The sequence below is a fragment of the Spea bombifrons genome, chromosome 11 (assembly GCF_027358695.1).
Source record: "Spea bombifrons isolate aSpeBom1 chromosome 11, aSpeBom1.2.pri, whole genome shotgun sequence".
NCBI classification, from domain to species: Eukaryota; Metazoa; Chordata; class Amphibia; order Anura; family Pelobatidae; genus Spea; species Spea bombifrons.
The window spans coordinates 22,562,916-22,690,153 of NC_071097.1; the positions used below are offsets into that span (position 1 = coordinate 22,562,916).

At 38.5% G+C, this 127,238-nt stretch overlaps 1 protein-coding gene across 1 annotated transcript; it reads right to left on the reverse strand.

The window, feature by feature from the left end:
- Positions 1 to 21,649: 21,649 nt before the first annotated feature.
- On the reverse strand, positions 21,650 to 93,810 carry BICC1 (BicC family RNA binding protein 1). Its single transcript, XM_053450154.1, has 21 exons — positions 93,243 to 93,810; positions 64,593 to 64,639; positions 57,185 to 57,254; positions 38,666 to 38,745; positions 36,587 to 36,745; positions 35,966 to 36,019; positions 32,859 to 33,053; positions 30,277 to 30,528; positions 29,523 to 29,654; positions 28,595 to 28,769; positions 27,975 to 28,133; positions 27,216 to 27,406; positions 26,672 to 26,810; positions 26,363 to 26,519; positions 26,153 to 26,279; positions 25,436 to 25,475; positions 24,714 to 24,868; positions 24,011 to 24,161; positions 23,359 to 23,519; positions 22,593 to 22,692; positions 21,650 to 22,391 (listed from the first exon to the last, which is right to left on the reverse strand). The coding sequence occupies exons 1-21, from the start codon at positions 93,433 to 93,435 to the stop codon at positions 22,261 to 22,263; spliced, it is 2,868 nt and encodes a 955-aa protein (XP_053306129.1). The 5' UTR covers positions 93,436 to 93,810; the 3' UTR covers positions 21,650 to 22,260.
- Positions 93,811 to 127,238: the final 33,428 nt, after the last annotated feature.

A 127,238-nucleotide genomic window follows, 5' to 3' on the forward strand; every position in this document is an offset into this window, starting at 1 on the left:
TGCAGTAGGCGATGCTATTGTTCTGTGTATAGCAGCTGTTTTAAAAATATTTTATTGTATAGCACAAGCCCTTTGGACTTTATAACAAGCAACATTTATGGTCATAAGAGAAGCAAACATCGGTGGTAATGATGGTGACACTGAAGATGATAAAAGTGAAAATGACGATGACATGATTATGGTCACCATAGTTGCATTTTCTGGAGTCTTCATTGATTTTCTTCACCATGTAAGCTGAAACACTTAATACAACCAGCTGCTTTTATATGGTCATCTTGGATGATGATGATGACGACGACCATGATGATGTGGTGTTTAACTTTTGACATAGCTTTTCTCTTCTACTTGAATGCAATAATAGTTCAAGAGCAGAGGAACAAATTGCTGTTCCTTATAAGACTGCACGTGACATAGCGCTGTGCATTAATTCTACTTTATTATCCTTAATGTCATCCCCACCAACATCTCGCTGTAGAGCTCAAAGCACAGTTCTATGGACACTTGAGGGAAGTATTAAAAATGTCCAGAAAGTTACCGCAACTCCGTTTCTATGACTACCCTTAGAACTTCCTTTTAAGCAATTCATTGAAACCATTTGGCATTGTCATAGAGTTCCTCTGGTACAAAGCATTTTAAAATGCAGTAGGTTTTTGTCTGTGCAGAAAGTAATTTATTGTTGATTAATAAGGCTTTCTAAGCTGTCTTCAGTTGAAGTGATGGAGGATAGAAAACATTAGCATTGTTATACTGGATCAATGGAGAGTTAGGATGGAATAACGCTAAATAAATGTTGCTTTTTTAGGACTGTTCATGGGCAGACTTTAAAGTAGAATATTTTGATTACAAAACTGAAGAAGGTGAAAATATTACTTAGCCAATGACACTTTTCATTCGGAGCTGATACACGTTTGAAATTCCCAATTTGTGATTTCGTAACATACTTTGTCTCCTGATATATAAATTGCCCTTCGCTTTAGTCGCTTTATAACCATAGCCTGACTCCCTGCATCACAGACAACATATTATGGTGATTTGTGTACATCACCCAAGCATACAGACTGAGTATTACAGACTAAGCACTTGTTTTAATTGCAGAGATGAAAAACATTCCAAACTGCAAAAAAAAGACTTGCTACTATACTTAAAACATAGTGAAGATAAAACCTCAAAAACTATTTTCAACATATATGTCACTAAAGAATGAGAAATAAAAAGGGTTTGAAAATATACATATATCCACAAAAATAATATGTTCAGAAAAGTGTAAAAGCCTAATGGCTCCATACCCATGGGCTGAACAACATCTCGGGCTCAAATAGATATGAAATATTTTACCTCCAGGATACCTCAAGGTATCTAGCACCCTTCACTTTTTTTGGTTAATTTGTATTGGGATTGCTTTACCAGCCCAGGGAGCTGTAAAAGGAATGGATGTCCGTGCTGTCCCAGTTGAGATCCCCATTGTAGTTCCCGCGTGGCGAATCGCAACACTAAACGTTGGGAAGTGGCTGTTCCTGTAAGGCGTGTGGGTGATATTCCCGTGGATGTAACCACTTCTGGTGCAAGTCATCCCCAATTCTGGTCCTGGCTCCACCGCTCCTGACTCTTGCCATACCTTCCCAACACAGGTTTCCCAATCGGACATCTGAAATGTGGTATGCTGTGCTGATACGTGAACAATGTATTCCAATGGAAACAAATACAAATACATTTGTAATTCCTAATTTCTTATACTTTAATCACAGTCCAATGAATTGCATTCACATCTTTAGGCATAGACGATTATACCATAATAACTAATTACATAAAGTTAAATTGTTATCCTTATTAGGGTTTTTACTATGTTTTAGATTTTATCTAAATTGTGGAGTTATTTTTTCCTTTTTAACATATGATTTACACATTAAACATTCTAAAAAATGCTAGTTCTAGTTTTTAATAAGTAGAAGTCCCTTATGAAACAATTTAGTGTTATTCATAACAATGCCTGAGACGGCCTTTATCACAGTGTCCTTACGCAATGCACAGCTGTATGTCGGGATGATGTAATCGGAGCTCCAGCCAAGACTACGAAAGTCTTAATATTTCTAGAGGACACTTAGGTCATTTTCATAAGTAGAACAACTAGTTATTTGTCTTGGAACTTTTTACAAATGCTGTAACATTATTTATTGAGAAAGCCTGATTGAACGCACAAATAAAATATTTTTCTTACAAGCTGAAATGCCAATGTAATTAGTGACTATCAAGTGATTTTTCTCCCATCAACTTGAAACAAGGCCACTAGACTGAACTCCTTATTAGTGGTTTAAGTTTACTGAGTTATAAAATATTGGGATAAACATAAAACATTATTTCCGAGAAATAATATATAGAACTACCTTAGACGTAACTACATCAACTCAAAAGAATCACAATGCATAGAAGTATGGTAATATGGCACAATGAAGAGGAACTGTCACATTTTAGATTATTAAATAAACTTCGTGAACATTTTAAAGAGGAACTTTATAACCAGCAGCTACCAAATGGCGTTATGTTATGCTCCTGCGGTGTGTGGCTGGGCATATCTAGCCGGTGGCCCCATACTTTAGTGTATGTAGTATTGTCGGCCAATGGCCCACTGGGCATTTGACACGCCCTGCTCCCCGTCCATTTTTTTTTTTTTTTAAATGGGAGTGTTTCCCCAGTGGGAACACCCATTAACGTCGGTGGGACTGCCCACTGACATCAGCGGGACCGCCCACTGACGTCCGTGTGCAGTCCTGGCCGCATCCCGCAAGGGAAGGCTCCGGGTAGCTGGAGCCCAGAAGTTCCCAGGTATGCTGATGCAACAACCGGTGGTTTTTTTTCTTACTGGCCAATCAGCATTTACTAGAGGAACAGACAAACATTAGCTATTTAAGTGTACTGATCCTATTTTGTCTTAGCAGGAATACATTAAATTGTATTAAATAGGAGTAGAATAACATATACTGTATTTTTTTGGTCAATACAGTAAGGGAATGGTTAATACAATGGGGATTTAAAATATGCATGATCTAGGCAAGAGGCTACCCTGAGTTTCATACAACAGATAGAAATGGCCAGATTGGATGGAGCAAATGGTCCTTAAATCCTGTTAGAGTCGGTTACTTTTTTCTCTATGTGCACACCAAAGAACTTTCTAAATGAGCCGACCCTGAGACTCTTTAATTATTAACCCTTTAATGGCCGATTATGCAGATTCTATGTAGCAATTCATCAACTGTGTTAACTAAATGCCTGTTATACTAGTCCTGATGGAATCCTTGACTTTAAAATAGACCTAACTAAGTAACATTCATTCGAACAGGGATATTAATCATGATACACTGCTAATGAGGAGCCTTGGATATCATCAGATCAATGTAGAGTATGAATGAGTCAGCTTCAGACTGTCACTCTGCGATCCCCCCCCCTTCTAATTCAGACTGAAACAAACACTCCAAGGCTTTATTATCACACCATGAGACTTCCCAGGTTTGTCTATGTGACTCCAGGATCTGATTTGACTCAGAGAGATGGTTCAAGGGTTGTCTTCTTTACTTAAGCAGAGTACATCATCCTTAATATGTATCGAACAGAAATAAAGAGGTGAAATTAACTGCAGGTGTTTGCATGCTTTAAGGCTTCTGATCTGGAAAATAGGCAGATATAGTAAAAAGAGAACACTGAAGTTATTTTCCATTGATTAGAATGTAGCTTTTTTTTTAGTGGTAGCAGTCTAAAATCCATAATCGCAATTAAGATTTAGTTAACGAGTTGAATTGCAATGAATGCATTTTCGACCACCATTAATTTCAATGAAGTCTTAGATCTATCGAAATTAAATCGAGCGTCTCGTGTTCTATACAACTTTGCCATCTAGTGGTGAATTATAATAATAACAGTGTTCTTGTTTCCACCATGGCTTATATCGGTGCCAGAAAGGATGACTGTAGGGGAAGTTGTGATTTTGTTTTGAGTTCTTTTAATGTGCAGCACTCATCTTCAAACCTTAATGGAACCGATATATCATCTCTTGACCATGCTGAAAAAAAATAAAACTCTAAAATTCACATTGCTATAAATAATTACATAACATATCACGTTCATTGACTTATTTTTATATACATAATAAAAAAAAAGTATTTTTGCTAATATTTGTATATTTATACAAGACAACTTGCTGAGTTCTTGTGTCTGAAGGTCGATGAATCGAGAACTTTCCATTAACATCTTACAAACATATTAGTATATATATATACATATTAGTATATAAAAATAATGAATACAGCTTACTTTCTAGCTTAACAGGCCTTAAAATATTAAAAATATTCATAACTCACTATGAATTAAGGAGCGTGTTTCTGTAGTGTCTTTCAGAGTTGATAAAGAAGAGCTTATCTTATTGATTTACAGACTAGAATCATTCCAAATAGGTCAAGCTACTTACTAGGTCACTAAATCGATCAAACTTGGGTAAATTTAATTAGTCTTGCTGTCAGTCCTAAGTGGTACTGTCAAAACTAAATAAATAAAACATAGAATACATACATAGATCAATACGTAAAAAATGTCTAGATTGCTTGGATTTTATAGCAAAAGACCAAAAAAACAAAATATTTTAGAAAAGCAACAGCAATAACAAAAAACTATAGCCAACTTAACTTGCATTGGAGAGAAATATGAAGTGAAGTGAAGGGCCTATAAATTATGGACAGCAATGTTGAAAACTGGTTGAATATGTTTGCAAATGAGAAATGGGAGATTATCTAATTAATCCCATCCCCTTTTCCATGTCAATATCTAGTTATTTATTTAGCAAAGATATTTAGCCAATGTGTACATCATTCATGCGACATTCTGTCCTTTTAACAACTTCATCTGCTAAAACGTGCATGAAGGGAATTTTTATAGCAATTCTGTTCTCAAATTGTATGCTTCTTTTAACAGAGGATGACTTCTGTTAGGAATGCTGATGTTTGTCTTCATAATCCCCAATACATTTACTTGAGATGCATAGGCTATATATCAAATCACAAATAATTAAGAAATTACTTAAATAATTAATTAATCTATGCTATTTTACGTATGTACACTCTCTAACAGAGCCATAATATTTTATTTCCTCAAATAAGAAAATATACTGGAAACTTAGCTCTAATAGCTTAAATTCTTTATATTTTTACTTCATCAAATAAAGGTCACATCTCATTTATTTTACAAACATAAAACATCAGAATGGCATATACGCTGCTTCTTATCCGTTCAAGTTTTGAAGTGTCATATTTGTACAGTCTTCCATAGTCTCTTGGTTTCAGATTACTATAATAACTGAAAATTCCTGCGTTTCCTGACGTTTAGGTTGCATGGGATTCCAAACATTTAATGGCTGGTCACAAAAAGAAGCTCCATATAACCACAGTAGATTTTACTTACATTTGGAAAGTTTTTCTTCTTCCCCCCCCCCCATTTCCTCAGGAAATAATTGTGGCAGATCTCTAATTCATTATCCATGCCAACTATTTAGCTTTTTGTTACAAAGCCTTGGTTGAAAGAATGCCCCGGTCATTCTTCTGTCTGAGCGCTTGTACTTTTAAAGTTTTTAGAAATTATTCATCCAATAGCATTTGGCTGCTGGTCAAACCCATAAACTTTCCAATGTTATGATACCAGCCATCTTTCACTTAGCTCCCTATGCTTGCCACGTGAAATATCCAGTGCATCAGAAAAGCCTTAAGTATGTAAGACACAAGGAATTATACAACCACAATTATAATCATACTGTTTACCAAGGATTAGTTCCCACAGAAATAAAGACCGTAGCTGCACTGAATGACTTTTTATTTTGTTTATTGGTTTAATACTAATTTAACACATATAGTATTTCTTTTTCTTGTATTATCATGGTGCCTTAATTTCAACCATGCAAACCATATAGTAGTGTTACACAAAGGGTCTTGGCTGAATATTGGTTTAAAGTACATAAAAAGTAGAAATACTTTTCAGTTAAAGAACTAGGGCCAACTTTCCCCCCCCCCTCACAAACTCAGTGGAAGTTGGAACCCTACAATTCTGTTTTATTCTAGTTTATTCATGGGCCGTAACGTGTGTATCATGCAGAATTAAAATTCATACTGTCCCTCCTTCAATATGTTAATAGGATGCTTCCCTCATTCAACACAAAGTTTGGATACAGATATATTATAAAAACTAAATACATAACAAATGGGCTGAATGCTGTTGTTTTCCAATAAAGCAACCAATTCAGGAAATTACCAAACTCTTTAATAATTAGAATTGGATTCATACCCATAATAAACTACTTGTTGCCAGCATAGCTGGATGAAAATTTCAACCCATATCCAAAAAAATAGCAGAAAGCAGCCCTTTCCACTCCATAGGAAACCTCATGAGAAATGTGTGGATCCTGCCAAAGGTACTTGCATAAATTGCATGTTGCACATTCTTCCTTGACATGAAGCAGAGTACTGACAACAGACAGAGCCACAGAATAAGGTTGACTGGGCGTTAGTTAGGGTACTATATATCGGCATTACCACATCTCCTCACCCATCTGGCAAGAATTAGTTAATTAAAAAAAAAGGCAGCTGCCCTGGGCCCAGGGACTCATGACAGCTATTGCTTGGCCCACTCAACATCCATTATAGTCTGGAAGGGCCACTGGCACCCCATCTGCTGATGCAGAGCTAATGAGATATTTATTGATTTAGATAGCATTATATTCAACAGCACTGTACAATGGGTAAACTGGACATAACAAATAGTGTTATCAAATAAGAATTTGAAACAAATGGCGTGGAGGGCCCTGTTCAAAGTAGCCTACAGTCTAGAAGATAGCATCATATCCTGGTGTGCGCTAGGAGACAGTAGACTTGTGCATTTGGATTCGTACGAATATGTAAATCTGAGAACAAGGCCAGACCCCCAAGAAATGGACCAAAACTAAGTGGAAAAGCTACAAAATTTCAGTCACTTACAGGCTCCCTCAGTCCCACTCTTGCACACTGTATCAATGTCTCCTTACCTTCTCTGCCAATCACTTCCACTTCTGTGTCTCGCTGATCTGCTTCCGTGTCTCGCATCTTCTTGTTCTTCATCCTCTTCTTTCTTCGTCCGCATCTCCACGGAACATATTTTCCCAGCAATCTTCGGCCAACATGGCAGAGCTTCCAGTAATGTCCTCTCCCCCCCAGAGCCTCGAATCAGGGGAGAAGACATCACAAGAAGCTCTGCCATTTTGGCAGAAGCTTCTACCCAGGAAAATATGTTCCGCGAAGGTGTGGACAAAGAAAGAAGAGAGAAGATAGAAGAAAGGAGAACAAGAAGATGCAGAGCAACAAGACATGGAAGCAGAGCTGTAAAACACAGAAGCGGAAGAGGTCAGCTGAGAAGGTAGGGAGATACTCGGAGAGCATGAGAGAGTAAATGAAAATGTGAGTGAGTGTCTGAGAGAGTAACTGTGGGAGTCAGACAATGAATTTCGCTCCTAAATTAAAATGGCCTCCGTTTTTGTCTGAAACGAATGGGCAGGAAGCTGCAGCTCTTCCATAAGGTTAGTATTTTTAAAAACTGTTAAAAGAATGCATATTGGAGTAATCACAAAGCACTTTAATATGCATTCATCTTTGGCGAGACTGTCTCAGTCACTAAGCTGTCCCTTTATTATATAGGCAGTGCAAAATCAGGTCTTAAACTCATAATCTCCCGTTCACTGTCATTTTGAAATAAAAGGACATTGAATAACATATTGCTATTAGTTATAAAAGCCAAACATCCCACAAAAAGATGATGGGTTTATGTTAAAATAGAAAATATACCAAAAAAATTCTCCCCGCTGTCAAAAGTCCAAGGTTTATGTGGCAGGAGAAAGGTATACTTTCTAACATTAAATCAAATCTTTAAACCAATGTAAATATTTGGGATAGATGAATGTTTCTGACCTGAACATATGCTTCAAAGTCTTTCAGTTTCAAACCATAATGAAACAGTGTAACACTTCAACAGAAAAACGCGGGATGTAAATGTAGGAATCATTCTGATTGGCTCCATAATTAAAATCTAATTCGGTATCATATAAACATAAATTCCCATGAAAAAACCACCATGACCATGAAACACTGGATTTGGTTAACCAGGAAAAAGGAGTCACCTCTTTATTCTCACTTCATATTTTAACATGCTCCAATCCACATTTCCCTCAAAGGTTTAGGCTACAGATCCCTTCTGTGAAAAAATGCAGGCTCCGAATTTCTTTATAAATTGCTTAAAGGAAAATTCTTCTAGACAAACAGTTAGTAGGATTGATTGTGAAGTGTAAACTCGACTGGCCAGGAGGCGCTGAATTTGCTTGCTTCCCTGTGCTAACACTTGCATGGAACATGGAGATGTTCATTTTGCAAGTTGTAGTTGAAGAAATATAAAAAAAAATTACCATGAAAAAATATAAAGGGGTAATCTTAACTAACTAACAACTAAGAAAAGAGGATAAAACAAGTGCCCATCTCTTCTCCCTATGTGCAGTAGCGTTAAAAATAAACTCTAGGAAGAGTCAAGGCCTCCCTCCTCACACATCATCCATGCCTAGTAGGATCGGGTTAATAATAATAATAATTATAATATAAAACAACAACAAAAGTATAGCGAGGCTCTAAAAAAAGAAGCAAAAAAAAAACCCAAAAATAATTATATTAAGTGTAAAACTCTCAAGCTGACTCCAATAAGACAGCAACGTAATTAATAACGGATGAATAATAATATAACCTCATGTAACACAGAACATCCTTATGCCTTTATTCCAATCTTATGCCCAGTGGAATGTTGTTTAAAGCATACTTAACCCCTTTGAGGAGGCATGTGCTACCCCCTATCCTGGCGTAAACCCAATCTAGTAGTCAGGTGAGGTCCATGCAATAATCAATATGAGTTACAAACCTACTATATATATATATATAACTTTTGTTGTGATGTTAGTTCGGTTTTTTTGTTAGGCTCATGTCAGATTATCGTAACCTTTAAACTAATTAATTTAACTACTACCGCTATGAACAAACAAAATGGTTTAAAAAACAAATATTGGATTTTGCATATGTTACCAAATCAGAAATGATATTATAATTATATCTGGGAGCATCGCATGTATCCAGAGGGACACAAGTGCATTCATTATTTTCCCAAATGTATTTAAGTAATTGGTAAGTAACTCACCAATGCAAGCCATTTTTTTCTTAACTTTGTGTGCTCACTGAAGACAGAATAAAATATTAGTAGAAGTTGGGTTTACTGTGGACCAGTGACCCTCAGAAAACAAGGCAATGCAGACTGAATACAGACAATGTACTGTTCTCTGATCGGTTATGTGATATGGAATGAGTTGCAGAATAAGTTAAAGAAATACATAAAGAAAGCACAGAAAGTACATTATGGAAACATTTATTAGCCTTCATGAAGATTTTACATAAATTATTTAAAAAGTATTTAGAATACTCTAATTTTCCAAATCTTTATTGATTTGGTAATTTCATAGATACATACAAAATACATAATACATCGAAACATATTCTACAGTTATTTCAGTATTTATATTTAAACATTGCCAACATGTTAGTTACAATGACCACAGGAGAAGACCAGCAAACTTGTATCTGCAGATGTTTTCAATAACTTTTGTTCCAACCCTGCTAGGTTTTTCTCAATGGGACCCAACACATGTCACCTACAACTGTATCTCTTGTATGTGAATCAGGATTTGTTGTCATTAGATACTGAACAATGGCTGCTGCAGCAACATCACCTTTGAAAACATAAATGAGAACAAAGAGAAATAAATCAGAGAAGCCTTGCATATGCTCATTGTATATGACTGCAACTTGCCACAAGGGCTATAAGCCACTCGCTGAGATATGCAACCGGTTGGTCATCGAGTTGATTCTACTTTCTTTAGATAAACCAGCCATTGTTGACAACAACAGTAAATGTGATAAGATTCTTTTTAGCATGTCATGTGGCACATTGGTGGAACTTGCTTACTTCTTTGAGCAACATGGATATAAACATGCCAATGAGTGTTGGCACTTTGGTCTTGGTTTGTTTATTGGTCGTGGTGTATTGGATAGGTTGGATTGCTGAGTTTACAAAGTACATTGTACATTACACAAATTAAGGGGATCTGCCTTTGCCAATATCACATTGTTTTTTTTCTGTACAGGGCTCACCTCCAAATTTTTACTGAATACATCTGGTCGGTGGTTTGCTTAGCTTGCAGACAGAGGGCTCCAAGCAATCTCAGAACTCGATGAGAGACTTTTCAGAGGAGCTAACAGTTCATCATAATCAGCTGTAGCTTATGAATTGAGCATAAAAATAATATTTGTGATGTGTTAAAATGCCAAGCTGCTCCTAAACCGCATGTCAAAACGACCTCAGCTGCAGGATCATATGCAATCGTTTAACATTATTACTGTTTACTTTAAATGACATTAAAAGTTCATTCCATGTCGCATCAAATAGTGGACCAACCTGCCTTGGTGACCATAAACTGGACAGGTCTGGGCCACAGCCTGGCTCGCCTTGTCAGGCCAAGACCGCCGGTAGACATAGATCCTTGCTAGCATCCTTCCAGGTGTGTGCAATGACCCCATAACACAGGAAGGTAAATTCAAGTCCACTACTCCTAATCTATCCTGACCATTAAACATACAAAATTATAAAATCATGGTATATCCTTTCATGTGGGCATGACATATGTCATTTATGTATATATGTTACAGGTACGATGCGACATATTGTATGTGACATATTTTGGTGGAACATGACTAAAGCAGTGCTTCAGCTGCCCCCACCACCAATGCAGCCACCGGCCTCTATGCTGAGCGCCCGGGTATGATGTCATATGTGTGTGGTGAAGGGTAACTTCATTATGGGACCTGTGCCGACTAGGACCGGTACTCCATTAGTTATATAGGCTAGTTATAAGGGAGATCTCTGATCTTTCCAACCAGCCCCTGGGCGGCAATAGGGTGCTGTGGATTCAGATCAGCCGATTGGGTGATTTAGCCTCAGTTATGCGGCAGAGCAGCTGTTGCCCCCTGGCAAAATCTTTTTATGCAAAGGAAGAAACACAGTATTCTAAACAGGATTGTTTTACATTAAACATTTGCAACCTTTCCCTGCGATTTAGACCTTTATCTTTTGTAAACTTTGGTTTTTAAAGTAATAACACATGTTTAGGTCTATATGTGTCCAACTGAAGTCGTTACAAGAGGTGTATATATCTCCCAATCCAGTACATTATTATTGTTGTTATTGTAGTTGAAATGGAAATGAAACAGTTGAGTTTCACAAAATGTAGCATTTGGAAAAACAGAAGAACTAATAATAAATATTAGTAATATAATAGAAAAGGCTACTTGTTTTGGCTATTTATAAAGGCATTACACAGCTGCAGTATTTGGCATGTGTACGAATCCTCAGCCATGCTTAAGTCTGCATATCATTTATAAAAATGTGTGCTAATGGAAAAATAAGATTGTGTAGCACTGCGGAATATAAAGGTGCTATATAAATCAATCAATTAAACAAATATATTGGATATGTTTTTTTTTAATATAACCCAAATATTTATTTTTTGTTACACACACAATAGGTGTGTTAGTTGTACATATTAAAAATAATTTCCATTTATTCTCTAAAAATGGGAAATTATGTTTATAAATATAAATGTCCCTGTTGCCCAAGATACCAAGATGTCTACCACCCACATGGGTCTTTGTTGGAGGCTATAAGAGGGGCATGGTCATAAAATGGGCATATCTGGAGAATCTGGGTGGGAGGTCGGGGAGATCAGGGGAAATGTCCAGAGCCAAGCCAAAAGGTGCCAACCATTCCTTGGTCTCATCCCTTGTCGGAGCTCACTGGGGTCAGATCTTTATTATTCATAATGGAAATCAAAATGTAGAATCATTGAATTCTGCTGCAAAGCCCTGATTTTTAGTATCTTCATTCTAAATGTTAAATTTTTTACCTAATGACACAAATGTGAAGCTTTTCATCTCATTGAGATCCATGGTAACTATGCCATTTCATCAAACTTCTCTTAGATGTAATGTACATACATTTTGATGTAAGATGTTAACCTAGTAAGGGAGTTTAAACATGTTTGGACAGACTTCATGGGTCAAGTGGTTATCTGTCAATAAATTGAATGTTTTTATGTGATAAAAAGTCATTATACAGTTTTGTTTGCAAGCTTCCGGAAGACAATCACGTCTAGATTATAAAATACTTTAATCCTAAATTCTAATCTATTGTAAATTCAAATTAAGATCATTTTCAGAGAGCCATGTAATATTAATAAGACTAACTTAAATGCTATATATGGTTATATGAAAATAGTCAGCTCATTTTATGTGCATTGTAAATTTACTGAAGCCAGTAAACCTACAGTTTTGAAAACCAAGCAATTTGTTAAATTGATTTCCCGCTGAATGAAAGACACAATCAAAAAATAAATACTTTTGGCTGCCGTAATCAACTTCTTACATCAAGAGCCCAACTCAATTTAGCAAATGGATGGGTGGTATCCACACACACCTAATCGAGGGCCACACATTTGTCAATGCAATTGGTATGCAGACTGCCACATTTAGCAACTCCTAGTAAACACAGACACACAATAACGCAGCTGACAGCACTCACAGAATGCACCACCATAACTTTCAGACAGGCGCTCATACAAGAACGCAACTCTCACCACTCATGGACACTGAGGCTGCCTGACAATGCCAGCAGAACATGGTGTCTGTGCGTAGAGTAGAGCAAGGAGTGCACAGAGATGGCTTTGGTAGCTGAAGGAGCTGATTCTGCGGAATTAATCACCGGCAAATACTAAAGTCAGCTCTGTGCATTATGTGTCGGAATGAAATAGAGATATGGACACTTAACACTACTAGCCGACAGATTTACCAGGCAGCCAGTCCAACAGCCGAATGCCTGGGTACAATCTACCCTGCGCCTACCTGCATTACTGTGGGCAGAGGAGGAGGAGGCCTAATATGGCCTGCATATTTCAAACCTGTGAGTGTCGGGTACAGTATTAATCCCCCAACACGCAATCCGGTGACTGATGAGTTACCGCCTAGGCGTCATGTCACCATTTGTTTGCTGAAAAATGTACTCCTGAGGCTCTTAGGTCTTATTAAATATATACGCACAGACTTGAGTATTGAAGTGTGTGAGAAAGTAATCTGAGAGAGGACAATTAGATAAAGCACTTTAATACATATTTGGAAGCTGGAAACCCATAGATAATATTTATTGACACGTGTGCCACTGCTTAAATGGAAGATCTACACATCTGCTGTAAGTGAAAAGTCAGCATCGCTTTTACTAGATAAAGATACGTCATCTTCATCCAGCAAAAACCCTAAATAACCCCAGAGAAGGTGCTTCATCCAACTGTATTGTGACAGGAATTCAGTTTTTTCATGGCTGTGCCAGTTTTCTAACAGTAAGTAGCTGGTGCCTACAAGAAATGCCAGATTCATCACAGAAATGTAGATTGTGTGTAACTGATAGTTATTCTTTTCACAAATTCTTTAGCCGGTCTATTTTTCCATCAAGATTAAATCTACAGAAAATGGTGCTGCGTGTTTACATTAGCATTTCAACCTGAAGATCAGACGTACAATACCTTGCCCACATCCGTGCACGCTATCCATCATTGAATTACACGCCGCCGACATGCCAAGCCCCATTGGTTATTTCTGGGCTGCAGATTTCAGGAAAGAAGCTGGAAACTATGTTTTCTTGGCAGAAGAAGTAAAATAAGAAAGATTTGGTTTCACGTAGCACCTTTCGTACAAACAATATCCAAAGGGAGGTCCCTTGCCACGACAGCCTACAGAAGCAATAGAAGAAGGGAAATGAAATTCATCTACATTTCTGTTGGAATTGTTTATTTATCCTTCTGTCGTAAGGTTTTCTTCAAGACCCATGTTAAAAAGAAACGGGGTATATAAAGTTATGCTTGTCAGCTAAGAGGAAATCTCGGACCGCTATGGGATTTCACAAGTAGTTCCTAGTATTTATTATGTTATTCCATGAAAACGCATTTAATGTGAGTCATTTTAACAATCCTTCTGAAAAACAAAGACATACAAAAACATGATGTTATAGGTTGCCAGGTGTGTCCTACATAATGTATATAGACAATATATTATTACACCGCAGAATAGTTTCATGACTATGAATTACAAAAGGCCAGCTCAACTCTTGCCTTCCTTTTATTCAGAGAAAACCTTGTTCTCCAGGCTCTTGAAATGGCTCCATGTGTTTTGTGATCACACAGTTTTTAGGATAGGGGTTCTATGCCTGCTCCGTGTGACAAATATACTCAGTAGTAGCCCAGGTCGCTCTCGGTACTAATGTCATAGAATGAGTGATCGCCATAGAAACTGGGTGTGGTTAGAGGGGTAATGTTTGTTAAGGGGAGGAGTTAGCAATATTGTCACATCCACCCGGGGGATGCAAACAAATATTTTGCACCCAGGCATCAAGTGACCCCTAGGCTCGGCCCTGGTAGTCACATTAACCATTTTGTGGAATGCATTCACTCAAATACACTCTTGCTGTAGGGAATGCACTATACATGGGGTGTCCAACCTGCGGCCCTCCAGCTGCTGCAGGAGTACATCTACCATCCTCCTCAGCCAGCCTCTTAGCTGAAAGAGCATTGAGCAAAGGTGGAGGGCTTGTATGAAGAACATCTGACAAATTGGTATTATTAGACCAGTTATAGACCACCCTTTATATTCAAAACATATCAGCCAGAGTAGGTGGTCTCATAATGAAAAGATATCAGAATATGAACTAACGTTTCCACTAAAACACATGAGGTTTTGAAGGCATTTGAATGCTCTACTCCAGTGTGGCATCGCTCTGAGTAATGTGAAGGCTCATTTTTAATTGCTTGCCTGTCACATGAATATTACTTAACTTGCTTAAATAGAACAGGATCAAGTTGGAAAGGTTCCCGGAATATCAACAGCGATAAATATACGGACATGGTTTATAAATGCACAGCCTATTGGACACCAGTTCAAAGTGTGGCCACATATAGGCCAATGATTTGTTCTATGATTCTTAGAAATCATGATTTTTATATTTTATTTTTGCCAAAGAAACCACAGAACACGTTTTTCTTGTGGTATTTTACTCTAGTTGGCCTTTTTGATGGGGAAATGGTACTTATAGGTATAATACATTTAATTCTTCCTAAATATTTTTTTCCCCTCAAAAATACATTAGAGTTTTTTCCTGATTTAATTTCGCTGCGTAGATGTATTGCTAATCAACACATATTTTTGAAATTCAATGTGTTTTAAAGCTGAATTTGTATGAAGAGATCAGGTGATTTCTTCAGAGTTTCTGATAAACATTGTATCAATCACATATGTAATAATTTTCTAGGTGTGTTTGCTTTTAGAGGATATTAGCAAAAATCATATAAAACGGTGTGTGGCCACTAATTGTCTGCTTTTGGAGTGTTACACCAAGGGAAAAAGTGATTGGAATGAAATGAATAACACAATTAGGAATAAAAGTCACATTTATTATTTTAAGGGATGTTTCTTTTAGAATCAAAATCACATGACTGTTCAATCTGGTTCACATGTTAGCTGCAGGTGATATGCTAATGGATTCTGTGAGGTCACGCATGCTTCACTGATGTCACGGAACCTCTACAATGCATGTATTCAGGCAGCAAGAGCTTCAAAGAATCCTTTATTGCAAAGGTAGGTAGACATTCATCTTTCCTTCTTCTGATCACCTTTATCCACCACAGAGAGTAAAGTCAGGATTTTACAGAGTACTGAGTTCAGACTACATTTTATTTCTTTTTCACAAATTGTACTTGTTATTATTTGAAAATTACATTTAAATAACAATTATACATTTGGCTTAAAAAAGGTCTAAATTAAAATCTGGCAAGTTCCATGTCTTTCCTATTACCAAACCTTTTTTTCCCCTCTTTTCTTGTCCTGTCCCCATTACTTTTCTAGGTTTCAGATCACTGGGAATTTCCTAGTGAATTCAAATATTCAATATGAAAGAATTTGTTTATTACTACCCGAACGTATGGAAAGAGGCAGTTGAGAAGGAAAGACGTGCCAGAGTGGCCTCTTGGTTGAGACATTTGAACCAGACCCAAAGAGAGTCACCAAAAGAGAAGGGCGAGAAGCCTGTATTAAGAGCTTCAGTTGTCAAGCTTCCTCCGATCAATGCTCACAAGCCAACAGGAATGGAGGTCCATCATAAGGCCAACTACGAGCATGTAGGCATGAACAGGCCAAAGCATGCTTGCTTTAACATCACCTCTCCGATCTGTGGCAAGGATAGGACTTTTGATGGGACAAGGAGTAGACATTTTAAGCCAGAGGAGAAACTTCATCTTCCACCACTGCCTATTTATGAAAGCGATTGGAAGTTAGGTATGTACTCATTTCCAGGGTATTTTATTCCAGAACTAACTACACATTTTTCTTGGGGGGGGGGGGGAATACAATGTGAAACTTGCACTGTTTCAATGGAATTCTTTTCCTCTTTCCCAAATTAATTTGTACAATAACTCAGTTCGCTTTCTGTTCTTTGATTTGTTGATGATGTTGTGACCGATAAATATAAAGATCATTTTTAGGGAACCCTCCGGTTATATCTATAACATTTAACTTTTCTCTTCTAGGTGGTGTGGCAATGGAATCCAAGCATCCAGTTTATGGGAGGAAAGCAATCATTAAGGATCTCTTCTACAGAAAAAATGGGGTATTCCCAAACGACGACAGATTGCTGTGAATGTACTTGAAACATGTTTTGGTCTGCACTGAGCTGCCATATCTGTTGTATTTCTGAGTTCTAAATAAAAGTTCAGAGAAAAACCTTGTTCTCCAGGCTCTTGAAATGGCTCCATATGCTTTGGGGTTTATAGGATAAGGGTTTTATTCCTGCACCGTTTGACAAATGTACTCAGTAGGCTGATCACCTATCATGCTATAAATGTGGGATTGATTCTCATGCATGTAAAATATTCCTATTTAAGAAACTCAGCTCAACTGATGAAATTACATTGTGGGATTATATATATATATATATATATATATATATATATATATATATATATATATATAATGTAAATGTGTTTAGCCGTATTAGTCCAGTAGACACGTCAAAAAAAATGTAAGCGGTGATACCTTTTTCTTATTGGACTAACATAATATTTCAAAGACAAGCTTTAAATATTACATTAGTCCAATAAAAAAAGATATCACTTGCAATATATATATATATATATATATATAATTTATTTATTTATTATATATATTAAATACTGAAAAGGCTTCCACTAAACCCCTTTACACATTTTAGATTTCATCACTTTTTAAGAAGTATCCTTACTAAGTGGAGGGCAAATATCAAATGTCTTTATTGCTACCGAGACTGATGGGGTTTTCATGATTATTAGCTGGGTCAACTATGGTTCCCTTTAGTGACCAAGTATCCCCTAAGATTTTGAAAGGAATCACCAGCGATCACTTATATAAATGTGTCTGTCACAAAAGGTTATTAGGTTTGAGGCCAAAACCTTATATTAGATACATTATTTCATATATATACTGTATGTGATCGGCACTTATCAGCGCCTCACAGTGCTGTGGTGGAAGTAAAACCCACTCCTGGAACCCTGTGACATGCATTATTTATTTTTCAAAAACAACTCAATGGGTTTTAGATGTGGTCTTTATCCAGGGCATTTCCAAATGTTCTTCTTATCCACCACTCATTCTGCAACCCCATGGCACTGCCACCAGCATTTATATTTTTGTTGGCTTACACAATGCAATCATTGGAATGCCAGCACTAAATCTATTTCACCGCTCATGATATTTCTATTATGTGCGGTCAACCCCAGTGACCTTACCCTGGAAAATACTACATAGTAATTTTCTTGATCATTTGACAAATTACCAGATAAATGCCATCTTTTTGGTTTTGTTTTGAAAACATGAAATTCACCAGGGTGGGTGATCTTTTATGAAAAGGTATTAAATAACGCCTTAAAAACACCCAAGGTTCCAAGACATTTGAATACTGTACACGAGCGCAGCATCGATGGTAGTATCGTCTTTGGTGAAAACTGAGTTTGAAATGCTAGCCTATCACTTGAATATTACTATGCTTGCTGAAATACCCCAGCATTAAGTTGGACAGAAGCACAGAACATCCACAATAATAAATATTGGCATATGTTTACAAATGCATAGAATATTGGAAACTAGTGCAATGTGTTACCACATGTAGGGCAACAATCTACTCTATGGTACTCTTTGTAGACTACATTATTGTAGACTGTATTTTGCTATAGTCAGTCATTTTGATAGGAAATATATAGGTACACCCTATTTTATTGTTCCTAAATACATCAGAAAGCTTGAATCTCTAATGTAGTTTTATATCAGAGACAGGGTGTTATGTGAGACTCCAGCATGGCCTGTAGAGACCTTTAAGGTGTTGAAACGCTTGCTAACAGAGGTAGCAACAGCAACGTTGGCTGTCACTTGCATCTTGACCATTGTTATACACAAACACTTCCAGGAGTCTGGATGGGACTTTTGAAATATTTGAAGAACACAACTGACCAATATTTCCTATAGACACTGATCTGTGTCCTTTCATCTTTAGTGGTGGTATTGCCAATGAGACCCCTTACCTGGGTAATTCATATTCACCACCAAAAACCGTACCGCAGCATATTTATAGCCAGAAGGATGTGTTACGCAGAACCTACACATACCCATCCGATTGTGAGCTTGAAAGTACACTATATGTCCAAAAGTATGTGGACACCTCTCCTAATTATTGAGTTCAGGCGCAGTCACTGCTAACAGGCGTCCAAGGTCAAGCACACTGGCAGTAGAATGCATCGTACCAAAGAGATCAGTGACTTTAAACGCATTGAATGATGCTAGATCTGTGGTTTTGAGTCTAAAAGAAACCCACTGTAAATGATATTATTGTAAAGTTGAAGAGTCTCAGAGCAGCAGCAACTCAGCCACAATTCCAAAATGCCACCGTAAGGAACATCAGTACAAGTGCTGTCCATCAGGAGCTTCACGAAATGGGTATTCATTGCTGAGCAGCTGCACAAAAGCCAAAGATCACTGTGCACAATGTCAAGCACCTGCTGGAGTGGTGTCCAAAGCCCACTGGAGCAGTCCACTGTAAGTGCTATTAATATGAAGTGGAAGCATCTACGAGTACCAGCTCAGAGGCGAAACAGTAGACCACATACATTCAAACAGGGGATATTATCTGCTGATGTGTGTAGCATTTCAAAATTACCTGGCCGCTGTAGCATCACTGCATTACTAAAGAGTTTCAAACTGCATTTATAAACAACTTAAGGTCAGTTCTCAGGGTGTTAGCGATGCTGCTTAGTGTGAGCGAAGGGCAATGTTAATGCCACAGCATACAAAGACTTCTTAGATAACACCTATGGGATGAACTGGAATGCAAGCCAGACCTTCTAACCCAACATCAGTGCATGACGTTACATTATTTTTGCTGAATGGGCACGAATTCCCAGACATATTCCACTCTTATAGAAATGAATTCCATAATATTATGGAGTATTAAAGCTGCAAAATATTATTCCCAAGGTTTTGGAATGGGATAACAAGCTCATAGTGTGATGGCCCAGTGTCCACATACACTTGGTTGTATAGTGTTTTTCTATGGCAAAACATCAGAGACTTATTGTGGTGTGTTACATACACAAAAGTAACACTATTGTGCAAGTGATTATGTTATCAGGATGTCATTGATGATGTAATTTGTGATGCCATATGCAATCTACATCAGATGATACTACCTCCTGTCTGCTTGTGACAAGTTCACTAGCGTAGCTATTTTCATGGCTATAAAAAAACCAAACAAAAAAAATATGCTCTGGACCAGCACACACAAAATATAGACCACAAACAATGGGGGTTATATAAATTTATTTTCTTGAACATAAATGATTAGTTAAAACATTTTAATGGTCATAATCCACAATTTAAAAAAAGTAAAAAACAAAACAAAAACAAAAACAAAAAACAATGTCTGCAACCCCCCACTGAAATATAATCTGTATCTGCTCTACATTTACAGATAGCTTGTCACTCTGTAGGCACAACTTAAAAAGTAACAAATACTGGGATTTAACAATTTAAACACATTGTGCATGATGCAGCACTCTGACAACACTGTCACCTTTATTGTCATTTTATTAAAGGTTAAAAAAGGGAAAGAAAGGCATAGAAAGATTCTCCAGTATTAGTGTGTATCTTTGTGCTACTGTGTGTCCATATAAAAGCCTTACTGAATACAGTACCTTTGTGGTGATTTAAAAATATTTTCCCCATTCCACACCCAGTCATTTAATAGTATCATGAAATCTAAAACCAAATACAACGCTAAAACAAAATTATATAGTACATATACGGGAAACAGTCTAGGCCAAAAAATATAAAATAACGTTGGAATACCCATGTGTGTGTTATTAAAACGTGGGGCTGATCAAATAAGTAGTCTGTGTGGTACAAAATGCTTACTAGCACTTTAACACCACAGCTTTCTATAGGAAGTGGTTCACCAAAAGTAGTGTAGAGAGTTCCCCAAACCACAAAAAAATAGTGCCTCATTTGAAAGCAATACAGAAGTTTGCTGCAATGTCTACGTACTTGATCTGTTGCAGCAAAGTACATGAAAATATTCCCCGTGTGTGCACATGTTTTCTTGTGGAAAGTATATCATGAATGCAGATATTTATCTGAGATACGGTTAACTTAAACAATATGCAATGCTCTCGAGCCTCCATAGGGCCATGTCATTGGGAATACTAGTTTACGTGATGTCTGGTGTAGCAAGGTGATTGCAAAGACTTGAAAACTCCATCCCTTCTTCACAGTCCAAGATAGCATTCAGTACAATCAAACCGCTGGAAACACAACAGTGCACAAACAAGTCTGGGGGAGTGGGTGGTGTGTGCGATGTGATTGCGAAATCCAAATTAAAAAAATACAAATAAAAATAAAATTTTTGCACATTCACAGTTTTAAATCGTAAGAATTGGATACGGTGACTAATGCATTTTAGATTAACTGTGCTGGAGATGTGAGCAACGCATGCATTGCTCTGATCTGGCAATTCAAATATCAACTTTGGTTCTTGACATAGAACGTCTCCTACGTAAGCAGTGACCTTGGGTATGCAAACCATTTTAGGGAAAAATGGAATCCTTTACTATGGTACGTTGCTACAGATCTGTCTTAAATTAATTTCACTGAGATTAACTCCATTGCTGATACATTGAAACTTTGCAGTGAAGGGAGAAGAATTTAAACACATTCCATAAATAATGTAGATGACTAAGAATACACTTGCTATATTTTCCATAATCTGCTCTGACGTCAGGTTGAGTGCAAAAGGATTACTAGCTACAAAGTCTGTAATGGTTCTTTCATCTGTTACAGTGAACTTTCTCATTGTAAGCGTTCAAAGATTATTAAATAACAGAAGAATTTAAAAAAAAAAAAAAAAAACCAAAACTCATCTACCAGTAACAAAATTCCTTGTCATATGGTTCCAGCATAAAGTCTGCATAGTTAAAATACCTTATAATATATATATGGACGATGGAGTTGTGGTTAGTTAAAAGGCACAGGGATATGAGTAATTAGTGTCAGTAAGTTGAGTTTACAGGAGAAGAACACTACCTTTCCACAGGAGACAAAATGTGGGCGAGTGTAAAGTGCAGAAACTTGATTATTCTGAATACTAGAGAATTCCTTCACAATAAAATCCATTAAGTCATGCCCTCTGATATCTGAGAGATTAATTCTTCATTTAAGGTAAAAATTTCAGTGCATACATAATAGTTATACATAATAAAATACTAAAACATAAAATCATTTTTTTTGCAATTGCAATTTCGGTCCAGTCGACGAAGGCATACGAAATATAATCCACTTTTGGCTTTTGGAATAGCAACACAAGTGTTTGTGAGCATAATGCTTTGGTCCGTGGTACCTTGGCTTTAAAGTGCTGATGGTAAGAATCATATGAAGCAATGCATGCATCAGGTCAGCCTTGGTTCTTAGAAGGTTTCCAGCGCTTACTGTCAAGTGATTTTGCCCATCGCTACCAGCGGCCACTGACACTAGCAATGTCTGTGTGATACTGGCGTGGCAGTCTTCCACTGGCACCACCCTCCAGGAAAGAGGAACGTATATTTGTTGGTTCAAAAAGTTTTCTTCGATTCTTATTTAACTCTGCAATAAAAAGAAAAAAAAAACAACAAATTACTGGTAAGTTGATTGATTTATAGGAGCATACTGAAAATCAGTTGACAAAGTAAGCCATATCAGCTTACAGTATGGATTTACTGATGGTTATAGCAGTATAAATGAGCCATCAACGGGCAAGCAAAGAATACAGGGCACTGTATCAGTGGTCCTTGATCTTGAGATTACCTGAGATAGCCAACAACATTTTTCTTCTAGCTCCAAATGTTGTAATACCAAGTTCCTTTAAATCTTGATCAGTCAGCGTAAGGAACATCTGAAGGTCAATCTAAAAGCACAAAAAAAATACAGCGTTTTGAAGAAACTCTCCTCTGTTTTGGATTTCACAAAAACAAAACAATGCCTAAATATGTTGGCCACCGAAGTTCATAAATATGCCATTTCAAGTTGGATGAATTGAAAATGTAAAAAATGTTTGAGAAGAACAGCATGTTTTTGGTGCTCTTGGCTTGTTTCTAACTATATCCTGCTTTCAATTTTTTTCTTTTGGAAGGCACTAAACCCAGAAAGCTCCGGTTAAAAGACATACTCAATTCTTCAAAACAGTAACCTTTACCCAACAGTAAATTGAACTTACAAATTACACTGAATATATAGAGGGGGGGCACAAAACCGTTCAGTACCCCACCTATCCTTAATTATATATTGAGGACTGCTGCTCTAAGCAGTGTAAATGGGGCAGTTACCATTATGATCTGTCTCCTTATCTGGCTCTGCTTGCACCACAAAAAGAGTTAATTGTTGACTACAATGACACATGGAATGCATTACTTCAGATAAAAATGTGAATCTTGTACAGACGTAAATGCCTACTAATAAACCACACACACAACAAGATATATCGTCAACACTTAGAACCCAAGAGACCTAAAACGTGAGGTTGTCGGGGGTATGGGTTTGGGTTTGTGTGTTTTGAATGAGGCGATACACTGACCTCTTGCTGTTGGAAGATATCCGTGTATTTCCCCAGTCCAAGTTTGCTGAATAGCTCTGGAAGATCAGAACCCTTAAATGAACTGTTTAGATTGCAACCGTTGCTTCCAGTCAGCGAGGAAATGCAGTCCATGTAATTACTGCTGCTGAGATAGTGTTCTGCTGTGAGGGAGGGTGGAAAATGAAGAAAGAATATGAACGTTATCGTGGATTACTATACAAATTCTAGAACTAGTACATTGAATGGAAGTCTGACTGTCCTGTTAGACTTCTTAATTGTAGGCATTACTTTCCGGTCTGGAAGGTACATATTTGGATTATTGGGTATTTCACATAACACTTTAATGAAATGTCCTGCCATTGGTTTTTCAGTTAGGACCAACTATAGCCCAGATTGTGTAAAACTATCACATAGACATTCTTAATGTAAACCCTTATTATAATAGCACTGTTAGGAACACATGATTCAATGTTATTTACCAATAGTGCAATAAGTATTAATATACAGGCCAGTCCCTACACAGTTGCTTGGTTGACTTAGACTAGAATGTGCTATATAAGCGGGGCTATGACTTTGTGCTATGGAATAGCTAGGTACACCAACAAATAAAACCCCATACAATATGTTTTTGAAGCTTTCGGTAAATGGTTACCAGATTTGTTTTGCTTTCGCTTGGGACTTCCAATGGATGAGGAGTAGTCGTTATGAGATGACTCCATGCCATTTCTTTCCCTCCAATTCTCAGATTCACTGCCATTTCCCAGCTGTTCTCGACTATTTGACCGTGACAAAGACATAGGTGTCTGATAAAACAATAAAATAAGCGTTAAGGTGGGTCAGCGGGCATAAACTGTACCACTGGTCAAAGATGCATCTCAAGTGTGAAAATCACATTGGGACAAATCTATAACTCTCGCTAAAAACAAAGATGGAAACCCTAATCTTCCACTGCCACATTGCATTGTGTAGTATGAAGAGTGAACCCCAGTGACCACCTCCTGCATGAATATCTGAGCCGACCATGCATAACCTGACCTCACAACGCTCTACATCCTACTATGTCGGCATATGCAATTCATACATATTTGCACAAGGCTCGTCAAGGCAGTGTATAATATGTTGGCTAATGTTGTGCTGCTCAGATGTGTTGAGATTATCCTTAGGTAATAATCCTATTTTTAGTGAACCACAAATTGAGTATTACGCTTTGAGCATAATAAACCAGCAGAATATATATTTTAAAATTTAGCTTTTTACAGACACTGTTTCAAAATCAAATACATTTACGAAATAGGCTATTTGTATTTTGTAAGTATACCATTTGGATACTTTTTTCCAAATTTGCTCTTTCATACCTCATATGTGGTACTCATTGTTGGCTTATAAGACACATGGTTGGCACGTCTTAGTTCCTTTATTGTTTCTGCTGGCATAGATTTGGAGAAACCCAGTCCGCTCCAAGTATTTGTTGGAGTTCTCACTTCCGTCACGACAGGTTTCTTTAACATTGCTGGAGAAAAAAAAAAAATATGGAAGGATTAGAATTCAGTTAGAAAATTGCGATTGCATCTATTTGTTTGTTCCTCAAAAAAAAAAAAAAATCGATATGGCTGCCATTTAATAAAAATATTTTCAAAATAAACATTTAGGATACCAATTAAAAAAGGCTACAAGACAATCAGGCGATTGCAAGTTTTAGAACATAAGTCAAAAATGACTGAAGTATTCATTATAAAATCTATACATTTGAATTGTAAACTGTATGCCTAAATACTAATAGGTTAATACACATTTTTATACTACAAAGCCGATTTGCAGTGTAGTGTTAAAACATAGAATCTAATTTTCTTCCTAAATTCAGTTATTAAAACACAGTAATGCCATTTGCCTCCCCTTGAGTTCAGCAGCAATGAAAGCTATGACAATGGTGTAAAAACCATATAACACAGAGCTAAGGAAAAACAGCGTCACACGAGAGCCAAAGTAAACGAGCACATCGCAGAATTACCCACCGACTGAAACAATGCAATTTGATGATGTATCAGTAAGTCTAAAGACAAGATGTAGCGTTTCATACCTTTTGTTGCCAATAGCTTTTTCTGTTCATAATCATATGCCTGTAATAGAGAAGCATACAAACTTACATATACACACTTTATAGGGGTGTAATATATACATTCTCCAGGGTAAGAGAATGCCACATTCTGGAAATGTAGTACAACATTCCCCAAGTTAAACATAACTATTTCCTGGTAAACTCCTAGAAAAATGCTCTAATCACTATTGCTATAAAAATGTAAAACCAAAACAAAATATTTAAGAACTTAAGAATTCTGTCTAAATAAAATGATTTGGAAAAGGGTCTCAGCCGCTAACCCCTGCTGCCCAAAATGAGTAAGGCCGTTCATTAATTATTTTAAAGAACTGCATTTAACTTACACGAGAACAGCATATTGAAACAAGTAAGATTTTTAGATGTGAGTCAGGGTTTCATAAGCCAGCATACATTTTTAGGAGGGTATTTAATAAGATAATTGTTAAAAATCTTGCCCATTCACAATGTTATGTTAAGTCCATCAGTGGGATAAAAGTATATATACATACATGTTTTGGGAGACGTGGTCGGATGATGCAGGTGTCAGGAGTTACTCAGTTCTGTTACTGTGTATATGGGTGTATCTGTCATCCTTTCTTCCAAACATCTCTACACATGCATGGAATACCGGATGCCTGCAACCTCCTAACCTACTCTATGATCAGTACCTGCGTATTGGCATATGATGACTGAATTTACCCTCTCAGAGTTTTGTTGAGCGGCTGCAGCTCTCTCTGCTGCCCGTTCACTTCCAGGGGCCTTTTTATCCGTGACCGGTCCTTCAGAAGAGCTCATCTCAGAATCCGAAAGCAATCTTTCTGTTGTGCTATTAGAACAATGAAAAAGGGAGGTAAAGAAAGCATTCAACAGCAAAAACTTTGCTAAATAAGCCATTACATGGGAACGTACTGTAAGTGGGAATTCTTGGTGCCTTGTAATAACTCTACTGTTTGTCTCTTTGCGCAGGGAACCTTGGCAGAGCTTAACATCTGTTTCAGATCATTAGTATTTGCAGAATGAGATGGACTCCTCGGCATACCCACTTCGACAAAAGCATCATTACCACCTATGAATTAAAATGGAACAGACATTTAAAGAAAGTTAGGGACATTGATATATAACAAATTAATGTTTGATCATTGGTTGAGAATATGAGATGACCAAATATTTAGAGATCATCATGTTGCACATTTGAGACTATAATTTCTGTATAATGACCTTCTGAATCAGATTTGGCATTCACTTGCTCCGGTGAGCCGTGGCTGCTGGACTGCCTTGACGAGTCAGGGAGATTTGGGTTCATAACTTTGTCCCCTAGAGATGATGATGATATTGTCCCATACTTCATGTTTGTTGGCTGCAGAGTTGGAAGATGCAATATTTAATGGCACATTTTTGCTGCACTATTTTCACTTCTACAGTACTAAGTAACTGATTGTATTAAATAAAATGCATAGTTTACAAAAACATTTCATCTAATGCGCTCTCGTGTAAGGCAATGCAATGCAATGATGTTAGATAAGTAGAACAATCTCACAGCAGAAGTAGTAGAGGCTACCAGTGGGGCACAGGACAGGCATAAGGCTATCCTGAATCTAAGACCAAGGACTGATTGCAGTCAGAGTTATAATATAATATAATATATAATAAATAATCTGCGGTGTGCCAGGAGTGGGACTGTGAGCCAGTCCATATTGTATGTAGTTTAATGTAAGGGTTATGAAGATTAAAGGACGTTTAATTTACATTGTTAAGAATATACCTTTACATGACCATTTAATGCCGATGTAATTTTCTTGCCCTCTTGTCCATTCATATGGACGTCCACGGGCGTTAGACCAGGCGGCGGGGACGGTGTGTTTTGCCCATAATTGGGAAGCCCAGATAGTAGGAAATTGGTTAATGTAGCTTGAGCCGCAGATGGCATCATCAGGTGGGGTATAGCTGAAAACCCTGCATGGTAAAAAAATAAATAAAAAAGTTAATATAATATATTGCTGCTAATTGTAAAGTGTGGTAGGCTTATTGTACAAACGTCTTCAGGCTCCATGACCAAATACACAGAAAAACATCAAACGTTCTGGTATGCAGACCAACAGTGGTCTTCATGACCCTCAAGTTCTATGTACTTAAACACATGTATGAAATGTTCTAGAAAAAAATCTGTGTAATGGTGTGTTAGACAATATAAGATGAAGGGACACAATCATTCTCGCTGAACCAAAAGTCGATTCCAGTTTTAGGAAGAAGAGACGCTCTGCTAAAATAGCTTGGCAATTCTATGCTATTTTTCAGAACTTCTTAAAACCAATAATTATGTTTAAAACCACAGCGGCATATGAAGCCGAACAGCACATAAAACTTTAGAAAACCATGAGAAATAATGAAGGCCGAGGACTTTATTTGACCTTATTTCGAAGCACAAATTACACAAGCGAAAAGTACATTGTCATCAAGAAATGTGTGGATGGCCAGGTCTTCAACAAAGTAACAAATTGTATAAAAAAAAAGCCCAGTTCACCTGCAGCACTCGAGGTGTTGGCTAACGACGCTGCCCATAACGTTGGACTAGGAGCAGAAGTCGGACTATGTAGCGTGCTGATGGAATTGTTTAAGGCATTCAGCAAACAGTTTTGTGCTGTAGATGAATTAACAGACAGGGCATTGGGACCCAAGAGACCTGGAAGAATAAAGAGGAAAAGTGGAAAAGATATAAAGCTAATGTTCTGTAAATGTAACTATTCAAAATATTAGTAAAGCATAACACTAACATTTAAACTGGACAAGTGCTCTGAAACTAGAACCATGTCATCCATTTTCTTGACTGTTTATCTCTTTTTATTCAACCAAATGCCTATTATAAGCTTTGACAAACAAGGGGCGACTAAAACGCCAAATTCGGCAAACTGCAAACATGGCTATAGATTCAACTACATGAATGAAAAGATGACCGTTGTTAGTATAGGTTTACCCGGGTGACTGGTGGCATTTATTTTCCCCATTTTCTTCTCAGTATTGTATAATAAAGTTCAAAACGTTTGCCGAGGCTACAGAATATATGATTTGGAATATATCCACATTTATATTTGCGGTGGTGTTTTTTTTTTTAACCATTACAAACATGCAATGCATATTGATTACCTAATCCGGTTAGTCCTAAACCTGCAGTCAAGATATCCAGCCCATGATACGGCATCGGACAGGGTACCGTGGTCGGGCTCGTCATTGTAACCCCGCTACTGTCCAGTCCAAGAAGGCACTTTCTAGCTTCATACATATTTAAGGCATTGCGTTCCACACTTTTTACAATCACAGACTGCAAAATATTAAACACACATTGCCCAAATTATAGATTATACATATAAAATAACATTCTAAAGGAAATTAAGATTGCGGTGTATGGTTACACATCTCATTCATCTTTTTAACTTCCATTTTTAAGCCACATTTTAGGATAACAGGGAGATTGAAATTTCTGCCCATGCCCAGCAGCAGAAAGATTTGTTTTTAAACTCCAATTATATTCTATTTTACATTTTATACTAGCATTTAAAACCTATGGATTTTGAAGGTGGTATATGTATCTGAATCCAGCAATCAAATGTTCCAAACAAACCTCATTACTCAAGTTACATTAAAGTGTGATATAAGTTTATAATATCTGCTACCCAGTGCCTGAAAGATCTATATATAATTTCTGCAAGAATAACTGCGTGCAAGCGTCAAGACCAAAAAATATTTGCATGAAAACCTACATAAAGGAGGTATAAAATATGGATTATAGACCCTTCCCACACAAAATTCACACAAACTCCCTAATACTCACATGCACTAAATTGATTATTGGCACCAACTGTGAATTATTCATATTTCCCAATTAATACTAATTCAAAATTAGTGCAACTACTGATACTAAATCCAAAATGAGTAGTATTAATATTAAATTCAAATTAAGCTATTTTGAATTTAATGATATTAATCCAAAATTGCCAGTATTTCTACTAATAATTCAAAATTAGTGTCAACGCTGATAGCACCAATACCAATAAAGCATTAGAGAAAAACTCACTTTGCTCGGTTGTTTTGGCTTTGGTTTAATGCTGATGAAGACATCCAGTTGTTCCATGAGTTGTGTTATATACTGTGGCTCTACTTCAATCTCTTCCTTCATGTCAAACATCAAAACAAGTGGAAGACATCCCTAAGAAAAAAAGCAGCATTTATTATATGAAATAAAACCTGACACTCCTCTATATTTGTCTGTAGTACAAGACAAAAAAAAAAAACACGAACAAGGATTATTCACTGGGTGTTGGACTTGTTTTAATGCAGGAAATATATATTTGCTTTCTAATATGAAGTAGATCACACATGAACAATAAAACTCTCATTCATGCCTGGGGCATAGGGTAGAACATTTCTGCAAAAAATTAGGAATTTACATTTTAGCTGGATTCTGCACAGAAAGTGGAACATGAACATAAAAAAAAACACAAACAAGTGTGTAAAACCAGTCAAATATGTTTTTTACCCATAATTCCCCTTCAAACTAACTCTTTATAACCTTTTATTTGTGCTTAAACAGGTGTATTAGGGTATGTAAATGTTCTACTTTTGGCATTGAACGATCAAAGCCCAAGATGATTAAGGAACGCGTTCTGTAGATCTGGCTCACATCATTGCTTAAGCCGTTTCAGTCTCAGGAAAGAGTGAAAAGTTCCAGTCTATTGAGGCTGAAAGAACCAAAGACGAGGTAAATAGCGTTCACATCCTGCTCGTGTCCAGTTCTCCCGATATGTTCACATGACCCATTAAGCACATACCATGAGATATTGTCTGGCAAGACAAACCGATTCAATGGTGCCTTGGAGGTAGACGGTGGATTTCTTTAGTGGGTTATTTGGATCTGGAAACTGGATCTGAGCACCTGTTCTTTGCATGATCTGTTTAATGTTGCCACCATTGCGTCCCATCATAAAAAGGTGATGCTGAGCAGCGATGTCTAGTTGCGTACTGACGGGAATGGCATTGGCCAGGCTGCCAGCGAGGTGTTCGAGCAACAGCGCCGTACCTTCCTATGGAGAGGCAAGCATGACCACATCAGTATCACAAGTACAGAAGATGTAAGGACAAAGACAAAACTACTTGAGAACACAATTTATACATTATGCAAGTTAGCAAAAGTATACATGAAACCTTATATTTACTTAAGATCTGCTGTATAAAAAGGCCAGAAAATGTAATTTTCTAGGCTTTTGTAGCATAACAGTAGCTTAGTAAAAAGTTGTTTATTGGAAAATGACTTTTGCTAGTTATATGACTGTTTGGTATTTTTAATATGTATTAATTCAGTTCTCTAAATCAATATGGAAACAAAACATTCCTTTTAGCAGATTCCAAATGGAATTAACTTTTAAAACTACATGTAATTAGACAAAGGTGCATATGGCATTCTAGCCATCACCATGATGTAAAGAAATGCTGATATTTCTTTATATTAAATTGCAGCGCTATTAAAACAGAATACCAAAAGTGCAAATTAAATGTTCTAGTTTTGGGCTATTCCATCAGTAAATGAAATGGGAGAAACATCTGCTCCTTCAGATCATGTAACATAGCAGCACAGAGTCAAAGTAAATCACAGCATTTACATAGTATCCATGTTTTTCAGCGCTCCAAAGAACATAACTGCTGCGTGTGTTTATTGGATTAAATCTTAGACAGTTTATGTTACTATGATAGATGAAGAAAAACTCACGTTTATGTTATTAAGACAGACTAAGAGAAACTGAAATTGGAAAAATCAAAAACAGGCCACCCAAAACCCTTCTGGTAATTGTGGAGAAGGTGAATTCAGTGGAAAAACAAAATGCTCGTCCGAGTTTTGTTCTTACGACGCAAGTTGTATTTAGCAAGGAATGTATACAAAGTGCATAGTCCAAGATACTCAAGTAACGTTTTCCTATATTTCATGTGGATCAGAGTACGGAACATAAACAAATCTGCAGAAAATAAGAAGCTTTAACCGTTTCAGTAATTGCAGCATTGGATTGCTGTATTATATTTTATACATACAGAATCGGCAAAAATCTAATAGAATCCAGCTAAAACTATTGCTTATTCCACAAATGAAAGATTAACAAATAAAGGTATATATATTTCAAATATTAAAGGGGATGAGAACTATTACAAAATTATCTGCATGTAACCTGAAATCAAGTCATTTTCGCCTAAGCTGTCCCCCATCTTCTGCCTCAACCCCTTATAGACTGTAAGCTTGTAAGAGCAGGGCCTTCTTCACCTTCATCACCATTATGTTTTATGTGTTCATGTTAAATGTGTATTCTCCTTTCACCATAATGACGCTACAGAATCTTCTGGCAATTTATAAAAACAACTGAATCCACCATTTAAAACCATGTGTTATTAGTTAAGCTCCATATTTTCCAAATAGGACAATCCTCCAGTGAAAGCACAGAACTTTTGAAAACTTTCTAATAGTTTCCAAAATCATTCGCTGTCCTGTCACCCTAAGTAGTAAGTTGTGACACTTTATAGACTCTGCCTGCATTGGTTTGGCACACAGGATTTATGGACTGTTTGCAACCCGGAGGGCAACTTCCTGAGGGAAACAAACAGGCCAGGAGCTCTACCTTTGTATTCTATTGTTTTCACTGTCTGGAAGGAGGTTTAAACCATGGAATATTCCATCAACATTGCAACCACCTAATTACAAGCTGAACTTTAAATGGAAACATCTGACATGGAGGAACAAATTCCAATGGGTCAATACGAATCGAACATTGAATTAACTTAGACCCAAAATTGAAATCTGTTTGAAATCATCTTATTCAACAGCCATAAGATTGGACTTTGATAAAATTGCCAGTGGAGCACTTCTTACATAAGAATGGAAATAGTTTTTGTTTTTGCGCAATGTAAGGAAAGACTGTTTGGTGTTCTGGCCTTTAAAAATAACATCCAAAAACAAAACTGGAAGAACTGTGTGTGACAATACTGTACAATGAAAATAAGAATTTCTATTCTATGTCGCATCAAATATTTGACTCTTTCCACTTACCAAATTCCAACCTTCAACATTAGAGGAAGCTGAGCAAGCGAGTGTAATTATAAGCACATGATATGTAGTTTCTCGTCATCCGAATGGCATGCATAGCTCTAAAAAATGTAACTGGAAACTAGGCCTCCGCATCAGCTTGTTCCCTAACTGCTTGAGTGTCACAAATTTCAACTCATACACCACGGTGGAATTCATCTTACTGCATGAACTATGCTACAGCAGGAAAAACACGCATAATTTGCGATGTGGGCATGCTTCCAAGGGAGGGTTTCATTTCTAACAAATCATTAGGATCTTTGTTTTGTAATTAATGAAAGCAATTACCTTCACAGCACTTGTGTTGTTTTGGGATCCCCTTACAATTACAGTAGCACCATACACCCTTGAGCGTTGTTTGAAGGAAACGGTTATATTGTAAGTCTGGGATATGTGTTGGATGGTGGGAGAGTTTGGATCTGGAATTGGTTGTAGAATTCCAGCAATCGGTAACTCAAACATCAAAACCAAGGGGAGCAGCTCCTGTGGGAAACAAGGATATCACGTTATAACAGATTGTATTTATAATGAAAGTATAAGTATAAAAGGATTTACAAGTCACACTTTACAGACATTTATACATAATAAAATGGGATTTTCCTTAAAATTCATTAACTTTTTTCTGTGAAATCCCTATACTTAACATATACAAAATTAGCTGCTACGAGCATCTTCTCTTCCCATGCCCCCATGGGCTGATGACGCATAAACTGAACCAACTGAAAACCTGTTTTCCATTCCTGAGCTATTCATTTGTTGAACACACTCTTATGTGCTACATTCACACTGTAAATGTTGCAAACACTTTTTAGTTTGCAGACGGGTAAGGGGTTGATAGATAAAATAACAAAACACAGGTACATTTGTTAAGACACTACAGCCAATGCACACCATATATAGGGACGCATGTAGAACAATACGTATAAGGGCAATACTGTGCAATGGATATAGGCAGCCATGAAAAATGCTGTAAGACGGGGGATAAATGTCATAAATAAGAAACAGACGGAGGTACCAAATATGAGTTTGATGTAGATTTTTGTTCTATACACTTTCCATTTCGTTAAATTGTAAAAAATAAAGTAACAAAATGCAAGTAGACAGAAAAAAAATTCTAAATCAACATTTGATTTATTACTCTGCCTTCAAAACCCCATCGATTCTTCTAGGTATTTTGTAGAAATATAGTTAGGTGTATGATTAAATAATTATACTAAACACGTGCTAAAGATCATCATTTTAACATGTAGGTTGAAACACAATCAACTGAAACTTGCACATGTTTAAGGAAGCCAACAGGTAGGTTTTCCCCAAACATCTTGGACAACTAACCACTGTGGATTTAGGGTAATCCTGCTTCTTACACAGTTTTATTCCTCCTACACAGCTGTTTGTTTCAGTTAATGATTGTGTTCGAAACCTACATATTAAATTGATGATCGCCTCAAATGTACTTAGAAGAATAAATACGGTTTTGAAGGGAAAGGGTGGTCACCCCAAATATTGATTTGATTTAGATTCTTAAGTCAGTATTATGACTATTCTAAAGCAGAGATGGAAAATAAAATGCCAATATGACTAAGTTTTCATATTTTCCAAATGTTACTTGTGCAAGACGATCACCGACTCCAACATACAAAATTTAGTATGTTCTCAAAACGAAAATCAGCTTTCTGAAGCGTTCTGAAATAACTGTGGGATGCAGGTACGAACCAAGGAATTTCTATTGAACTGGGCACAAAGTAAAACTGGGCTTCTTTTGAAAACGTTTTCCAAACTAAACAACCTTTAACGAGTAACTTTTGCCCACGTACATATTGAGCTATTCAAAAAACTATCAAAGAGATGATAAATGAAACTGGTACATGCAAAGAGGCTTATAATTGGAACGGTAAAATTATAAAGCTTTAAAACATTAATGAATTGGCAACCAAAGTTCCATCAAATAATGGAGAGATGTCACTAAAACATCCAAAACATTTTTTTAAACTCCTAGTTTTTTTTCCAAAACTATACAAATGTACTAAGGGTAGCCAAAGAAATCAAAATCCCAAACAGAACACAGAAGGTACTGGAAAAGAAGAAGCTCATACCAGACATTTCTATAACTAGATCTGAAACTCTGAACAGGATTTGCAACAAAAGAACAGGATTTAACCTCTTCACGACCATGGACACAGCGGGATATGTTGCAAAAAACAAAAACTGGAGCCAAGGACATTATAGGGAACTGTACATGGAAAAGTAAATGACCCGCTTTGGATGGGTTACACAACCAGAAGAGGCTGCACTCAAATCTTATTGCGTTTGTTGAACAGTTTCTATGCACAACTGCTTTAACTCGGCGACATTTGAAGGTTTTTAAACACATATGCCAATATCTTAGTAGTTTTTAGTTGGCGTTTGACTAGGGAATTTCCAAGAAAACTTTTACATTTCTTCTAAAGTTTGAACTTTGTGCATTTTGGTTCATTGTAATGCTGCATGATCCAATTGCACTCTAAGAGAAGACAGTCATGACATATGTCGATCAGCTAAACTCGTAGCAGAATTCACTGTTCCTATAATGGTGGGTTGTAGCACCCATGAAACTGCCTCTGCCATGCTCGAGTGTTGGTGTGCAGAAGTATTTTCTTGCTAGACATAAGGCCCATGTTCCCCAAAACATGGCACTTTTGACTTATTTGTTCATAAAACATTGTACTAGACCTCTTCAGGAACACATACATGCTTTCTGGCAAACCCTAGCCGATGCATTCAATGTCCACCTCTGCTTTGTAATTCTGGCAGGGCAGATGCTCTAGGGGAGATTCACTACTCTCCCAAACCTTCTCAATGTCATCAATACTGCTCTAAACATGATCTGGAAGTCTAAGCCTTTGAAATAGCTGTGCAATGCTTACCAGACCCATATGCATCAGGGAAGCCTTTTAAAAATAGTGTTGCTTTAGAACCTTGCACACATAACTTTGCGAAAGTCCATATTAGTCAAATTTATGTTGGGGCAGGAGTAGCCCATTTCAAGCAAAATTGTTCTTCCAAAGTGTTCAAACATCTGACCCTAAAAATATATATATTTTTTTAAATTGCATATTTTATTTGTTTTATGTACTAGGCGATTAAACAAGCAACAAACTTTGGTACCATCCGTGTGCAAGAATGTGGAAATTTAGAGGGCAATACTTTTAGAAAACCATAAATTATCAATTCTCAAACAAATAGCAGTATATGTACTTACGTAAACAGTTACAGGAGATACCCACCATTCTATTACTAGGTAATAAACCTTACATTTTAAGATAACTCACTATGTAACAGAAATGCAAGAATTGGTAAACACATTTCTTCCCCTTTAATGTTGTATGTATCCATTCTGCAAGGTCTTACATACTTACCCTTATTCTTACTCTTGCAGACTCCACACCAGCTGGCTGACCTGCAATGGACACCTGCAAACACAAGAGCATTGAAACTTCAGGATATCTATATCTATGCAACTTGTAAAAAATGTAAAAAATGAAGCGTGAGGCCCATACACCAATACTACTCAGAGTTGCTCCACTGGGTAAATCAACAGGAGCAATGCCACAAAGCTCATCCATGATGTTGCACACGGTCATACTTATCTAGCCTACGATATTTGTTACTCCTCAAAATGAATTCAATTTTTGCATAGTACCTGTGGAAACCTCAATTTTTTTATGCAACCCATTGCTACCATAGGCTACACAGGTATAATGACTGAATATATTACAAGGATTTAGTCTATAAACACAGAGAGCGACCTTGTAAACCAAATTAAACACACAACGCATGTCCTACAGTACGTAAAACTGAGTTTCAAAACACTCCCTTTAACAAGCAAACCAAACAAAAACACTATAACCAGAATATTTTGTTTTCAAGATAATCTTTAAAGGATGAGATTTAATTAGCACTGAGGTACTTACTAGATCTAGCTTCAAGCTCTAGTGATGGCGGGTGACACTTTATATTGGAGGATAAAATTATAATACCTGGTTGCTTTTTTCAGCTTGATTATTTCTGTTTGAGTCTGGAAAATGAATGTGGCAGCCAGTTTCCTCCATCACTTTCTTTATGTTATTGCCACCTTTGCCTATGACATGGGAATGTTCAGTGTGGGAAACATCCATCTTTAACGTGACCCGGTTACTCTGAAATTAAAGAAAAAACTAGGCTGTTAAATAGAAACAATCTAATTTGTGTATAATAATTACATACAGTTACAAGAAAAAGTAGGTGAATTAGAATTACCAGCATTATTTTATTTATATGAATATTAAAACATGTGCCTTAAAAAAAGAAAAAGTATGCGATTCCCTAGACTAATAACAAAAGCTAAGTGGAGTCAGGAGTTATTACACATGGAGTCCAAGCAATGAAACTGGATGGGAGGTGTGTTTTACAGCTACCTTGACATAACAACCCCCCCAAAAAAAAACACTCAAACATTTTCAGTTTACTATTCACAGAAAGCATGAACCATGCCTCATATAAATGAAATCTCAGAAGAACTACAATTAATAATGGTTGATTTGCATAACGCTGGAAAGGGTTACAGAGTAATTTCACAATTAAAAGTTCACATATCCATTAGTCCACAGTTAGACAAATTGTTTATAAAGGGAAACTATATAATACTGCCAATTTCTCTAGAAGACGGCATCCAGCCAAGATGACTAAGGGCTCAACACAGAATTTTGGTTAAAAAAAAATATAAAAATAAAAAATAAGAACCCTAGAGCAACAGCTATAGGCTTGAAGGAATCTTTGGAACCGGTTAACATCATGAGTCTACCATATGCAAAACATTAAACAGGCATGGAGTCTGTGACAGGACACCACAGAGGAAGCCCCTGCCCTCCAAAAATAAAAACGGTGCGCCCGAGGTTTGCCAAAGAACACCTTAATATTCCACAATTCTACTGGGAGTGTTTTATGCACGGATGAAACCAAGGTTGAATTGTTGAGGAGAAACACGCAGTACCATGTAAAAAAGTGCACCAGATACCAACAAAAAAATTCATCCCAATGGTGGAGTACAGTGAAGGGAGCACCATGACTGAGGCTGCTTTGCTGCCTCTGGGCCTGGGCAGCTTGCCATCATCGGGGGGGGGGGTGTGAATTCTTTATCATATTAGCAAGTTTATCATTTAGGATAATGCCACGATGGGTGTCATCCTGCCCAGTAGAAGTTGTGTGATGTAGCAGGACAATGACCCTAAACATGAAAGTAAATTACTACAGAACGGCTGAAAAAACACCTTTTGAAGTGGCTCAATCAGAGCCCAGACCTTAACCCATTAGGAATACTGCGGAAAGACCTCAAGAGCCATTCCCACCAGAGATCATACAAGCATGGCAGAGATTAAGCAGTTCTTAAAGGTATAATGCAAAATTCCTCCTGAGTGGTGTACAGGTCTAATTTGCAACTAATAGAAGCACTTGTTTGAGTTTATTGCTACACAGTTGCCAAAGGAGGTTCGTCCAGTTAAATCCAGCACAAATGTTTAACAGGTGTGCTCAATAAAGACATTAAAGATCATCATAGTTTGTGTATTTGCACATAAACACATTGTATCCGTCTATACTTGTGAAACACTGAACCAGCATGATGAGATCAATTCCTTACTTTTCTACCGTCTTCCTGTGTATTAAGATATCCAAACTAAAACATTACAAACAAAACCTGTAGATGAGTTTTTCTTGAAATATTAACTTTTTTTTTTTTTTTAACCAAGGTTACTTGGTAAGACGGCCTGGTAGAATGTGCAAGGTGGTGCATACTGCAGCCTGTTGTGGTTGGCAAGCAGTGTTACTCCCTAGTGAGCCTTCCGGAACTCTTCAGCCATAGAAACGTGTTTTATTGCCACAATGGGCACATGAAAGTTATGTAGCATGGTTCTTTTGCCACTGTTTTATATATGCTCGTTCCACCTCCATGCAGAAGCAACCGTTCATCAGGACCATTTGCAGTGAAGATGGGATGCAACAGGGGAAAGTCTACTAGATATTTCTAACTGACGTTTTGTTCACTAGAAATAATCTATTGAATATTTTGGAAATCACTATACCTTTGTGTCCAAAACAGACATTATCTTCTCCTTGGCTTCCTTGACGTTTTCCTTCTTGCCAGAAACTTTAATATGTGGATCTACAAAAAAACAAAACAAAATAAAGTTAAATTAACACACATTTAGCTTGTTATTTTTGTAGCTCTTGTAACATTTAAGCGTGTATATTCTCTGCTTATGAAGTTGTAGTATAAATCTAACACCTAAGGCACGGTTCTTTAAACACAAGGGTAAGTCGTCAGTATTGGGTTGGGGGCTGCCCAACTGTAGCATCAGGGCTCTCATTTTGCCTTCCATGTACTGGAGCTAATCATAAACTTCAAATGAATCTCATTTTGTTTTTAAGAAAAGCACAAGTTTGTGCCTTTTAAGGATATAGTGTTTAGTGTTTTTAAGGATATAATTGTATCCGGGAGTGGAGGGGTTCTAACTGAGCTACCAACATTACAAAAAGGACATTAACAAAAGGCCAATTATGACTCAAAATATTAAATGTAGAGCAGTATCATAAAAAACCAACAGAACACACAGAATATGATATTCTGCCTCTTATTTTAACAGTTTGTTTTATGCTCTGCAAAATGGTAGACTATTTACATTAACATCAGGGCGGTATACGTTGAAAACACATATGATATATGGCTGAGTAATGTTTTCTTGTAAATGACGGATGATTTAAACTACAACCAGGCTGAAAAATCAATCGTCTATAAGAATGATTCCCAGTCATGCTCAGCTAAATAAATATATGAAAATTAATATTAATCATGTATCTTATTTGTGAGCTGTTGCCCATTGAGCATGAGGGAGGCTGTGTTGGAAATAAAGTTAAAAAACTGTCAGGTAAGAAGAACATTTTCTTTGAAAAGACAGTGACTAATGACCAAGTTCAAGCTTCTGTAACTAATTGAAACAACAAATGTATAAATTGTAAGGCTGGAGAAGGCTATTACTTTTATTTGTGGTTATCTACAAAACACTTTTTCTCCATATGATCCTGCATTATAAATACACTAAAAGTTTACAGCTCATAGAAACTTAGATCAAAGACCGGATATTAACAGCAGACTAGCTGATGTTTAAAGGAGTTATATGCAGCCACACAATATATGAAGTCATATCCAAACACTCATAATATGATGCAAGCTTAGTTCATGGTCCTGACCAAGGCCCCGTCTCCACACAATCCCCCAACAGTGTCTTGATTTGGGTATTTCTGGCCAACCCCCCCCCAGTTTTTGTATTGGTACCATAGAGTTAAAAATATTCCAAATAGGCCTACAATATACTATGCAAGGTAGTTAAATATATGTATAAACCTGGTAATACAGCCATCAGAGTGGGGCAGAACTAAATTGCACAACATAGGGGTATACAATGTTTTTGGTATATTTAAGCTAAATTCCTGCAGATTATTAAACGCAGTAACTGCACCTAAAGGCAGATTTCTAATATGCACTGTGGTCCCCCCCCCCATGTGTTCCGATAACTTTCTAGGTCTATCGGACAAGATTTCAAGTTGCTTCTTCTAGCTATCAATTATAGAGCCCTCAACAAGGCCTTTTTATTTTGTTTCTTTTTAAACTAGTCACAAGCAAATGTTAACAGCTCTTTACACACAACTAGTGTATAGAAAAAAAAAAGCTATAGTTTATGCATAATGTGCAAAATTCAGAAAAATGAATTGCTTAAAGCAAAATTTGTCCGTCATACCGTGTGCAACATAACCGAAACCATATAAAGTGGCATGAAACTGTAAAATGAAGGAATCCTAATACACAGTACAATTCTGCTAATCTAAAACAGAGGTGGAATTTCAAAATGGCTTTAAATGTGACTTATTCGTAAATTTTAGATGCAGGTTCTACATTTCTTTGAGTAGGCTTCATACAACCGGCAATTTAAGGTAATTTCACCAAATGAGTATTGGGAAAGAGCACAGAAATACTATCTGCTCTTTACACTGAATTTCTATATTTTGCCAAACGCCAACTACCCCGATGCAGGGAGAAAACAAATACGTATATGAAACCGGCTCAGATTAACCCTTTAGTCATTTATAGTAATGCTTAATTGATACAGGAATAGTGTAAAAGATTTGTAAACTATGTAAACTTGACAGTGATCAATTCATTTACTGCATAGATCTAAGCGGTCTTAAACATATAGGACACAAATTGCATACAACTTATTTTAATGAATCTCAAAAACGTATCTGTATAGAGAAAACTAGGGCACCAAGCTAGTAGTGTGCACTGCCGTGAAGGTAGTTTCCACAAGGGGGAGCCGGCAAGAGTCAGCCTGTGGGACAAATCCATCTAAATGGCTCATTTCATTTTGGTCCAGAATTTGGCATTGACCAGGTTAAACTCATTCTATCAATTCAAGTCCAACACACATTCACAGAAATGAAACTGCATAAAAAAAAGGTACACAGAAACGTGCGCAGGGTGTAAATGCTAGCCAATGTGCTTATTCTATCCCTGTGGCTATATGTGGAATTACAAGCAACACCAAAATAATTGAGGCTTTCAGTCCAAACACTCCAAATTTGAGCAGCCCTTGGGAGCAATTGAACTATTGCCCCACTAGCCTCCTAGGTAGAAAAAAGGTATTTTACTTATACAGTGCAAACAATTTATGCAGAGCTTCTGTACGGTTACAAATACACATTGAAACATAGTGCTAGTCATTAAAGTATATATCATGTGTGCATATAATTGACCTGGGAAGATGAAATATGATTTTTAATGGCTTAAAAATGCCAGGGTCACCTTGACTTGGCATAAACTGTAGTATTCTCAGTGTTAAACACCTCACCCCAAAAACCTATCCTCTGACACTGTCACTTATACATGATATTCCCATGCTGAAATTAAAATTGGTTCTCTGTCTCCCAACTCTGACAACCACTTCAGTGTCCCCGGTCTCCTTGCCCGCAGCTTCTTTTGCCCCTCCTTGTTCTTGTCTTCTGTGTAAAAGCTTTTCTTTCTCAGTGAAGTGAAACCATCTTCATTATTTTGGCCTCTCCGAGTACTTCCACAAAAGGGCGGAGCAATGGGGAGAGCCTCCCCCCCGTTAAACCAATCAGTGGAGAGAGTATGCCCGTATGGTCAGCCATTTTGCTGAAGTGCGCCGAGAGGCCAGATTAACACAGAAGCAGATGGATGACAGCGGGTATCGGCAAATTCGGAATTCATGAACTATTCCTTTGCATGCTTGTTTTCAGTATTGAGTCTTTAGCTCTAAAAGCTCTGTTATTCTCTGTATATTTGCAGTAGCTCCTTGATTATAGCTCCAGTCATTTAATAAGGGTATTAGCGGGCGTGAGCTCTTTGCCGATGCTAATTGCATATTCACAAGTCTACTTTAAGATACCAGCGGAAATAAATTTTCTATGCACCGCACACAGACACAACATACCCACTAATGATAAACCATTGCTGCATGCTTTCATTAAAGTAGCATACAACTAATTTTACAGCTTGTTAGCAGCAATTTGGGTATTATAAATATTTTTTGCTCAGAAGACATTGAAAGCATATACAGATACAGTCCACGACGTATTCTTATTGTCAACATTCTAAAACAAATAAACACTTCTAGCATTGCACAAAAGAGTTTGGGATGGAGTCAAGCATCTCAGGAATCCGTATGTATCAACTTGGAAATTGAGTTAAGCTATTAACATCACAACCACAAAACCAGATGTTGGCCAGCTAAGCTTGGTGGTGTTTATTGAAATGGAAATTGCCATTTTAAGACTCTTCAGGTAAAAATCTAGTCCTGTATTTTTTCCAGTAATGAATGTATCACTTGCTAATCAATTACCTAGCATCTTAGTTCTTCAAGCAAAATCATTTAATGAAGTATAATTAAGTCTGTGCATGGATTTTATAGCTGCATACATTACATTTATTTATAAAGCACTGGACGATTCCGCAGCGCTGTTACATTCGTTAGCACAATTTATAAATAAATACAATAACACATAGAATAACAGACTGGTGCAAAGGAGAAGAGGGCCCTGCTCTTGCGATCTTACAATCTAGTCAATCTGCATATTATTGTATGGTTTGCCAATGGCTGCCTATAATTTTATTAAGCTTTCCAGATACCCCCCCCCAATCTGCAATTTTAACCTATATGTTCAGTTTAAGAATTCTTATACCTAGAGTAAACCTTGTATTAGCAAAGCCTACGTGTACACCAATACATTGGGGAATCTCATACATGCTGCAGAAGGGCTAGCAATCTAAGCTATCCAATCAAGATGTCTTCTCTCCTATACTAAGTTTAGCACACAAGAAACGCTTAAACTACTCAAACTGCAGCTCTGTTCAAAGTTCTGAAAGTGGTCTCATCATCATCATAACTAGTGCAATGGCCCAGATGGTTGCAGCATTTAAAACGTTGCTCCAAAGTTGAAACCAAACCCAAAAAGGGAGAGAGGGATCTCCTCTAGTTCCACCACCTGCTGGCACAATTTACTAAGATTTTGATAAAGGCTCCATATTCCACAACTTTGAAAAAGGATAAAAAAAAAGTTTACACATCCACGTTACCCAAAAAATAAGTTAAACCTTTTAAGGAGTATGTAATAGATTTGTGCACAAGAAGGGAAGGCTATGCAGAAGTAAGCTAACTTCCCAGGACGAGCAACATTGATTAATAAAAATCAAAAATCTTGGATAAATCACTGGATATTTTAAACATATTTAAATGTTTTGATTGGTCTTTATGAAGCTGGCCAGTGATTGGGAAAGACAAGAAAAAAAAGTACTTCACTTGACCAAGAATAAGTACCACAGTTTCCATTTTTAGCTCAGGACAAGTGGTTTTGGCATGACTTCCATTGGTTTATTCAATTATAATTTTTCTCTACCCAACTCTGTATACATGTGTGTGTATATAATTTTTTTAAAATTATTATTTTTAACAGACTACTATTAAAACTATTATACGGATAAAGGGGGAAATCTCACCTGTTCTAGTAGTAGGAATGTAGTACAATTGCTGCATGGGATGTCCTTTGTAACTCTTATAAGTATAAAAATTTGAACAGGTGGTCTCAAAGATATTTTAGAAATGAAACCCTCCTTGTACTAGTAAAATGCTTGAGAACTAAGAATCCACTAACAAAAAGAAATCTCTTATAAACCCAACTATATTAAACATTACCACCTTCTAGGCTAGACCCTCCACGCAAAAAGACCCAATAAACTTTACACTTAAACAAAATGTCCCGATTGTACTCTCCTACACTCACAATAAAACAAACAGGCAAAATAATAAACTTAATTACAAAATTAAAATGTGGCTGGTGAGATTTTATAAATGTTGCCTAAATGGCATTTATGGCAATGCATTTCACTCCATTATTTGGAGGTTGGTCAACTTACATCTTCCCAAAAAACTCTAGGTCTGGCAGAAAAAGAATACAATTTGTCCTGTAAAAAACATGCCCTCGACTTTTCATAGCACAAAAAATTGATATGTTGTCCCAGAGAGATCAGATTGCTGTTTCCCAAATGCACTTCATGGCTAAACCACAGCCAGACTGTTTAGAAAAAGCAAACTTACAGTGTGCTGACCACAGGCATTTGAAACCACCCACACAGTTCTCTTTATGATCATGTACGGAAATTAAAGGGATAGGTATGGGAAAGGGGTGAGGAACCGGTCATGATTGTTAAGGGCAACAATTTAAGCAGCATGAAGAGTCACAGCACAAATCCCCACTACAGCAAGCATGAGATATCCAGCTAAAGATGATGCAGTTGGAGCCGAACGTTCCCAAGGTGGTTTAGTATTCACTATAATAAATCACAGTATCATATTAGTGTTCATGGTTTTATGGCTTATAATAGAAAGTAAAGTTAAATGGAAGACAAGCTGCCACAGTGGAAAAAGAAAAAGCAAAGTAAATATGGAAGCAATGCTGTTGGAGTGGGACAGCTCTGTAATGGGCAAATCAAGCGAGGGGCAAAAATTGGGTTCCCCCAGCCACACGCCCCATACAAGGGTTTGGGAGATATCCTGCAAAACGATGCAAAAACCTTGAAAATTAGCACCCTAGAGCTAAAAACCCTAGAGCTAAAAATAAATGTAAAAAAAAAACACCTTTTACAGAGCATACAATATATATAATTAAGGGGAAGGAGAATAAGTGCGGTCGTAGAGTAGATATGATTATGGAACAAGCATACATCGGGAACTGCTCAGTAACGGTAAATCACAGCAAGACATACAATTTAATACAGGTAAGTCAGATTTTTTTCCCCCACTCAAGTGGTGGCTTTCAGTAAGACCATTACTAGAGCATGTTCCCTACAATATGCTAGAACTACAACATAATCTTGGTGATTAACTACTACGTTTAATATTTGGAGATTATCAGGGTCCTCTTGATTACAAGGTACCCAGGTATGTTAATCATGTAAGATCAACACATTGTTTACTTTAGGTTGACACAAGCCTAATTCCGACAGGCAAACGCATATTGGGGATCACACAAAAATTGGCCACTCAAGAATCATATGCATTATTATGATGGCTGAAGTCTCCCCAATGCCATTTACACCTCATTAGATTCTCATTTGTCTCACGCAGTACAGCACATGAAATTCAGGGGGACAGAACTTTAGGGTTTAATGAATATACCACTAAACGACAGATCCTTAATTACCATTACTAAACCTCAATAGGAGGGTTTAATTAAACATCAGGGATGTCCAGAAGTTTTATTGCCTTAAGGAGCTGTCATTGAAAGGAAAGAAATTACAGCCTAACAGTTATTGAAAGGCAACATCTGATAAAGCTATAAAAACACAGCACAGCTATATAGCCCATCTCCTTGCGATGCTGAAACAGACTCTAGGAAGACCATCAAAAATGGGGAAAAAACGCAACCAATAGATTGATATATGAACAAGAAGATATTGGAAGCATATGCCCCAGCTCGAAGTTTTAAAGCCTATTTCAGTTGCTGATGTTGGATTTACATTTGTATCTGAACTTCCTGAACAGCTAGGTTTGAAGTTCCTCTCCTGCTGACATAACATGTTTTGTTTGGATTTGCCAGATGGATTCGTATACATGTAGCCATTGTAATGGGATGCATCTGCTTTTCATTAAGCACAAAAAGTTATGTACGTGGGTGTGATTGTCTCATACCAAACATTTATTTACTTTTTTCCTAGACTTGTTGCTTGGAGCAGATGTGATAAGGTCACAATTGTTTTTCTATTTCTAAAATTACAGAGTGTAATTTCATATATCTCAAGAAAAATAAAACGATGGCGTTCAATCAAATCTGACAAAGGTATTTGAAAGCAGACTTACTCTGGTAAGCATATGGTAAAAGACAGCAAAAATAAAAGGCAAATACTTGTCAATACTTATTGTGATCACGCTAAAAAGTGAACGCACATTGGTTGTATAGCCTAGCATCTTGTTTTTACAAGTCGTAATTCTTATCCCAAATTATCCAAATCTAAAACCAAAAAGAAAAATGTCAGACCTTAGTTATGCATATTCTTCGATCCATATATTATACATACACACTACAACACATTGATATGAGAACAGTTATTTCTATGCTAGAAGAGAAAGTTTAATAATTCACGAGTCAAACATCCTCTAGATTCTTTTCTTTGATTTAACATTTGCTAACTTTTCTAAAACCTACAGAAAGATTAATATCATGTGCAAGTATTTTTGGGAATAGTAGAAAAAAAAATATATGGTGCACAACATCAGGAATTATCCAACAGCACTTTTAACAACCAAACGTTACTTCTGCAATTCTTTGTGTGAAGATGCTTGATATTTGACAACCATAATTCGACTAAACACTGAATCCTGAAGAATTTAGGATGTGGGGTTTGTTTTTTTGTAAAATGATTATACATTAAAAGGTCTGCCATGGAACTCCGTCTGGCTGGCTGTAGATTTTCAGGTGCCGGGATTAAATTCCATCAAATTGCAACCACAGTTTAGAAGCAGATCAATTGAAGTAAACTGGAGCTTCAGCCATTTCTTCTTGACTCATCAAGATCAGATGATTTTCATGCTGTGGTATGCCGAGGGCTGTTGTAATTCAGTGTTCTACAAAACTCAAGTGACAACTCTTAAGCTAAATAAAGTAAATAAATTACACATCAAAATAAAATATTTTGCACAAATATTTCCAAACACCATAGAGTATTGGCCAAATATTTGCTTCAAACATTTGCAAAGTACAATGAACCAAACCACAATCAAGGATGAGTGAAGAATGGAAAAAAAAAAAAAAAAAAAAAAAAAAAAAATCAACTTCAGCAAATTGTATTTAACATTCTTGGTTGATCCATGGAATGCTACCTATAAATAATCGCTTTTGTTCTACAATCAATATGGTTATTAAATTATATGGTTATATAAACCACACATTCTTGAGTTGCGATGCAGATTTGTTGAAAACAGGACCTGTAATATTTTTTATGAAATCTATAATTCAAAGCAGTCTGTAGGTTGGCACGCCAAACAGAATTACAGATGGAGTCAGCTTCTTTCATTTGCCCAGTAATCTGTAGTTCAGTTACCAACTGTCCCATCTTCCGGGAACAGTCTAGGGATTTGAGAGCTTGTCCCAGTACATGTCCTTGGACATCTGCAGTTGCAGGGAGGGGTTGTTCACATATCGCCTGCTTCCATCCTCCTCTGGTATTCAAAGGGTCAATCTCAGTAGATGTTTAATGGCCACAAATGCCTCATAGGATTTCCAAAGCAACATATAAAATTGAAATTCCTTGCCCTTAATTGCCGATTTCCCTCCCCAAAATAATTATTTTGTGAACCAATGTCTGTTGGCAGCTCTCTGACTGGAGCACATCTGCACAAGGTATTACCAATACTGACAGTCACCACATAAAGGCGATAAAATTAACCCGTATCTACCAGGTATGTATAAGAAGTGCTGAGGGGAACTTGGGGATATAATCAGCACCATAACTATAGATAGCGGTGAATTATACAGGTTGGGCAGAGCTTTGGGGCATTGGAATCGTAGCTGTTTATTTCAAATGTTGGCAATTATAGTATTATTCTATGCGACCTTATACATACTGTATATAAATATTCACGTTGTGCCTCTGGCCCGTTAGGTTCATTGAAAAAAAAAATGCATATTTTGCAATGCATTAACACCACAACAGCATACCCGGTAACTTGTGGGGTTCGAACAAAGTCTCCTGGTGAAGCACTGCTGCTGTAGTACGCTCACTCATTTTCTTCAGTTTCAGGGCAGGGAGCATTTGGTAATGGACACTCCTCAACCAGGTTCTGACCACTTACCGTGAACTCGCCATCTACTAAAAAGTCTAAGCCAGGCCAGCCATGACCCCCGATTAAAAAACGGTGAGCACCAAGTTGCCGACAACGGAAACAGCAAGATTTTTGAAATTAAATTTGGGAAATTATATTCTTAATTTTGTACTGACAGTTCAGCTAACAGCAAAAAGCAGATACCATCATTGTCTGCAGGAAAAAAATGGATAGAAATTCCTAGTGATTTCGAGCTGCATTTAGGAATTGACATATAATCCACATAATTGTGCTAAAAATATTCTGCAAATCATCATTTCTGAATATCTAATTTCCTGCTTCAGAATCCATAGAATGCCAAGACATATAGAAGAGGTCTGGTGTTCTATACAAGAAAAAAAAAACACTATTTGAATTCATTTTACACCAGGGATAATTTGGGGTCAAACAGAGAACAGTTGCATCAGCAGGATTTTAGATGAGGAGTCCCTTTATTTTTTATGCCTCAGGTTTTCTGGTATAGATTTCATAGCGCCTTCAGCAACAAAAATAAAATCAGAACACATTGAAGAGTACCCTGTTCAACATGTTTAAGATTTGAAGTATAAAATTAGTGTAATTGCAGATGTACGAAATGTTTTGACTGGCATCTTAAAATTAACATTTACGTTACTTTCGAACATCTTAATCTGCCAGAGTTTGTTGGTTTTCAGACTCCTCTGATGAATACAGGGATAAAGCCTATTTTAAATGTCGCAGGGGTCCTTAGGTCACGAGAGCACGTGTTCTATGTAATGTAACGATTCAGACCTCCCTGCAATGCATTTGCTTTTGATTTAGCTCTTGCTACGACCATCTAGCTCTAGTCAGCTAAAGATAGGCTCCATCAGAGTGGCACTGGGAGTCCCAATACCTTTCTCTTTGTTAGAGTCAGCAGAACCTGCAGAGCTTCTTTGTTACAAGTAGTTATACACATTAGCAAACACTGTTTATTGATATTTGTCCATGCAACAGAAAGAACCCACCAGAACCAGGTAAAAATTAAACCACGGAAGGTAAATAACCTCATAAGTCTTCAAAATTGCCAAACCTAGTTGGGGGGGGGAGCTGCGCGCAAACAATCTAGAATACTAGGATATCCCAGATTAGAATCAAACTGTAAATATTGAATAGAATTTCTATGATTTCAAATAATTGTCCATAGTAAAGATGTGGAGCAAACAGTGGTTGTAACCCATTTCCTCATCTGGGACACAGTATCATTAGATTCCTGCCTCACCGTCTACCAATGTACTGAAAAAAGGTCCAAGCAGCACAATGCCTGCTCTCTCAACACTTGTCTTCATTTTACATGTCCGATGACAAGACTTGATTTAAAGGTCAAACATAATTCGAACACCCTTTATTGAAGAAACTGCGCCACTGACACGTATGCATTTAAGATTTTCTAACCCAAAAGGAGAGCAACATTACTGAACATATTGTATTAAAATAATGAAAATCCAAAATTGCACAAGTTAGAATGGTCTTGATCTAGCAGGACTGCAAACTGCTAAGAGCTGGCCGATTCTAATTAAACACGCTATTCGTTAAAATTAATCAGCTGCTCCGTTTGAAAAGTCGGAGACTTCAGTCACACCATTGGAGCCGGCAAAGAATTTTACTTCATGGTTAATCCCTTGCCACAGAATAGCTGTCCAGTTTGCGGGGTTGCCATGGAAACCACCATTACAAAAGGGGGGTAAAAGCCAAAATTTTAAAGCCCTTGATACGTTATAAAGTCAGACCTATAAATTATACCTTGGGAACCAAAGATCGAGTAGCTTTATATGATCCTGCAGACAAAAGAAGTTAGAGCACAGCCCTCGTAAACAGAGGCCCGGAATTCCTCTAGTGTTGGAGTTACGTGTGGTCAGCTGCTTAGTGCGTCGCTATGGAGACCCCTACACATGCGTTAAGCATGCATATGGAGGAACAGGGAGATAAGAACGCAACAGCGCGGTTTAATTCGATGTCCACAGCTGCAGGATTCTTTTCATTTACTTTTGAGTGGTATTTTAATAGGCATGTTGATCCATCATTAAGCTTGCGCTGCTTTGCTTACCAGCCACCTCCTAATTATTGGGAAGGATCGTTTTAGAGAAAGCACATCCTAAATAATGTAATGCAATAAAGCAATGATGTGCATAAAGCTATACTGAAGAATTAAGCGGAAAACAGATGGGCCAATTGGTTCTTTACTGCAATCATGTATCTACATATACCTTTTTCTGGCAAAATGTAGGACTATGCAGTATGCTTATGAAACACTAACCTATTTAAAATGTATATTATATCTAGAAAGTGCAGTCACAGGACAGAAATATTTCTACATACACACATGCACGCACTCTACAACCGCTGTAATTGGATTAGGTTTCCTAAAAAGGTGAAATTTTGAGCCAAAATGTCAAATACCAGCTCATACAGTTACATTTGTCATATTGTACAGAGCTACGGAATTTGATGGCGCTATATAAAATATATATTGTGGATGCAAAATTTAATCCATTTGATGCTCCAGACAATGAATTAAACGTATACCTATAGATAAGCATTAAAACCTTAAAATCAACACAATTTGCTAACATTTTTGCTGTTGTATGCTCACCAAACATTAAGCCCATAGAAGATGAACTGTAATCAATGAGCCATAAAGACCTCCTTGTGGGAAGAGGACAGCACTGACCCTTAACCATGGTGGAGGTATTAAGAAGCCAACAGTCTGGTAACAACACTGATGTATTGCTTCTATGTCATGCTTAATTAAGAGTTATAATCATAACTTTGCTCATTAATCAAAAGGGAAATTCTTTCCAAGAAAGTCAAGCTAATGTTTATATATGTATTTGTATGCCATAGAATATCTAAACAATTGCCTTAACATAAGAAAAACCCTTCTAGGGAAAACCATACGGAAGAACACATGGACCCTGTAAAAAATATTTTCTAGGAAAACAGGAAAAAAAACAATTTGTTGATCTCGAACATTGTACTGATGAACCTCCATGAATCAAATCATTTTGTATAACATTACACACACACTGTAAAAATAATCTATTGTTTGCAGAACAATCTTTTATCTATTGAAACACATGCCTGTAGCTAATTTTTTTTTTTTTTTTTTTTTTTTTTTTTTACAGCTCTGAAACATGGCAAGCATTTAAAAAACTAAGACCAAAAATAGTTGTGTTTCTTTACAGAAACTGAGCTGTCAAATTTAAGACTACAGTATGGTCCAACAACCACAGGAATACACTACTTAAACTCTGGAGGCGCTTACGGGTATTTCATAGACAAGCAATACATGCATGATACAAACAAGTACTACAACTTGGTGTATACAAGATAGATGTACCAAATGGTCCTTGAAGCGCAATTAAGCTTTGGTGTAAAATCTACCCCATAGTTAAGGCGATGCGATGGCTTCCTTTAAATAGAAAGACTAAGAATGGAAAAAATAAAGTCCAAAAAAAAAAAAAAACTTCACAAAAACTTCAAAAAGAACTCAGTCAGAAATAACCCGCTCAAAATAAAAACAAAAAGATCCATAAAAAAAAAAACATACTAACATCCCAACAGTGAGAGGAGATAGTAGAAATGTTACCGGAAAGATTTACTGAAAAACAGTTTAAGAGGATAGGTTGAGCTAATACACAAACTCAAAGAGGGTTGCACTCAACCAAAAAAGCCTGCCTAAAAAAATAAACATGAAACCGTATTAAAGTCTGTACCACTAGTTAAAACATTTTCATAGTGGTACAGCTAGGGATAGAGGCATCGATTCCCTGAAGAGTTAAGCAGCCTCTTGAGCTTTTGTAATGAAATACCCGACGCACAAAATGCCAGCTTCATCAGGGGAAAATACTAAAAATGCATCATGAAAGCAAAAAATAAATTTATAATGCGTTTCCCATACGCGGTTCTTCTTGAAGAGAATTTGGTCACCTCAACTCTAATTAAAATGGGACATCTGTACAGGTTTAACTTTGCCAGATATGTGCAATACCCCGAAAGTAATAGATAAGTAAATGCAGCTCCAAAAGAAGAAATAAAACAAAAAGCTATACAAGTGTTAAAGTTAGTTTTTCTTCCGTTAAGGACATCAGCATTATTTTTTTTAAAGCCTCCTTGGGAATTTCTGGTAAACTATTTATTCAATAGCCTCAATGCAAGTCTCTTTTCCAATTATTAAACCACGTTCGAAAATAAATCTGAAGGCCATAACATCTGGCTTAGTTATTAATATCAGTTTCACCTGATGAACTTTACACTATGTAAATTACTCTTCCTAAAGATGACCGGTCATAATAATGCAGTTCTGTATATATGTGGTTATCTTACAGTGAATATTATTTTGGTAAAAACCAATAGTGGAAAACATGAAGCGTAACTACACGATTAGTAGTTTCTACCATACAAAATAAAATTATTGTTGGTGCCATAAAATCCACAAAATTAGATTAAACTTTAATCACAAATACTTCCAAAAGAAGAGACAAAAGACAATTCTGGAAGATGTTCTGCTGAAGAACAAATCTCATCTTCCACAACAGTGATCTTCTTCCAAACCACAACAGGATCTCATTTCTTCTAAACCATCTACTGGTTTGGGAGAAAGAAAAAACTTCCAGAATTATAATATCCAGATGATGGCAAATATTAAGATTCGTGATCTTCTAAATCTGTTATTCATCACACTCCTTACACTGACAAAAAACTAGCTGGATCAAATACGATATTAAATCTTATGTTTTCTAGATTTCAGGAAAAATGACTATATTTCAGAGAGGGTCAATAAAAACTAAATATAGTTATGTCAATTTTGTCTGCTAAATGCCAGAAATCATGAAGATACACAATTCGCATTGCACAGATGGACAACACAATGAGGGCACCTTGTTTGGGATGCAATGACAAGACTAAACCTACATCCTAGGGTACTCATTTTTGTCTTTATTTACACAAATGTAAAGAATTTTAAACTCCATAAATAAATGGTTTTAAATCTAATTTGTGTACAATTAGAACTGGTTATATTAACTAATCGGAGGCCGCTGAATGAGGTGTAAAATAACCAACTCTTACTTAAAGCAATGGGAAATCTGTTTTTAACTCCATACATGGAAAAAAAAAACCCTTATTCATTTAATGGCCCTAGCATTTTCAACCTGCGCTCTAAAAAGGAATATCCCTGTACAGAAGAATTCATACAAAAAGCTGTCATATATTATACATTACATACAAACATGCTCTGGCTTTTGTCTCAAATCTTCATCTACCTCCATTCTTCACATATTACAGGCATTAGACAAAAACCTTTATGGATATATGGAAGATGAAGGTGACATTCTTCAGACACGCTCGCCAAATAGCATTCTCTTAGAATGACTGATTAAACACTTACCTATATAATATATATTTTATATAAGCTGCCTTTTCTGCATTTTATCTCCCCCCCATATACTTTTGTTTCATAGAAGACTTTTCTTGATTTTACCAAGAGACTGAGCAGAGACGGCGAGAGACACAGGCAGAGAGAGCGAGGGAGAGAGACTCCAAGGACCCTTGCCCATGAAAACTCTGCTACAATATCAGTCGCTTTTCTAAACACTTCATTTTACAGTTTTGCACAGTAAATAAATCTAAATGTGTGCTACAATAAGCAGCCATCTTGCATTTATATATATGCCAATAGCTACATCTGACAAAAATTAATTAGATAAGTCTTTGTGGTAAATTATGCCAAAAAAAGCATATTAGCAAATTATTGTAAGTAAGTGTCATTATTGGCCACAACATTGTTTGAAGAGTGTACAACTTAATCCCATCACCAGGTTTAAGAATACCAAGGAACTTTTCAAATGTTTTTTGGGTGTGGAAGGAAAGTACTTGGCATATTATAGGGGAGCTTTCTAATTACTAACACCAGTCTTGAAGGGGCTCTGCAGCAGGTATGATTGGGCTGGAAGGGTTCCACTGGAGGCAGCTTGCCCCTGGGCCCCACAATGGTTACAGGTGGCCCTAACCACATGTAGTACACCACTCATTGTGTTGTGTTCCCAAAGTGGTTGTTTTCCAGGCTTACAACATATTACTCTACTTCTGCTCATGTGTAAAGCAGTAAAGAAAAAAAAAAACACCAACAACTAAACATTGTAACAATAATGGAAGCTAATAAGAGAAAACTAAATTGGGGATTAGGCCAGCGTATTTTCAGATCTTTTAGACATTACATACATCAGAGAACTTATGGATTGCAACACAATCATTTGGTCTTTGTGAATGACAGTCTAATTATTTACAATTTACATGCACACACATACAGTAGATCCAGAAATGCTATAAAAAGGTCAACGTTATAAAGTAATTTAACATGGACAATGCTAACTTAATTACAAAGAGATATCAAAAAGAAAAGGGTTCAGACATTATCAATGTTATCCAATAAGCTAAATAAGAGTGCAGATCCCACAAGAATTGAGAAGGGAAAAAAATAAATATTAAGAATAAAGTGTTGATACTCTCTGCTTTTGTTACTAACTAAACTGATGTAAGACGCTCGGGAATCTGAACAAGTTATGAGGTGTCTGAAAAAGAAATAGTTTTGTAGAATTGGCAAGCAAAGTTACTATCCTGAAAAGTTATTATGTAAACTGTTTTTCTGTTCATGATGTGTGATAGTCCACAGAGACATTTTAAAGGTGTAGAGTGAATACAGTGAACTTTAAAGCTTTTTTTGTTAAAGGGCTATGGGGTGCTTGGAATGATGAATACTAATTGAACCAAGCATTTTTAAGATGGTTCATAACACTGTACAGAACAGCCATATGAGTGTTAAGGGCGTAGACCGTGCACTGCAGCCACCATACCGGACACTCAAATGGTTATGAAATCATGAATACAAATTGTGGCCTTTATTTTGTTCTTTGTGAATGAACATTTTTAAGATTGTTAAAATAAAATGTCACATCATTAAACCTTCTTTTCCTCCATTATGACATTCTGAAAATATTTCCATTGTCCATTTCCAGAACATATTTAATAGCCAATAAATTATGTTTAAATAATAATATGTTATGCTTTTCTGGCCATGTGTTAGAAATAACTGGATGCTACCATAGCGTTACACTACAGAAATGCACACATGGAATTAAAAATAAAAGTAGTGTGGATTGAAGAGCCACTGAAAAATTGGAGTAGTGTCTCTCATTTATGATGAAATAGAGAAATGATCAATTGTGTCAAGGAAACAGAAGAGCTAAAAGAGAAAGAAAGAAAATGTAAAGGCATATTGTAAAACAGCTTTTGTCAGCCACTGTAAATCATAAGCGCTGAAAATATCAATCCTTTAAAAGGAGTACCACATCACACTTCTCTGGGGCCTACTCACTAAAGGGAGAGTTGACAGGAGAGTTGTGTTTTAGCTCTCTTGCTTCACTATACATTGTGAAAGCTTGTCTGAGTATTTGGTGAAGGCACAGCGTGGCTGGTTTTGTATAACGCCCAGTCGGATCAGTCCTACACACCGAATTGTGCCTTATATAGGCCAAGTGCAGCACTTCAGACTGAAAGGACTGGTCAGTATAGGCTGTTCATACCAAACGGTAAAGTAAGGGAGTTGAAACGCAAACACTTCTTCCAAATCTCCCTTTAGTGAATAAACTAAACCTCCGCTGCTCAATGACATGAAATCCTTCATATTCCCTCACTGACGCCATGACGTTTCCAGGCACACAGCACAGCGAGGGAGCTACAGACCATGGCACTCACACCATGAAATTTAAAGATATGTTTTGTTTGGAAGTAGGGCTACTTTATGTATATCATATAGCCTTGAATAAGAAATAACTGTTCAAAAAATGTATTTTTTTATGTTAGCTGTAAACATACCTTAAAATAACAAACTTAAAGGTTTTAAGGGTTAAGGTAACTTTCACGGTATGATTTTTTTTCTCCTGCCAAGCTCCAAAAAAATAACCATTTTAATTCGTACTCTTCCCCATTTCCCAAATGTCCCTGGGTCAGACTCTTGTCTGTCTGTATTTCCTGTGCAGACTTAAAGGGACAGCGACACCTAAAAAGCACACGTATCATGTAACCGGGATTTGGCCATCTTGATATACAAAAATTAGACCGGGATGATTATGATTCAATAGTATGAGTAAGGGAAATGCTTTGCAGTAAAAGCTCTAATATGCCTGTAAACTATGCACTTTCAAATGGTATAGCTATGGAAGGACTGCAAACATTAACCTCAAAAACAAAGTGGAGAGGAAAGAATTCCTCTTTGGGAATGGATTTGAAACTTTAAGGATAGAGATCTCAACATCTTTTGCTAAAATACTTTCCAGAGGCTGTGTGCTTTAATGAAAATCATTGAGATGAATCATATTACAGCCAGCTGTGACTTAACAGGAAGCATGCCAGAATTAAACATTAAGGTTTATGTAGTTTTCTTCTTGCTCTAAAACAATACTGAGAAAATATATAAAATATAGGAAAAAAACAAGTAAAAATGGTTTATTTTCCATGACACGAGTAAGAAAAATAAAGGCTCAACACCATTCAGAAATGAAATTTTAATCATAAGGGTGCATTTGAAAGCAGTTGTATACATAATATTTCTGATTTGCAGGGGAAGCACCAGCTGGATTGTAATTTTTATTCCCGTAAGGAATTATGAAGCTACAATATCAGTAGATCTTCATGTTATAGTTTCCACTTTGTGACAAAGCTTATTTTTTTTTTTATTCAAATGCTAGAGCAGAAAAGTGGAAAGGTGCTTTGAGTTGGACATTCTTTCTATTTTGTCACATTAGAATGTGGAGGAACATAAGACAAGCTAGAACATAGCCGGCCAGAAAAATATTTTCTTAACTGGCTATAAATTCCTCTAAATCCAAGAAAATTCTATTGCCGTGTGCCAGATAAGGCAAACTACTTTTACACAGCTCTCGTATATTTAAGATCTAAACTGTGGGTCAACCAATTCTTCCCAAACCTGAACACAATATTCACTAATGACACCGTAGTACGACAGTAATAGTTACCTTGATGTTGGAACACTGCCATTTGGCCCTTGAACAAGTCAGACAGCCCTGAAAGCCCCATCTTTCACCTTAAAACTGCATCATGTCAGGCAAGCATCATCATAGAACATTTAAGAAGTACCTTTTTTTGACTTTGCTCCAATCTTCAGTTTGGACGGCCAAGCAATCTGAGTATTTGTTTCTTCCATAATCTGCAGAGAAAGAGTGCATGGATCATTTATTGGTAATTTAGAACTTCTGGGTTTTGGAATCAAACATATTCCACAATCACAAGAAGGGTCTAGTCAATAAAGCCACAACTCATTTTACATTTTTATTAACATCTAATGAAGTATATTATGCAATCAAAGCCATTTTAAAACATGGGCTTCCATATAATTGTTCTAATTTACTTTAATCTAGTTCTAGTAGTTCTAAAAAAAAAATTGTTGCTACTAGTGAACTGAATGTATTTACAGGAAAAATAAAAAAGCAATAGTTTTAAAAATATATTTGACAGGCAGATGGCAACCTTGTAAAAGGTATCAAGGTTTGTGGAAAATATTGTTTCTGCCAATAAAATCCACTTTAAAGATAAATTGCGGAGTCTAATGGGCATCTATGAGAACCAAGAATATATTGCAGGATACACATTTTAAAGAGACTACAACGTCCTACTTTAACCAGAGATACAAAAAAGACTGCCGTCTTCTGGGTGAATGTGGCCAACCAATCGGAAGTCGGTACAAATTACAGTCTAGAACACTTAATAAGATAAGACCTCTGTTAGAATGTTAATATGGGAAAAACTCCCGAGGAGGAAATTGTAGATATAGCCTGTCAAACCGTCTGTGGCAAGTAGATGAGGCAATGAGGTGCCCCGATAACACATTAGACATCTCTCATCATCTGTTAATTAGTTTAGCGTGTGCCAAGCCATTTTGCATATTTTTGAACGTTATCAGGCTCCAATTCTTGATAAAGAAGGTATGTTAGATATTTCAATAAGCTGAGAAACAAACTTATCTTAGAAGTATAAGGTAGTATATTTTTCACCAGATACAATATTGCACAACACATTTTCTGTAATGAATGCCTGTTATTGCAACAATCCATTTCTCAAAAACTCTAGGTGAGGATTGCGATTGAATAAAAACAAAGTGTCTATATAACCTGAAACATGCTTTTAAATTGGTTTACAATGCACATAGAGGACACGTATAAACAAAATAATGCTTAAAATTGCAGTTGTGCAAATAAATGGCCATGTGGCAAGTTATGAGATGTGAGGGCCACATCAAAAAGTACATCCAAGTTGCTATTATTTTCCTTGAACATTGAAATCAATGTCTGAAGAGTGAATTAGTAGATTACAGAACCTGTAACTCTGTCTAGCACCTAGAAGCATTAGAGCAAGCCTCTCAAGCTCCTTTCTACGGGACTTAAAATCAGAACTGTATCAAGTCAGAGTACATAAGAAATAACTCCAACTACAAACAAATGATCAAACAAAATTCCATGATCCCTAACGCCCAGTTCCATGCAGTACCAAAAAGGGGTGTTTCAAGCCTTCCATAACACAACACACGTTTGTACTGTGAAATTAATATGCCTTGTGCTGACAATTTGTGAAAATAAGATGCTTTTGTGCTTCTTATATCATTTTAAAGCCAGATACTGGTTCTTAAACTGACTAAAAGCAGTATGGAGCCAAAGTGAGTCAGCCTTATCTTTTACACATTTTTTGCTGAAATGACATCTTCACTCTAATGAAAAACATGCGTTGATCTTTTAAGACGTCAACTTAAATAACCACTTCAAAATAATAAGTTATTCAAGATATGAATGTGATTGTGAAATGTGGATCCCTAAATAATGACTAGTATTTTTTTTTCCAGAGCCAGCTTACTGGTTGGCAAAAAAACATTTGAAGAATGAAAACCGATAGAGCATTTGGGAATTACATATAAAGTCACATAACACTGATACATAAACGCTTAAATGAATCTCCTTTAAACGCATGCCTTCTGATGAACAACGGATGTAAGGTAGACTTTTTAGTATCTTCACATTTTATTTCCATCTCCTGAGGTTCTCCTTGCTCCGTATTTACAAAGGTTGTATGAACCAAATAAGTAACGGGTGAGATAAATGAGGAGGAAATCACCATACAGATCATAGGGTAAGAGAAGGAAGTTTCCAATGAATGATTAGTTATTTTAACCGGTAAACATTCCATAGGTTTGAGTTTATAGAAGAGTTGAGAGTTCTGCTCCCTATTAAATTATCTTCTAACGTCCAGATATTTAATGCAATTACAAAGGTCTAAATTGGAACTGCAATTGGAATTGCAACATAAAAACGATTTAAATTGGTTGGTTTTCTAGAAAACAACTTGACATTAAAAACTTAAAATAAGGGCTGTAATGGATTGTCTTCACAAGCACACACCTTTTACATTTCTTGCAGTCATTCTTTAGCAATGACCACCCATATACACTTCCTAAAAAAGCCTCAAACATTGCATATCAAGAATGGCTGTAGGATTTAAATATTGGCAAAATGAGCAGCTAGTACTGGAAACATCAGATCCATCAATAAAACCATTTGAGAACTTACAAATATTTGAGCATTCTACCTCACGCAGCAAAGAGCAGCAGTGCTGGTTTCCAGATGTCAGATCAGCCACAGATGGGCCAAGGAACCATTTTTTTTTTCTTGCAGAAACAAAACGTTGTCTGCAGTGCTTCTGCCTTGTTCGCAACAATTGGCATTTCTAGAAGGGGATTCACATATCCAGAAATCTGCCAACATGCCAATGTGTTCCTAATTGTTATGTTATTAGTAAAATCGCTGACTTAATTTCTTATCTCTACTGGAAAGTCAAATGTTTACTTAAAATAATGTCATTGGTATAAACGATTTTACTTGACAAGTGTTCCAGCTTCGCTACAATCTTGAAGATTTTTTGTGGGCAAATTCAAAAACATCAGGTCTGAAGAACCAACTTCAGGTTACAAACAGTGTCTTAAAAATGTAAACATAACCCAAAGAGAAAACCAAACTGATTTTACCGTGTTATTGTGTTATAGCAGTTGCTTTTGCCAGAGTTTGTGTGAGAAGTCAAAAAGGACACCTGATCAAGAGAGTTAGTGGTCTTCCAACACATGATGCAGAGGGCCTCCATGTTACACATTGTGAGAAGTAGATCATGGTATTTTTTTTCTCCATCTACACGTTTGTCTGGCTTTTGCCCGTGAGAATAGCCAGCTAAAACAATTTATAGAGGTCTTTCTTGATTCACATTTGAGTCCTTTTCAAGGGCAACTGTTGCAGTGAGAGCTTTTTGTTAACTTTTTTTGAAATTGCCTATATGCCTTGTTAAATCTGTAACGGCCTCTCATGCAGCCAAACATCGGTCCACACAAGTGGACTTTGGTAAGCATTGTTTATTCACAAGGCTGATTTTATGTCCTGTGACATCATGAATTCATCATTTAGTGACTGGAACATAGAATTTAGACAGGTTTCCTGACATAATGGCATATTCCTGCATAAGATATATACAATATGCATTGTGGATATCATACACAATCTATACATTGTCACAGAATTACGACAAGCATAATAATCCAGATCAAAACAAGGAATACTTATGCATATCGATTCAGATGTAAGAAAGTCCCATATCAAGACGTACTCTGCAAAGCATGGGCTGGTCCTACACTCGCGTGTAGACACTACGCCCTTTTAAATAAAACATAGGGGGAAACCTCAAAGAAGAAATCCACCCAGTTAGCGTCTTTGGCCAAGTCTGTTGCTTCCATGTGTCCAAAGAAAAATTATTGTATAATTTTGCCTGCCAGATAGAACTCACAGAAAACCCAAATCGCAATAGACATTCTTTACAGATTTACCCAGCATGCTTGTCTTCCCATAAGCAGTGTTGCAGTACACCTAAACATTGGTGCAATATGCAATATAAACAAATTGTCATCTGGTATATTATTCTACCCCCCCCCCTTTCATGAATCTTGAGAAGGGTGAATATTAGACTCAAGATTTTACAGTACATTTACTATTAGCCTACATAGAACATTGATGTGGGCATAGACTAACAAATTCAGTTTTGGGGATTATTTACTTAGGCGTCTGATCAGGGAATGGCCAAAGCAGTTGAGCTTTTCTTGGGAGGAAGTTTAACCATCCAAGGACAACTATCTTGATCCATCTTACAAGAGAAACCTGACGAGGTTGGGTGCTTTAATGCATATTTGGAAAGGCAGAATATTGTGTAAATGACTTTAACCTCAACCCCTTCTGTTTCTGTGTGGGATTTTTTTTTATTTATTTATTTTTTTACTTCTAGTTCAACAGTAGGGTTGAACTTTATGGACATGTCTACGTTTTCAACCTAAATTACTATGTTAAAAAACAAAATATATTTTTTTCCAAATTAAACTCTTTGGGAAGTGGTGATTTTGTATAAAAATAAGTACAATATACCAGGTCATAGCCATCTGATTTAACACTCTGTATATGCTGTGTGGTTTTCAGTTCTCCACTTGTCATATACAAAATGGATGTGACCACTGATGACTGGTTATTACTGCAAACAGTAGGTTTTATACCGGTTTAAACATCCGTTATAAAGCATAAACGTTCAAATATGCAGCAGAATGTCTGAAATTGCACCTTATAAAGCAGGTGAGTCCATATTATAGTTTGAATTCAATGCAAAGTGCCAAGGGAAGCCATTTCTACGTACAACGAAGCATATTGTAGCATTCTACATACTGCATGACTGCTGAAGACCTCATATACCCAAAACAGTATTAACAAAACCGAAACACGAATTGTTTGGTGGGAACAATCTTGGCCGCCACCAGATCTGTTGGGAGAGAATGGTTAATCTAAAATGTTACGCTTTCATTCTAATTTTAACATGGGTTTTCTGAATTGTTTTATGACAACTAAGAGCTTTTCAAGTGCCAAGTGTTACTCATGATATGGCAAGTATATTCCCAGTAACTAATATACCTTCTAATGAAAATTAGATTAGAAACTCCTGGAGATTGGGTGGAAACAGAACGGAGGGTTTTTTCCATCCTCCTATGACATAGATATTCGTCTTAGAGGCTCAAGAGACCTGTGGCAAGTCAGCTATGTAACATTAGGTTTATTTTACTTCCTGCCTAATCTAGAAAGTTCGACACTAAAACATTTTAAACTGCACTCTTTTGGAAATCTTTATTATCCTAAACTGGATAGAAAGGCACAGGGTGGCTGTATCAGATGATACAGCAGAACACTGAAGAAAATGCATTGACATTTTTTATGAATAAGCTTTTGGGAACACTTTTAAAATTACCTGTAAACTGATCTAAAATTTTACAGATCCCTGCACTCTGTCCTAAAGAGTCTTCCAATGTAGCCCATGGAGGAAAACCTCAAACTCCTCAATTTAAAATTAATCTCTGAAATTAGCCCTTGGAGTTGCGAATGTCCTCAACCTCTTGGGGGAAAAAAAAGGGTCTCATGTTTATATTATAAATATTTAGCTCATCCAATACAGTGCTGTATATAGTAACAGTTTAGCATAGCAATAAAACAAATAGAAAAGCAGATGTATCACTGGTTTTATGAATGAAACCATAAAACACCATAAAGTAAAAGTGCAAAATGTTTAGAATAAAAAAAAAGCTGTATTTATGCCCAAAAATAAAGATTTTACCTTAAAAAAATAAATAAATATCCTAGCTGCATGCACAAAGATATATGTGAACTAAAAGCAATATAAAATTTGCCATTTAATTCCTAACACACAAATGTAATAAAAACTTACACCAGGTAAGAGAACTACTCATACCTCATTTTTTTTTTTTTTTTACCAGCAATGTTTATTATTATTAAAGTATGGTTGTATTTTAACCCAAGGGACTCTACCGACATTTTTTTTTTAAGTTTTTTTATGCCTAGTTCAACGTCTGTAAATGGGACTTTTTTCCTCTTTTAAAACAAAGGATGAATAAACAGAACATGGAAAATCTGTCACATTCCTAAGTCATCAATTCTTACTCTGGAAATTACACTAAAATATTCCAAACTATGATCTTCCTTTAAACATAATATGGTTCAGCCCAAAGAAAAAAAATGCAACTTAGCACGGAGTTACTGTAGACATTAAACACCGTCTCCGATAATGAGAAACATTCCAATGGTTGAATGGCAAATGATGGCCAAGTTCATAGACTGAGTCAGGTAACCAAGGACTTTAATGTACAATGCCTATAAATTGTTTCATAATGAATAATCCGTTTTTCATCAGGAAACCTCATGGTTCAAAGATTTTTATGATGTACACTATTACAAAAAAAAAAAAAAAAAAAAAACCATCAGCATTAAAAATTAAAATACTAACAATGGTAGGATTAGGAGAGCTGTGATTACTAGACTTGTGCATTCGGGCGAACATGAAAACGAACACGAAAGGTGGGTTTTAGTTGTTCAGCTTGAATATTGAAGAAACTAACTTGGCAGCGGCAAACCGTATACGGAGCCACACAACACGAAGAATCTTCACCTACTGGCGACCAATAGAGTTTAAAATCCTGGTGCCAAAGTAGTGCATATCGCGTTAACCCCGTATTAACCCCCTTCTAAAAAAAAAAAAAAAAAAATGAAATAAAAAAAAAAAGCGAAGAAAAATAAAAAACGAATGAAGAATGTACACGAATATTCGCCCGAACCAAGCACAGGAACGGGCAAATATTTGCGGAATACGAAGATTTGGCCGGCGCCCAATTAGCATCCATGGTTAGGACCAATACATTGGATATTTTGTTATGGGTTTACTTGTGACATCAATACATATGCTACTTTGAAAATTTAAGGTTATAGACTTTGGATTAGGACTCGATAGCTTTAAGTCCCAAGCTCTGTTTATGGAAGGAAGCCATGTGTATTCTATCAACTCCTATTACTGGCACCAACGTAAAAATACAAAAAGCGTTACATAAGCAGAGTGCATAAAGATTAGCATAGAATAATACAAAAATATGCAGAAAATCTGTCTTTCTTCAAATACCGATGAAATACGCGGCACAATAAAATGTGCGTTTGTTTTGTATTAGTCACTATAGAAACGAGAACTACACTATTTTTCAGGCATGAGGGTTCAGGGAGATAGGTTAGATTATTAACGTTTACAAAAATTTACAAAAGTGAAGACGTGCGCCAAAAATAAACTTAAATACTGGATCGAAGTGTGGGTTTAAATGCCAGGGCAGGTAACTAGTAAATGCCAGGGCATCTGCCATTTATAGCAATCCAGGATACAGCCCAGGTGCAAGGTTTCTAAACTCCTCATAAACCCACTACAGTTATATACGAGGCAATAGTCAAAGCTACGGAAGGATCTAATGCGAGAGATTCCTATATACATGTATACCACATGCAAGAAATATATACATGACATTTCATGGGAAATATAATTTAGGATAAATCCTCTCATTGGACTATATATTTACTTTAACACACATAAACCTTACCTTCTGAAAGAAATCTTCACCACTTTTGCCCTTTCCTTCTGCAGCAGCTGTAAAACCAAAAACAAAACAAGCGCTAAGTAGACAGAAATAAAATGTGTGTATTGATATTTATTAATGTGTAATCAACTAAACCTAATTTACTGGCAACACATAAATACACACGTAAGTGGACAGGCACAATGTTCTCAGCTAGGAGGCTGGTGTTTCTAACAAGCAACATGTAAACCCTTAGACATGGTGACCAGTGGACATCAACACTCAACCCCCACTATGAAACAGAGCTGCCATATTTTTTGATCGGATTTATGGGGTGGGTCTACATGAAAAAAAACATTGTTTTTTACATCAATTAGTCCTGGTGGTTAATGACAAACAAAAAAAAACAAATTTGTTTATGTAGGACTAGCATATCCCGAATGCTCTTTAGCACAATAAAGGAGTTTCCACATAACCTGGTAGCAAGTAAAAAATATGAAAATTTAGCATATTTTACAGATATTCAACAATTGCTAGTAATTTAGTTTAGGGGTTTATTAAAAGAAACAGGACATGACAAACTTCAGAAAACCCATGATGTGATAGATTATTTTACAATAGTGAAAACATGAGTAATATTAAAAACAGTAGAACATGCTATAAATGGTTACAAGTACCCCACAGTGGGCATGAATGATGTCAATAACTACTTACATTATGGGGTAAGGGCTTTATGGCAGCTCCACCTTGTTCTAGCCACATTTCTGCCCTTGTCAGCCCTGCCCATGACCCACCCATATTTGGACATGCTCCTCCTACTCTTTGTGGCTAAGGGCACAGGAATTTAACCCTAGCCCTGACACCATCAGCCTCTACTCCCATTGAATCCAAAGATCAAGTATATCCAATTAATTCAAATAAAATATAAAAAAAGTAATGAAAAGAACTTAAAGTAAAGCTAAGGTCATTGTCATACTGGTTTCAGACACTAGAATCCTTATTATGCAGAAAGGTTTGTTAAAATACACCAAGCCACATTTGATAGCAAGCATGTCAAAAAAAACTTTCACTAGAAAAACTATTGGTTACCTCTTCTAGCAACTTTAATGTAAAATGACAAATCCATAAAGCTCAATACACAATCCAATCAATTTGCAACAGGTATCTGTATTCATATACAACATGGACAGGTTATGAAGCAGACATGTAGTTGGCTCATCTTATGTCAATTCCTCTTTTTAAACCACTGTTTACATATATTATACATTTCTTCCACTTTTTCTTTAATAGTCTGCCATATCACTTTCCAGTTCCTTTCATTTCAAGAAATACTGAATCGCATTGGGTTTGCTCCAATAAAAATAACTAATAGTTGAAACAGGTGTTAAACATTAGTGTTCACAGAACAAGGTTGGTTTATATAATTATATAGGAAAGCACGTCTAAATTGTAATCCATTGACTGAAATATCAAATGTGACTTGTATACAATAAAAATGCTTACTCTTGCAAAAAAGTAGAGCATGAGAAATAAAAACTAAGATGTTCCACAGGAATAAAACTGTCCATTTTAACTTAAAACTTGGTGCCTGATCGGACAGAGCTGGCCAGACTGAAAGACTTGCCATCATTCAAGAAAAATAAAATTATCTTTTTAAAAGGACTAGCCATTCATTACACAGGGGCCCTTTATTAGTTCTTAAATCGAAGGCAACAGACAACACAAAATTAACCAGAATACTTGTGTAATAAGTAATGTTTTGCATTTTGTTCTTAAAAGTTCACCCAAATAAAAAAAAAAAAAGCATTTAAAAGCTACCATGACACAAATACATGGCTTCAAACATGTTTATTGAACCTGACAATTTAAAAACCACCACACGTCCAGACGAAATAATTTTTTCTTTTGGAGAACCAATTGAGATTAAAGTAAACAATTGCGTTCAATTAAGCTTAACTAGGTAAAATGTGTCCACATCCACTTGATACTAACTTAAAGAAATCCATCTTTACATGTATACATCATATTGCTGTTATAACCGTTTTACATACATGCGAGTTGTAATTTAAACATGCATATAATTTAATACATTAACTGCAAAAAAGAACATCAAATAAATGAAAAACAAAAAGGAGCATGGGGGCGGTTGTACACAACTAAGACAAAAACTTTCTGGGAAGTTAGCCATCGATTTACTGTAATTTAATGTAAAAGTACAGGAAGGCTTTCACCAATTATGAAGATACACTTGCCAGAATTCTGTCAAGCTTCCCTGGTTTAACTATGTTGTATTTAACACTGTAGCATATTCTTTTGAAACAGTTAACTCACTTTTTTAACAAGTTGTTTGCAAACAAATGTAAACAAAATCCCTATCCCACCCCCCCAAATAATGCATGCAAGGCTATGCAATACAGGCCTACATCAAACTTCATCTGGTTACAAAAGTGTTAATTTGACTGCATCACAGTATACATGCACCAAGTGATAGACCGGACTTCAAAAAAAGATCAGTTGAACTGCTTGTACAAAGTTGTTTATGGCCTTTATCCTGTGTGTTCTTTTTGGCGCTCATAGTCTTAAGTTAATTAGTGCCAATGAACATTTAGACCGATTACAGTATCGCTAGCCATTCGTTTGATTTCTGGGTAAGTCTAGTCCACGTGGGCCAGGCCTATCAAACATATTATTCATGCTTAAAGAGTTTAGGCTGGAACAGAAAGGGTAAATGAAAGTCATTGATATATTGGCTCCAGTACTGTGGCCCGGGATGATCTGCTCAAGAGCCAACATCAACAGTGACATTTAGCATTTAATGTAATTTGTGACATGTCAACATGTACTTAACTAGCATGGGATCCTAAATTTAGAGAATAAACTATGTCACGCCATAAAGTAGCTGTGAAAGTAGTATCTTACTTATAATGAACAAACAATTGCATTTAATAGTTTTTTTGCTTAAAAAAAATCAGCTGTGGGGAACACCAGAGCAGGGAAAAACAAGTGGCATCAGTATTTCCCACAATAGACAGCTATTAGATATAACCTGAATGATTTAGAGACTCTACATGGTACTTATCCTATGTCCCTTGTTGAGTAACAATGTATATTTAACAAAACCGCTTCTTTTTATGGAGCCAGTGCAGCTAGTAATTCTTATTCAATAAAGATATGCGTTGTTCTCCAGTCGAAGTCTGTTAATGGTTAGCAGCAGGAGTTACTCATTGTGAAGAAGGATATCGGGAGAAATCGCATCCAAAAAGAGAAGTTGGGGGATAAATGCGTACAGACTCCTGCCACTAATCATATTGATGCATACAGATATAATCTTAGGTGAACAAATATGGAAAAAAATAGCTTGGGACAGACAGTTTATCTAGCAGACTACAGCACAGCTAGCTTGTGAATTATTACTCAGTGCTGTACAAAAAATGTCCTTCCAGTTAATAATTGCTACAAGGAGTAGTGTGGTTGCATGTGCTGAAATACCAGTTACCATACATTACATACATTTGCTTTAGGACCCAAATATTAATTATAAAATAAAAAAAAAAAAGTTTGGATCCCAAGTACGGACAGTCACATTGTTTTAGAGTACCAACGTATAGCCACCATCTTTCTGTCAGTACATAGCCTCTAAAAGACGTATAGCACGTACTGCTATGAAAAGTTACAAGCTACGTATAGTAAATAATTGGATCAAGATTTTACTTAGAGGAACTTCTAGCAAAGTTAAATTTATACTGCAGATCAAACTACATATAGCTTGTGGTTTTCCCTTTGTTCAAATAGAGTTTTGGGTAGATTCAGGTTTAAAAAAGTCTTCCTACTGGACCTTCGTGGTATACACATTAATTGGGAATTTAAATAAACACACAATTCCGCTTTTTTTAATATGTAAACACGATTACACAGATTTAATCTATGGAACAAAAAGAAAAACGCATCATCAATATATCACTACTTGAAGGCCAAGTCCCAATAAGACATCTGCTCCAGCATTATTTTGACAAATCTTTTTCTAAGTCACGGCGATCTACAAACATAAAAATGTTCGCCTGTGAGAAGGGGGCATGTGTAAAGTACGTTCTGTTAGTTCCACAGTTATGTTACAAATGAAAACTCTCAGAAGGCTGCAGGGCAAGTAACCCAATACTTGAGTTCTGACCACACTTCCTACGTGTTATTATTTTATGGAACGAATAAGGTCCAAATTCAGACAGCATTTTTTTTTTTTTTTTTAAACACAATTTAGGCTCTTATCAAAACACGAATGCCATTAGCAATTAACTATTCAATTACCCAAAGGGTGTTCCTTGAAGAAAAATATAAAATGAAATTTTATACACCAACTCTACCTCATTAAGTGGCCTCATTTTTTTTATAGGCAGGTTCACCCTTGTCCCGGATTCCTATAACTGGAAACCACAATGTATTTCGCTTCAATGATTAAGGGACTGCAGCTAAACCCGTCACTAAATACACACGTACAACAGATACATAGTTTTATGGATATTGATGTGGCATCTTATAAACGAAATGTAGATCAGTATCAAACCCCACCACCCAAAACCAAGGATTTAATAAAGGCCTAACAGCGTAAAGCAACATTGAAGTTAGCCAAAGTTGCTTAACATTAAGGGGTTTCTAGAATCGGATGATGCTGGGTGAGTCAGTGGGGATTTTTATAGAAATTGTACCATTTTTCCTTGCTCTTATTTCAACAACTCACAAGTCAGTTTTCTTGGTCATTTCTACCAAAAAAGTGGCCCACATTTGCAGCTTGTATATGATAGCAGAAATATATTTTATTCAAGTTTGTTTTCTTGAAGGTTGACACAAACGTCTCCAGATATTTTTGATGGAAAAACCATCAAAAACCTCTGCTGGCGGAACACCAGCAAGAGGAATACTTCAAATATGCAGATGGATATATTGCTAATTTCCACACAGCTGTAACAGGACACTTCTTGCTTGCGCAATGCCCAGCTTCCATCTTATGCCTCCTCGAACTCCTAATACATTGTAAATTGATTAATAACATCAAAGGAGATCCCCAGCCATTTATAAACGCTCTGCTGTCTCAATTTTGGATTTCATTGGATTGATTTGTCTTGTAAAACATATTAACACCGTCCAACATGTTAAATAGCCGAAGAGACATTTGTTTGAAAGATATGTTGGCTTCTTCTGTGGCCAAGTACTGTACTGTGACTTTGACAATACTTTGTAGAACACTGATAAACATTCCGAGTTTATGGGAGCAAGGAATGAAAGAGATCGATCTTAAGAATTCCAAACCAAAGACTAGATATTGCAAGTATCGGCAAAGAGAAGAAAAAAAAATTGGGGTGGGGGGGGGTCATTAAAGGGGATAATGGGCAACTAAACATGGCTTTTGAATTTATGACAATAAAACCCAGAAATGGAAAACTCTGGTGGTAGAACATAAGAGCGGTGACCACTAGCTCAATAAACATAATATTTTGCCCACAATTAATGCTTGCATTTAACACTCATGTATCTTAATTCCAGTGCTAATTGGGAGACATAAAGGAGAAGCAGAGACGCTCAAACAAGAGTCAAAACTACTAGACTTTTGGTTTGCATGTCAACCAGTGGCAGCGATGTGCCCAGTCACTCAAAAACCTAGTCTTTATCTTAAAACCTCTTGTAAATACAGATCTTATTTTCTTGTAGTACGTTTAAACTGACCGAAAATTGTTGTAACATGAGACCATCGTACACGTTCATTCTTATGACACCATGATCTTGTCTGCCATGTACAGCGTACTTCGCCCTTTCACCTACGGCTGTTTCTCAAAAAGTAAATATCCAATTAATGCACCAAGAAAGTATGCAGGAAGTTCCACAGCTGCTGCGCAGATCCGCAAAAAAAAGTCTGGAATTCCCTTTTTAACCACAAATACAACGCACAACTTTTCCAAAAGAAATAGCAAGTGTGGTGTTTATTATAGTGAAGACAGACATTTAAGTAATCTTATTATGCAAAATGTAACCCTTTCACAGTTGCTTACTTTCATGATCTCACATAAGTGCAATTTCATTTTGCTCTGGAAAAAACATCCCATTATAGATATTAGATTTAAAAATAGATGGGGAATCTCCCAGGAATCAGACAGACATACTACCTGCATTTACATGCCTGCACTAGATACTCAACTTTAAGAACACCTGAACTCTGAGGTATGTCACCATTACCCTAATTAGAGATCATGAGTACCAATTTAAATAAAAAAACAAAAAAACCCAAAACAAATGAAGAATCATGCATGTCCTTAAATCAATGGAAGTCGAGCGTTATAACTATGACTGCTTAATATTGTTAAAAATTTGAGAAACTGAATGTCAATACTCATTTTGACAGGTAACAAGATTTGGAAGCATCAGAAGAAGAAAATGTATATGTAGATATTTACCTGAAGGTTATTTTTGTTGTTTTGGGTCCCCTCTTGCCCACACACACATACAAAAGTTGAATTAACCGGGTGGCCTGTCAAGAGCACTCGCAAAGAAAATCATGCCACCAAGACCTGGAAGCTGCAGGTGAACAGCGTTTATAGATTGCGTGAGGATTAGAGATACCGATCCACACATTTCAGTTTGAACACACCAAGAAAAGAATGCCCAAGTTGTATATAGTTTTGGTGGAACACTTCCCCTTTGGAACCAAAAGCCCTGTAAGAACAAACCTCAATGCTTGATGGTGCATACAATATATAGACCCCTATGGCCCTGAGCCAGCGCTGGGTCACCCAAATGCCTCTCATTCTGCAAGTATACTGTGTTATACTATTACCAACAGGACTTGTGGGGTCCTTGGGTAATCATCTTAAGAGCCGCTATCACTATACAAATCCAGTTTACTGGCTCTGTACTGGAGACATGATCTGGTACTCTTCCTTACCAGTAGAGACTTACTATTGCCCACTTGTGTGAAAAGACAGGACAAGTAGAGCACCATAAACTAATGGTGGGTGTCAGGGCATGTACAAGATAACCCAAGGAAGCTAATGTGGTTGATATACCATTATTAGATATTATCTTTATGGTATATTTATGCAGCAATAAGTGCATAAGATTATGTTGAGACACACACTGCCCTTAAAGTGTTTACACCAAGTTCAAAAGTTCAAGAATGTTCAAACTTACACACATTGGAAAAGTACTGAACTCAAACAAGGCAAAATAAAGCCTCCTCTAAACATCAATGGATTAATTTCCTTGAATGCCTTGAAGCTCCAAAATACCACCCCTCACAACATACTTAAAAATCTTTCGCGTGATAAAAATCAGCAGTGTCAGCATTTTTTTTTTTTTTTTGGAAAGCATGCTATTTCTGAAGGGAAGTTTTTCTTTGCAGAGCAGTCAGACATCTGGAAGCAGTCAGACCCTCTGTCCCTAAATAATTCACCTTTGCAGATGTCCACAAGAATCCACTGTACAATAAAAACAAACAAAAACATTTCCATTCTGACTGACAACTAAACTTTAAAAAAAAAATAAAAAAGTAAAAATTCCTCTTTGCCCATCCCTTTTCATTGGAGAAATATACACTCACTGACCTCTTTATTAGGTACACCTTTCTAGTACCGGGTTGGACCCCCTTTTGCCTTCATTCTTTGTGGTATACTTTCTACAAGGTGCTGGAAACATTCCTCAGAGATTTTGGTCCATATGGACATGATGCCATCGCGCAGTTGCTGCAGATTTGTCGGCTGCACATCCATGATGCAAATCTCCCATTCCACCGCATCCCAAAGATGCTCTATTGGATTGAGATCTGGTGACTGCAGAGGCCATCGGAGTACAGTGAACTCATTGTCATGTTCAAGAAACCAGTTTGAGATGTGAGCTTTGCAACATGGTGCATTATCCTGCTGGAAGTAGCCATCAGAAGATGGGTACACTGTGGTCATAAAGGGATAGACATGGTCAGCAACACTCAGGCAGGCATTTGCGTTTAAACGATGTGCAATTGGTAGTAAGGGGCAAAGAACATGTCCCCCACCAGCCTGAACAGTTCATGCAAGGTAGGATGGATCCATGCTTTCATGTTTACACCAAAGTCTGACCCTGCAATCTGAATGTCACAGCTGGATCGAGACAACTTTCTTCCAGTCTTCCATTGTCCAATTTTGGTGAGCCTGTGCGAATTGTAGCCTCAGTTTCCTGTTCTTAGCCGACAGGAGTGGCACCCGGTGTGATCTTCTGCTGCTGTAGCCCATCTGCTTCAAGGTTCAACGTGTTGTTCAGAGATGGTATCCGGCATACCTTGGTTGTAATGAGTGGTTATTTGAATTACGGCTTCCTTTCTGTCATCTTGAACAAGTCGGCCCATTCTCCTCCGACATCAACAAGGCATTTTCGTCCACAGATCTGCCGCTCACTGTATATTTTCTCTTTTTCGGACCACTCTGTAAACCCGAGAGATGGTTGTGCCTGAAAATCCCAGAAGATCAGCAGTTTCTGAAATATTCAAACCAGCCTGTCTGGCACCAGCTATATCACATTCAAAGTCCCTTTTTTCGCCCCATTCTGATCCTCGGTTTGAACTTCAGCAAGTTGTCTTGACCACATCTACATGTCTACATGCATTGAGTTGCTGCCAAGTGATAGGCTGATTAACTATTTTGTTAATAACAAGCAATTGAACAGGTGTACCTAATAAAGTGGCCGATGAGTGTAGATGGCGACAAATTTACCCTCGGGTTTTCAACCCCCATAAAAGTGGGATGTAGGAACTGCATGCATTTTTTTTGGTTTCGATCACAAGTAACACGTGTCCTGTAACAAACAAAATTACACAAAGTCACAGGTTTAGGCGTCAGAAGCCATTTGAAGTTTTTTTACCGTGAGGACTTCACATAGCCCTACCATCAGATCAGATCATGGTAAAAGATTCGGAATCACATAAACATCTCTCTTTAAGGACAGAACACTCTAGGGAAATGAAGTCATTTTTGAAGTAAACGAGAACAAAGAGCAGACTATACTGGCAATCTTTTGAATTTTGCAACATGACATTGTAAGGAAAATTAAGACTGTATTAAAAAAAAAAAAAAAAAAAAAAAAAAAAAAAAAAAAAAAAAACTATAAATTCTTAAATTTAGAGTAGGTATATACAGGGGCCCACAGAAGAAACTATTTCCTCAGAATTTTTTTTTTAAATCAATTTTTATATTAAACACAAGTAGGAATGGGAATAAAGGGCCAACTCAAGCCCAATATCCTATGTAAGAAACAAGTAATTCATTGTAGCATTTGTGGGTACAATATGACACCCCCTGTGACTGCACTGTCCAGACAGCAATTCTCCAAATTGAAAACAGAAGCTAGAAATACACTATCAAAGATTTCTGCATTGCTAAACGTCTGTCTGCAAACTTTGTGTTATTTTTTAAGTCTTCAAAATAAACCCGTCTATTTCCCTAAAGAATTTATCAAAGTTTCTTTATAGTATCTGCATTTTTTACATAACGAAGAAACTCACTAACTGAAAAATACCTTTTTGAATGGATTTGATACAGTTACTTGTGCGAGTAGAGGGAGAGATATATTAAGCTCTATTAAAAAGGAATATAAGTGATTCATAAATAATGTTTAAAGATAATTCAGCCTCTGATAAAGCCACACACTTCAACACCTTATTAAAATTAAGCGTGAGACAAATGCTACATGCAATGATTTATAAGAATTACTTTAGTAAATATGTAATCTCTTTTTCATACAGGTCTCATCTTTTTAGATTGCATTACATAAACATTTTCTTGAAACAAACAAAACTGCCGTAAAATATAGTACATAATGCAACAATTTGATGAGTTCAGAATTTTGCTAAATATGTGGTTGTACGCAACTATATAGGCACCATACATACTAATTGGGGAGGTGTAAGTAAGCCTCCCAAACACATTACTAAGGTTTTGGTGGCAGTTTAAACTGCTTTGTGTGCCCACTATGTAGGAGGTGAGAGTAGGTTCTCACCCCATTAAGAGTGTGCTTTGACGTGGCGGGCGAGCTTAATTCTGCTTTGGCCAATTCATATAACCAAATCCTAATTTATGTTTATACATTTGTTGCCAACTTTATTAGCGTAGCGTAGACAGTTTTTGTTTTTCTATACACCATACATACTAGGGTCTGAACCTTTGCCGTGCTTGCAAAAACCTACACTGTGCACATTGAAAGTTTCCCTGAGCAGCCACAATATAGCCTCAACAATTTAATAGATTTATACACAATTTGTTTAAGGATTCCTTTATTTTCTTCTTTTGACATGCCATACTGCTTCTTGAAAGAAAAATTATATAATATATATATAATGACCAAACAGGATTCAAGGCTCACTCTGAAAGAAATATAGATTTTAGCCACTTGGCTATGGATAGCTGCAACATTTATTTATATTGTCCTTTCTCCAATCTATATAGAAACAGGTAGTCAGCTTTAAGAACCTCAGATGAATCAATTTAGATAAACACGTCAACTAGGATTAGTTAGCAGTTCCCAGGGCAAGGTATCACCAAGGACCTGTTGCGTGGTGAATGAACCAGTTAGATGCAGTAAATCGCAACTATGTAACTCATTCACATACAATATCTTGTACCTTGTACATCTATTCACCAATGCCTTTTAAATTTCATCGAGATGGGGGGGGGGGACAAAAAAAAACCACATTTCATATGGTTATGCATTTAAAAAATGGATTCCCTGCCATTGAATTGAGCAGCATAGTGTAGTTTTGTTTATTATTTGTGAAACAGATGAATTCTAATGGTTTAAGATGTTTTTCCTCCATTTTATGCACTTGTCGGATAATGCAGATCTTACCAAGTTGCTGGATCAAAACAAACAAGACTAAGCAGGGTGGAGAAGTGTAAAAGACTATTCTTCACTGAAATTTGTAACTAGCTGATCTTCAGAAAGTAATTTTGAACACGAGTGAAAAAATAAACCCTGTTCAAATATTTTCTTAAGACATACTTTATTCCTTACAGGATATAGTCCAATTAATCAACTTTAATCACACAACGTCTTGCTGCAAATTCCCAACTAAATGAACAATTCCTGACAATGTATCCTCTTAAGACATTCTGATTCCAACACCACGGACGTTTTATTACTCCTAATATGGCCAAGTTTCCTACATATGGTGTTACAGTTAGGATTTACTTACATTTCTTTTGTTTAGAAATGGATTGTGGCACATTTTACACTGAATCCAAACCATTTAGCAATCAGTCTTTATAACCCAATAACGCTTTTTGTTTGTCTTAATAGGTAGTAAGCCATGAGTAGAGAGGTTTTGGTTCTAGACATAACCAGAAGTTAAGCAGCAAGTCAATATAATGTTTGAGAAGGGAAATATCCAGTTATTCCATGTCTACATGGAACGGCAGCCTCCACTCTTCTTTAGTTCTAAGCTACTGTAATACTAAGGAAAGGTACAACTTTCGCTTGCTGGACAACCTAAAGTTTTTATAGGGAACTTAAAAATTTTTGTAAGTTATGGCTTTCCAGAGACTTAATATGACAAAAACAAACCTGGCTCATTTCAGGTTTTATAGGTCCAGCTGTCAAGACTTGCTTTCAAAAATTGTATCACATGGCGCAAATACTGCGCAATGTCATATTATAGACGAGTGTTTTAACAAATGCACCAACACCTTATGAAAAGAAATGGTTAACATAAGTTTTTTTTTTTTTCTCATTCTTACACACAGATTAGTAACTTTACTGGACGTAGACATCCAAAACATACATGTTAAAGCTCTCTCTCCCACCACCACATTTATACCGAGAACTCCAGAAAAGAAAAAGATTGTACATTCAGGTTTTGTTTTATCAAGCCCTGAAGAATTTAGAAATCTTGCCCAGTAAAGCACTTTCTGCACACAGCAACCTCTGATTGAAAACAGATTTCAAGTCTCCATTACTACATTAACAAACAAATCCAAAAAAGCGGCCTGCTCAAAAGGCTACGTCTTAACAGTTGTTTTTGGAAAAATACAGATGAGAAATACCGCTAAACTTTAAAGGTTAGCTGGGAAGTTGAGTGTGTTTTGTGAATTGATCTCTTTAAAAACATTTCATGAACATTTTAAAGCATTAGCAGTCTTCCTTTTGGGTCCAAGTACAGAACAGACATACCAACACACCTTTTGTACTAGATAGAACAAAATAAAACACTGAAGAGTTGAAGTAGAACAGATCTTGATGCATATGAAGGTCCAATTTGATAATCCAAAACCAACTACACTTTACTGTATACGATTACCTTGTATAACCAGAGCTGTAGGTTTTGTATTCGTACCCTTTACTTATGTTGTGTTACGACTAAGAAATGACTAAAGTAAGCAGAAAGGAACCTTGAACAGTGAAGTGACCAAATTGCAGAATATTCATATTATGCATGTATAAGTTAGACAACCTATTAGTCTTCTGTCCAAACAATATTGGACAACCACAGTTTAAGATGTTCGCCAACAAGTTGTTTTTAATTTATATCCCTGTGCAGAAAACCATGCACATTTTTCCTTTATCTTAAAATCTCATTTCCTACAATTTGTGTAGCGTAGAAAAGCTTTACAGCAATTCACTTTTTTTTTTTTTTTTTTTTAAATATGAAGGGAGAGAACATTTTTCCCAGGCATCACTGAACAATTTGTGGCAACGTAACAGAAAACAAAAACTACAGACTGAATTAGAGGTGGGTGGAAGATGTAAACAAATTCCTGGCACGGATTGTAGACACTCTCCACAGACAGCCATGTTTCACCCTAGGAGGAGTCTAAATGGGATTCCTGCCAATGATAAAGAGCAAGCCAGTCAAAATGAAGGCAACACTACTCTGTAATAGGAGTCCTATAGTATATTTCCTATAGTTTTTATCAGCAACCTTCAACTTGTATATATATATATATAGCATCTCACAGATTTTTCATGTAGGTCTAATATCAAACGAAACCTCTTCTTCCCAAAGAGTATTCATTCAACCGGATAAAAAGAGTCCAGCCTATAGACCAGATGGGCAGCATGCCTGTTTCTAGAGAGTTTTACCAGCCCTTGGTTTCAGACAAATGCCAACACAAATTCACCATGGGATTCCAAATCCACATCAGTCTGTTATAATTACCACATTCAGCATACAAAAAGGTTAGACAATTGAGAGATACAGTACCACACCATATTATCCTTACATGTATGGCTATATTAAAAAGTATTTTTTGACCTTACGTTAAACAAAATGACCAAGCATGTTGACTCATGCGCCGCTTTCCGTTAAAGCACAGTACTCAACGTCGTACCGGTGATTTGAGGAACCCAACATTCTGATGTCTTAAACATCCACAGAACTGTAGCCTAACCGCAAAGTTTCTAAGATGCAAATGCCATTGGTGATCAGAGTGAATCCACATCATTGAAAAACCCTAGAGGAACACACGTGACAGATTCCATCTCTCATTTAAGCAGGAAGTAGAATTATCCAAGAGGGTATATGTGCATTCTAACGCAGTAATATCTGACAGAATATCAGGGCCTGTTATTCTCCATGTAACGCATATGTACCCAACAGGTTTTTTCTCAAATAAACATATTTCTCCTCTAATAGCTCACACTGTTTTTACAGTTGTTCCTGCTAAAATGTTAAAACATTCATATGGGGAATTCAGAAAGCCAAATGTTCTTATGCATGATTCACATAACACATGTACCGCTCTCGCCAAATTCCAGTTAAAGATTATTCAAGTAAAAGAACAGCAACACATTTAACATCAGCAACTATGAAGCACTATAGACCCAACAATAGAGAGAAACAACTCAAGAAATCTTACGGGTAGTTGAAGGGAAACAGCTGAACTGTAAAGTTTCTCCGAAATAAAATTTTTTTAAAAATTTGTAACAAATATGATGTTATTACAGATATCACACAGGAGTGTCATTTCATTTGGATCTCTGCTAGATGTAGAAGAATAATGCAAGTTGTAACGTATAGTTATAGACGTAAGAGCTGTAGAGAGTATCGTTTATACTTTAAAGATGTAAGTATTTAAAGAATTGATTTTTTTTTCTAGCACTTGGTATTAAAGTAACACTAATGCAGGAAGTGTGATCTTTATGGTTAAGCAGCAGTACTGTGAATATTTCTTGTAATTTTACCATATGTTACTGCACGGCCACTGTAAAGATTCTATTGGGACAATTAATTCCCTTAACAGCTATAGAATAAATAAAAGCATATTTTTATTGCATCTAAATAGCCTTCGTCTTCACATCCAAGTATAATGACTAGCGCAGGAAAAAGTCAATTCGTCATTCCCAATTGCCGATAAATGCCACCTGTCCAAGTTTGTTCATAGGGGGAAAACCAGCCTCTGTATCAGGTCGGATATTAAACCAATTGATGTTTTTAAAATGCAAATATTTTAAATAGGAGATGGAACATATGGAGGAGCAGATGCTTACTAGTTCGGAGATACACTATATTAAAAAAGGTCGGTCTTTGGTGTTGCACAGAGCGTTGAACAGCAGCAAGGATGCCAATAGATAGAGCACCATGCCACCCAAGAGTGTTTTACAACAGCTATATAACTATATCCACATGTTAAATAGAAATATCAAAATTGAAAAATTGATTGTTTCCAAGTAAATAGCCCATTCAATCATTTCATGTTTTCAAGCCATCTGGGCTCATTGAGTTAACATTATGGCGCTCTTACTATAAAACATGTTGCACACATCACGCCCTATTGAAACTATATTTAAAAGTGGCGTGTTAAAAAACCTCAGTAAACGTCAATATAAAATGAGAACACTGCTTAACAAGAATTATCACACCATGGGGTGTAAAACATGTAACACTAATGAAGTTACAGTAGACAAATGCATGCGATTTAAGTTAAGCGCTTTATAAAGAAAATTAGGTCCAGGATTTTGACTTGGCCTAATACATAATACCAAACTGACATCACCGGCAACCCGAGGTATCATGGGAAGGGCCAATTAGGACATTAAACAACCCCCCAAAAAAATAAATGCGGAATCCAAAGCACAAGAGGAAAATGTTTTACGACGATCTAAAGACAGGCTGCTCAGACCAAGTTTTGAAATAACTGGTGATCTAAAAATGCACAAGATAATTACAAATCCTAACAAAATTGAGATGCAACAACTGTACCCTTAAAAAGTTTATTTCAAATTGTTTGTCAATCACCCCCCCTTCCTCCAACAAGCAATCATATATTAGGATTTATTTTTTTTTTTTTTTTTTTTTTTTTTTTTAAAGGCAGATTTAAACACCACTAATAACTGAATGACAAGAAATTCCTTGCTTTCACATGGGGGGGGATAAAAAAAAAAATAAAACAATTCAGAAGCAGTAGATGGTAGACTTTAAAACAATCTGGAAGAAGGATTGAATTTCCCTGGCCAACTCCATGGATTGAGAAAACCATCATAGATATGGGTTGGCATTAAAAGTAAGGAATGTCATATATTATATATATTAACCAAAAAAAAAACTAATCTCCATGAACAACAGACATGGAAACCCAAACCAGAGAGGCAGAAGTAATCTAACAAAAGTGGTATACTTTCCATTAGAAGAAAGGATTACAATATAACCAACTGGAATGTGCAGACCAGTAATATTTAACCTGAATGTTGGGCCAAACCATGATAACACGGTGTACAGTCTTTTGAAATTCAAGAAAGTGTAATGTTGTGAACCTTAGTCATCCAAATTCACTTCTGATTTTAGTGACCCACACAAACATTGTACTTTATGGCTTTAGCCGTATAGTGTTTAACATTAGAAAAGCATTAATAAAAAAATGGCACTAAGCATTAATGGAACTTGACAGATTAGAAAATGCGTTTCTTCAAAGCCTCAAATCCAAAAAATAAAATAAAAAAAACAGATACACCTTTCAAAATGACTTTACAATGGTAAGCACTGTCTAAGATCTAATAGAAGAACACCTATTAGCATTTGCTATAACTGCTAAACATGGATGCCCTGTTACCACGCTACACCAGAATGGTGGCTCTGGTTGTTATAAGACACCCCTTTGAAACGCAAGGTTGATGGGCTACACAATATATGTTAAGAGCGTTCCATGTATATATATTAGTACACTGTATGCATCGTAGATGTCCGATGATCTTACTAAGCATTTTGAACCAGTTATAAAAAGATTTCAACCCTTAATGCAGCTATTCTCTGGAAAAATGGTTAAGGCTATAAATTGTTTCTTAGGTTAAGCTGTGGTATTTGGCCTCTTACATTTCCATCAAAATAACATAAGCTTAGAAACCATGAATAAAGAATTGCCAGATTACACAATACAGCAAATGTGGTTAAGCAACGTCAAGCAAAAAACGAAGCACATTGTTTTATCAACTAAGAACAAATCATATTTCGCAAAACATATTAAAAGCATTACTATCTCTCCTCATGTTGTGCCAAAAGATTGCCGCATTACACTCCCTAATTCTACAGTCTCTATGATAGCCATTTGTTTTAGGATGTTTTTTTTTAGATTTTCTTTTGTCACAATTTGTGTGTTTAATACCAGCAAATCTGAAAGTGATGTTTGAGCAAAATCAAACTCCAGTCAAGTGTTTTTTGGAAGTATCTCTTTTACTAAGAGTTGTGTTAGGGAAGTCTGCAGTGGAGTGGTGGCTTTCACTACTAGACATTATGAAGTTCCAACCTGCTGCATAAAGAGCTTGGTTGACCCTATATTATTTATAGTTAAATTAGGTAAGATTTCCCCCAAGTCTCCCCAACCACTGGATTAGACATACAGGTCAACCCTTCTTGTAGGAGGAACCAGGGTTCAACATAACACCAGGTGGCAGGTCATGGTGACTAAAAATCCCTTCTTGGGGACTAGGCTGTTGGAGAGTCCTTTTACCAGTACCATTGAAGCCACTGGTGTAATGGACACCCCCACACTATCATTAAAGAAAAATGTGGGTGGCTTAAGAGAGCCACACCAACATTTGCAAACTCCTAATAATAAAAGTGAAGGACCAAACAGCCACCTTTTTAGTAAATACACCTCCAGCTGTTAGCTGAAAGAAAATGTGTTTCGTACTTTTTTTTTTTTGCAAGAGTTTACTCTTTCACCCTTTGCTACACTCATATTAGTGCTACAGATTGTTAAACACCATCATTGCAATATTTAATAAACACTGAGTGATACCACTACCCGCATAATATAATATTATATATACTGTGAATGGTCAAGGATGATGGAGTTACAACATAATAGCAAGCTGTTGAATTACTAGAGGTTGCCTTCCCTGGTCAAAATATACTCTTTACTCTAGATTGTAAATAGGGCCCTCCATACCCAATGTATCGGTTTGTCATAACCCTTAAATATATGTACTGTAAGAAGGGCTCGGTAAATAAAATAAAAGGTATAATTTAATAAAATAGAACCTTCCGTGAAAGGAGACCATTATCATTTAACCAGATGGATAGGAAAGGGGGTACAAAATAAGCAACATTTAGCATAGCTAAACAAAGCAACGTTGCAAGTAATGTTCCATAGTACCTGTGGATAAAGTAATGGCAAATGCATACATTTAGGGCAATAAATATCAGCTGTGCATGAAATGTCATTCCACATCTACAGTCGGCTGGCATTTGACTATAGTATTTCATAGTTCACTAGTAATACGGCCGAGTCTACGATAACACACGTTGCTCACAAATAAATCTGTTTTAATGCGCACAGTTAAGATTTATACAAGTACCAGTGTGTTTTGAAATAAGTTACAGTAAGCTATTTTACCAAATTAAATGTATATATAAAACCAATAATTGCACAGGGAATAAAACCCCATGCTTTTGCGCCCATTCACTTTTTGGAAAGCCCATCAGCAGCAAAACTCCAGTTACCCAAATTAAATATTTTTAAAACCTGGAAGAAAAAACGTGGCACAAAAGAATAATATCTGTAAACAGCAGCTTTCTGTTGACATTTTTTTCCGGGTAGTAAAGATGTTGAAATTCCACAAGAACACAAATTTTTCATTTTCTTTGCAGTTTGTACATTTTCTTGATCTGGAGCCACATAAAAAAATAAAATAAAAAAACCCCATTGGAGCAGACTAAGAATCATAAGTATTTTCAGCCTTTAGCAGTACATGACATGCAAGTATCAGCCTCAAGAAAAACAAAGATATAAAGAGACCCTCATCGATGTCAAGTGAATAAGTCAAAGCATATACTCTGCGAACATGGTTTCACAGTTCAAAAAATCTTTAACAGCTTTGGACTAATGCTAGCAGTCTTACATGCCAACATATTTACCTGACAAGCACCTGTTCTGCTTTTCCTAACTGGGGGAGAGATAATATCTATAGCGAATTTTGTAAATCTGGTCACCTCACACTGCCACAACTGTTCAGAAATAGATATTAGGTCTTGGTGGAGATTCTCTCAATTTGGAGGCTGGGGGGGGGCAGTTACAAAACCTAACTGTGACCCCTATACGAGAGTCTAATAGCATTACATGAAAACATTGAAAACGAAGCAATCTTTAGCAAATGTGTCTAATGCACTTCAAAGAGAAGATGTGCATAAATTAGTGAAATGCCTTGGCCTCTTTTCAGATACCACTAAAAGTTGCTGGGGCATAAAGCAAATATTTCCCATGATAAAATCTAAGCTTGTCAACAGATTTAGGTCGCTGTCGCAACGTAAAAGTTTGACTCTGGTAACGTTTTAAAATTATTTTTTTTAATTAAAAGGATAGTTTGTTTACATGAAGTCAGACATCTGCAAGTGAAGTCTAGACTGTTAAATCGCATAGATGCTGGAGGACAAGTGTCAGATGCACAGCTAACTTCCATGAGAAGTACAAAATTATATTGTGCAGGTAAGGTCGTGAGAGAAGAGAGTACACTCAGAACGCAATGGTTTTACATATCAGGACAATCATCTGTACCTTAGGCAGGACTAAAAACTAGGTAAATACAGCCACAGATGAACACCAAAACAGGACATTACTCGGTGTCATACCTTAAAAATAAACCCAAAATGGAGAAGCAGTGTGTAAAAACCATCTACCTTTACTGCTTTCATAGGAATTAAGATGATAAGCAGAAGACAGTAGCTGCTAAGCAAACGCCCTTGTTTAATCAGCAAGTGTGACCACCTCTATAAAAAGAGTTTTAGCAGCTTGCAGTTTTGGAGCATTCAGGTGTGTGAACACAATGCCAAGGAGGAAAATCAGCAGCAATGATCTTAGAGATGTAATTGTTGCTGCCTCATCAGTCTGGGAAGAGTTATAAAGCCTACAAGGCTCAACGAATTGAATCGGGCAAAATTCCTCCACAGTGATATGAGACGGATAGTCATACATAAAATGATTACGTCTAGTTACTGAATCATAAGGTGCACTTCATTTTTCACACATGGCTTCTCCGTTTCGGCTTTACTTTTGTTGACTGAATCATGACATGGTATAACCCACTCATGCACCCTAAAATAGTTTTCCAGTATGAAGGAATAAATGAATATTTCTATACTGGTCCAAGAGAAGAATGAGTGTGATAGTCGCAGGTGATCTTTTTTGGGACAACACAGAACAAGTTACATAAGCTTTGAGACCTCAAAAAGGTCTCTTCTTCAGAAGGAAGATCCCTGAAATTGGATGTATACCTTATGTTTACAAATAGTAACCAATAGTTATGACATCATCCAAAAAAAAAAGCGAGTTTTGTTTTAGGTCAAGTGTCTGGGAATGTACTTATAATACATACAGCATTTCATGTAATGACGACAATAAATTACCCTCCGTAAATTATAGCAGTTATTTGTATCCGTCTACAATCTACTTGATTTCTTCAACCATAAATAAAATGCTTTGTTTTAATCACTCAAGTTTCAGTCAGACATATTTCTTTGGGGATAACTATGTAGTTGGTATTGAGATGGTTTTTCTATGAATGTATTGTGCAACAAAATGCAATCTCTACGGTAACATCTTTATTAAGTAGTAGCTTAATCATTAATGAAACGTTCATGTACTACTGTTCCCTACAGAAGCTGGGGGGTATGACTTAACGGTACACAAAGGGTGCACAACAAACCCAGGAGAGTGAATTTAGTCAACCGTCCCACACAATGCATATTTTGACAACTTTTGCGGCCACTGCTGCCGCTGGTCACACAAATGTATTGCAAAGATGGTAATTTATCCTCTACCTTCAGGTAAACACATCTGACTTTCTTTCAGAATGAAAAAAAATAGATAAGGATATGTTAAAAATAAAAATGGCTACCATTTTCCTTAATTGTTTGGAATTTCATTAGTGGATTAAATGTTTGGGTGAGCAGGGCCCTCACCTGTTTCTTAATGTTATGTTACATACGAATTATCTCCCGTCTACCCTTTGAACAAAACATACAGAAAATCTGCTTTCTGTATGCAATATCCAGTCTATGCAATATTAGCTTCTTTAACGAGAAAGTTTTCTTAATCAGCGAAGCCTGTTTTGACTATGTGTGGAATAAAGCAATTGTTTACTTTAAAGAGATAAAACCTGGCAGTTTTCTATTTCTAAATGAAAATAAAATATTCAATCATAAAACTAGGTGTGTTTTTCGATTTTTTCTCCCATAAGCCAGATGTACGCATGTATTAAGAAGGCATTTAATATTAGACCCCAACATGTGCTGCCTAACAGTATATGACACAAGAGGCGAGCATCGACAACAAACAAGGTTATCAATAATAGGCAGCACACTGTTCTGGCAGTGAGAGGGTTAATCTGCTAAGCCACCTCTCCACAGCCAAGTTTAAAAGGCAGTTCTGATTCTCCTGGGGTGTTATAAAGTTTAATTTATGTATAGGGTAAATTGAAAGAAAAAAAAAAAAATCCTATTAGCAAAAATAGCATGCCATTGCAGTTGTATCTATGATTATATATTTTTCTATTTTTGTAGATACAACAGTATTTTGGTAATTTACAGGCAAATAAAGATCAGGTGGAAACAATTAAACTCCACTCTTCCTTTTAAAAAAATAAATAAACTAGTAGCATTGAAAACCCCTGACATCTTAAAGGAATGTGCAACCAGATTGCCTGGAATGTGTACCATAAATGACAAAAGATGTGGTTACCATGGAATCCAATTCAAACATTCAGATGTGTTTTGGAAGTTCCACTCCCGAGTTTCTTAAGAACACAACCTTTAAGTAGACTTTACACATTTTAGATAGATCAAGCACAGCCGCAGAAACCCACCCACAGATCGATTTACATTTAAATGTTTAAGGTCTTGCGTATTTGTGCAATTCCTGTGATGCACAGCCCAATAGGAGGCTGAAAAATACATCATTTGTAAGGGGGGGTAGCCCATAATGGACACAAAAAAAAAAAAAAAAAAAACCCTGCCTCTGTTTCACAAAACAGTAGATCGCAAACCATAAACCAAAGTTGTAGTCCGGTTTGTAGGGTATTTAGCAAGTAAAATGCTAACCCATTAAAGATTAACCCACCCCCTGCAGACAATGCATTGGAAGCGAATTCCACAGCACATAATCACCACGCATATTTGGGGCACATTACTGAGCTGGTTATTAAAAATACACATTATTAGTTTATAAGCGTGGACGATCTTTAGTACATGGATCTGCGTTAAACCTGCCTTTATTCATTTTAAATATGTAATGCTGTATAAGAAAATCATTTGAAGTGATTTTGTATTAAATTGCATACAGGGCTTGGTTATCCTATTAGAACACATTTAAACGAACACAATTCTAGTTTTGGATCAGTTTAGAAACAGGCAATTAGAAATACAAACCTACAGATATACTGGTGTATAGCTCATTTTTTTTGTTTTAACAGATTTAAAAAAAAAAATCATAATTATAGCTTCGAACTTACAAAAACAATGTTCGAAAAGGAATGTGCCCAAATTGCATAAACAGACTAGCGGGAATGCAGCTAGTTTAAAACTTAAAATAATCAAATAGGTAACTTATAAAGCGAAGAAAAAAGTTCCAGAAATGGTTATTAAGCGAGATTACATGACAAGCATTGAAACAAGTTCAAGTCAAATAGACCTCAGAGTAATGTGTGAGGGCATATGGCAATTTAGGTTGGGAATATCGATTATCTATTTTTTTTTTTTAAAGAAAATAAGTTGAGAGAAAAAAAAAAACAAAAAAAAAAAAAACTTTAATATGCTTTTTTATATACAAGCAGCTGAAAAGCAGTGATAGAGAAACTACAGCTTGCAGTGGTTGCCAAATGAGAAACATTCTTCTATGCTGCACTATTTTCCTAGAACAGAGAATACTTTTAAACTACATCGGTACACAGCGGTAGGCTACATGATGTGTGGGGATATTGTATCCCCCCCTCCTACATTGCATGTATACCCCACCTGCATTGGGAAGGTGCAGGTTGGTCACTTGTTCCCAGAGGTCCAGTCTGATAGCTCTATCCTGCAGAACATGAATTTACCTAGTACCATGGTCTTACTTCCTGAATGTGTATTAAGAGTACATTATACCATGTACCTTGACACTGAGAACTAGTAAAACTATTTGTACTGGGATACCAGTGGATCATCTTCTGGAACTGTTGCACCTCCTTTTCCCCCCAGGAAAAGGAGGGCTTTCTTTTGATACAATTACTTAATCATTTCATCCATTTTACCATTACATTTTTTTTCTTATATAGAAAAGCTAATAAAAAACTGCTTAGTAGAATCTAACATATGTCTCTAGTTTAGAACTATATAACATTATGTAATTTTTCAAGTTATAGGGCAATACATTCAAGTAGTGTATTGCCATTTGAAAAGCATTTTACCAAATCTGGTCAGCCTGCATCCATGTCCTATTTGGGACATCATTGAAGCCGGCCAATTAAAATTTACCTCCATCACACCATATATTTTTGAAAGCTAGACAGTATTTCAAATGCTGGTATTTGATCACTTGCTATGCTCTTTTCCAGAGGCAGGGTTCCGCCATATTTGACATTTTGATCTGCAGAGCGATCACACACCATCTGCATGAAAGAGAAAGTGATCATTTAACCATTTTCTAGGTTCATTTTACCCATGAGGTGCTAGGCATTAATGATGCTTTTCCGAGCCATGCCAAGCACATCATTGTTCGTTGAGGGGTTAAAGCTCCTCGACTTCATTATATATTATGAAGAGCCAAACACACTGTGCTTCACCTACAGGGAGAGCTTGGCCCTGTACAATGCATAGTTAAATCAGTGAGATTTATCTCCTTACCCTTTACAATGGAGACAGTGCTAGACCCTCATTACTAAGTGAGAGTGTTAAACCACAACTCTTTAGTGAATAATTGTTCAGAATGTTTCCAAATTGCCTGTAGAATCCCAGGGAAATGTAAAAACATTTTAACACAACATGACAAACATTTTGTTTCTGCTAGAAAGCAAGCTGTAATGGAGTTTATGACCAGATCACCAACCAACTTAAGGACAGCTGTGTTACTTTTGGATTCCTTTAAAACACCATGATCACTGTAGACAAAGTCCTCAACACACAATCCTAACAAAACAAGCTAGGTCATTTATTACAGTGGGGTAATCTATCAAACTCAGGTTAACAACCATTAGCCTAAATCGCAAAAGAAAATGGTGTAGCCCTTGACATCAGTGGGCTAAAGAAACATACATAACAAAACACCAGACATTATGTTTGCCAGAACAAAGCTTTACATGAAAGTGATCACTAGTGTGACTGTTTCAGGTTACACTTTAATAAAATTACAATTAAATAAAGCTTGTGGGTAACATTCTAAGAAAAGCGATGGTTAATCCGCTCTTGCTTGTTACAGAGCGGACAAAAATGCACAGACCACTCAATGAGACTAGCTCAGCAGAGAAGAAAGCTTAACTATCCTGCCTACTCGAGACCGTCTGAAATTCAGAAGTTACTCTACACAAAAAACACAACACCCCCAGACACGGCCTTCTCGGTAAACTGCAGTTGGTATCCGGCCTCAAACCATTTATTTCATTTATGCTCAGTCCTGATCAAGTGGATTATGACGATCGCACAGCATCATCATAATAATCACGCCATGTTTTACAAAAGGTCCACTTTCTCTCAGCCTGATGTACAGCGCATTGAAACAAATATAAAGTTGGTGATGTTAAATGCAACGGATAGGCACGTGGATTTATATAACTGGGAAGCATTCGCCTCTATCAAATCTTACCTTATGTCTCGCAATCTCCTACATACCGATTGGTTTGCATGTGGAGAAATGAAAACATTACATTAAAAAAAGACAGAAGTCTGGAAGTAACAGAAACATTTTTGATCAGAAACAATTACATCAAACCTGAAAGTTCTATTAAGAAAGGAAACATTTTGCACGTATAAAGCCAAAGGAATCTCAAGGACTGTAGGGATTTCTATAGCATTACACGACCATTCACTTATTCAAAAACAAACTCAGTTCGTGTCAGTTAGATATTCTGCAGCTTTCCCCTTGGAAGCTTCAACATACTGGCAACACAATTAAACGGGGCGACCCCAGCAGCTGCCCTCCTCCAAGGTCCAATACTGGGAGGAAAGCGCTCACTTGGAGATTGATGGGAATGTTTTAGCGCATGTAGTTGGCGGTGTAGCGTCGGTCGATCTAGCGATGGAGCACATTAGCAGTAAATGCGGCACATGCATGGAGAGGCGTTCAGCTGAACGTACTTCCTGCACAGAAGGAGAGATTGTGCAGAGTGCCCTCCACTTCAACCAGAAAAATATTTAAATATAAATATATATAAAACTTTCAAATTACTTATGTCAACGCCTATCAATTCACCTCACGGTCTACAGCAAAAGCAACATGGCTGAGCTTGGCCTCCTTTCAGGAAGCTAAAGCTTCGCAGCAGCTAAAGAGGAACCTGAAAGCCAGCTTCAGACTATGGGAGTTGATTAATAAAGGAGTTTTACACCCCCTTTCAGTATTGCATGTATGGCATGTCATAGTACCGTAATAGATTTACCTCCAATGTTTTAGCAAACTGCATCCTATCTTACAGGACAAAAGTCCAGTATGTAAATACAAACATAAAAAGAAAAACATCCCAAAACATTAAACTGATTTCCTCAACAAGTCGCTCAACAAAAAGCACGTTACCTCTAGATTGTAAGCTTGTTTGAGCAGGAACCGCCTCACCCGTTTCTGTAAGTCAAATTGTTATGTTATATACCACTTATGTCCCGCCTACCCGTTGTACAGCGCTTTGGAATATGATGGTGCTATAAAAACAACACTAGCAATAAGCTCAATATACTGTGTGTTTACATGACAAATGTAAAATTGCAGAGCTGAGACATTTTAAAGTCTAGGTTCTTTATATAAACTTTTGTTCCAATGAAGAACGCTGAGGTTATGCTGTAATGAGGACTTGCACTGCGTCTGGCTCTTTAAGGGTTATTTGTTTCCCTGCTAGCATGAACCGCAGGCTAATTATTTGCCTGCAACAGAGATTTAAAGGGTTACAAAGATATGCGTGAGCTGGAAATCAGCTTATGTTCATCAGCTCCACGCCGCTGCCTGGACTGAAATGCATCTTGGAGGAGAGCCGGGGAGGCTGCAATACAGGAAGTTCTTCAGTTTGGGATAAGGAGATTTTTTTCTTCCAGACCCAGGCGGCACAGAGGAAGATTATTCATCCCTTTTCCAGCCTCAAACGCGAATACTATAGACAGTTGGGAATGATTCACTCGGCATTGCTCACTTTACAATTCTTCCTTCTTAAAGCCTCTGCCTCAATGCCCTATAACAAAAACCCCAGACTGCGACTCTGCACGAGGAACACTATGAGAAAGCAACACATCCAGACTGAAGACCTTTACCGAATTTGGGTTTTTTGGGGTTATGAATTAGGCGACCGAAAGGGGTTTTTGATGCTTAGCTTCCCAATCTAAAATATAACTCAAAATAAAGCAATATGCATACCTTTAAACAGAACATATGCGTGTATTTATGAGAAAAAAAAAAAAAAAAAAAAAAAAAAAAAAAGATTCATTCATTCGCCATTTCAGTGCCCAAGGTGCATACAATAAAAAAAATGCATTGCCCACCCTTCTTGTAATCAAAGTGTCAGAAACGGATTGGAAAACAGAAATATATTATAATATATATATATATATATATATATATATATACACATACATACACATACACACACACACACACTAAGTTAAAGAATGAGCCTTTTATACATAAACCCAAGCCGGTCCACGTTTAAATCTATAGCAGGGGATGGGATTTCGCAAGTTTCCAAGCCACAAGATAACAGCTTGTTTTTAAATAATTGGTATGTTCATGTTTTACTTGTGTACAAGATGGAACGTCGGAAGACTGAAGAGATTTTTCTTTTATTCTTCTGTGTTTCATAGAAAGTGTCATCTAGCGGGTTTGTTTCACGCTGAAGACACCCCCCCCCCCCCCATGTACTGCATTTCAGCTGGTTCTAGGTTAAAGGTCTGGAAGAATGGAATCCCCCCCTGATCCTACGGGAATCAACCCTAAATTCCCAGCAGAATAAACAAAACACAGTCTTGTTAACATTATAAGCGCTCGGTATTTCATCTTCTCTCCGAAGCAGCGTTGGGTCTGCCGGGGTGGCTGAAATATAGTAACGCAGGAGCAGCGACATGGTCATCGTTTGGCAGAGACTACTATGCAAAGACAGCCTCTGCCCACGGTTGGCTTCTATTGAAATGGATGTACCGCATGGGGTATCTATGCATCTCCTCCATCTCCAGAAAATATAGACAGCTTGGAGAAGTCAACAGAAAGCTACTAAATGCCTTACAGGATAAAAAAAAAAAATTTGGAGGAAAGAAGAGAACAGACATGGGATAGAAAGAATACTTCAGGGTTTTAACAAAATAAGATGAGAAATGTTCTAATCTAGGTCATAATCTAAAGATAGAGGGTCAAAGATTTAGATGTAATGCTAGGAAGATTGAATTTACCAATTGGGTAGTAGATACATGGAACAGCCACCATCAGAAGTGGTAGAGCCTAATAGAGATAGGATTTAAACATGCATCTCATAGGCATACGGCTATCCTGAATCAATTATGGTAGCAAGGGCTGATTAAGGTGCGGGTCGTTACACATGGAAAAACATGCAGACTAGATGGGCCGCATGAGTTTCGTGTCTATAATATTCAGAACATTCCTTGGTTTTTGGAATCATCTAAGGTTATGTTGTGTGGAACCGCTTAACATCCTAACCCTTGTAACTATTAATATATAATTACACCCTTCCCCCATCCTCAGGTTCACTCAATTAAAACTAGCATTTATTCATCATTTAGAGTTAATCGTAATGGAGATTACCGAGCTGGTTTAATTCCCGAGTATTTTTAGTTTACATTTCTTTAATGAGTTTGACGCGTACGTGCCATTTACCCCAAGCAGTCCTGCTGCTAACAACGTGGAGCCACCACGTGAAACATTATTGCCTCTTTACAGCACGTGTTGCAGATATACAGCTGGTAAACAATCGACTCCGATAATGGGTTGATTAGAGGTTAATTATCTTTCTTGTGGCCTCCTGTCCTAGATTTTAGGCTGGAAAGCAAGGCCCGCTTTCCCGAGCCAATCAATCCTAAAATCACACCTCAAGGTTAATACCAATACTACTAATAAGAGGAAATGATGAGTTGGAGATTAACGACACAGGGGCGAGATACCTGTTGCAGATTGTGGAACGATGCAAGGAAAGTCCGAGGACTGATTAGGGTCCGAGTCTACACAACGGGCAGACTATGCATGCCGCAGGGTTCTCACCTGCCATCAAACGCTAGCTTTCTAATGTTCAATATGCAGATAGCTCCCCAAATCACCAGGTTGGATTTTTTGATCTATACATCCAGAATGGGCTTTTTTTTTTTTTTTTTTTTAACTCATTAGCAGGGATTGCATGCATTCTGGTTGAGGAATAGTTTTTGTTACACTTTAAAAGTTTTGTTTGGATTCAAAACATTACACAAAAACACAATTCTAACTTCGCCGGCTAGATTGTTTATCACTACAAGGTGTCCAGAGTGTGATTTCTCTGTATGAAATTGAACTGCCCCCCTTGCTTTAGGGGCTTATTCACTAAATGGAGAAGTGTGTTTTAGCTCACCAACTTCACTATACATCAGGAATGGCCAACACTAGAAAGCTTCTACCCTATGATGAGCTTGGCCCTGTACCGTGTATAATTCAGTCAGTGACCTATGCATTATACATGGCCAGCTTAGCCATTCTTGCTAATATTAACCCCTCACGATGAAGAGTGAAGGGAGGGAGCTGACAACCCCCCCCAGCCAACTCCCCCCGCAGGGAATGAACCCCTTAGTGGGAAATAACTTGTTGTTTTCTGCAGATTGTGAAACTCTGCGGATTGTGGAAAGTTTGATGTGCCGGGGGTTGAGCTGCAGTCCCACTGCCCCAGCCCGGGCAGGGAGATGATGCTCCGTTTCTATAAATATCCCGGATTCCTGGCACTTCAAGCCCAAATCACTAGCAGATGTAGCTGCGTTGCCGCTATTGTGTAGGGGATCACAGACATGACACTTCTATACGTCCCCCCGGTCCTATATGCTGCGTGGATTACCTTGTAACATTGTTTCCAGCTTCTTCCTGTCCACTCGGAATCTCTCTTCTCCCCACTCGGGGTCCTGTGGGACGGCTGGGCCGGGAGAGTCATCCTCAGAGCCGGGTAACGGTGAATCGGTGCTTCGCTCGCTGTTGGAGCCCGGGTCCGACTGGTTCATATATCCGCTCATGGAGTCGCACAGAGCTGCCATGATGCTCTAGAATGCACAGCGCCGAGCTCAGCGCCCACTCATATACCTTCACAACCTCACTCACTCAGAGTTTTTGGGATTTGCCGGAAACCGCACTCACGGACTGGATGAGACAGGCAGGTCCAGCGCCGCACTCACTGCCGGCCCGGGATACACAGCGGTGCTCAGCGCCGGGGTGCCCCTGATCTGCACTCGCTGTTACTCACTCCGAGGACCACAGTGTAACCAGCAGGCTGAGTGAGCTCCCTCTCTGGCCGCAGGACACACAAGCAGTCCAAGTACCAGCCTCCACTCCGCTGGATGACGTCACGCCACCTAGGATTCGCTCATTTAAGGGGGAGATGGGCTCGGGTTGGAGGTGTTTGCGCACAGGAGGCAGGCAGCGTTACTTTAACGAGTGTGGGAGGTTGTTCTATAGGATATGATTAAAGCACCGAGTAAAGCACCGATTCCCCTCCCGATCCAGGCATTTTACACCTAATTGGCGTTATAGGGGGCTGGGTGCGTTTGGGTGGCCAGGTGGCTCCTTTAAGGTACCATGTAGTCCAGCACTGGTTTTCACACAGTCCTGAAGCTTACACTTTCTATAGGTTAATCCCTGGTTAAAGATACTATCCCGCTGTACTGATACATACTGATACAAGCTTCAGGTTTGGAAGGGGGCACTAAGTGTAGCAGAATGAGTCAAAGTCAAGTTCACTGTTGGCCCCTGAGGACAGCAGAAGTATGATCCAGCTCTTGGTCAGCACTGATTTCTGTATGGACACTTGTGAGGACTCTCCTTCAGGCGAGGTGAAAAGGTGACATTCACCGCTGGGCTGCTTAGGTGTAAAGCTTATGGGACGCTGCCAGAAGTAATTAGGTTCTAATTGCAGTTCCATGTACGGCCACCAGGAAAGATCCTTTCTGTGCTTCTTTATGCAGTCTATTTTGCCAGTTAAGGCACTACCTTTTTTCACTTATCACTGTGTGTACTGCACTGCGATCGTTGGATCGTTTGCACCACAAGACATGAAAATCTTGAAAGACTTACTGGCATCATGCCGTTATGTGTCTGTTTCCGCGAAGCAAGCGTACGTAAACAGGAATGGTTGTGCTGCAACTATGTAGTTACTCATGGGTGTCCTTAAAGTGAGGTATGCCTGTATTTGACAAAACACATGCTTTTCCCATTATCAGCCATATGTCAAAAACACTACATTATTAGGCCCCTAGCTTGGGCTTGCCCACTGGGCTGAAGAGTGGCAGCCCTCCCTGACTTTGCCCATGTTGGGTTTGAGTCCAGCTCTGCTTGTGCACAGCTTACAGAGCCAAACCTGAGGCCAGGCTCTACCCCAAGCTTGTCTTGTGCCAAATACCAACAGGCTCACCCACCTATAACATAAAAGGAAAGATTGTTGGGAAACATACTTAATATGAACAGTCAGTTACAAAACACTGTATTATTATTATTATTGTCTTTAATTTATATAGCTTCAAACAATTTATGCAGCACTTCTTACAATACATATATATATTCAAGGGGTACGACAAAACTAGAGCTGACAGACTAAGACAAACCGATACATTAGGTGGAGCAAGCTCAGCTCACAAGCTTACAATCTTGAGGGAATGGGGTGACAAACATAAGGCACAGAGAGGGTGAGAGGTAGTGTGGTGGTTGTATCAGTGACAGGAAAGTTGTAGCAGCTAACATAGTGCAGCTTCTCTGAAGAAGTGAGTTTTTAGATGTTTCTTGAATGTCGGGAGGGAGGGTGAATGCTGAAGGTTCCTTGGGAGTAGATTCCAGTGCTATGGGGCAACCCGAGTGAAATCTTGTAGACGGGAAAAGGCAGAGGTGATAAGTGACGAGAGCCTTAGCCCATGGGAAGAACGTAAGGATCGAGTAGGAGAGTATTTGCTTATGAGGGCAGGAATGTATGGAGGAGCAGTGTTATAGATTTTAAATATAATTCTAAAGGTAATAGGGAGCCAGAGGTGGATTTCACAGAGGGGGGGAAGCAGAAGAGGAGTGGCATGCAAGGAAGATAGAGAGTCGAGACAGTGGAATGCCAACCAGAAAATTGTTTCAGTAGTCAAGATGGGAAATGATAAGTGAATGAATCAGAGTTTTTGTGGATTCTTGGGTGAGGAATGGGCGGATACGAGAGATGTTCTTTAGGTGCAAGCGGCAGGATCTGGCGAGGGACTGAATGTGAGGGATGAAGGAGAGGTTTAAGTCAAGGATGACGCAGAGCCATTGGGCCTGGTTAGTGGGACAGATAGTTGTGTTGTTAATAGTGATAAAGAATTCAGGTAGTGGAGTAGAGATTGAAGGAGGGCAGATAATGAGTTTTAGAAAGATTGCCTTTCAGGTACCATTGTGGCATCCATTAAGAAATAGCAGACAAGCGCTTCTGCAACACTGCCCTAAATGACCTCAAACTAACAAGGCAATATACAACTGCTTAATTCACATCCTAGGGACTCAAATAATTACTACAGGTTAATGCCCAGCACATGCAATCGAAGAGAAACGAATAACACTATCAACAATAAAACACGTCATCTTAAATAATTATCTCTAGTCTTATATTGATAAGACACGACCACCTCAAACCCAATAGATGAATTGAATAATAAATAATAATCGAAGGTCTAACTGGGTCCGTCTTTATATTATTGGGGCTCTGGGCAAAGCCTGCCTAATAGACCCCTGTCCGCGTTGAACGTGTCACAATGTGATGGAGGTAGAGGTTTGTGCAGCGGCCGACGCAGACGTCTTAACTAGTAGCTTCTTTTTCATAGTCTGTGCACCTCTGGAACATGACTGCATAATCCTGTGACCTGCAACATCAGGTGGTGCGTAGACCTTAAAGGAGGGATCCTTTACACTTCTTTGCTGGCGGCTGCACGGACCTCCACCTCCATTGCAGCCTTAATGCATCCTGGAAAGCCTGGGTTTGGGCCAGCTCCCCTACCTTGAAGACAGATCTAATATTTGTGTCACGTTCTTGTGGAACCCCACCAAATAATGAGACCTTAACAGGGCAGATATGTATTATCTTCATTCCTTAACACACCTTATATTTATATGCAGAGCCGGCCTTAGGCGTTGTGGCGCCCTGTGCGGACTACTCCTCTGGCGCCCCCCCTCACTACCCCCCTCTCTGCCCCTTCAAACTACCCGCCCTCTCTGCCCCTTTAAACTATCCCCCTCAAACTACCCCTCCCCTCTACCCCTTCAAACTACCCCCCCTCTGCCCCTTCAAACTACCCCCCCCTCTGCCCCTTCAAACTACCCCCCCTCTGCCCCTTCAAACTACCCCCCCACACACTTACCTTGTTGCCGGAGTCCTGCGGTAAGAGCGGGAGGCATCCGTCTTCTCGCTCTGCCGGCATTTCATGTTGAGCGCCGGTATAGTCCGGCGCTCAACATGAGATGCTGGCACCGCGACGGAGTCACGGAGAGTAAGGGGCGCCGAGCGGTTGCCGAGAACTCCACGAGCAACCGCTCGGCGCCCCTGACCGGGACTTAGATTAGAGCATCGTTTTTTTTTAAAACTTTATTTAACATCAATGATGTTAAATAAAGTTTAAAAAAAAAAAACAAAAAAAAAAAACGATGCTTTAATCTAAGTCCCGGTCAGGCGCCCCTGTGACCATGGCGCCCTGTGCGGTCGCACAGGTCGCACACCCCTAAGGCCGGCCCTGTTTATATGTAACCATCTCACTGGTGTGACTTCACCCATGTGAACATTAGAGTATGACCTTCAGATGTTCCTATGGGCACTAAAGGGGCAAACTGAACAATTACTTCATAAAGCCTTAGCAAAAATGAATGGATAATAAAGTGCTTAGTGAATACTTAAATATGCATTCAGAACTTTTAAAAAAATAATATAATAATAATAAGCCTTATCCTCTGAAGTTGCCGCAGGTGTACATTCTCCTCTACCTGTGTTTTGTGCCGGTTCCAGCAGCTCGAAGCAGCCAAATGTTACAGGAAAAGAACCCCAATTGAAACCAATTCTATATTTTACAGCTCAGTATAAATATAAAAAGAAACAACAATGTTTACATATTAACAATAAACAATATGTGTTATAAACGATCATTATGAATATGTGTGTGTGTATATTATTTAGAGCAACTTCTTGAGTTTGAATTATTATTCCTTCTCAGTATGCTCTTGGGCATACTTTTAAGGATGATCAGGGCAGGACTGGGGATGCAGAGGGGGCCCTGGTATTTTAAGCTATATAACATGGCCCCCAGGAGCTGGATATGAGAGGCCGCATGTTACCTTTTTATACTCCTGTACCAGCTGGTGGCCACGCACCACAGCACCCAATCTACTGATCCAGCGACTCTTTTAATGAATAAACCCCTTAAAGCACCGCAGAAACCAGTCCAATATTTCCTCCGATTGTTCCACTTCTACCACAAATAAAGATTGTGTGATTGATTACTGTCTTCCAAATGCTTTATAAGCCATTATATCACTGGGTTACTTGGCAGGGCTTTCCCTGTGGGCCAATAGTTACCCACCCTCCCCAGAAATAACACAAACAAATGATATTACTGCACCGGGTTCAGGAAAAGGGTTTGAAGAACACAGTGATAGTTGACTTCTACACCCTGCCGAAAAATATCTACTTGTTTTGTAGAGTGTAATATGGTATCATACAGGCAACAAATAACTATTTTAACAGAGGAAGAATGCAGCCTGAAGTTATGGTGGGATGTTCTCCAAGGACTACTAAACCTTTACATATTGTTAATGTCTTATGAGAGCGTTTTAAACACAAGTGCACACAGAAAGGAGTTTGAGTGAAAAGAAAGCCTTTTAGGACAATGGTCTGCTAGTTTTACATATGTCTGGCTAGTAGAATTTTAGCGGAATAATATTCTGTGCCTCTACACTAACAGGAATGTAAGGTGTCAATCCTGAGCAAAGGCAGCCAGCACGCTGGAGGCCAGGTTCTGGAACGCCCTTGAGACTATTTAGCAGCCCTGTATCTCTTCTATCGTGAACTCCCTTGTCTGTCTGGTGCAGACAATTAGAGATATGAAGAATGATTATCTGCAGCTGTGCAGCGTCTGCACAAGAGTTTACAGAAAAGAGATCAACTAGTCCAGGTTACAGATGTGAAGTTCATGTTTCACCACGGAGCAGATGCGATACCCTGCCACATACATTAATCAACTAGTAGCTTTAAAGATCTTAATAAAATGATTTGTTTCATGAAGGAGCATAGGTGGGAAATGGTCATTGAATTTTAAATAGAGGAATACTCTAGCCAATTAGACTAGATGAGCTTTAAAAAGGAGCAGTGGTAACTTCTAAACCTTCATTGAGTGCAAAATATCACCATGGGAAGCAAGCTACCCACCTGATAAAGATTTCTTGTCCAACTATGTTCTTCATTTCAAATAGACATAGACATAACTCAGTTCAGTTGTGTGCTGGACTGTTTGCTAAAATGGTATCAAATCAACCAATTTTGTGTCACTTAGCATTTTATAGGTTTAAGTTACCCATCCGATGCATGTTTTAGGACACTAACGTCCTTCAACTACATCTTTTGCCAGGTTGTCTCCAAAAGGAATAAAGTTGTGACCATAGCATGACCCTGCTGAAATCCCCCACTGGTGGTAACTTCATGTTAGAATAAAACATGTATCATAGGATTCATTATCAAGGACCAACTATTTTCAAGAGAAATGCAGGCTGGCCCATTATAATATCCAGTTATTGCTGTAAATGACACAACTATAACCCACTGTTTAGTAAATAAACCCAACTAATCCACTCTAAATGTGTGGTCCTGTCCACGTAGAACAAAATACTAACATTCTCTACACATTGCCACCGAGTACCATACACAAGATCGGTACATAGTAGAAATAAAAAAGAGGGAAGCAATAGGCGTAACAATAGCCCCCAGCAGACTATCGGTTAGGCACATTAGGTGCATGCCCCAGAATCCACTAGTGTTCTAATGGTTAATCTGCCAATGCACCTATACTGGTGCAGTATAAGTCCCAGTAACATGCGCCTCATCTTCAGAGGAAAAACAGAGCATTAATTATGGACCTGGCAGCCATGATTTTAAAGCAGCCCGAGACTTAAAATTTTCTGAATACATTCCCAACAAATGATTTTTAACCCAGCCCCATTCCTTTAGTGTGTGGCTGCTACCTGGATATACATATAGTACTTATCAGCAGGTGGCCTTAAAGGGACAGTCTAATGAAGAATGAAAAAGAGTGTATATTTAAGTACATTATTTGCTCTTTAATAAAAAAGAAATTATTTTACTATTGCAAGCTATAAAAAATGTGTTCTTTTACCCTCCATTGCTCAGTCAGAAAAGTGTCTTAAGACTCTAGTCTATGTTTGAATCCGTGTTATTAAAGGATTTAGTAAACTCGATCCAACTGATAACATGACTTCTCTGCTGGAAGAATTTAAGCCACTCGTCTACTAATGCAAAAAAAAAAAGGTTTGGTTGCTTATGCTTATAATATATATATTGCAATGAAGAGAGCTAACTATAAGATTATAAACTACAATGATTTAGATTGATTTAATTTAGAGTATGTCTCAATTAAGACCCATTACAGGAAACTTTTTGGCACCAAAAAGGCTTTAACCCCTTCAGGACCGGGATTTTGATACTAACGTGTCGCTAAAGGACCAGAGCCGTTTTTGTGTTTTTGCCATGTCTTTCTTCAACTATAATTTCTCTCTTATCAATTGGTGCACCCACACAAATCATATATTGTTTTTTTCAGCACAAGTAGGGCTTTCATTTGAAACCATATTAAGCTGGGTAGTACATTGTTTTGTTTGAAATAAACTGGAAAAAGTGGGGAAAAAATGAAAAAAAAGCATTTTTTTACAGTTTTGTATACATACAAATTGTACACACATTGAACCAATGGAAAAAAATTATCCCAAATATATTCATTAAGTTGTCCTGATTTGGAAACCACCCAACATGGCCAGGATTTTTATCTATTTTGACCAGTATAGGGCAAATATTGCAAGGCATGCATCACGTTTTTGAAATGTAATTTTTTTCAAATTTGGCATGGTAGTCTAATAACTGCAATAGTTGTCACAGATACTGATTATCCCCCCAAAATTATATGTTAATGAACAGTAGATAAGTCAAGGTGTACAACTAGGGTCATTTTGACACTTTTCAAACAGGGATTTTATCGCCAATTGCTGCCAAATTTTGAGGTATTTTTATATTTTTTTGTTTTTTTTTGCATTTGTTGCAATGTTGCTTTAGATTTTATATTATATTTTGTATAGAATATGTGCAACTGCAGAACAAAACACCAAATTGTGTTCACCAACATCCCCCGGTTCCAACAAGGCCTCACATGCATGGTTCATGCATTTTTTGAGGAAGCTATGAGGGCAAAACTGGAACATGCGCATTTTCGTTTTCAAATTTGGAATTTTCAGAAATTGGTTTGCTGAGCCCATATCCCATTTGGGACATTTTGGAAGCCCCCCGCTGTAAATTACCCCATAAAAGTATATATTTATGAACAGTAGACAAGTCAAGGTGTTCAACTAGGGCAGTTTTAACAGTTTTCAGCTAGCCATTTCTTCACTGATGTCTGCCAAACTTCACAGGGAAATTATTTGATTGCATTTTTAACGCATACATTTCAATGTTGCACTGAATTTCTTGCACAGCATACGTGCAACAGTGAAAGAAAACACCACATTTTGTTCACCAAGATCCCCTGATTCCAACAAGGCCTCACATGCATGGTTCATGCATTTTTTGAGGAAGCTATGAGGGCAAAACTGGAACATGTGCATTTACATTTTTTAAAATATTTTTTTTTATCAGATTACTTGTAAGTGACAGGTTTAGGCCGCTGACATCAATCAGGGAGACCGATCAATAATCAGCGACTTAAAATGTCACCGACAAGTGATCAGGTAATAATTATGATTTTTTTATTTATTAATAATTTGTGTTTTTTCATAATTACCCTAGATGACCCCTCTCTCTTTGTAGAGCAGGGTCATCCATGGGCTGCCATAATGATCCGATCACTCCTATTGGCTAGGAGCGATCTGATCAGCCCAGCCCAGCATTTGACCTGGAAGCACCCTGGACTTTCAGGTCAGTGCTGTTATTTTTTTTATTATTATTATTTTATCAATTATTTATTTATTTATTTATTTATTAATTTTTTTTATTTTTCTTTATTATTATTATTTTTTAATTTTTTTTTAACTCTTTCAATGCTGATGCTCCATTGAAGCACAGCATTGATTGATATTTAGTCCCCACAAGCTTGTGGGGACTAATATTAACCCCTGCAATGCTGCGATGGGGGGTCATACACAATCGCAGCATTGAAGGGGTTAATTGAGGAAGAGGGGGGGTAGGGGTTAACTGAGCAAGGGAGGGGGTGGGGGGCTGGTCTCCACACTCATGTGGAGACCAAAGAACCCTGTCTCCCTGTCCCTGAAGCTGCCTCTGGCAGCTGGGACACAATCTCCAATAGACTGGAGATTGTAGGGGAGGAGTCTCTCTGATCAGTCCTACAGGACTGATCAGAGGACTTCTGGGGGGTCGTTTTTGCTGTTGCTGGTCTGCCTGGGCTTCCAGGCAGACCACCAGCAGCAGAGCCCCCTACAAAACGGCAATTAACCCCTTCAATGCCGCGATCGCGGCATTGAATGCCGCGATCGCGGCATTGAAGGGGTTAACGCTGCACTGACGCTCTCATGGAGCGATCAGGCAGCAGGGGGGTGTTGGATCAGGTCCCCACACTTGTGTGGGGACCCATTCAACACCCCCCCCCTTCCCTGAAGCTGCCTGTGGCAGCTGAAACCGCGATTGCAGATTTTTCTGCAATCGCTGTTTCTGCCTACAAAATCACTCCGTGGGAGTGATCGTAGGCTTGGGGGCGGGTTTAGACAGGCTGTGCTGTCTGCCCAGGAGTCCTGGGCAGACGGCAGCAGCAGCGCCTCCACGATCACCGCGATTGTGGTGATGTGGGGGCGTTTTTTGGAGGAGACGTACCTGGTACGTCCCGGTCTACCGGTGACTGTTAACCAGGAAGTACCAGGTACGTCCCGGTACGGAAGGGGTTAAACTATTCTCAGTGATATAATACAGCCAACAAACCTTGTGATTTACACCTAAGGCTGAAGTGTTATGTGGTTTGGTGGAGACCAATTGTTGTTATCAAGGTTTTTACATAATAATTCCTGATAATGTATAGCTTTACATAACACTACATTTTATTTATAGAGCAGCAGATTCTGTACCAACGGGAAGAATGATGGTCTAATCCAACTAAGCTATTAATGGTCTAAACTGGAGATGGCCCGTAGGTTGTCTATGAGCATGGAAAAAAGAACACAGCATGCAAGAGAAAAAGGAGAGGCGATCTACAAGAGCGAGATAAAACAAGTTCTGGATTATGAAGGAGAAAGAGAGAAAACTAAGGAAAGAAGAAGACAGTTTGCCAGGGACAGCTATGGAGAGCTTTGGAAAAGACGTCTAGAAGAAACATGAAGAGCCCAACCAAAAGAAACAACGGTTTTATTATTATTTATTTAGCACCAATATATTCTGTGGTGAACAATTAGTAAACTAGGCGTTAGCAGAAATGTGCGTACAAAGACAGAAGATGTAGAGGTCTCTGGTCAATAGTCATCGTTACTGTAGTCATAGTAACAGTGTGTTAAGTTGCAACATATCTTAAGTAAAAGCATGCTGTGGATGGTTGAAAAATAATCAATAAAAAATACTGATAAAAAGGGATACATATTTCCGTTGCGTTTTAGTTTTAAATGTTAGGCTCATCAATGGAAACTGGTCTGTTTGAACAGTTGCCTCGATGCTACGCTACACCTTAATTGGTGTAAGAGATCAAAGAGTCACCAACCTACGTTGTTAAGTTCTTCACTCAACTATAGAGCAAAAAGTATAGCTTCTTCCACACGTGTAGTGTCAGTGCAATAAGCATTACAAACAATGGCCTGCTTGTGGTTTCTGCTTTTGGTATCAGTGAATGGGTAAACAGGAAGTGATACCATTACAGGTGCATGACATCATCTTAATACATTTTATGCCTAGAAAAAAGAAATCAATTTCTCTGTGAAATGGTCCCCTGTATGGCTCAAATGTTCCAAACCCAGCGATTGCACGTCTTTAGTTTGTTTTAATGAAATTAGACTTGGGCAGAAGGCGTAAGCCTGCTCCGTCTCCATTGTTACTATCTCATTTACTGCAAACTTTGTTATATAAGGCCTGGTGCTGTATGCGTCAAAATGATTTACAGCATCCCAACATGGTAGCTGCAAAACTGTTACTGTAATTTGTAAAGTAATGCATCACTCCACTTCATGTCCTATGTAGTATTTATTGTAAGCCTGCAAGGGGGCCCTCATTACCTAATGTATAAGTTTGTGTTAGTCTGTCAGTTTTAGTTTTGTCAAAACCCTTGAATAAATGGACTGTAAAAGGTACTGCGTAAATTGCTGGCGCTATATACATAAAGGATAATAATAATAGTAGTAGTAATAATAATAATAATTTCAAATTAACAAGAGTTAAAACTCTGCCAGAAAAAAAGTATTGTTTCTTGCAAGAAAGTCTGCATAATAGGTATAATCCAAACACTAATTAATACTGGCTATTCGTCACTATGAACTTCCAGTAATACTGTAATAATGTTATTATTTTATACATTTTAAAAAGCCAGGATATTCGACAATGTTGTACCTGTTATGGGATAAAATAAAATACAGGGTATTTGGGGCGAAATATTCTGCTTTGAAACTTAAACTTAAAGGCTTGATATGGAATTTGTATTCTGTATTCTTACTCTGAAGCCCCTGACTTAGAGTTGGGTTGCTACATGGTGGGCCTGTTGCTTAACAGTATACTGTTCTATTGTCTAGAACCAAGGGTCAGCAACATCTATCATTTCCGATGTTGTGGACAATCGCGTTATAAGAGTTATAGTCCAAAAACAACTAGAATGCCACAAGCTGCCTACCCATTTCCATTAACCAAAGGTTTCTAAATTCTGATCCCAATGACATGCGATTTAGCTCAAGGTTTGCGATGTTGTGATGTGTTGCTGATAGAAACTTCGACCTCTCACAGAAAAAAGAGACATGAATTGACCTCCTGCAGTTTCTCACTCCATGCCAGCCTTAATTAGCACAACTTAACTTATCATCTGTTTACAATGCACGTAAATGTGCTTGCTTTTCCTTTTATTTAGCACTGTTGTGATTTTGACAATGCATTTCAAATGTCTTTACTCACATCCCATACCTAACATCCTACCAAACACGTGAGTGCAAACATAGCATCCAGGTCTCCAAGTAATACTGAAAGATGACAGCTGCTAGCTCCCAATACTCAGCTACCAACCCCCAGTGTTGTCAAAGTATTTCACTACTTAAAATGATGTATCGTCCAATAGCTACAACACTTTGTATACTCATGGCTGACCTCCATAGGACAAATAAGGTCTTTACAAAGCCGGGCTCACTGGAATGTTGTGCTATTGTATGTAGACCCAATAAAAGTGAACATTACCAGTCCTCTCAATTCAATGGAAGCTAGGAAATCCCTCGTTCTCCTAGAGAGTAATTTGTATTTTTTTTTTTTAGCAACCTGCAACTAAGTTGCTCTTGAAAATTCTTCCTAGAAGAGTGGAAGCTGTTATAGCTGCAAAGGGGGGACCAACTACACAGTAATGTCCATGTATTTAGTAGACTTGGGCACCAGGGGGCTCTTCGTGTTCGTCTTCGTGCTCGTCTTCGGGGAAAAAAAAATCTTCGTATTCCGCGAATATTCGCCCGTTCCTGTCTTCTCTTCGGGCGAATATTCGCGGACATTCTTCGTGCTCGTTTAATCTTCGTTTTCCTCCTGGTTGCCTAGCAGGGGTTAATACGGGGTTAATAACACATCACAGCAGCAGCAGCTGCCGTGAAGGTACGTGTGTGCAGCTCTATTGGTCGTTTCGGCAGGGGGCTGGTCTGGCATCAACGAGTGAATTGCAGAACTGCAGAATGCACTTCATTCGTTGATGGCAGGCGAGCCCCCTGCCGAAACGACCAATAGAGTTGCACACACATACCGAGGTGTACTGTCCATAGATGTTTAATAAAAGAATAGGGAATATTTTACATTTTTAAATTGATTTTGGACCACTTTACATGCCTAACATTTGCTACCTATTTACAATGGCATACTTTGCAACAACCCAACTTACTTATTGGACAGGACTGGAAAATAGCAGGACTGTCCACCAAAATCTTGGGTGTGTTGGCAGGTATGCTGATGGAAAAATGTTGGACAAGAACTAAAAAATAGCTTAGGGTTAATGTACGGTTATGTTTAAGATTAGTAGCAGTGCACTGGTTTGGTTAAAGATGGATTATGTCTAAATAATAATAATTTAATTTTAATGTTTTTTTTTTAAAAAAAAATAGGGGTTTATTTAAATGTATTTTAAAGTTAGATTTATTATTTAGTACTTGATTATATTTATTAAATGTTTATAGTAGCGTTACCTACCAAGCTATAACTACCTATGTGTATTTGCATTTTGCATACCTAGTTTAGCTAAATTAGATGGGACAGGACTGGAAAAAAGCAGGACTGTCCCTGAAAAAGTTGGGTCTGTTGGCAGGTATGTGGATGGAAAAATGTTATAGGGTGAAGTGTGAGTTATAGTGTTAATGTAATGCTATTAGTGAGTGAAGGCCAGGGCAAATAACAAGGAAAACGTCCTTGTGTTTTGTGCATTGTAAGTGTGTGTGTATGTGTGTTATGTGTGATGTCACTGTGTGTTATATGTGTTATATGTGTTATTGTGTGTGTTATGTTTGGTTGGTTGTGTATCAGAAGGAAAATAATGAAATGGAAAAGGAAATGGGAAAGGCAAATGAGTGGGCAATTGGCGACCCGCTCACCTGTTTCACCCCAGGGCAAAGCACCCAAACACTGTCAGTCTTAGACGTTTGGCAGCAGACTTCCAGAGCTCAGACACAAGGCCCTAGCGTAAGCTGGCCACTCCGGCGGAGGTAGCAGGCGTTGCCACACCGCAAACAGAGGCAGCCAGGGGGGAGAAACTGCCCTTACCATTAGGGACATTTTGGGCATGACTCTAGCCAGGAAGCGAACTGGCAGAGAAGAGATGCTGGCACCACCACCAGCAGCAGCATTGAAAAGGCGAATGAGTGGGCAATTGGCGACCCACTCACCTGTTTCACCCCAGGGCAAAGCACCCAAACACTGTCAGTCTTAGACGTTTGGCAGCAGACTTCCAGAGCTCAGACACAAGGCCCTAGCGTAAGCTGGCCACTCCGGCGGAGGTAGCAGGCGTTGCCACACCGCAGACAGAGGCAGCCAGGGGGGAGAAACTGCCCTTACCATTAGGGACATTTGATTCATGACACTAGCCAGGAAGCGAACTGGCATCGAAGAGACACTGGCACCACCAGCAGCAGCAGCAGCAGCAGAATTGGGAAAGGCGAATGAGTGGGCAATTGGCGACCCACTCACCTGTTTCACCCCAGGGCAAAGCACCCAAACACTGTCAGTCTTAAACGTTTGGCAGCAGACTTCCAGAGCTCAGACACAAGGCCCTAGCGTAAGCTGGCCACTCCGGCGGAGGTAGCAGGCGTTGCCACACCGCAGACAGAGGCAGCCAGGGGGGAGAAACTGCCCTTACCATTAGGGACATTTGATTCATGACACTAGCCAGGAAGCGAACTGGCAGAGAAGAGACACTGGCACCACCACCAGCAGCAGAATTGGGAAAGGCGAATGAGTGGGCAATTGGCGACCCACTCACCTGTTTCACCCCAGGGCAAAGCACCCAAACACTGTCAGTCTTAGACGTTTGGCAGCAGACTTCCAGAGCTCAGACACAAGGCCCTAGCGTAAGCTGGCCACTCCGGCGGAGGTAGCAGGCGTTGCCACACCGCAGACAGAGGCAGCCAGGGGGGAGAAACTGCCCTTACAATTAGGGACATTTTGGGCATGACTCTAGCCAGGAAGCGAACTGGCAGAGAAGAGATGCTGGCACCACCACCACCACCACCAGCAGCATTGAAAAATTGGAAAGGCGAATGAGTGGGCAATTGGCGACCCACTCACCTGTTTCACCCCAGGGCAAAGCACCCAAACACTGTCAGTCTTAGACGTTTGGCAGCAGACTTCCAGAGCTCAGACACTAGGCCCTAGCGTAAGCTGGCCACTCCGGCGGAGGTAGCAGGCGTTGCCACACCGCAGACAGAGGCAGCCAGGGGGGAGAAACTGCCCTTACCATTAGGGACATTTGATTCATGACACTAGCCAGGAAGCGAACTGGCATCGAAGAGACACTGGCACCACCAGCAGCAGCAGCAGCAGCAGAATTGGGAAAGGCGAATGAGTGGGCAATTGGCGACCCACTCACCTGTTTCACCCCAGGGCAAAGCACCCAAACACTGTCAGTCTTAGACGTTTGGCAGCAGACTTCCAGAGCTCAGACACTAGGCCCTAGCGTAAGCTGGCCACTCCGGCGGAGGTAGCAGGCGTTGCCACACCGCAGACAGAGGCAGCCAGGGGGGAGAAACTGCCCTTACCATTAGGGACATTTGATTCATGACACTAGCCAGGAAGCGAACTGGCATCGAAGAGACACTGGCACCACCAGCAGCAGCAGCAGCAGCAGAATTGGGAAAGGCGAATGAGTGGGCAATTGGCGACCCACTCACCTGTTTCACCCCAGGGCAAAGCACCCAAACACTGTCAGTCTTAGACGTTTGGCAGCAGACTTCCAGAGCTCAGACACAAGGCCCTAGCGTAAGCTGGCCACTCCGGCGGAGGTAGCAGGCGTTGCCACACCGCAAACAGACGCAGCCAGAGGGGAGAAACTGCCCTTACCACTAGGGACATTTTGGGCATGACTCTAGCCAGGAAGCGAACTGGCAGAGAAGAGATGCTGGCACCACCACCACCACCAGCAGCAGCATTGAAAAATGGGAAAGGCGAATGAGTGGGCAATTGGCGACCCACTCACCTGTTTCACCCCAGGGCAAAGCACCCAAACACTGTCAGTCTTAGACGTTTGGCAGCAGACTTCCAGAGCTCAGACACAAGGCCCTAGCGTAAGCTGGCCACTCCGGCGGAGGTAGCAGGCGTTGCCACACCGCAGACAGAGGCAGCCAGGGGGGAGAAACTGCCCTTACAATTAGGGACATTTTGGGCATGACTCTAGCCAGGAAGCGAACTGGCAGAGAAGAGATGCTGGCACCACCACCAGCAGCAGCATTGAAAAGGCGAATGAGTGGGCAATTGGCGACCCACTCACCTGTTTCACCCCAGGGCAAAGCATCCAAACACTGTCAGTCCTTGGCGTTTGGGAGCGGACTTCCAGAGCTCAGACACAAGGCCCTAGCGTAAGCTGGCTACATTGGCGGAGGTAGCAGGCGTTGCCACACCGCAGCAAGTGCAACCAGGGGGGAGAAACTGCCCTCACCATCAGGGACATTCGAGGCATGACACTAGCCAGGAAGCGAACTGGCATTGAAGAGAGACACTGGCACCACCACCAGCAGCAGCAGAATTGGGAAAGGCAAATGAGTGGGCAATTGACGACCCGCTCACCTGTTTCACCCCAGGGCAAAGCATCCAAACACTGTCAGTCCTTGGCGTTTGGGAGCGGACTTCCAGAGCTCAGACACAAGGCCCTAGCGTAAGCTGGCTACATTGGCGGAGGTAGCAGGCGTTGCCACACCGCAGCAAGTGCAACCAGGGGGGAGAAACTGCCCTTACCATAAGGGACAATTAAGGCATGACACTAGCCAGGAAGCGAACTGGCAGAGAAGAGATGCTGGCACCACCAGCAGCAGCAGCAGCAGCAGCAGCAGCAGCAGCATTGGAAAAGGCAAATGAGTGGGCAATTGACGACCCGCTCACCTGTTTCACCCCAGGGCAAAGCATCCAAACACTGTCAGTCCTTGGCGTTTGGGAGCGGACTTCCAGAGCTCAGACACAAGGCCCTAGCGTAAGCTGGCTACATTGGCGGAGGTAGCAGGCGTTGCCACACCGCAGCAAGTGCAACCAGGGGGGAGAAACTGCCCTCACCATCAGGGACATTCGAGGCATGACACTAGCCAGGAAGCGAACTGGCATTGAAGAGAGACACTGGCACCACCACCAGCAGCAGCAGAATTGGGAAAGGCAAATGAGTGGGCAATTGACGACCCGCTCACCTGTTTCACCCCAGGGCAAAGCATCCAAACACTGTCAGTCCTTGGCGTTTGGGAGCGGACTTCCAGAGCTCAGACACAAGGCCCTAGCGTAAGCTGGCTACATTGGCGGAGGTAGCAGGCGTTGCCACACCGCAGCAAGTGCAACCAGGGGGGAGAAACTGCCCTTACCATAAGGGACAATTAAGGCATGACACTAGCCAGGAAGCGAACTGGCAGAGAAGAGATGCTGGCACCACCAGCAGCAGCAGCAGCAGCAGCAGCAGCAGCAGCAGCATTGGAAAAGGCAAATGAGTGGGCAATTGACGACCCGCTCACCTGTTTCACCCCAGGGCAAAGCATCCAAACACTGTCAGTCCTTGGCGTTTGGGAGCAGACCTACAGAACTCAGACACAAGGCCCTAGCATAAGCTAGCTACACCGGCGGAGGTAGCAGGCGTTGCCACACCGCAGCAAGTGCAACCAGGGGGGAGAAACTACCCTTTCCATTAGGGACATCTGAGGCATGATTTCAGCCAGGAAGCGAACTGGCAAAAGATACTGGCACCACCACCAGCAGCAGCGTTGGAAACGGAAAAAGGTGAATGAGTGGGCAATTGACGACCCACTCACCTGTTTCACCCCAGGGCAAAGCATCCAAAGACTGTCAGTCCTAGGCGTTTGGGAGCGGACTTACAGAGCTCAGACACTAGGCCCTAGCGTAAATTGGCTACACCAGCGGAGGTAGCAGGCATTGCCACACCGCAGCAAGTGCAACCAGGGGGAGAAACTACCTTAAACATTAGAGAGAAAAAATTTAACTTTCCAAGCTAAGAGCTGGGTAACCCAATTTGGGCAGATTGAATTTAAGAAAGGCAATCTGCTCCATCAGATGAGGTGCCATGCGTGAGCGCTGTGGACTCAGTATGTTTCCAGTCATAGAAAACACGCGCTCACTTTGAACAGTGGTTGGCGGACATGATAGAAGCTGCTGCGCAACCCATGAGAGTGCAGGCCACACACTCTTCTTTTCATCCCAGTAGCTAAGAGGATCAACATTAGGAGCAGAAGGAACTTCACAGAGGTAAAGTTTGACCATTTCAGCAGCACTACTCTCCTTTCTGCTGCTAGCTCTGTCAGATGGTCCAACTATACTGCCAAGTGCCTCTTCCCAAAACGCAGCTGCTCCACTCAGCTGTGTTGTGCTGCTTGTGGCACTGCTGCTGATGCTGCTGCTAGGGGTAGCAGACCACATCATCTCTTCCTCCTCCTGCACCTCACCCTCCTCGGACAGCATTCCCATTTTACGCTGCCAGTCACGCACCTTGTTGACCAATTGCTCCCGGTAGCTACTGAGAACATTGAATTTCAAAGCTAGCTTTCCCTTAATTCTTGGATCACAAAGGCACGCTAGCATCATTTCGGGACTCTCTTCCATTCGCTTGCGAAGGTGTACTTTTAGCAGATCCTTCAGCTTCCTGACTATGGCTGCTACGTCAGGATGTAGAGTGCCACCTTGAACAGCCTCACGGTTTCCAAGGAACACATCCATCTTGCTGCCTAGATGGGAGAACACTGGGATTACCTGGGCCAGACTGGCAGTGTTTGAGCTTAAATTTTCTGTGGCATCCCTGAATGGTTTAAGGACTGCCACTAGCTGGGCGATCACTGTCCAATCCTCCCTATTCAATGGAGAGGTAATCCCTATATTGTGCTCTGAGGCAAGATTATGGATTGCCCTCTGCTGCTCCAAAATCCTCTCTAGCATGTCTAACGTGGAGTTCCACCGTGTACTGACATCCTGACGTAGGCAGTGTACGGGAAGACCTGACCTCTCTTGCTCTTCCCTCAAAAGTTGGCTAGCCTTAACACTATGGTGAAAGTGCCCAGCGATCTTTCTGCAGCGGGACAGAACTACTGCTGCCACATTAGTTCCTTCTGACATTGCTGCCTTCACTACAAGATGGATGATGTGGGCTGCACAGCGCACACCAACAATATGACCATCTCGCAGCGCTTTCACCATATTGGCACCTCCGTCAGTTACCACAAAACCAACTTCAACATTGGTGCCCGCCTCTGCTCCCACCCAAAGGCTAAACATTTTCCTAATCGCATGCAGAATATTTTGGGAAGTGTGCTTTTCATCCATCACTTCTGCATGGAGAAGGAATGATCGGTAGCCTGCTGCAGCAACTTCCTTAGACACACCGGGCTGCCACCAGTGTGCTGTCAAAGAAAGAAAGGCATGCTGGGCGCTAGGTGCACTCCACAAATCTGTAGTGAAATGAACACACTGACCAGCAGCCTTGGAAAGCTCCTCTTTCACTGCTGCAACACAGGACCGATACAGCGAGGGGACAATGTTCCTGCTGAAAGTGGAACGTGACGGAACTGTGTATTGTGGAGCCACAGCCGCCATCAATTGTTTGAAAGGCTCCCCTTCAATCATGGAGAAGGATGCCCCTCCAACAGCAATGAACTGACCAATAAGTCGCGTTACTTTATTGGCCTGCTGTTTGGGCATCGTTCTCTTGGAGTGGAATGCCCCAAATTCTTCCAGGGTGGGCTGGGCATGCAGTGCTCCAACCTGCCTTGGTCTCTGGCTGCCAGCACTAGTTGCTGCTGCTGCTGCTGCTGCTGCTATTGGCTCAGAAGAAGAAGCTGTTGGGGTTTTTCCACGGCCACCAGCTATGCTGCCTGCACTAAGTTTTACCTCTGCATCTTTCCCCAATAGCACAGCGTTGTGTTGAGTGCTGAGGTGATGCTTCATGCTAGCACTGGTAAAATGGCCAGACACTTTCCCTCTGCTTATTAGCTTCCCACAATGTTTGCACTTTCCATAGCGCCCTTCTTCAACATTTTCAAAGTGCTCCCAAATTGGGGCGCGCATAGCCTTGGAGTGTGCCTTGGGTGCTGCTCTTACTGCTCGGGGTGGATGAACAGAGGCAGAACTAGTGGTGGTGGGACTGGTGGTAACAGTACTGGCCATAGTGGGACTGCTAATTGCTTTAGATTTGCTAGGTTTTGCTGCTGCTGCTGGTGGTGGTGATGGTGATGATCGTAGCGGAGAAGGTGGAGGCTCAGGGGAAAATTGTGCACTAGTCATTTGGACACTGCTCCCTGAGGAATCTGATTCCTGACCACTCATCTCCTCTACTTCCTCTGGCTCATAGTCTAGCTCTTCATTAGCCAGATCGAATGGAATTCCTGCTAGGCTGGAGCTAAGACTGATATCGTCGTGAGACTCGTGACTAGTAGTAGTGCGAGCAGGAAGAATAGACTCTGCACTTGGCCTCTCAGTCTCAGGCTCCTCTGCTACCTCGCTAGGTGGAGTTCCACTATGTGTAGCCCTCTCTCTAACTGTCTTTACAAAAATTTTGTAAGGACTTGGTGGCTTGCTAGAGGTACTAGGAGGACATGGCGTGGCGGTACCAGTGGGAACAGTAGGCGCAGCACTAGTGGTGGTAGAGGCGGTAGAGGTGGGGGTGGTGGTGGTGGTTTTCCCTACAAAGGAATGAGATCGCTTTGGTTTGGGACCCCTCTGAGTCTTGCTGCTAATTTGGCTCTGCTTGGTACCTTGCATGCTGCTGGTGGATGGGGAAGATGCTGCTTGGGGCAAAAGGCACTTCTTTTTAGTCACTGGGCTGGTACTACTTGTGCTACCCTTTAACTTTGAACGTGCTTCTGGTGCTTTAGGCTTTCCGTAAAAAACCATAGAGCTTGTGGGCCTAGCCGCACTACTACTGCCTGCTTTTGGTGCCTTTCCTTTACTTGATGATCCTTCAAGCAATGCTTCCCCAAATGATAAGCGAGAGCTTGGCCTACTTGGCCGACTAGACTGACGCAAAGGCTGCATCTTAGAACTGGTGGTGGTGCTGGTGGTGGTGCTGGTGGTGGTGGTGGTAGATGGAGCTTGTCCCTCCTTAGTCCCAAAAGGAGGATCCATTTCAAATTTTGTGTTGTGTGTGTAGTGTAGTGTAGTGTAGTGTAGTGTAGTGTTTAAAAAACTATAAAAAAAAAATAAAAAAATAAAAATAAAAAAAAGGAAAAACGAATTAAAGACAAAAAAATTAGAGGAAGTTCTCTTCAGTGCTACTGCTTAAAAAGTAAAACTATGCACTACTGCACTGTGCTGTGTGCAATCTGCCAAAATCCTAAAGTTATTTAAATTATTAACTCAAGATTAACTATTTAATAACTAGCAGTATTTTATTTTTAATTTGAATTTACACGGGCCTAAGAGCTTAGCCTACTACTATGCTAGCCTAAAGCTATATTTCCTTACTATAAGTCTACCTCTAGGCAGACGCTCTCAAACCCACTAAGCTAAAGTGAGGTTAAATCAGATTCAGTATATGATTTATTAATTAATATTAAGTTATATAATATTAATAGATTAGAACTAATTTACTTATATATTATGTATTATAGATAGAAGAATATAGATTATGAATTAGAATTTAGAATTAGAATTACTTATATTATAGATTATGAATTAGAATATTATTATTTATAATATATTATAGATTAAGATTAAAGAAGATTAGAATTATTTTAGTACTACAGCTAGTAGCTTGAAGCTTTGCTTAGTACAGCTCGTCACAGTCAATTTTTCTTGAAAAGAATTAGAAATAAAATAAAATGTCACAGCAAAACAGTTATCTTCACTGCTTGCTGCACTCACTAGCCCAACAAGTTCACTTCACTGATGGACTGAGGTGAGCAAAACACTAAGGGTACTTTTAATAAAATTGAAATAAAATGTAAAATAAATGAGAAAATCTTTGCAAAACAGTTAACGTCACTGCTTGCTGATCAAAAAAAAACACAGCACTTATGCGGCTGCACTCACTAGCCCAACAAGTTCACTTCACTGATGGACTGAGGTGAGCAAAACAAATGAAATAAAATGAAAGATTAATTAAGAAAAATTGACTTGGTCTCTTACTGTTGCTAAAACAAAGCACAAACTATAGAGCTGCAGCACCAGTACTAATAAGATTAGCTGAACTATACGCTAGTAGTAATTAATTAATATTATTACTTTTATTTATAGCTAATTTAATTAACTATTAAGATAAGAAAGAATTAGAGAATTATTGATATTACTGATTTTAGATTAGACACTAGTAGATGTTCTGAATGTCTACAGTACACTCTACACTAGTATACTATTACTAACTATAACTGACAAATATATATATTTTATAATGAATTCAATTATTAATTATATTAATTAATATTACTGATTTTAAATTAGACACTAGTAGATGAATGTCTACAGTACACTCTACACTAGTATACTATAGTATATATATATATATGACTGACAAATATATATATATATATATTATAATGAACTATTAAATTATAGATTCTATTAAATTGTAATTTATAAATTCTATTTAATTTATTTAAGCAGGACAGGCAATAGGCACTAGTGCCAGCCCAGGGCAAGGGCACCCCAGTGCCACTGAGGCACTGGGTGCACTGTCAACTCAACAGCACTTACACTAAAGTTGATGACAAATTAATTTTAAAAAAATTAAATTAATCAAATTATTATTATTAAATTAATTATATTAAGTAGCACTGAAGTGAGGATGAAGTACACTGTGAGAAAGGCTTACCAGTCTCACACAGAACAGAACAATCTCTCTCTGTAACGCTCGGATGCAGCACAGCAGTGTTGCCAAAGCAGTCACAGCGAAAAATGAATGGATCTCTCAGGCAAGCTCTGGTCTTATAAAGGCGCCTTCAGAATTCAAAAAACAGCAGCACAGGCATTGGACGAGACCCTTAGCGTTACGTCACAAGAGTGAGCTGATTGGACAGACGAGGATCAGCTCACTCCTGTTTGAAATTTTGGCGGTTGCGCGGCAAAAACGAAGACGATCACGAAGAATCTTCGATTCTTCGTGATTGTGAGTCTTCGTCTTCGCCTACGGTTTGCCGGCACTGTATTCTGTTCTACGTTCCTTCGGAACGAACAAAAAAACGGCCTCTTCGTGCTCGTTTTCATGTTCGCCCGAAGACGAATGCACAAGTCTAGTATTTAGAATGCAAAGTCCCTGTTGGTCTAATGGTCAGGTGTCTCAATACTTTTGTCCATATAGTGTATATGCACTTACATATAGAAACTCACACACACACACATATGCCTTTAGGACCCTTCCCAGCTTACCTACCTGTAGGCTCAGGAGGAGTCTCTTTCCTTGTGGCCCAGAAGCTGGTGACAAGTCTGAGTGCCAGGATAGGATGTCATTTATTTTCCATAACTGCTTCTCTCTATTGAACTCCAGAACTCAGAGCTGCTATATTCCGTAAAACATATTAAAGAAATGCAGCCTTGGTGTAGGCATTTTATATTTATTTTGCTCTGATTGAGAAAGCCATGGTTCAGCAACGACGGTTCATGAATGCAACACCCAACATAACACTTGTGTGGTATTTCTTCGAGTAGATCCAAGTCATAATGGTATTTAGGTTTAAATATATTATCCAAAATAGTCCACTTTGACAGTATAACTTTTCAATTTCATGGTATGTGCATTGCATCTGTCATTTTCTTGCCTAGGCTTTCTTTTTACTAGAACGATTTTACGTATCAAGTTTAGTTTTTGAGAACTGACAAGCGAGCTTTAGATGCCGGTTAAATCTCCTTAAAAAAATGAAGGGGGTTTGCTTAGGTTCTGATAAGGAGTGTTAGCACTTGATCCCGTCAGAGAAAGCTATGGGCATATAGAGCTCAAACTCTTTCTATCTATGCCTGGTAAATCCGTGCTGAGGTTTTACATAAGGGGGGGGGTTCAATTCATTTTTTTTGTATGAAAATATAGAACAAAAATAACTACTAAACTACATCTACATCTCAAATTTTGTTTTGAAATCAAAAAGAAACAGGATACTTTTCAATGAATCTAAAATAAGCACAATTCTGCAAAAGAAACTTTGTAAATACTTTAATATGCGTTCATTAAACTTGTAAGAAAACAAAAAGTTAATGTACTTTGGACAAGCTTTGGAGAGAATCAACTTCGCCGTATTAAAGCAATACTCAACAGTGTTAGCAAAAAAAAAACCCCTACAATATGACTTTGTTACACGTACTATAAGTGTAAGTAGTATAAGGTATAACTTAATGTGCCTTGATCTCATTTGGTATGCATGGTGGCTATACTTTTCTATATTTCTCTTTTGTTTAAAAACAAATAAAACATCTATCTACTTTCTTGAATTGTTATAAAAAGCCTGCCTTCCCTGTGCTTGTATGTCTCTCCTGCCTCCCCTTGTTCGCAAGGGGAATAGCAACCAGGATTACGCATTCATCCCTAGAGTATGAGTCCCAATTCTCTAAATAGCTGAAAGTGTACCATGTTCCTGTTTGTAAAGAAACATGAAGATAACAAGACTAGAAATTCCTTTCTTAGAAAACAAATGTAATTGATTTATTTTTCTCCATAAACTAATTTATCTATTCCATTTTGACTGCAGAAAGCCAAACAATTCAAAGCAATACATAGTGTGCTTTGAAAAAGACCATAGGTCCTGCTTTCATGCTGATGCAGGTCGGTAAAGTAAATATAGTGTGATCATTCCAGGAGATGCAAAAGAAGAAGAAATAAAACATTGCTCCAGTTGTGTGTATGACAATACATTTTTATTGGTGACAAACAGAGGAAGGCCTCTGTTTCTGGGCTGATAAGGCTTGTAGTCTACTGGGGTTTCTATGCATGGGATTTTTCACAACGAATTTAACCTGATCACTGAGTAGTGGAGAACACGGATTTGTTAGACAAGAGACATGGGAATTTACCAGGATAGGCTACCTAGATCTCTCTGTCTTTACATATTGTCAGTGGGTCCTCCATGCATTGGGCCCCATGAACAAAGGCATGGTTTCTTCCATCTGGAGGCGTTGCAAATTGGCTCCCATGCAACGCTCTCCTCTGCACAGAGGCTTCTCCATTGCTCGTATCATGGTGGCTTGCCAACCCTGTGGGTAGCATCTACCTTACCACTCACTGTGAGCTTCACAGTGTTACGACCTACCTGCAAGAGAATCCAGCTCCTGACCCTATGGAATTGGAAGGTACTAAAAGGACTCTTGGTAGAATCAAAGTAGAGAGTTTAAAGTGGTTATACTTGGTATGTTGGACTTTATCAATGAGAGTGCTAAATACAATTAACTTTATACTAAACTATTGTTTTTAGTTCAATACAAGCATCATGAACTCCTGGGTCATTAGAAACCACATATATGGAAAAATGGGGAAAGGTTCACATTCTCATTTACTGTAAGGAATGGTCTTGCATTCTTCTCATAATAATTGGCTAAGAATCTAGTGTTTGTGGGGTGGTTCAACAGTAGAATCTGATAGGATAATTGTAGGATTCTGGAAATTTTTTTAATAAAACATGTGCCAGAAACAATGTAAAATCTTACCACAAGTACACCAAAGCATGAACCCATCAATAAATCCTTTGATTTAAATGTTTTGGTTAAAATAAATACACATTCCAGAACCCAAAGTAAATTTACAAGATTTATCCCAATATCTATGCTTTCAAAATTTAACAATTTTAAGGTTCCTAATCTTCCAATCTTAAAACTAATAATAAAATTCATGTCTTACATAGTAAAAATCAGTTTTGCCCCCTGACAATCAGTTCCTTAAATTTTAAACATTCTTTTTTTTTGTACAGCCAACATTACCTTCAGCTGTTCTGGATATCTACATACCGTATTGGCTCGAATATAGGCCGCACTTTTTTCCCCCACTTTAAGTTTTTAAAGTGGGGGTGCGGCCTATATTCGGGGTCTAGCGCCCGACGCCCGGGACATGCAGTCCCGGGCGCCGGGCAGGCAGCGGGGTTAAGATACAGATCCCCCGCAGCGGTGCAGGGGACCTGCATCCTTCTCCCCGATACGCTCAGACAGCCTCCCCTGCCAGCACTTCCCACGGGGGGGGGGGGGTGCCGGCACGGGAGGTTATCTAAGCGTTTTACCTCTGCCCACCCCCGACTTACCGGAGCAGACTCCCGGGTGTCTTGCGGGGCCGGCGGGAGACATTTACGCAATACGCAAATGCAACTTCCGGTAACGGTACCGGAAGTTGCATACGCGTATTGCGTAGATGTCCCTCGCCGGCCCTGAAGACACCCGGGAGTCTGCTCCGGTAAGTCGAGGAGGGGGGGCAGAGGAGGACAGCGGCAGCGTATCGCGGGGAGGGAGGGCAGCGTATCGCGGGGAGGGAGGGCAGCGGATCGCGGGGAGGGAGGGAGGGAGGGAGGACAGCGGATCGCGGGGAGGGAGGGCAGCGGATCGCGGGGAGGGAGGGCAGCGGATCTCGGGGAGGGAGGGCAGCGGATCTCGGGGAGGGAGGGCAGCGGATCGCGGGGAGGGAGGGCAGCGGATCGCGGGGAGGGAGGGCAGCGGATCGCGGGGAGGGAGGACAGCGGCAGCGGATCGCGGGGAGGGAGGACAGCGGCAGCGTATCGCGGGGAGGGAGGACAGTGGCAGCGTATCTCGGGGAGGGAGGACAGTGGCAGCGTATCTCGGGGGGGAGGACAGTGGTAGCGTATCTCGGGGAGGGAGGACAGTGGCAGCATATCTCGGGGGGAGGACAGTGGCAGCATGTTTTTTTTGGTGCTTTTTTAAAGAAAAAAAACTTTTTCTTTAAAAAAGCACCAAACTTTTAGGGTGCGGCCTATATACGGGGGCGGCCTATATCCGAGCCAATACGGTATTTTTTCTTTCCCATTAAGTTTTTTCCTGCTATTGTTAAGTGTCTTGTTTTCCAGAGAAGCAGACCCTTTCATGCGAGATTACTTTATTATCGGTTGAAGAAATGTACCCATTGAGCCCAAAATTGAGTCTTTTATCCTCCAACCAGTGCCCCTTCAGGTTGAGACCTTGGGTTTGAGCAGCCATGTGATTTGCTGATGATCTACTTGGCCCTCAGGATAGACTACGGCTCATACAGAGTGGAACAAAGTCAGACAATCCAGGTTCAGGAATGGAGAGATTTCAAGGACTAAAAAGTCCATATGAGCAGCAATCAGGCAAACAATGAACTAGTTTAGATCAGAATTGGAGACATCAGGAGTGTCAATACAGTAAACCAGGTTACAACATGCAATCGAAAGAAGACAGTGTTACTAGCAGCTAGAACACAGAAGGGCAATGAGGAAAAAGTGGTGTCCTCATATAGGACTGAGAATGAGAGTCAGCTAAAATATTGGCAAATAGATAACAGATGTGCACCTCTGCTATGGTCCAGCAGGAAACACTACCACATAAATACCGGTTAACAGAAATCCACCTGTGACAAGCTGCACGCCAAAGGTCGCTAGGCTGAATCCATGCAGCTCCATCCAAGGGTGTTGTATTTAGTTGTACAAACATCCTATTCCAAAACTATGGGCATAAATATGGAGTTGTCACCTGCCACTGGTGGCTATAATAGGCTCCTTTCATTTGGGAAGGCCTTCAGCAAAATCTTAGTGCATGTCTATGGGAATGTGTGCCCATTCTGCCAAAAAGATTATTTGTGAGGTCAGGCACTGATGTTGGACAAAAAATTAATTCCAAAGGGGTTCAATGAGGTTAAGATCAGGGCTCTGTGTGGGCCACTAGAGTTATTCCACACCAAACTCTTTATCGACCTTGCTTTGTGCACAAGAAGTACAACACAGTTAATACAAATATATAATAATCCAATGCTAATCAATCATGCACTTTTGACATGCCCTGTGTTATTACAATGGACTTACACTGTATATCATGGTTTATATTCGCAGCCATGAAATTATTATTTATTATCACTTAATTTTTACAGAACCTAGGGGATGAAAAACAAGATTGTAAGCTTGTGAGCAGGTCCCTCTCTACCTAATGTATCAGTTTGTCCATCTAGTTGTGTCATACCACTTGAAAATATGTAAAAAATATTTTTTAAAAAGCGCTGCGTTATATAAATAAATGATAATAATAATAATAACATAATTCACAAAATTGTTAGATAAAGAGATTTCATAAGTCTTAATATGTCATTACCCAACGTATATCTACAACTCCACTGTCCTTGTAAATACGTTGAAAGAACATTTATCACCCATTTATAAGTAAGCAGAGATCAATGCCATCAAAGTGCGATTGGCTTCATTAAGCAAGATCTTTATCTGATGTGACAGCTGCTCGGATACAGGGTAACCTGTTTGTCCCGAGAAGGAATTAGTTTGGCCATCCAAGCATCTCTTCATCCATCACTGTCATCCGTAACCTAGAGTATGAGTCCCAATTCTCTAAATAGCTGCAAGTGTACCATGTGCCTGTTTGTAAAGAAACATGAAGATAACAAGACTAGAAATTCCTTTCTTAGAAAACAAATGTAATTGATTTGTTTTTCCATGGAACGTTATATTAAATGTTAGAAACTAGTGTAGTGTTTTATTTACCAGCATATTATATTATAATAATTGTTCCATTGGATGTTAACAAAGGATACGTGTGATAAGGATCATTGTCGCTAAAATAAAGCTGGTCATTTGCTATTAGTAGTAAGTATTTGGAAGCACGCTTAGGTGCAGAATGTCTGAGTATCATATTATGATCAAATGTCCATTTTCGCAAGTAAAAGTCAGGAGTGTCACGCACCTCAGGCTTCATCTAGGTCAATATTAAAGGCATTGACCCTACATAGCTCATCTTTGGAGAAAACCACATACAGCTCAGTTCTGCATTTCCATTAAACATAACATTGAACTGAGACCCCATAAACAGAGATTCATCTCCTTCTTCTCCTCCTTCTTCTTCTTCTTCTTCTTGCTCAAGCTTACAATCTAGAGGTTCAAAAGTAAAAAAGAGAGTGGATTAGGGAATTCACTGACTAGCCTTTAGCCTTGTAGGACCCAAGCTTACGTTAAATTTACTCAAGTTCCACTTAGTGTAGCCTCCACCTAGTTTTAGGTTAAGAGTACAACATAATGCCTGTTCTTGCCCTCAAACTGGTTAGTGACTTTTCGGACATTAGGGCTGAAGTAGTTGTTGGTGAGATGCCTAAAATGCTGATTTCCGGTTCCAAGTACATTTAGTTCATTGAGGCCAAATCCTCTGCGTATGATGCGAACGTGTTCTGTAAACTTTATTTAAACTTTAATTAGTAAGAGGTCCGTGATATTTTCATGCAGTATTCTATGTGGTGTCCTGAAATTGTACTTGCCTGGAATTTATCAAATGTAATTTGAAACCCTGGCATCCAACATAATAATTTAAAATACTCTCTTGAGTCAAATGTCAGAAACATTCCTGGAGGAGTGTTTTCAAAGTGAAAATGACTAGAAATTACATTTCTTGCTTTGCTATGCCTGTTAACAAAATAAGCCAGAATAAAGATGTGGACGTATCTTTCCGAAAACAAAAAATGAAAACAAAGCCCTTAAGTTACTGGGAAAAGAGTGTCTCTGTATATTCCCACATTTTTATATAGCATTTGTGTCATTGTTGTACATAAATAAGTGATGCCAAGAAATAATCAAGTGAAAGACCATATCAGGATAATTACATATTCACAGATATTTCTTCCACATGTGGAAACAAAGACACGGAAACTGATACAGAATATAGGCAAATATACCACTTCTTAGACACAACTGTGGTCCTGTGAACAAGGTAATTTTGGCTATTTTCCATGCTTTTTATTTAAATCACGGTTCTGGCTATAGCTCAACTTAGACCGCAATTCTTTCATCATGGACTAAACATGCAGGCTTAAGCAGTTGACCTTCTAATCTAACCCTTTATCCATGTTCTTCTGCCATATCCACTACCTAAGCAGCTCATTACCGTGTGGGATCCCCCAAAGCTTTAGCGTTCTAAAGGTGTCCTTATCCCCAAAAACGTTAGTAACCACGTGCTTATTCTTCTTCTTTAACATTGTTCCATTCCTTCAATGTGTCACAGGACTATATGTCTTACTAAAGACTGAAGTATTCCAGAGCGCTACTTACTGATGGTATTCACTGAAGCAAATATCAGTTTGCAAAGGTTGCTTTAGGGTTTAGGGTTGTTGTTGGCCATCAATATTAAGCAGTAGTGTTGGGGAGACATCACTTAGAGCAAGATAAGTATTTAATTAAGTAAGAATAAGGCAAGATCAAGGTTTTTTTTGACTGCTTAAGAAAACACCAAGAGAATTTATCTCTCAAAAAAGCGGTCTACTTTCCTGCCTCTTTCCTATATAATTTGAAAACAGGCACATTTGGAACGGTATATATTATATTTATTATTAATATCTTTTATTGATATAGCACTAATACTTTGCACAACACTTCCTACAGTACATACGTTCAAAGGCTATGACAAAACAAGAATTGACAGACTGAGACCAACCTAAGACATTAGGTAACGAGGGCCCTGCTCGCAAGCTTACAATCCAAAGGAGTCATGGCATGGGAATAAACAATATTTATTCTAACATTTCACTTTTCCTTTGATTATTTATAACAAACTTAAAATTGCGTCATTTTCGCACACCAGTAGTCATTGATATTATTAAGGGAACAACATATTTTAAGTGACCTTTACTAATTGCTAGGTAGAAACTGGATTTCCTTGTGGGTTTTTGGAGTCTTTTCTTTGATTTGTATATTGAAAAAAATATGTTAGAACGCATTTGTATGTCACCTTTTAAGAATGATGTCATCACTTGGGCTCCGCTACTAAACATGATTCTCCAGGTGCTTAATTAGATTGCTTCCAAAATTTCCAAGGAGCCTGTTATGTAATAATTATACGTATCAAGTATTTTCCAACAATGTTCCCAAAGAAAAGACACTAGGCTTTGGACCAAAGAGCACATAAATAAAAGTCGAATCAAACGCATCTATAATTATGTTTGACAGATTTCTCACAAATGAACGAATGTCTTCATACCTATGTAATAGGGAAGTTGCCTTGTAACATGTTGAACCCTTTGAACATTATATTTGACTTAAGAAAACTTTTTGTTGACCCCTTGAAATATACCAGAGCTAAGAGGAATCCATGGTAATATAAATAGTTTATATGTAACAGTCTCTATGTTCTTTGGGTGATATAGCATTTGCAGGTGTTATGCATATAATATATATATATATATATTTATTTATAATATATATATAGTTTGATTTATTTTGTTCATACATCACAGTCTATGAAAATATTCTGTACTGAGCTCACTATTGACTCCTGCAATCTTTATTTGAATATTTACCCTAACCATTGAAAATACCGCTATATGAAAACTCTTGTTTATTGTAATTGCAGATTTAAACAAAGCCCAACTAGGACCATTGCTAGAAAAAACTGTAACAAGTGGGAAAACATGCGTGCAAGTGTTAAGATTTCTTTAACTGTTATGTTGCAAGATAGCAATTTATTACCTACACATACAGTCTATATGAGATCAGTTATAATCTAAATTATTTTACTGAAAGCAAATGCAAATATTAGACGTATTAGTAATTATATCTTATTTATTAAATGCCAATGCTAATTTTCAGCAGGGTCATACCTGATTGGTAGCCTGGTTCATTTTATAAACAGCTTGGCTATGTTTGGGTATGCCCTAAAAATTGCTGTGGCTTTTGAGCTATAGATTTTGAGCTGCCATGGAGCAGAGTGGGGCAATTACCCCAGGTGGCACTTTTGAAGAGGTGGCACTCCGCGCCCCTCTCTCTCTCCTCTGCGAGCCCTCTAGCTCGTTCTCGGTGCCGGCTTGTAATGCTGAGTGCCGGAAAATGACATCATTTCCGGCGCTCAGCAGTGAAGTTCGCGCACCGCGGCAGAGCAGGGAGACTCGCCGCAGGACTGCTGGAAGGTAAGTGAAGTACAAAGAGGGGGGGAGATGGGGTAGATAATGAGCAGTGGCCAATCTTCTGAACAGTAGTGTGTATGTATATATAAAACACTGAGACATAAAAGTTTCCAGATACAAGTCTGTATATGTATAGTCCATCCACTGGGCACCAGATGTAGGCTAAGCTTTACCAAAACCAGCAAAAACTAGGTGGAATTATTTTACTTGCTTACTAAATGTTTCCTATAATTTTTGTTTTACTTTACTTAGGATTTGCATGTAGTTCTAAAGTTACATCGTTTAACCCGATTCCCAGTCTTGCCAAGGAGAACCTGTTGTACTGAGATAAACACTAGCCATCTGTGCTTTATTACCTCAAGTGGCGTTTTTTTCTTTCCTTATTCTAATGCACTTATTATTCTGACAAGTTTCTTAGAAATAAAAACGGGTCTTGAGACGACTGAAAGTTGCAGGGAAATTACCTTGGGAGATTTTAAAAAGATTAAACTATTTAAACAAAGGAATCATGAAGACCAGAACTGAAATGGAAGTGTTCCACTGTGGTCAGAGCTAGGCTGCCCTAAGCAGGAAGAATGCAAGCTCCCCACCCTTGATTGGTATTAGAGTAATCATCCGGGGCCATTTGGAACACTGGCGACCACATAACCTCTGCAAACCATGTGATTGCTGTGGAACCTCATGTGCTGTTAATCATAATAAAGATTTGTACAACACAGAGACGTGGAATCTTGAATACGAATTTGATTTATACCTTCGCACTTGGAACTTTACACATCTTTATATGCTTTATTTCCTTGGTGTACTTTCAGCTAACAATTTGCATATTATATACCCTCTAATCATGCCATAGCACATGCCAGGTTTCATCTGGACACTTTGGGTGAAGAGCTGCTTCTCTGTGGGTGACATGATCCATGTTATACTCTTCTTCTTTCCTAAAAAATATCTAGAACCTTTTTGAAGGCATCTATTGTATTTGAAAGCACCACCACTTTTGGCAGTGAATTCCATACCTTTTATTGCCCTTACTATAAAGAATCCCTTCCTTTGTCATCTTTGAAATCTCCGCTCTTCCAGTCTCAGAGGATGACCTCTGGTTCTTTGTACATTTCTGTTAATGAACAAGTCACTGGAGATCGCTTCCTTTTGGCCCTGCACATAGTTATACAATGCTATATTATTCCCATTTTTCTAGCTTATATAGATGCTACTTTCTTAGTCTCTCTTCATAAAATCGTCCAATCGCATTATTAATTGTGTGGCCCTCCTTTGCACCTTTTCTAGTTCCATAACCTCTGCAATATCTGGGCATGGGAGCAGTGTTCGGTAATGCCCACCCTGTCCACACTCTTACCATTCCTGCCTACTCTCCACCTACTTCTGGCCTCACTGAAGTCTAGCACCCATTAAATGCCATTAGTGCTATTTGTAGATCCAAACAACCTGTCTATGCCATTTTGCCTATGCTTGCCTACACAATTTCTGCTCCCAAACAGCCTGCCTGTGCCACCCTTGCCTTTCCAAACATTTATACATCCATGCTAACACACAAATGCATACACACTCACATCCATGCTAGCACACTCATATACATTCATCCCTACATTCTTTCACCCAAGAAGACGATAGTAAACTGTGGTAAATAGTCTCTCAAACAGTCATTCACAAACTCCTGAAAGACGGCTGGTCGTTGCACAGATCAAATGTGATGACTATATTCATAGTGACTGGACCTAGACACTGTTTTTCACTTGTCCATCAATGGCTTCAATGCATAAGAGGTTTGCTTTAGTAGTCAAAGGTATACTATAAAGACCCCAAAATAGCCAATTAATGCAGTGCCTGGCAGAATCAATGAGGGCTCATATGGAGATGGTTCGCCCCTTGAGTTTGAGGGAGACAGGTAAACATACAACATTCTTTTGTTCTGGGGAAGCAGATGGCACACCTTGAGTAGGTTCCTCCTATCCTCTATAGGCTTTTTTAATTTCCTGGCTTGTTGGGACAAGCAAGGGTGAAATGTCCCTTTATGGCACAATACAAGCATAGTCCCTCTCTACCACGCAAGGACTTTTCTTCCTCTAACAGCCGAGTTGTCCCAGTCTGCATGGGTTCCTCTGGGGGCATAGAGGAAGATGGATGGAGCTAAAGAAATGCAGGTCTCCTTTGTTGGTCACTTTGCTGACACTGGTGTTCACAAAGCTGTAAGTCAATGTGGCTGGCATGGGTAAGTTCCTTCAAATCAGAAGGCAGGTCTTGGGCCGCTAATTCATCTTTTAGATGGTCCTCAGTGCGGGCGAGGAGTGTTTTCAGAGCCTGAGCGAACTGATCCATACCATGGTCCAAGCTTTTCAATCCATACTTTACAAGCCAACATATTTTGGCCTTTTTCTGCAGGATGCCTAGATGACTCTTGATACTCTAACAGTTCAGCAGGTTAGGATCCCTGTAAACAGAATAGGCTAGGACACCAGGGACAAGGACCTTGATGAACAGGAGGCCAGGATCACAGAGCGGATAAGGACGAACGTAGCTAGGTCTGAACAAGAAGGGCACAAAGAACACATCAAATGAGGAACAACAAGTAGGACAAGCTGGGACAAAACCAAAAATAATTACCAAAGGCTGTGTAAGTGGAGAATGAGGCAATTTCGGGCTTCATAAAATTGGTTTCCATAGACAAGCACCTGGAGACAAGCCGA

Bases quoted from the DNA above. Each gene is read 5' to 3' on its own strand.
- BICC1 (XM_053450154.1), bottom strand. From the start codon at position 93,435: ATGGCAGCTCTGTGCGACTCCATGAGCGGATATATGAACCAGTCGGAC. The intron at 24,869-25,435 runs GTATGAAACGCT...TTTTTTCTCCAG, and splicing joins AAAGCTATTGGCAACAAAAG to CAATGTTAAAGAAACCTGTC. The intron at 23,520-24,010 runs GTAACCATTTAC...CCTCCCTCACAG, and splicing joins GCGAAAGCAAAACAAATCTG to CAGAACACTATCTCAGCAGC.